The sequence below is a fragment of the Chaetodon auriga genome, chromosome 3 (genome assembly GCF_051107435.1).
Source record: "Chaetodon auriga isolate fChaAug3 chromosome 3, fChaAug3.hap1, whole genome shotgun sequence".
Taxonomy (NCBI): Eukaryota; Metazoa; Chordata; class Actinopteri; order Chaetodontiformes; family Chaetodontidae; genus Chaetodon; species Chaetodon auriga.
The window spans coordinates 27,627,479-27,771,657 of record NC_135076.1 but is presented as its reverse complement, the minus strand read 5'-3'; the positions used below and the strand labels follow the sequence as shown (position 1 = coordinate 27,771,657).

General features: G+C 42.5%; 2 protein-coding genes across 2 annotated transcripts; one reads left to right on the top strand and one right to left on the bottom strand.

The window, feature by feature from the left end:
* Positions 1 to 42,043: 42,043 nt before the first annotated feature.
* LOC143318355 (uncharacterized) lies at positions 42,044 to 105,967 on the top strand. The gene is made up of 5 exons (XM_076726587.1): positions 42,044 to 42,282; positions 47,044 to 47,165; positions 51,957 to 52,004; positions 97,599 to 97,804; positions 102,543 to 105,967. The coding sequence occupies exons 1-5, from the start codon at positions 42,225 to 42,227 to the stop codon at positions 102,763 to 102,765; spliced, it is 657 nt and encodes a 218-aa protein (XP_076582702.1). The 5' UTR covers positions 42,044 to 42,224; the 3' UTR covers positions 102,766 to 105,967.
* A 22,692-nt stretch (positions 105,968 to 128,659) lies between these two features.
* lmo4b (LIM domain only 4b) lies at positions 128,660 to 139,186 on the bottom strand. The gene is made up of 5 exons (XM_076726675.1): positions 138,712 to 139,186; positions 136,930 to 137,170; positions 132,320 to 132,416; positions 131,819 to 131,974; positions 128,660 to 129,625 (listed from the first exon to the last, which is right to left on the bottom strand). Exons 2-5 carry the CDS (start codon positions 137,163 to 137,165, stop codon positions 129,617 to 129,619), a joined length of 498 nt encoding a protein of 165 aa, XP_076582790.1. The 5' UTR covers positions 137,166 to 137,170; positions 138,712 to 139,186; the 3' UTR covers positions 128,660 to 129,616.
* Between the last annotated feature and the right edge of the window lie 4,993 nt (positions 139,187 to 144,179).

The following is a 144,179-nucleotide window of genomic DNA, read 5'->3' as shown; positions in this document are numbered from 1 at the left end:
CAGTGTAAAAATTAAAAACTTGTCGTTCCTCTTTGGTTAGCAAACTATGCCTTGGCGTCATTGTTTCTAAACAAAATGATTATCGAGTAATGAGCTAATTGTTTTAGCTCTAGTCTGAATGTACATCCCAGTAATATTTTTGAATCATGAGCTTTGAGACTACATTTGAAAAACGTGTTTCTGTTCTCGACAATAACAGTATGATCTTTAAAAAAAGGCAGATTACAAAACAATATGATTGCCAATTTCACTGTGTGTTTTTGTTGCAGCCTACACCAAAACATTGTGTGATTAATGTTCTTTAAAGCACTTTGACTTGCAGTTTGATCCATTCTTCAATAAGCTGTTTATTTTTTGTGGTGTATTTATGATGCTGCAATCTGAAAAACAGGAAATCGGGTCAAAATGAGGTCTCTTTTGTTCTCCAAGTCCCATAATGTAGGTTACCCAGCAAACTCACAGGCCCTCAAAATGTTAAGTCCCATCTCCTGCAGGGGACAATAAATATTTCAGAGAGGTTGTATCAGTTAAGTGACATGGTCACAACGAGAAAAGCTCGCAGTCTGAATTAAAGATGTACTCTGTACAAATGCTGTGGCCGCATTAGATTAGCCACAACCTGTAATCTGTCACTTAGCTGCAGCATGCCTTGCTGTTTGAACTGATGTAAACTGCTGCTGTCTGGGCACAGAGCTGGGGAGTGTAATGGGGATTCATTGATCCACTGGTCTTTAGCTGATTGAGTTAGATAATTAAAAAGCCTCTTGTATCAGTTCCATTAAGGATTGTTTGTGTTGCTTTTTTCTTCCTGCTCTTGTTCTTGAACAGCGACACTTAGAGCTCCAGAGAGCCTGCTGGAAAACAAACACTGTCTTTTTGGCCCATTATTGAACGTATTATTTATCCAATATGATTGTAAGATCACTGATGATTTCGGGAGCTTGATGAGATTAAGTGGCAGCTCTAACCCACATTACATGAAGATGTCTTTACAATGGGGTATGACCACACAGCATCTGAAGGAATGAAAATGTGGCTGTGTAAATCAGAATATTAAGCAGCCAGTTTGATGTGTTGGGATCACATATATTCCTCCAAACAGGCTCTGGAGTGACTGTGCTGTCCTGAAGCGTGCAGGCTGAGGTCTGCTTTGTACCTCCTCCAACAGGCCAACTGTCCTCTGCTGTCACTGGAAGCCGCGCCAGGCCTCCTCAGCAGTGGCTATGATGTCTGCGGCAGTGCTGAAAATAGCCATGCTGAGCTCATTAGCAGATTAGGTGTTGCGATGAATCTGTGTGGTTAGAGCTCCGCAGCCTGATATTGTTCCTCCAGGATGGCAATTACAGCTGATTGACATATTGGCACATGGGGATGGAGGGGTGGAGCCCACAGCTTGTGCCCGTGGAGGGGCTCCACGTGAAGGGCAAAATAATCTTCTCTGCATCACATACAGTATCTTAACAACACTATCCATGTCACTGGCATCAAGAGAGAGATCGTGGCTGTGGTGTCAGTCGTGCTTTGAGTTGTGGATGCTGTCTAAATTACATGCAGTGCAGAATATAAGTGCATAACCACAGTCTGGTTGTTGATATTGGCCATTTTTGTCAAACTAAGACCCCGTGGCTCAAAGTTGTCTGTAGAATTTAAGATATACCATCTGGTCAGGGGTTTATTTCATACCTGCAAACTTGTTGCCTTTCAGCAACTGGTTTTAATGGTCAACCAGGTCATGCACATGAATCGTGAAGATCTGGAGAGTTTTTAAAAATGTAATGCTGCATGAGAATGATTGTCCATGGCATGCAAGAGTTTGCTAGAGTCAAGTTTGATTCCCTGCAGCCTGGTACTGGTAGTACCAGCAACAGCACAGTAGCTACTGCCTGACAGAACAAGGCAACGTAGTGGATTGTTTTTGAAGCCGCCATCCTGATATGTAATGGCAGCTAAACTAGTTAGCATTAGCTAACTTTATGCCCCTGTCTCGACTTTGTTACCAGTAGTGGAAAGTAACAAGTACAGTTACTCAAGTACTATACTGAAGTACTTGTACTTTACTTGAGTTTTCTATTTTCTGCTACATTCTCCTTCTACTCTTCTACATCTCAAAGGAAAATATCGTACTTTTTCACTCCACAGTCAACTAGCTTTTTTGCAGATCCAGATTAACAATACAAAATAAAATCAGTAAATAAATTATGATATATCAATAAGACTTTATTGGTCCCCAGGGGGAACTTCACAAGCTACCCAGCAGTATGCAAAGTGAGATATAAAATACATATAAATAAATTAGAATGAGTTCCACATTTACCAGCTGCAGCATTAAAGTGATGAACACATTAATGCATCAATAATTATAATCCAGTATTATAGAATACATTATTCTGAAATGGGCCATTCTGCATAATGAGTACTTAACTTTTTGTACTTTGAGTTCATTTTGATGCTAATACTTCTGTACTGTTACTTAACTAACAGTACAGGAAAGGAGTATTTCTACAGTGTTATTGCTCTTTGCAGACTTACATGTGAAATGCTTGGAAAGTTGAAGAGACTTAAAAAAAAAATACAAAACATGATGTTTGTTCTCTCTCTGTCTCTACTTTCTCCTTCAGCCCTACCCCAATCTCATCCTGTGTGTGTGTGTGTGTGTGTGTGTGTGTGTGTGTGTGTGTGTGTGTGTGTGTGTGTGTGTGTGTCTCTCTCCACCGCTGTGCCAGCTTATCTTGTGGTCCATCTTGCCTGTTGTTAGACGCTGTGATTAAAAGAATTGAAATGCAGTACAACTTATTTGTTTATTAAAACAAAATATTGTTTCCTTGTTGTGTTCTAATCTCAAAATGCAACAAAAGGCTTCATTTGCATATTAATATCACAAAAAATTATTTTGTTGTCCTCCAAACCCCCCACCTGATGTTTGTTTCGTATCTTACCACCTTTTTCACTGCTCTAGAGTCTCCAGTTACTTGTAACTGTGATTTTATTTCCTTGCTTACCTGGACACAGCGGCACCAGCAAGACGGATTTCCTCGTCTTTATTTCAGCCAGTTCTCTCCTTTTGATCAAAGATGCCATGTCCTCTCTGGGCCTTCCCATCATGGCTGCTAATCAAATAAGTGTGCTCTTTTAAATGGATGTTGTCTGTGATTCCAAATGAAACCCCCACCTCCCCCATTTGAAAGAGAATCTTTGTGAGTTGCCAGTGATGGACTGACCCCGTGTCTTTTAAATTAATCAGTTTGATCTGTCGTTGTTTAAACTGCAAATTTCAAAGGAAATATTAAACTTAATTTCACAACATCAGTAGGATGTCAGTAGTGGCAAGAGAATTTTTGATTCTTTACAGAATGTGCCAAAGTGCCAACTGGCAAAGAGGCCTCATATCAATGTTTTTTTTAAACGGGTCCAATCAGAAAATGTGACATTCAGGAACTTTTTATGATTTGCATGTTTTAAGATTGGAGGCTTGGGACATAGGGTGGTGGGGTTACTGTCTGTATTTATGATAGAGTCCAAGTAAAGGAAGGAAAGAGTAATGATACTCACTGGGTGTGGCGAGATACATCCATGCCAGACCTCCAGAAAAATCTCAGCAGTGGATGGATAAAGACTTAGATTATCTCCTGAATACCACTGAAATGATGAGTGCAGTATCCTCTCAGATGGGCGCGAAGATTTGAACCATTAGTCACAAAAATACCAGCGTCTTCCCACCTTGACATTCAACAAATATTCAAACATAAAGCTCTTTGGACATGACCTTCACAAATATGACAGACCTGTACGACTACAACCATCCTAGACCCTCTTGGCTCCACTTACCATGAAGTCTGTTTTGAGTTCAAATAGTACTCTTGAGTCTCAACAATAGAAGTTTGGAAAGCAGCTGATGAAAGGTCGCTTCACTGCTGTTCAGGAATTCAGAGACATGAATTCCAAGGTTGAGATACAGACCGTTCTAAATACGTGTTTCCCTGAGGAAGAAAACCCAAACATACCAAAAAACGACGACGCTAGACAAGCCATGGATGACTAAAGAAATACAGTCTGAGTCTCAAGAGAAGACTTATCATAAACAGAGAAAAACAATAAGAAAAATCAAGAAATGAGGGAATTGAGAACAAAATTTTGAACTTTTTTTGCCAAGACATGGACCAATACTGCACCTCACACTTACCATTTTGTGTTTCCTTGGCCCCTTTAAACAGAGTCTCTGCAGCATACATCACATGAAGTGGCCTCAACCTGAGTTTCCAGTCAGGTCGCTGAAAGAGTATGCAGAGGACGATACTTACGTCACTGTTAAAGGACTTCTTGAGATTTAGAAACAGGACAATAGTCGTCCCTTAGAGTTTCATCCTGGCTCGTTTAGCAACTGACGACACGTCTCTGTAACTTCTCGTTTCAGAAAGATTTAGAGTGAAAAAGCTAATTTTCACTTTTCCTGCTGACTGTTCTCATCAGTGTTTTTTTGGGATGTCAGCACAGTGCAACAGCAGCTCAGGGGCAATCCATACCTGGCGTTTGGAAATAAGCCAGCCATAGTGACGGTTTGTTTGTTGACATGTGTGAAGCTTTCAGTGAAGTGAATCATGACAAATTAATGCAGAATATACTGGACAATAAAGTGCATTTCCATCCACTTTTTTTAATGGGCATTTTCAGTTTCACATTTTATTTTGCTCATTTCCAGCACATTTGGTTAAAAATCCCCTGCAGAAATGTCTGCACAGTTAAAAAGATTCTGAGCATCTTTGAGTAGTTGCACTTTGAACCTTTTGGTCCTGCGTGTACTGAAAAGCCATAGTATTACTACTTACACTTCTGCAGCGTATGCACTAGTTGAACAGTTTTCACTGGAAGCCATGTTGGATTCTTCATCAGTTGTTTCATACACTGAAGGGCCAATGAGGAGGCAGTTAAGAAAGCGGCTGCACTTCCTGACAGTTCTGGCTAAACATGCTTTTCAACAGATATATATCTGCAAGCTTTTTGGTCTGTATTTTATTTTTTATATTGATTTCTTTTTTATTTTATGTTTCTAAAATCTTTTGTATGTCTTGTCAAATTTGTTTTGTTTTTCTTTTCTGTCGCGTCAAATGATTCTCTATTTGAAGGTCCTTGATTTAAAATTCTGCTTAAATTCAGCGCAGACAGCAGGCATGAATAAATAACTCTAAATCAGTTTCCTGATCTAGAAATTGCCATATGTGAACAAACTCTACAGGCCAGTCTTACAGTACAAAGTATTTGCAGAGTAATTTCTGCATTTTCCTTCTTTCTTATGCTGTGAATAAACAGTAGTTTAGAAAGAAATCCATAGCAGCTGAAAAGGCAGTAAAGCACCATGTGTACAATTAGAAAAATCTAAATCATTTCTCCTGTTACTGTTTGATGGCTGATGTACTCAGTATGCATTTCCTCTATATCAGGGAAACATTAGCTGTAAGTTTACTGCAAAACGGTGTCAACTATGCTACAGGCTGCTCTACACAGTAAATATACAACATGAAAGATTTTTCTCTTGTCACTTCCTTGTGTTTCAGACTTAAAGACGCAGCATGTATGTGTCTGTTTACTAAACTCAATCTGTTAGTATTACTAATATATCTGTTGTGTTCCTCACTTTTTAAAGAAGAAGAAAAACTATGAAACTGGGTCATTTTTAACATTTTATTTAAATCACTGTGTAACTTGAATGTGATTTGGCAAACTTATAGTTCATATAAACTGTAGTTCTGCTGCTTCATAGAACCCTCCCTTCTCTAACCGATCATAGCAGGCTATCATAAGAGAGCTGCAGATTAAGGCTGACAATGTCACAACACATTTTTCTTTCAAAGGGCATTATTTGACCCCCTGTTGTCAAGGAGTGCAAAGGTCTCCACAGTAGCCTTTAATGAAACATCAAGTCTTCCTCTTATATCGTCTTTTTCGCCTTTAATTATGACAGCCCTGGAAGAAATACAGCAAGATGAACAAGGTGAACTCCCTTCAGTGACTGACAGTAGCTTCGAGTATGTGGGAACATGAATGTGGCCTTTTTTTTTATAGCCTGTGTAAAATAATACACGCCATTACTTTTGCGTCACAGCATCATAAGTAGCTCTACAAACAGAGTAAGTGCTCCAACCCATCGACCCTTCAGGACAGCCAGAAGTACAAAACACACACCCACCACGTCAGAGGCAGTTTTTATTTAATGTGCCTCAGCACACACCAGATGCATCACATAGGCAGAAGCAGCAGCCAGGCTAAGGTAGCTACAAGCCAGAGAGTCAATCTGATGAAGTTTCTGCTTTTCTACAGAGTTGATTTGTGTTGAAACCACACGTGTCAACCGTGATGACGCAGTGTGCAGGCTTACATATGCGTTTTGATGTGTCATTCAATTATTATTATGAAACGGCCTCCCATTATATTAACATTTTCAGTCAGCTCACTCCCATATTTTCTACTTGGGCCTGTTCTCACTGCCAGCACGTCAAACATGGCCGCTCGGTCAGTGGATCTGTGCATCAAACTGTGACACAGCGTAATGTTTTAATGTGCTGTTGAAGTCACGTGACGTGGCATGGAGAGCACATATGGAGGAGGTTGGGGCGAATGGACGGTTCAAGAACTTCCACCCCATCTTGGGGTTAGTGTTGAATGTGATCCCAAAGTTGAACGTTTACTTATTTTGCATGCAAGCTATATAATGTATGTAACTGAAGATACATAACCCAATGTATGTAAATAACCAATGTGATTAATGCACTTATTTTAACCCAAACTGATATTTTCATAGACCTACACAAGTAGTTTTGCAGCAGTAAACCTAACCAAACTGCAACTATTTCACAACGTTAACCACATTTATTCTTGTTCTCAGTGAGCTCTACTTTAAGAGCCTCACTGGACTTAATCTATTTATAATTGCAAACTTGACCGCAGAGCCCTGCACATGCAAAAGTCACGCTAGAGGGGTGCGGAGAGCGTCACAGTTTGAATCGTAATGTCGCTGATGAAGCTGCAGGATGTGAGAAGTGTGGACTGAGAGCATGTTGTCTGTTCACTGTATATTTTCATCACTTCTGTTTTTATTTACTCACTGTAACGGACAGATGCTGTATTTGTAGAGACTAGTTTCAAACCTCATTGTAATGAAAGCTTGACAGAATATTTTCAAATTGGATAAAAAATGGAGTTAAAGTGTTACATAATGTGTTTGGTACATTATGATAAATATGCTCTCACTTTGTTAGATTAAAAGCCAAACCCTGACATGCAGAATAGCCCCAATCCACTCTGTGCTAGTCCACATTTCTTTATTTGACTTTTATTGATGTAGATTTCACATGACATCTACTCTGTAACTACTTAAGTTTGGATATGCCTCGGCCTTGGCCTTTATCATTTGATAAATGTTTTTCCTCTGAGTTTATGTCGAGTCCCCTTACAAGAATTCCATGGCTTTTACCAAAAGCCATTGCACCAGGAAGTAATCTAATAATGAACACAACAACAGTTTACACACTGCCTGCCTTTGTACCCATAATATAAACAATGGAACTGCAAGCATCCAGACCTCCTCTAATGGAGTACCAGAGCAAACACATTCATTTAATCACAAGCCTTTCTTTCAAAGCAAACTGGCCAAGCAGCCGAGGATGAGAGGCTAATGACCCATGAGCAATAAGCAAGTGTTAGACTGAATGTACTCTTGCAAAAAGAAAAAAGCTTTTTACGGAATAGCGTATCAATATTTTAAAGCAAAGCCTCTACGGCACCCCCCTCTAACTGGATTAGCTGTGTGATGTGTTCTGACAGTATGTTGTTAGTGATACTCCATTTGCTTTGTCTATCATCTGATTTTCCCTCGGTAATCCACAGAGCACCGTTATATTTCATAATTTGTTTTGCTATCAGGGCTGATTTGTAAATGTGCAAATTCTAATTAGCCATAGCTACTGTTTCTAATTTATTAAATATTAAATGATTCCTGCGGTGGAGTCTTTCTTCACATCCCCCCAGATGAAAGTTTGCGGTATGCAAATTCAATTGCCTTTTAGACGTCAGCAGCTTTTTTAAATGTCCCATTTTGCCTGTGATGCCATTTTCCCCTTGTTTGTTTATCTGTCCCTCCTTAAGTTGATATTTATTCATCTCCAGTTATGTTTAGGTTTTCAGCAGAACTTACGCACTCTGTCAGACACTGCTACCTCTGCTTTGTTTAACTTCCTTAGTGTGCCCAATAATCTGTTTTGCTGACTTAAAAGAGAGGATGCTTTGCACACTCTCTGAGGTGAACTCGTAGGTTTAGCTCTGTTTTTCCAGTCCTGGTTTTTCGCGGTCTACAAGTCCTGTTTTTAGAAATCAGAATACCCTCAAAAGTAACAGGATGTATTTAACTATGTCCTGTGAGTATACATTTAAAAAACATTTGTATAAGAAAGAATAACTGTTGTTCAAGACTCTGAAGTGTTCAGTTCACAGCTTTCAGGTTGCTGCTTGTCGAGATTCATGTTACAGAATGGAGGGAAGTTTAAGGAAGTTGGCTGTGATTGATTGAGCTGCAGCTGTGATGATAACTGTGAGTTTCATGTGCAGCATTTCCTAACATCCCTCTGTCCTATTTGCTACATATATATACTGTGTATAACCGTACCGACCCATACTGAGTTTTTGAGGCCGGTACTGATATTTGGAAGTGTAATCTGATAACATATGGTATATTTTTAAATTTTGTGACCAGGAAGCATACTGAGCGGGACATTTTACATTTGATTTATTGTTTTAGCTCTACTGAAAAACAGCATATGCGTTATACATAAAAAGATAACAGAATAGTGTGTAATGTCTTGTTCTGTGTTGTACATGCAGATACATCAGGCGCAAGTCAATTTCTCTGTCTTTTGCACATGCATGCGTCTATTTTTCCACCCGCTGATGGGATTGGTAGGCAAGTGAGAGTATTTTGGAGATTGGATGGAGGAAAAATGATCTGCACTTGTGTTTACAGAATGATGTGATATAGTCCTTCAGCATGTGTGTGTCTACATTCAAGTTATGCATCTACCTGTGAGTATACATACTGACAATACAAAGAAATAACAAAGCGATAAGAGAAGATATGGAGCTGAAAGCAGAACATCAGGAAAGTGACATTTCAGAGTAGAGATAAGAGGGAGGAGATGGCAATGATGACAGAGCTGCCAGATTAATTATGCAAATCAAATGTTTCATTGATTTTTTTTTTTTTTTTATATGTGTGTGTCAGTTTGGGTTTAATTTCTTTTTTTTAATTTAAAATGCAGCCCTTATTTTACATCATGTAACAGCAAAGTATGGGTTTGAAAACAATACAAGCCTCAGTAAAACATCAGTTTTGGTTCCTGCTGCAGGTCCTGGAGCTGCTTAAGATGCTTTTAGGAATCTGTGTGTAGGTGTGAGGTGCTTGCTAATCCATAGTCTTTTGTATGTGCATCTAAAATTACAGTGCTTTTGGAAACCGGGCCCTGGACTATTCAGGTACCCCAAGACGTATTGCAAACCATGACGATCTAGTCGCCTTTGTGTTCTTCTCCTTCATGACTCTTTTCCTGCCACCCTCTCTGTTTTATGCCATTTGAAATGTTTTTGAATGCCAGTTGTATTCAACTGCCAGACATTTATTGAACGGCCACTTATCCTGACAGTAATTAACTTATAAGAAACACATCCATCAAGCTATTGAGGCAGTTAATCTGCTATTGCAGCGTGAATCTGAATTTCTCCTCAGAGTGATGCACCTACTTCTCACCACGTTGTGCTTGGTTCTTACACAGACGGCATTAAAGGTTTTAACTAGAAGAGGGTCAGATCTCCACCAGGTGTGTCCGGGGTATGTGGGTGGAGATCAGGGAGTGCAGGGCATGCTGTGTGTCCAGCATGAATGCATGAGAGTCGTGAAATGAAGGGGAGACTTGGATCTTATGTCTTTCTTTACTCTCTGAAGTGAGGCCTCTACCTTAGTGTATTTCTTAGTTAAAATCAAGGTTGAATGAATGAATGTTCATATACATAAAATGAACACACAGTAAAATCTAGCATGTATCAGTATACCTGTATCATGGATGTTCTTCATTCGCATGCAGTTAAGATTCAGATTCAAAGACTAACTCTTTCTCTCATGTTTTTACAAAAAAAAAAAAAAAAAAAGCATGGCATGGACTGTAAATATACCCACAGTAATTAGCAACCAAGCCAAAATTTCACAAGTCATTACCACAATTTCTGCCATTTCTAACTACACCTCCCTTTATTTTAGCCACTCTCTGGCTCTGTTCTGCCTCCCCTTTGCATAATAAACCTCCACCCAATTTGTCATGAAATCCCTCATTTGCTGGATACTCAGAAAGGCAGATTATGCTTATTTTTCATTTGGACAGTGGGAGATGGAGCCAGGTGTTTGGCAGCAGCAGAGTGTTCAGGTGTAACTGTGCCGGTGACGGGACATGACGAGCAGCCGCAGATGAAGGATGAGGCGTGGAGGATTTTGGGAAGAGGGGCACCCACCGACCTGCTCCCTCAAGAATACCCCCACTGATCGAGAGCAGGGAGAACTTTCTTTTGAATCACTTCTTGCTGGAATCAGCTCCTATTTCTTAATTAGGCATTGAAAGCCATACTGAAAATACAGCTGTTAATCTGAGAGTGGAGGAGTGATTCTGCTTTACTCACCAAGATTAATTCAGGCCTCTTCAGACAATAGTGGTCTGATCTATAACAAGTCCATTAAATCAGTCGGCTTTGGCTGTAGTCAAATTATTAGTGAACAATATGGGCATAAAAGCTGTTGGGTTCAGGCTTTCATGAGTATCATTTCTGTTATTAGGAGTTGATTAGAGAGCTTGATTACAAACTGTTTATAATGGACCTCTTTGCATAGTGACCTTTGCTGTGTGTGAATGAAGAGTCCGCGTCCACTCTGCTCCATAAATGTGGGCGGAAATGCTGCAGTTACATATTTGTTTGCTAAACCACAGTTTTGGGATTGGGTACGATAATGCAGTACCATGAACGTCTTTATAATCGAGTCCAGAACAAGTAGTAGTTTCATTGCACAGCAATAATAGAACAATAAAAAAGTCCTTGTTTAAGACACTGCTGGTGGTGAGCAAACCATGAGAGATAAACCGTCTGAGTTAGACCCTAAATCATGTTTGCTGTGATCTATGCACACATAACTGATATTTGGATCACTGAATCGTCCAAAGATCATGTGGTTGTGTGCAGCTGGTGGTAGTAATGAGCCACGATAGGAGATATGTAGCAGTGCACCAATTAGAAAGCGGAGGAAGACCTGAAGCCGACATATTTAAAATGATGTCATTAGGAAAGCTCCTCCACTTACCTCTAAGTTATTACGCTCACTGTTACGTTTGCAGAAAACAATCGTTCTTTCTTTAAAGTGAAGCGCTGCATTTGTGGCTCTATTTTCAAGTTGCAATCTTTAAGCGTTGAGTAACGCTCGATGCAGTGACAGCTGTGATCACCGGTGGAGATGGATAGCTCATTGTTGTGTTTACAGTAAAGTTAAGACATGTAGCAGCGTGTCGTAGCCTTTTGTTGTTTAGAAACTGGTGTTTGTGTGAGTGGTAGTTATGCATAAAACTTACTTACCTCTCAAAATGACTTTCCATAATTCTATGTTTTTATTCCTCATAAATATCAGAGAATCTGATATTTGCGCCGTCATCTCTGCACAGCTTGCCAAACATGGTGGAACTGTCACATTGTCGGCTTTAGAAAGTTACAGAAACGGTTCGCTGAGGTTTGGACAATCCGGCAAATTTACGTTGGTGTGAGGCAGACTTCATAAGGCATAAATATGGTCCATTATCATTTACAGTACATATCCAGAGTTCACCCCTCTCCATGTGTTGCAGTGCAGTCCAGCAGTGTTTAGATTATGTACGGCTGAGTGAACTTCTTTTAATAACGGAAAACATTTTCCACTAAAGATCCAGACATTACAGAAGCACTCAATGGCCTCTTCTCCCACAGGGGTTGTTGCATCAGCACCGTGGTGTGTTAACATACGCGTTTGTTTTCACTTTGCTCTTTGTCCCTGTTAATTTGGGGTGATTTTGGACATTTTTATGTTTCCTGCCATGCTTGACATCAAAATCCCTCCGTTTGACTTTTCTTGCAAGTCAATTTTGTGGCAAAACTGCAGCCATGCCTGCAAGCCAGCTCATCTTAGCACGCAGCCCCTATCATGTAAGCCCCCGAATTGAAATATCCTCTGCTTGAAATATTGACTTTAATATCTCATTTGAAAAATTCATGTAACCTTTTGATGTTAAATCCATACTCAATTTGGCAGAATGTTATAGGAATATGCAGAAAGAGGATAGGAGGCATTATTATGTTTTTTCCTGCAGAGAAATTACATTTTATGGTTGTAACACCAACCTCCCCTGTGTTCTCTTTAGTCCACGAGGGAAAAAAGACGTGGCCATTAAGGCAAAATGAAAAGAGCTATTGATTGGGCTCTTATGCCTTTTCTATTTGCCTCATTTCCTAAATGCATGATAATAAGGGCTCAGCCACTGAAACTAACAATACTCCTTAATGAATCGAACTCTAAAGAATTAACCTAAGTTTGCATAATGATTCACAGATGTTTCCATCAATGGATGATATGCGTTTGGTTTGTTGTTTTGTGGACTCATGTTCCATTTACCAAATACACGCTCATCTCCTTATAGCATTATGATGCAATCAAGACATTATTTGATGATTTCTGTTTTGAGAAATGGGTCGCTTGTTATCAAAGATGTCTGGGGTGACATTTTTAAAAGCTATGATATTCGAATAATGTTGCAGTTGATGTATCGGAGCTAATAATAGTCAAATGGGGAGCAGTTGGTTATAACAAGCACAGAAAAACATGCTTTTAGCTAATGGAGTTTGTCCGTTAATAGACACATTGGCATGAGAGCAGCACAAAGACAGAGTGAGTGCCTTAGTAATGTAGAAATGTGCTAATTGTTTACTGCAGGTGGTGGAAAAAAACGCTAGGACCCATGTTGTCATGTCATCAGCCCATGTGATGCAGACAGTTTAAGTGCTACTGCATTGCTTAATTGAAATTAGTGTAATGATAGATGTTTTCCCCTCACTTTAATCATTACTTGATTTCACAGTTGCACACAAACGCACCAAATTTCAGACAACAGGATAAAGATATTCCTTTTGACCACAGTAGATGAAATGTTTTCATGAGTGAGCCTCCCTCAGTGTTTGTATTTCAACCCCTAAACTTTATTTATTTATTTATTTATTTTGCATTCACACTGTTTTTTCTTCGATTTGACTTGCAGTACGTAAGAAGTGTTGGATGAGCAAAACTCCTGAAATGTTGTGCAGGAGGTCAAAACAGAAGCAGGATGTCAGCCTGCAAGATGTGACAGATTGAATAATGATTTAAAATGTCTTTTTGTTTCTCTTCTGAATGCACAGTCAAGCTTGTTTTTGTGTTTTGCTGCATAGCCACAGAACCAGTCGGGTTTAGCTTTGTGTTTGCAGCTTATTTTTCTGATTCCAGCATCGTCATCACTGCTTACGTCACACGGACCCCCGCTAATATTATTTGCACTTTACGGCACATACCCCGCATGTTCTGTGAGGTATGAAATGCATCATGTTTGTAGGGCCTTCAGGATACACACACAAACCATTTGGTGAGCAACACTGAATGCAAACAAAAACAAAACAAAAACATTTGTTTACAATGGAAACTCCACAGGGTGACTTTAATTATCTTTCACAAGCTAATCCTGGCCTAATTAATTCTGTTGTTTTCTTTAATGTATTTACGCAGCTACTTGGACAGACACCGGTTCCTTATATTCTGTCGAATTAAAGTGGCCCATGTTTGTCCTAGTTTATGCTGCCGATAAACTCTGACAAACAGAAGCATGTCAAATTGCCATGAATCTCCTTATCAGAGACGTTTGCTCGCACTCTGATGCTAGGTAAGTTAGTTCCTTCTGGGCAAATTATATATTATGTGTTCAACCAGCATATCTAAACATGAAAGCAAAACAAGGTTATCTCACAGCCCTCACTCCTTTTGATCTGAAATATAGTAACATCGTTAAGTAAGATGTTAATTGTAGTGCCTTTGCTACACAGAATTGTGTCGTCTAATTTGCTTTGGCTGTTTTGGCTTGCATTACCTCGGGCTACGTATTTGCATAACGAGCGATTGTCGAGCCAAGTGCACAGGGGTGAGGCTGAGATGGTTTCTTCAAAATGTTTTTTTTTTCAGGCACTCCCTCTTTCAGTAAGAAAACTGCAGTGTTTGCATGACACTGATAACAAAATGGAGCTCTTTAAACAGCACTAAGGTATTTGAACTCAGGCTATTGGTCAGTACAACTAATGAACTGCTACCAGTTTCATTTTCAGTGTTAAATCAATACCTCACTGAAATAAGGTGCTTGTAGACCAACCTCATTTGAGCCTTTGTGACTCCTATTTCGCCTTTTTGCTGTTATCTTCTTGAATTTGGGTTCATGACCTCATCATTGAAAATGAAGCTTCTTTGTGAGGTAGCATTCCCAGCACGTGGCACTCTTAACCTTTCTAAGCCAGTGACAGATCCGTGGCTCATGGTGCAACACCCAGGAGAATGTCCCTCAGCAGTGGACGAAGTGTGCCTGTGGCCTGTGTGGCACACGGTCGCTTAGAAATGAAAGTTACCTCTGTAGCACTCGAGAAACAACAGTAGTGGGCCCATTACAGGGCTTTGCCTGCTACAGCAGCTTCATAGCAGGACAGTTTACCCTGCTGCTCTCTTTTGCTGTCTCAGCTTAACTCCATCCTCTATCCGGGGACAGTCACCTGCAGAGGGGCAGATGGTCTCGTTTCTCCCACAGGGACTCTGCTCGCTCACGTGCAGCACCGTCACTGTGCTTTCTCCTGCAACATCTCTGCTCCGAATATTCACATCACTGCCAGAGCTGGTTGTAGAGTTCATTTTATTTTGTATTGTATGGACACAGTCGTTATCATCTACGCATTTCAAATGAAAATGGACCATTATGTGTGATTGCTGACCTACTTTAGGAAGCCTGTAAAAAGTGGGTTGTTGGTCAAGTCAGCTAATGTAGATGTGTCCCATCTGTTACTGTACACCAACAATATAGGTTACGAGCGCTTCTTTTACACTTCCCTGCTCAGGCTGAACCTGCACGGTGATCTCAAGTACATCCACCTAATTTTCCTGAGCAACAAGGAAGCAAAAGAAAGCAAATTATGTAAATAGCCTGCATCACTGACCTCCTCATAAATGTGGATATGGGCTCCTAACTTGAATAATGTATAGTGGGCTGTGTAAACCAAGACTTTTGACTTGGGTTTACTGTTGCTGGGAAGTGCCATCAGAAGTTAAGGGACAGAAGTGGAGGGAAATTAAAAAATGTTTGATAGGGAATCACTGCTCCCAGCAATTCAGACATATAGATATAACAGTTACAATTCTTATGAATCATCCAGATAGAGACAGTAAATACTGAATAAATTCTCTTTACACTCGACAAGACACATTTCTTTGTTCTAGCAAAATCAAATACAAATTAGTAATGAGAGCATTTCTTGGATGTTTTTTGGAAAGTCAAAGGTTGCTTCCCCAGTTACATGTACACACTCAAAAGACTGTGTTTGATTGGACAGCGAAGGCCTAATTACTGCTCAGTCAGGCCAGCTAGCAGCCTTTCCTCGTCAGTGATTCCAGATGTTTGTACAAAATTAAGTCTGATATTATCCAGCTATGGAATCCAAAATAATAATAATAAAAACTTATTTTCAGTTCTTATACATTCACACCTGTTGTGGCTGTTTTCTCTTTGTAATCACTTATCACCCCTTTTCACAAATGCAGGCCCACATGCCCGTGTAAGATATTATATTCCTGCATATACAGTGGCCGATTTGCCTTGCATGTCCCACATCTCAACACCTCATTAATATTGCATGATCTTGTTAGTGTCTTTTTACCCCCCCCCAACCCCCACCCCCCTCACCTCAACGGCTGCAGAAGCTGGAGGATACATCTGAAAGTCAGCTTGCGTCTCCTGCTTTTACCAGACTTGCAGACATGGGATAGGCTCATATCCATCCCAGGATTATCCTCCACTGTCTCCCTTCCAAAAGATCATTATGGGGAAGTGTCAAAAGAAATGAGATTAGTTCTCTCTTCTGTCCTCTCCCTGGTGGAAAATACATTTTATGTGTGATTTTCACCTAAATAAGCTCGTGGTAGAGATGAGGAGGTTCTTGACAGTTATGAATGAGGACCGCACTGCATTAAGGCAATGACAGGAGGAGGAGCCAGTGCAGGTTTCAGAAAGCATTTCAATGAATCATTATCAACTCCAACACCCAGTCGCTTGACCTCTCATTACCGCGAGAGCATTCCTTTAGAAAGATTAAAACATTTCAGTGTTTGAAAGTCTGCACTGAGCTGGTGTCCATATGCAGAGCCTCTCCCTCATTACAGCAGGCAGTCCAGGCAGCAGCATCTATATGCTGTGGTAATGAAGACGGCACAGAGGCCAAGAGGAAAGGCTACCATGATGTGGGAGGAGAGGAAAAACAGGTCGAGTGCTTAGGAAAGAAGGTCAATGCTGGAAGTGGGAAAAAAAGAGAAAAATTCATCTGCAGAACTGTTTCAAAGGCACAACCTCCTCCCCAATTCAGAAAATAACGTTTGAAAAGTTGCTATAAGAAGCTGTAATTGTGTCTGCCTGAGCCATTGTATGTACACAAAAGTCTGTTTTGAATAAGAGAGATGGCATTGACCAAGCAATAACCAATGCATAGACAGGTCATTGACATCATGAGTGTAGCTCAGCATCAGAAGAATCTGAAGCTGTAGTTTGAATGTGGTTTTCAGCTTTAGGTGCAGACTAACAGTGTTTTTAACCTCTTGTACTTGGACCACTCTTTGAAAATGGAAAGTCTTCTTTTTTGACCAGTGAAACTGTAACTATTTAGCATCAAACGATATGTTCTGTTCAAAGTTCTTATCAACTTTGCTAAAGAAATGATGGAAATGAAGATTTCACATGAGAATGAGAGCTCTGAGAAGCGATGAGTAAAGCAGTGATCCGGTCTGTGTGGAAACCAAAAGTATCACTTAAGTGCCGTAATCCTGTAAATCCCTTACGTTCTGTGCATATCATGAGGAAATCTCAGTCAACACACAGAACTACGCTCTGTTTGTTGAAACTTTAAAACGTGGCAGCTCGCAGTCGCCATCCTCCATCAGCTGTCAGAGGCAAAACACCTGCTGTGACATCACTGACTGGGCTGTGGTCTTACGTGTCACATGCTGCAAAGTTTCAACTGTTAAAGAAGGTTCATTTTATGTTTGGTGTTAACCAATCAACAGTCAGTGGCACGTTAATCCCCTGACATCATTTCCAGTCGGAATGGAAGCTGCAGAAGTGGCTGCTTGGAGGAATTAACTTAATTATCTTGATCATTATCATGCTTTATTATTATCAAAGATAACTTAATTATCATTGCCATGTTCTACTTACTTATTGTTTGCGTATGGATAATACCTTCCGTGTCTTCTTAGTGTTGCTTCTTACTAGTACCATATTCCTTTTTCTCCTGCAGCACTGCAAATGTCTCTGCTGTGGGATTATTTTATTTTATCTTTTAAGTCTAAAAATATATGCCAGTTGTTGAGTTGTTACCTTTAAGTTCACGTACATCAACATGTACAGCTGCTTTGATATCTTGTCATTTTTTTGTCCATTTTTGTCCTGATTTTTCACATATGTACCTCGCTATGTGTGACGTTGCCATTCTTAATCCTGCCTACAAAACTGGGATTAGTATAACCATCAGAGAAGTAGTTAGTAATGGACCGAGCTAACAGCGTACCTCCTTAAACATCTACAGTGATCTTAATCTGTCCTGCAGAACCAGACTGTTTGTTTCAGACCCATGACTGAACCATTAGCAGCAGAAATAACTCACTGTTGTAAGATGAGTGTGGATCGAGGCTGCATCTCCGGTGTCTCCGGACAGTGAGGGACCCAGACTGCACGCGCAGGCCATCTGCATGCTGAGGTTTCATTTTGGCAGGCAGAGGAAAAAGGACCTTTTGTTTCAGATTGAAAAAATGTTCATCAGAAATGCTGTTTTCATTGGAACGAGGTGCAAAACGTGCGGCTGCTCCATTAACTGCAGGTAATTGCAAATGCAGGTCTGTACAAACATCTTTAAAAACCCGCAGAGTGACTGATATCTTAGTTTAGCAATCAAATCTATTTCAGATAATGTTTAAAAAAAAAGACTCTGAAAGCACAATAATTCACTTTTAACTATGACTGCAGCCGTCAGATGATTAAACCGACTGAAGGACGGCACGCCAAACAAGGTCTTACCTTTTCTATGGGAACGTGTTTGAATGTGGGTGGAGATTTCTGGGAACCCTTTGGAGATTACAGTTTGTTAATTGCCATCATCCATCAAGCATAGCATTCATAAATGGAATAGCCATTGGACATTTAAGATAATGCTCAACTATTATGATGGATCATGGTTTCAGTGCTCGTGTTCAATCTGGTTAATGTCTGAGATAATAATTTAGCTTTAATCAGTCTGGTTTTTCTATTTGAAATCATCGCTTCCTCCTGAGGCACTCGACGGTTCTGGCGGTCCACAACTGACAACACGACAAGTCAAAGCACACATAATGCACTACTAAAATATATAATCTGGATTCAGTTCAGTGTTTTAACAATGAGAAATATACATTTCAGGACAAAGGAAAGGTTTACATTTAACGTGAGGCTGTCACAAATCCAGAAGGTCTTGGTCATTTATTTGCTGTACAGTAAATCAAACCAGCTTTATAAATTGATCACAATTAGAAAAGAAAGAATTGCTCCACCACAGCCCTCTGACATGAGATATTGAGTACATGTTAATGCATTTTTAATAACAATCCAAGGTGGTATACATGACCATTTACTACAACTGCAGACCATTAATTGAGATTTTTCCCTCAATAACCTCCTAATTACTGCTTAGTGATAGAGAGTGAGGAAGTTTTATACATGAATTATAATCCTAACCCCCCTAAACCACAGAATGAGGCGTTAATAAGTGCTTTATAATGACTAATAAGTCAGTGTGCAAGCTAATAAGCAAGTAGTTAATGTTTAACTTAATATAAAGTGTAACCTAATCCAGTGGTAAATATATAATCTAGCATTTTCAGAGGCATTTTTGCCTGCATACTGAGAACCTTTATACTCGCATGTGTATTTAGCTTAAAGGTGTCTTTCCAACATGGTTTTCCCATTAAAAATCATTAAAGCTCATTTACTTCTTATCCAGACTCTATGAATATGCAAATATTGTCCTATTCTCCGTGTATGGCCGCTGGAAGCTTCACATCACTCTTATTGCATGTTGGACCCTGATTGGCTTCAACCTAATTGTGATCATGAGCATGTTGAAGGCATAACTTTTAAGTACTTTTTTACCTGTTTCTGTCATCTTGTGTATACTGTGGTATTGCGGCTTTTATTCAGGAAAAAATGTGAGCGCTTCCTCCAGTATCTGATTAGAATAATAGGTCTTTCATGGTGTTTTAGCTGATGGAGCTGCGACCACCGCAGTCTGTGTTTGATTTAATGTTGAATATCAAAGTTCAGCAGTGGAACACACACACACTCCACCGAAGCATCAAAGCGAACACCCTGATGCTAAAACTGCTTTATTCTGATCTGCTAATTCAGGTTGTTGTGACGTGGAAGTGAGCAGCCTACACAAGGCGTGTGCATTGTGGATCAAAGGTTACATCATCATACATCAAGCCCCACTTTTGACTTTGAAAAGACACAAGTGTCAGTGTCAATACATGACAAGCAGGTGGAGCTGTGAGCAAAGTTAATGTCAAAAAAACTCCCAGTAACATAACATTTCTGCTCTCACTGTGCAGCCTGCCTCCACACAGTGAAGTCTATGGAACATCAAGACCTTGCCTCTCTGCACTTACTCCATATCTGGCATAACTAGAGGCTAACACTCTCATTTTAATTGATGTTACTTCCACATCTCTGCTTCTTCCTGTGTATTCTGACACTACTCCTGGTTGGTGATGTAAGTGACAGTGTGGAGAGGCGCTTCTAATCCGGAGGTGGCAAATAATCATAATAATTTGGCCGCTGCGTGTGTGCGTGAGTGTGTGTATGTGTGTGTTTGTGTGGGGCGATGGCCTGTATGTACTGCTTGTCATTTTTTCAATTACTGGAGCTGTGGTTAAATGTTCATTTTCAGCAGTCAGCCCCGAGCAAAAGCTACTGAGCCCCATTAGGTTTTACCCACAGCCTCACACTCATTAGTTTTCTCCGGTCAGACGAGAGTGAGGGAAAAGCTGGGCCGGCCTCTCTAAAGAGGTCAGGGTGGAGTCTAGTGCTCTGCACAGCCACTGTGGAGATTGTTAAGGAGTTTCCAGCAAGTATCCTACAATAGTAAGAAGACTTGAGTGACCTTTTTAAGGCAAATCAGCGCACAGGCCTAATTGATCTTTCTCTCTATATATATCTTCCTTTCCCTCACTTGTGTAGGAAACTAGTGACCTGTGAGAGCAGCCGACAAACATGACAGCACAAAACGGGGGATTATGGTTGTGTTTAAATCCAGATTCCAGAAGATCAGAAATGTACATTCTCTGTGCTGCTAATAGGCGCGGGGGGTTTTATCTTTCCTCTTGCGTCTAGTGTGATGCTTTCAGAGGAGTACAGGCATCATTAACCAACGTCCTCTGTTTCCACTGACCTGAGGGATCCTGTCTTGATTTTGTGCCGCTGTGGCTCTGCCAGCTAAATGGAGGTTACAGGGAGATTGCATCCATTATTGAGGTATTCAATTCAAATGTCACCCGTTTCCACTTGGCACTGTTTTCTCTTCCCTAATGTTTGCTCAGGGCATGGGGAGGTGGTGAGGGGGGAGGGACACCAGTTTTTGTGCCTTGTTGTCTCAGCACTGAGAGGGAGTTTTTTTTTTTTTTTTTTAGCAGACATTAGCAGGGACGGATTCAAGGTGACACCGTTGTAAGTCTCGGCACTTCACCTTGCACTCCGACACCTGGACGTTCTCGTGCACTCGCTCTGCATCGTTGGTATCCTCCTGAGCACAGACCTCTAAAACAAGGCTGATTGTAACTATTCATCATCCAGCCTCCACTTAATTGGACCAAAAGTAGATTGTAGCGTTGGAACAAGCCCCTCAGGTGAGTGTGGACAGAATACAGTTCAGATAAGACACTGAAAATACTTCAGGTGCTCTCTTGGAATAAACCCACTTTGTCTCTAAGTGCAGGTTACCCATTTGGCCACTACAGACTCAGCTTTCATTACCCGGTTACCCTCCTGTCAGTGTAATTCAGTCCTATCATCCCTCAACCCAGTTGAAATTAACAGGTAATTTGTAAATGTCACTTTGGGTTAGACACCTCATTTTCTTCCTCTTCCAACAATCCAGCACCCACAAGCTAATTTTTCTTGTCTTCTGAATAAGGTTTTCATTCACAAATAGAGTTATGGTCCACTAAATAAATGAGAGTAATTGATGAGGGGGAAAAAATGGGATTTACCGTAACCTATTAGAGTCAATCAATGACATACTACCCAGGATTCCTTTAGTTACCGTAATGCAGCATGTCTGCTGTGATTCTGAGGATGTCCATTTGAGAAGTGAAATGAGATGTGAGGAGATGGTAAACGTACTGTATTTCATTTCACACGCACGCACGCACACACACAGATTTTAAAGGCCAGATCATTTATTAACTCGGGGACAAACACATAGAAAACACAAGTTTAACCTATAAGTAACAGCACTGTAGAAGTCTGACTGCATTTACAAAGACTCCTTAAAGGGCAAGGCAAGTTTATTTGTCGAGCACATTGCATGCAAAAGGTAGTTCAAAGAGCTCTGTAAAATAAGTTTAAATGTCCGAAAAGGAAACGTCACGAAGACCGAAAAGAAAGGAGAAATAACAAGGAGATGTAAGTGCAAAGGTTTGGTCAAAGGCACTGGACAAAATATAAGATTTAAGCATCGTAAACATGGCTGATTTAGGAACGATAACATGCTCCAAGATGCTTCTCTGCAGTTCCCCTGATTTCTCCAGAGTTTCGGTGTCTGTCAGCTGATTGTTTTGGTTTTACAGCACACAGCTTCCCTGTTTTAGCTCAGTCTCATTGCTCTCATCGTTGTCATGTCTGGAGATGTCAGCAGGCAGCTGATTTCTGTGGAAAAGCTCTAAAAACCAACTCCACTTGGCAACAAATGGCTGACAGTTAGCATCTAGCTTCTGTAAGAGCAAAATGTGTTATTAAGCAACTCCAGAAGACGTGTCAGTGTTGTGTTCATAGTGTTTCTGCTCCCTCAAAGTGCCTTAAAACAATCAGTTCATGCAGGTTTTATTACTTTGACCACGGGTCTGTTCACTTCATGTTTTTTTTACCGATGGTTGCACAAATATTAGCAGAGCGTGTCTGTGTCTTTGTCACAGTTCAGATTCAAACCTATCCTGAAAGTATTTTTCATATTTTCCCTTATCCTCTTACCTTTGTTAATTCATGAAGTCATGTCCAGATTTTTGACCAAATTGAAATCTTTTCAGCTCACTCAGATTTGTTTTACTTTGAACCATAAACCCCCGAAACCGTTGCTATTGTCCACAAGTAAAACCCACCAAGATCGCCCAGTATCACATTGGTCTTCATTTGATCGCATGTCTGTCTGAAGTTAGTTAGTTTATGTGTCAAATATCTCAACAAACTGTTGTCTTTTTCTTCTTTTAACCTCAAAAAGAATCGGTCTTTGTCTTTTTGTCTTCAGCTCTTAAATTCTAGAATTTCATCTGCAGCCTCTCAAAGGTCACACTAGCAGTTACTGTCGGAAGATGCAGGAAAATACAAAGTCCCAGAATGGGGAAACACACAGTTCACAAAAGCCTCCACAGAAAACTCATGGGCAGTTCCTGCTCAGACAGACTGATATTCCACATTTACGCCTGTAGAATCGTTTTCATCACGCTTAAATATCCCAACAGAAGCGATCTGATCACACATCATACATTTCACCTGTGGTATTAAGGCTGCACAATACTGGAAAAACCCAAATATTACCACTTGATATGTGTAATGTGTTGATATTTTGGAGATGGCTATTGGTGCTTTCAGAGGATATGAGAGGTTTTAGAAATGATCATTAGGAATGTGAATATGATGACCAAGCAGGCGGAGAGACGCACGTTTCATTCACTCAGCTAGAAGAGGCTAATAATGAACATCTTCCATTAAGGGTAATGTAGCCGTTAGCACCAGGAAAAGAAAACATTTAGGCTACATTACAATATTACAACAGCCAGAATCCCAGATATCTACTCTCACTTATGGATATTATATTCCATGCATCGGCCAGTTCCAGGTGGCTCGGGCATAAACTTTCTTAGTTGCAGTAAGTCAATTCAAACAAAGCGTCACTGGATTTTCATTTGCATGAATAAGCTTGCAAGTCCAGATTCAATGAGTCGTTTGGCCTCTACAGCTGAACAAGATATTTATTCAGCATGAACTTCAGGTTTTAGGACACTTCATGCTTTTGTTCTATTGTTGCCTCAGAGCTGTTGCATGACTGTCATTCAAAATAACATTCAAGCTAATTTCCCAATCAGTCAGTGCATCGGTTAAGTGGGATTCAAGACTGATTTCACCATGTGATACCCGTGCGTCTGCAGCCGAAAAGCCTCTGTGTGATGAATAAATACAAGGATTGAGGAGACGTTTAGAGCGGGAGAAGGCCTCTCTCATTAAAAATATGGTGTTCGTAATGAAGAGGAAAGAGAATTAGCGCTGAGAAGGATGAAGGGGAGCAAATTGCTGTAAATATTGTAAAGACTGATCGGCAGCCGCCTCCTCCAGCCACAGCAGAAAGTCATTATGTGGGTTTTGGATATAGGTTCCCCATGACCGCATATTTATTATCTATCTAAATAGAATCACTTACCTCTGATGCTGCCTCTGATAGCCAGTCACCACAAATATCAGTTCCCCCCGGTGCCTCTGCCGGCAATTTTACATAAGGCCAAATGATTATGCGCACAACCAGACAGGATTGCATTTTGTTGTTAACTTGATTCGTGTTTTCCTATGAGAAATAACCATTTGTGGGGAGATTTTCTTTCCCTTTAAGAGTGTGAATTCAACACTGTTTGACATCCTCCATGGTGGAAAATGAGGTCAGTGGTAGACAGTCAGCTTACTTTTTAAAAACATTGAAAGAAAAATGCCTCCTCTTATTTACCTGACTGTGATGTGGCCATGACCGTCTTCCATGATTCCATAGCTTTATTCACTGTACCTTATTTGGCAGTATGGTGCTGTTTAGCTGTATGTTTTCTGTGCCTTGCTCAGGCATTAAGAGTTATGGCAATAAATATATGTATTACAGCTGGGGATGCAGCACAATGCCTATTCATGAAGACAACATATGCAGTGCTCAAAAGCATGTATGCACATAGGTATTGGCCCATTTGTCAAGCTAGGAGAGCTAATTATCTCATACCGTGCGGTATTGTTTTCAAGCCATGCATTTCATTTTGCAACATTAAAACATACGTGGTGGAGGCAGCAGAAATGGTTTCCATGAGTATGAATGCATTAGAAAATTTTGGGAGGGGATGTTGTATTAGAACTCCACAGGGATATCAGCATGCTACACCTCTTTTGGTTTGTCATTCATCTTCCTCCACGAGGGCGGAGAAAGAACCAGTGGGTAGTGATGCCTTCAGCCAACTTGGCAGGTTAATGAAGGTAATTTGATTTCATACATAATGGCTGCCCATGCCACGCAGGGCTTAATTGCGCTCTGTGTCTGGGCGTCATTTCGTGGTACCAGCCGAGGCCCTGTGCATTTCCTGAAGGTTGTGCAGAGGCAAACAAGTTCCTGATTCAAGTGAGATGGAACCGATAGCTCTGTTTCATCTGCTAATAGTTTATCTTATTTCCCAGGCAGCTGTGAGCTCTGCTGTCACAGTGTGACGGCGGCAGCTTGGTTTTAGTGAATCAACCAAGTTCATTACTGCATGGCAAACAAACACCGGAGTAGGCCTTACAGTCCTGGGATGACTCTAAAGGAACATGCTGGTCTTAACTCTATCCTATTTGTTACACCTTGATTTGATATGATCCATGTGGAGTTAGTTTTTGTGGGGTTTTGCTGTTGGTTCTTGGAAATTCAAGTCACCTTAGGCTGTGTTTCAGAGATATTTCACATGTGTCAACTGTTAATGTCATTTTTTAGTTAAAACAATCGTGTTTATTACAGCATTTAGATTTTGCATCTATATACAGTGAGGTCATCCTAAAACAAGCATTTCCATGCTTTGTGCTCGTCTAGACAGACAATGCAAAGGAACTATTATTCTAGTTATTGGATGGTTGGATGCTGACTAAAAGGAATGAATAAACGACACGCTATGGAATAAATAATCAAGTCTAAATGCAGACTAAATATAAACAACCCTGATATTCCAAAAGAGTTGTATAAAACTAAAATAAATAAAACAGAATGTGGTCATTTGCTAAAAGATAATATATTTAATGTTTGACCTCATCATTGATTGTAAGCTTATTCTGAATGTGATGCCAGGAAGGCATTGGGACGGGACTTCCTTTAAAACTTCATAAAAACAGTTTTTGTAGCTCAGTAATCGCCCACTTTATATTAAATACTGTGTGTTTATTTAGAGATTTTCGTGTCGAGTATTTGTTCTGTAATTTGAAAATGACATTTATTTACTCTCTTCTGTTTTCAAATACGAAGGATAAGAAGCAGCAAGAGCACAGATGAGTACTCATCATTAGGCTGTTAGACCTACTTTTACCTGCGTCACACAGATCAGCAGTTTTAACTGCCGGATCATCATCATCATCATCATCATCATTCCTTGATTGGTCTGAGATCCTCATATGAAAGAGGGAACCAGCCTCTCACTGTAAGTCTCACCTGAGATAACCTACCTGTTGACCCATCAGCCTCCTGACTGAGGACAGAATGATTTTGCTGCACATTGACCTGGAGATATCTAGTTAAATTCAGTGTTTGGCCAACTATGACCTGTGGTAGTGCCATAACATTCACCCTGCTCTCTTTTACCAATAGTCAATAGGATGCTGTCCTATCACAAGTCAGCACTGGCCAGCGAGCCAGAAGGCTCAGCAGCCGGACTGAGGGATGGCTGCTAACTTTAGCTTGTACTAGCCAACTGTCTTGCAAAGCAATGCCTATAATTCTCAAATGCAATTAAGTGTGTATCACTAATTGCGTTTCATTTTCGCACATTTGAAAAGGGGATTGATGATCAGCTAACCATTTCAGCAACACACCATTAAGCTGTGGCGTGCATCTCCTGCAGCGCTGTGTGCACGCATACCTGCAGCTGTGAGCTGATTTCATCCTGCAACTTCTAGAGGGAGAAGGAAAGGAAATGTGTGACTTTTTGAGGTCTGATCTATGACGTAATGAGAGTACGTTTGAGTCATAATATAAAATGATCTTAACTACAAAAATAATCACAAGAACGTATAAAATGAAATAAAAATATAAATCCAGATGAGATGAAAAATCTGAACCTTGAATGGGCATGACGCATCTGGACATGGCATCTCTTTAGCTAACTGTTTTTGGACCATCATTGCCTCCTGAATGATTTTTATTTAATTCCATCCAGTGTGTCCCATACATTTTTTTACTATTTAAAGTGAGTAAAATCCACTTTCACTGCAGAGCATTGAATCTCTCTCTCTATCTCTATATATATATGTATATATTTAAATATGTTCTGTTTTATGTTCTGAACGCAATGCTGTTAATCTCAGAGACCTGACTCTTCACCTAAGTCATTAGCAAGCATGTAAGGTGCCTCGCTAGTCAAGATAACTGCAGTCAAGCCCCCCCCCGCCGCCGCCGCCTGGGTTTTGCTGCACGTTTGTTGCCACTGTTACAGTACCGGAGCTTGAATTGGCCAAAAAGGACAAAAGACTCACATGTGTTTGACACAAAGAAACGCAATGGAGCTGTATATATTCAGTTATTTGTCAATGTTCTCGGTCGTTAAAATCTTTGTAGTAGAGCACCTTATAAATGGTATTATTCAACAATTAATCTAAGAAAAGTGTGCACACGCACAGAATGTGTTCCAGCTTTACATATTTTACCGGCTGACTGCCTGAGAAACAATACATTCCCACCACTCTGAGGAAAGACACTTGATGTTGAGAATTGATGTTTTCTTGGCTCCTGGCCTTTATTACATTCTCTTTTAAAGTCTGCACATAAAAGTGTGTTTAAATACAGAAATACTGCAATAAACAGTAAGAAAACAAACAGTGGAAGTGACAGTGCACAATGCAATAGGTCACGCGGTTATGTTTGTTCTGAATGATCATCAGCTGATCGTCTGAGGAATTTCTCGTTAGAATCAAATGAAATCACAAAATGATGGTAAGTTAGTTGCAGTCTGAAATACACCATCCTAAAGTTAATTATGGGGTTTTTTCTCACCCTATAATTGGATCCTAATCAGCATTTGGGGTTCAAGCTATTTTCCTAAGACCTCTTCATTTGATCGTTATCTACAAAGCTGTTGTAGATATTATAGGCCATATTCCTTTACTCTGCCATACAATCTAAATGGATCTTGTTTCAAAGCCTCAAGGACAGTCTGTGATGAGCTTGACTAGATTGCACTTCCCTGCTTATCTTCATCTACAGAGATGTCTGTAAACATCATAATGCACCAATCAAAATAATGTTGTGTTGCACGGGTTGCAAATAAAACTGAAACCAAAATAAAACCAAAGAGTTTCTAAATGTTATGCAGATATACTGAAGTCACCGTGACTGCAGCAAAACGGGTCAAACAGTCATCAAAAGCAGCCAATGAGACGTCCAGTTGCTGATATTACAGTTTGTCTATGGAGGAAGTCGCTTCTTAATTCTCTGATTTCATTATTTGAAGCCTCTTCACTGGTGCTTTGCTGCACCAAAGCAGTGATCAGTGTTTGGGCCAGGGTTGTCTGGGAGGGTTCTCCTCCGAGGGTCACTGCCAAAAGGGGGCAATAGCAAATCTCTGAAAACTGTCCCGTCATTGAATGCTTCATGTTAGACACAGAGATCACTTTGTTTTCAACTACAATAACAGGTTTTAGGAAAGTGATTTTATGAATCATATGGATAGAAAATTTAGAAATCAAATAAGTGCATTCTTTTTTTCACCAATGCTGCACCACTGAAGAATATTCAAATCAAATCAACTTCAAAGAACTTGAAAATTCAAGTAGAAAACCACACCGGTGTGCTGCAGCTCACGGTTAGTGCTAGCAGCCACATCACTGGGATGCCGAAAATGACTCTGTGATGCTTGGTTTCATTAAATTCAGACTGCTGTGTAGTTCTATGGTTATAATGGCAAACTGCTGGTGAAGATATCTAATTCACTGGTTCCAAACCCTTTTCTTGTCTGAGGTACCCTGACAGCCTGACCCACAAGATGAGCTCAGATACCCCGTCATTGTTTTCCAGATTTGTTCATTGAGTGGACTTTAAACTGAATGATATTTGACTCTGTTTGGTCATTTATATGGATACCACTTGGGCTGGAATGAGCTGAGTGTTTCAACCATCTTAATTATCCGTATTGACTTCTTTTCTTGCATACTAATGAGGTTTCATGCACTCTATTGCACCACATTCTTTTGTTACAGCTGACTCTGGGTGTTGGGCAGCGAGTCCTGTGCCCTCGGTCTATCATAGCTGGAAGGTGGCTGGTTATTGTGTTAAATTCACCAGAATGTGATTTTTCTCTCAGCCGCTCCACCATATTTCCCTGTTCCCTGTGACAGCGTCGCCCCTGGTATGAGATTACTGATCTGAATGATCCTGTTGACAGATCTCAATCTCATTTTGGCTGCTAAGCTAATGTAAGCTAACATTATAATTTCACAGACTAACAGAGCAAAGCTACAGCTCAGCTCTGAATGTGCTAGTGATCCTGATTAATGGAATTAAAATTGTGATGTTGTGAAACCTGAGGGACTCTGACGGTTGTTTCCTGTCCTCTAGGTTAGCTGTCGGTCAGATTTTGACTGCTGACTAGCTGGAATTTATAGGGCTGGAAAGCTTTGAAATATAACAGAAGACGGTGGCGTTTCTCTCTAAGAAATCATCTTGAGCCAAACACAGACGCCAGGGGGCCAAAAGGGGCCAAAGTCATAAGAACACGAATCAAATCAGATCACTTAAGATCTGTAATGCTTTGGTAATACATTGTTTTTAACTGAATGAAAACGTGGACTCAGGCTAAGAATAAGGCTGCGGCTAGCAGCTCTGTGATACAGCTAACAGACCTGGTCCATTTAGAAATCAAATTACTGAAGTTCAGATGTTCTGCAGCAGTGCTGTTACTGTTGAGCTGTATACAGACGGACCAAAATGTGCAGTAGCTTTGTTTATTAATGTCTAGAAGTGTTTGAAGAGTCCACACTGGAGACATTTGAAAGTGTTGTTGTGGTGTGACAGGTTGGATCGTGCAGTATGCTAGCAGAGCGAAGGCTGCACTGATGAAGACTTATGCTAACATACGGTAGTTTAGAGCTGAAGCAGACCACATTTACGGCTGCATGTCACCTCTGACCCTCATCTGCCACGCTCACAATCACCAAAAGGTTGTTTGCATTGGCCAGTCTCATTGTCCTCTGACTGTACAACAGCTCAATGTCAGGCATGAAATAAAAAGCCACTTCAGATTCTCCTAACATGCAGCTTAAAGCCTACTTCTTCCTCACCTCACTGCCGACCTGCGCTGGCAATAACAATCCCTCACGTAATGTGTCTTTTCCAACTCCAACACTAAGCTTTGCTGCATCACATCTTATACGAAGGTATTTAACTGCACATTAATTTAGACTAAAATACATTTTTCTCTCAAACACAAGAAATGAGAAACCAGTATGAAGAAGGAGTTCTCTGAACCACAGTGCCTTGACATTTCATGGTATTCATGGTAGGATGACCATGTTAGAGCAAACAGAAAAGACTTAAAATAAACAGATGACAAACATTCGAAGGTAGACTACAGCCTTTTATAATCAATAAAGCTCTATTTCACAGCACACATTAATGCTGAGGTGCAAGCATTTAGAAATTAACCTTTTCATTAACCTTTTAAACATCAGCAATCTTAAGATGTGTGACAGGCAGAAAATAATAACTGAATATGATCAAAAATGAATGTGACAGAGGCTTTGTAAGAGGCTGCAGCACGTGTGATGACAGCATTAGCTAACACTGCCATCCTGGTATTATTCCTTGTTTTCTGGAGCCCAGCCAAGTCGAAGGCAGTGTAATGGCACTGAGAGTGTTGAGTGGTTTGTTGGAGTGAACAGCATTCTTTGCTTTTAGTTGAATATCAACAACATGAATGCATGGCCAGATGGACAGAGCCGCGGCCTTGACCCGTGCTCAGCATAACAATACTGCTTGAACATTTCTTTTCCGTGTTTGCACAAGAGTCTTTTATGTTCCTCGTGATTTTTTTCTGGGTCTGTCTGAGGTTGGGATGATGCACCTCAGCTTGGCATTACCTACAGCCATGACAGTCTGACAGCGGGCTGCTGGCGTCATGCCGGGGAACATGTGGGACGTTTGTGTGCTCCGTTCAGATCGATGTAATGGAGCCTGATGTTAGAGATGACTCAGATGAAGGAAAAGACAGTTGGATTGAGATGTGTGAGATTTGTTGTTCTGTGTGTTTGCTCCTGTGGGCCTGTTGTGCTCTTTCTTCATGAACCTGATTTTTTTTAATCCTCTTCCTTTGCACTCGTGCTCAGTGGCTGATTATTCACGTCAGGCCGACTTCTCTTCAAATATAGAAACTTTCCTTTTATAAGGTCAACATTCATGGTTGTTTGGCTCCATGATCTACCATAAAGCCCAAGCCAAAGTCCACTTCTGAAAATGGCTCATTAAGATTTTGATCAATCTTGTGCTCTCGGTGAGGCAGACGTAGGAAATGCCATCAGAAAATTGCATTTCCCAATGACATTAGGCGCCCAGTTGACCATCCAATTCCATGTGTTTCTATTGAGATGTTAAGATCTGATATCATTTCGGTCAGAAAACCTGCTTTTTTCTCTAAGTGAGGCAATTAAATTTCCTTGATGGTCTCTGAGAGCACTTAGCTTAAGAGAATACACTTTTAAATCAAAAAGCTTTCAATCATCTCAAATCATATTTGGGAGAAATCTGCCCCCGAGTGTAGTGTCACATGCAATGCAGCCGAGCATGTGACAGACTCGTGCTGAGATGGGCGATGTTGGGAAAGGTTATTGTGCATGTCTCCGTGGGCCGTTCATTGGCTGAGACATGTTGTTTGTCGACGTTACGGTGTAGCTTCACGTCAAAGACGGGGCCGGATAAGAGAGGCTAACCTTAACTGAGGAGAGGCCTGTCAGAGTGAGACAGACTTTATCGCACAACATAAATGAGAAGAGAAATATTTATGGACCGCTGAATTTATTACACTTTCTCTCACACTGGAATAAAATGTGGCCGTTGTTATTCTAGACTGTAAAAGACTGATGGGAAGATATAAACAATCATCTAATTTACAAATGAGATGAAATTAGCTTTAAGATGTTAGCATCTGCCATGTATGGGAGCAAATACTGCCCATAAAGATTTACATTTTTATAAGCTGCTGAATAACCTCTGAAATGTAATTCCCACGTGAAAACCGTCTGAATTCACGTGGTCTGAATTTCGTTCTGGTCCATTTCAAGTTAAAACTAAATTTTTAGTATATGTGTGCATATATATTTTTGTGGTTCACAAATTCAAGAGCTACAGTCACATTACTCAAATTCAGTCAATTCAACTAAAAAAATATCTGGTTGCTCAGATTGGTTTGCTGAAATTTAGACTCTAAAATGAAGAAACCCTGTTGAAAATGCTAACTGTGTCGTTACTAGCATAGTGCAATATAATCAGGATACATGTAAGGACACAGACTGTGTGATAGCAGAGTATTAACATGAGACTAAACAAAGTCATTTAGATCGAGCAAAACCGTGTTTGGATGTTTACAACAGAAATAAACATACTGATAACACAGAGGTTGGATCTATACTTTATTATTTATCTGATCTCTTGGACTGACCGTAAGCTGAAGCTAGTCAGACTCAGTGAAGTTTAGCTTGACTTGTACATAAATAGTTCTGTGATGACGTCATAAAAATGCAACCTAACACGACATGTTAACGAGCAGCATAACACGACTTTTCGAGACGGTTTTACCTACTTTCTGTTAAAGATAGTTGGCAGCAGTGATGCACCTGAACCTTCCTCACCTGCATGGTTCAATCAGGAGGAAGAAGAGGGAGGTTTGAAATATTTAGACCTTAATTACATTCTTTGGAAACGTAAACAAAGTTTTCTAAACAGTTAACGTTGGGACACAGGACTCAATTGACTGTCTTTAAAATAAACAAATTCACTTAAATCCATTCTTTGCTCTTTTGGCCTGTGTTTGGTTTGTAAGGCAGGTGATGCATGCTTGAATCACATGACTGACAGAATGGAATCTGATAGGCCAGAGGTCAGCTCCATTCAGGCTCCATCTCTTTGTCTTGGATGTTGTTGTATTTGAATAATTTAAATATAGTTCTTCAATATTGGGTACTTAAAAGTTTTATCTGAATTTGTGAACCCTTTTCACGCAGAGGAATTCAGACACACACATTCAGGTCGATGGTTTTTTAGACTAAAATATTTCAGTGCTGTAATTTCAGCTCCATTTAAATTCCAACATTGTATTCAGAAGCTATTAACTTCCGCAATTAGGTAATGTATTTCTTAAAAGATTCAAATCTTCATGGCCATCAGTTGCTTTCATATCTCTGTGCGCTAAAGAAACATCTTTTAGTGACAGTGTTCAACGTTATATTAAACATATAAAGAGTTTTACATAGTAAAGGTGAAAAATTAGCAACATGAGCATCTGGCCAGTCCCTTTAACTACCTGTTCGCTGGTTTACTGTCCTGCTCTGTTTTACGACAGCTAATTAGGCAAGTTTTATAACCAGGTTTACTTAACTCTGTCATGCAAGGACAAATTACCATTTTGCACTTCTCACTTAATCATTTTAATTACCACAGGCAATTTATCAGGCTGTCTTCAGGGTATGAATAATTGGAAAGATTATCAGATGAGAGTGTAAACTGTGTATATCAGGATATACAGGATATGTGGAGGGAACAGAGGCATATTTTGAGGAGACTCTGAAGGAAATATGGGATTTGAGTTTTTACTACGAAATACATTACAGCCCGTCATATTATGGAGCATAACCTCATTGTCACGTTAGGTCACAGTGTGTCATCAGCAGCAGACAGAAGGCTCGCCGTTATGCAGCTTTACACATTTTAATGCTCGTGAGCATGGGGAGCATGTTTTTTTTTGGGGGGGGGGCCTGGCCCTTCGCTGACTTTGTTCTGACATTCATTCCCACACTATATCAGCAGCGAGGAAGGGATGCATCACACGCCCCCTCCACATAGATCAAAGAGGGGTGTGCCACGCTGCTGTGGGCTTACTTGAGAGACTACCGACATGAAAATACCACATCCCAGTCCTCAGTGGGGGGCCGGTCTGTAATTGTGTCTTGTCAGGCCTCCAAAGTCCCTCTCACAGCTTCGTACCTGACATTTCCCTCCAATGAATATGTTTTTCATTCTTTGGTATTTTGGCAGTGGTGCTACTTGTGACCAAATTTAGCTCTTTTCTCTTACTGTGTGTACTGCGAGCCAGTGATAAAAGTGTGTGAAAATTGCTCTTTGTGTGGAAAGTGGAAAAGAAAAAGGAGTTACCCCCATCAAGAAAAGGTCACATCGAGCAGCTGATGAACGGGCAAATGTGCCCGTGTTGTATCAGTTAATGATTCATTGTTTAAGATGGGCCGCGCTGTAAAACGCTCTGCAAGAACAGGAGCTAGCAGAGAATTCAACACACTGGAGGTCATTCCTGCAGATGCTCCCTTCATGAGCTCAAACATGGCAGTTATATATTGAAGACCCCTCCCCACAACCAGGATCCTGAGCTCTAACCACCGTAAACAGTTTTTCAGTGTGTTTGATAGCAGAACACGTTTAGAGCTCACTGTGTTTGTTTGTGTTTGTTTGGTTTCTTAGCCCTGACACGTCCAGAAGCTCGTGCTGTAAAAGTCGCCGTCATTTCTTTCCATCAAGGTGTTTTCATCAGAATTTTTAGATATCGCATTCGAAAAGCTTGATGGAAACGGAAGAATTCCCAAAAGTTCCCAGAAAAGTTTTTCTTAATAGGAGATGGAAACGCCTTTGCCGTGTGTTGTTCCTGTTTTCATCATTCTTCTTCTTCTTCTCTGTTTATTATAGGCATGTGTAACAAATAGATGGAAACATGGCTATTGAATTCTGATTTTATTTTTGGTTAATTAAGGAAACCTGTATGTTAATGTTGATAAACATCCAAACGCGCATATCTATTTATCCATATAGATAGGTACGCATACACATATGCAGTACGTGTTTCTTCTTTTATATTTATTTTAATATGTTGTTGTTTACTGCTGGTGGTATTGTTATTCTGTTCTGTGTGTGTGTGCATATTTCTTTGACTTTAATAAGTAATAAGTAAGGAGCAGTGGTACTGGTGTGTATAAAGTCGATGGAAAGACTTGTGTGGACGTGAATTTAGACGCATTCAGAAAATGTCTCAATTAGACAAAGTATGTGTTTCACAAAGCTTTACTACACAAATTTGAATGAACTTATGTAGACAGTGAGAAGTGAGAGGGACCTGGAGGAGTGTGCAGGCTGAGCTGTTGGTGCGTAGGCTGGTAGCTGACTTACAGCTAGCGTCTGAACAGTTGCACAATGTCCTTTAGGGGCAAATAAACTGAGATTTTAGACTGCAAGAACAATGCAGCCGCAGAGCTTGTGCAAACATTTACTATGTGTTATGTTTGAACCCACCTTTATTGATGAAGCAGCTGGGGTAGGTGGAGTTGAAAAACAGCCTTTAGCCAGTGTAGGGAGGCTGGCTTCATGGGTACTCTGACATACTGTATGTGTATTGTCAGTTTGGGTCAGTAATGCAGAAATTAGTTTATTTTACTGTGCTTGTTTAATATTTTCACCTGTTTTCTCCCATGTTAGAAGGCCCAGTTCCCTCTACACTGCAGCCCCTGTAGCTACTCCTTGTAACCGCCCTGGAGAGCCTCTGCAGGCTTCCCATCAGCCAACGCTGCTGATCGTGTTCACTGGTGTCCACGATCAAGCTGGAAGTGCTGCTACAAAATGTGAGTTTTGAATTAAGACCGCTCTCATTATATACGTTGGCATCATTGATTGTGGGTGAAACAGCAGGTGCTGCATGTTTTCAGCTGACATATTCATCACATCTGCTGTACTTGTTACTAACTCACCTGTTCAGGAAGTTTTAAATGATGATGGTGCTTAAATTAAGGAAGCACTGCACCAGACCCCATTCAATGGAAAACGCAGAGTTTAGGGGGAAAAAAATAAAACAGAAGTTGTCAGTGGCTGCAGGTGAGCTTGGGATAAAAATACTGTAAGGCCCAACACATTCAGGTTGTGCTAACCGCTAAACTTAGTCTCATCTCTGTCCATTTTTACAGCAACCACAAGTACAGCAACTAATAAATATAAACAGGAAATGTGCATCCCTGACGATATCAGCTCAAAGCCACACTGCAGGTAATCTTTACTGTGTGCTACACCTCTGACTTACTGTAGTGCTCCTTGAAATCTCCCCGCGTTAACATGCTGTATGTTACTGAGAGGACTGAAGATTAGCATATGACATGACAGATTACATTAAATCATGTCTGCGCCGTGCTTTATGACATTAGCCTCTTAGCCCAGGCATACAGATGCATGCAAATGCTCCCCCAAACCCTCTTATTTAAATCTGCTGCATGACATGGCACCTTTGATATGATTATTAGTCATCTAAGCAACTTGACTTCACCCTCATCAGATAGGAGATGTCAGCGAAGGTGAGAAATGATGGCCACTTTGAACGTGAACCTTGACAAGCTGCGGCGAAACGCTGAAAGCAGACGGCCGACTGAAAATGTTATTTAACAAAGGATGTATGCGTGGGGGGATTTTTCTCCCTCCGCCATCCTCACATGACTTCCTCATAGAGCCTTTAGAACGCCGGACAAAAAGTCTCACCGTCTCCTCAAATGTAAAAGAAGAAAGTTGTCGAGAGTGCGGTTGTTCTTTTCATGCTGTCCAACTCATTAGTAACAGAAGTCAGTCTGTCTCAGTCATAACTGCTGCCCAGATGGCTCTCCAATCTGCCCTGTGTAAAGAGTGAATCATCGTAATCACACATAATCTGCTGTTTAACACATGCCTTTTGCTTCAATTTTTAAAATTATACACTACAGTAATACATAAAGCAGGCTCTTCCTTTTTTAGATCTGCAAGTGGCACGGAGATTGTGAGTCGTCACGCAGTCTGAAAGAGTGCAGCCATCTTGATATTTCAACCTCGTTCCTGTTGTCAGTCACATCCAGTGTTTGCATATAGTGATACCCACAGTCTCCTACTCTTTGGGGAGGTAGGGATTGTAGATACTTCTCTCCAATTATTCCCAGTGTCATCGGAGAAGCCCCCAACACCACTCAAGTGTCTTGTCTGCGCTCTCTGGTCTTTAATCTTAATTATAAAGCTATCATTACAGCATGAACCCTGGGCTGCCAACAGTGGAGCCCTGGGCTCATCTGCTCTGAATCAATCAAACCAAGTTCTGCACTGGAGGACTTTTTCTCTTTTTTTCAATCAGGTCATTTTGACTCTCCCTTATCTCATTTTCATAATTATGCTCGTCCCCTCTCTAATGGAGTGAAAATTCTCTACCTCCCGAAGCTTTACATGGTCAAGTCTGAATATTTAAACCGTGTTGCAACCTTGAACGTCTGACCTTGCTTTAGAACTTTGTGACAATAACTGTTTTTATTTTTTGGTAGCAAGCAGAGCCTCAGTGAACGATCCAAAAGATCAGATGCGTTCCCTGCAGCGCTTGTTAATAGAGCCTTGTTAATAGTGGAGGATGAGACGAGAACAAAATAACTTCAGCGGTTTATTGTTTATGAGAAGGTGTTAGATATGGAGTTATGTGTCTGTGAAACGCCCTCATTCACACTCAGATTGTCAGCTTCTGCTGTAAATCAAGGCAGTAAAAGTGGATGACAGAGAGGAAGTTGGCAGCAGCCAATGACAAATTCTCCCTATCTCAACCGCAGCTGACATCTTAAAGCTGTGATCAAGTGGAAAGATCAAAGGCATTCAGTACTCCATTGAGAGGGACTCTGTGTGTGTGTGTGTGTGTGTGTGTGTGTGTGTGTGTGTGTGTGTGTGTGTGTGTGTGTCCATCTGTGGTGTTTGTTTTGACTTTTATTTTGATTTTTTTGGTCAAAACTGTAATAACCCGAAATAAAATCATAATTTTTATGAATTCTTCTGCAGTGATAGCGACCTCTGTGTTAGTGTTCTCAGGGGTGTGACGTTTGGTTCTAACAATGGCAGTAATTTAATTTGATTGGTTCAGGATCTCCGTAGGCCGGCCCACACAGGAAGTTAGCCGGCTTACGCTGATGTGGTCAGCTGTTACTTCCATTCTGCGTTGTGACTTGAATGACAGTGTGACACGCGGAGTGCTGTGTTTAAACGACCATTTCTGTCGGTTTTGATGGTCCGGTCACCACATCTGAACCTGTGAAGGACAGAACACTAACATTAGCTTCTTTTTTTTTTATAACACTGCACTAAATGTGCAGGAGCTGCATCAACAAACAACATGAACAAAAACTTAAATTAAGTCAGATTCGATGCTAATGTTGACAAACTAGGCTAACTGGCTTCCACTCTCTGAGGTATAGCTGGTTAGCTTGCTCTCTAGCTTCCACTTTCAGCCTCTAGTTTCTGAGTGCTTTTTGAGTTGAATATGATAGATAGCCTTTCTTGCTAGCTCCCATTTTTTGAGTAGGCTCTAGTTAGCCTGTCTTGCTAGCTTCCGCTTTCTTTATGTAATTCAATGCTTATAGCAAGGTGGGTGCTTTCAAATGTCAAATGTTGTCAAAGTCAGATAACTTAAATCAGTGATTGATAACCAGCATTATGTTGCTGTTTCCACAGAAGTGTCTCAAAAACATTTTGGAAAGACACCCACAGTCGCTTAAGTGTTCTTCATTTTATACTTTATACAAAAAGATTTCTGTTTAACTTAAAGTTTATTCTCCTCTGAAAATCGCTTTTGGGGTAATGGTTATTTACCAATTAACTGAGTTATTTGTAGCATATTTTGAGTTCATGAAGACTTCGTCATTATCTCTTTGTTTTCAAAATGTCGTCTGCACAGTCATCCTTTGGTTTCTGGTCATAATTCATGAAACAGACAACATCCAGACGCAGAGTTTAACAGATAGTCAGCGATTGCAGGAACTTTGAGGCTACAGTGGAGAAACTCAAATGAAATCCGACACAAAGACAACCTGCAAGTCACATCATTCATCATTAAAGACGCGGAAACAGATCAAAGAGTCGATGAATTGAGCTCTTCAGCTTTCAACAGGCGCTGCAGGTAGGGCTTTGCTTCCCACTGTCCATGCAAAGGGAAGAGAGCCTGACACGTGAGCATATGACAGAGGAGATTATGTTGAGTTCATAGGTCACATTTCTTTAATGCGCAAACCCTCCAAAATACCTTTTATTGCTGTCTGGGAGAAAGCGAAAGCCTCAGTCTAATGCGATAGAACGGAGGTCCTCATTGGCTTTAAAATATGCAAAGAAGTACATGCTAACATTAACCACTGCCTACATTATTTATCCACCTGAAAAGTGTTTTATCAGCACCAGGCCTGCTTTACTTTACTTTTAAATATTCAAATTAGAGCAGAACTAAAATCTCTACCATGAAGAACAGAGCTCTTGCACTTTTGATTTTAAGATGAAGCTCACATGTCTCGTATGTTTGGTTAAAAATGGTTCATCGCAAATTCTGTAGAACTGCATGTTTTTAAAGGAGCTGCCAAAGGTCCAGCTACCCACAGTAATCAATACTTTTCTTCTATGTGACTGAAATACAGTCAAGAAACGATCACTCTTCAATTTGTGCTCACAGTCTGGTGAGACAGTAATGATGAACTGATTCAAGCGACAAAATATCTTCGCTGTTAATTTGTAGCATCGCTGTAATATCAGAGCGAGCCACACGATTATCCTGAAATACTTGAATTCCAAGATTACTTTGTGGTGCAAGGACTGTTTTTCATGAATTTTCTTCCACTTTGAGCATCAAATCCTCCTCATTTAAGAGAGAACTGGAAAATGTGCAGAAAGCCCGTCATGGTGGGAAGGTTACAGATGAATCTCTCACATTTTACTGTGTCTCCATTTCTTGGTCTTTAGTGTTCGAGGCTGTCCCTGATGTGGACTCTATTTACATGGCAGGAGGTTTTAGAGGGAGAGGGAAAAGCTTTTACTGTGGTTTACATTGGCCATGTATCATTGGGCTTACTAAAAACTAAAGAGCTGTTCATAGCTTTTTAGCACTCAATCTTTTCCCCCGCTCTTTATTCCCTAACACCCATCACAAATTTGGTCTGGTATGTGACTGCTAATTTATCCTTTCAATGTATGATATCCTGTCATCTCCTCATTTGTCCCTGAGTGTTTCTAATCTGAGATAATCCCAGTCAAATCCTTTGATTGTGTGTTTGGACCTGATCCATCTCTAAAGAAGCAATTTAATGGGCTTCATGGCACTTGGTGTAAAGTCATTTATCTAGTGGATTGGATGTGAATGCTTGTTTTAATAAGCGCTCTTCGTGAATAGTAGGAGACATGCCATTTAATTAGGCAGTGTAGACCTATCGTGTCCTCACAACTTCTCCAGGCTTTTTTATTTTTTGGCTTTGTTAGAGAAGGTGTGGAATTTTGCATCGCAAGGAAAAACGGCAATCTTGTGGGTTTTGAAAGGTTTTGACAGTAGTTTTAAGAAAGGCTGTGCAGTTAAACAATATACTGATAGTGATAGGAGCTTTTCCTTTATATGAAGCAAATCAGGAGCTTTTCCTATGTTACATTGCTTAATAACGTATTTCCAGCAAGTCACAGAGGCAAAGCGATCTTTAATCAAATATACGGCAGTCCTTTAGGAACACACAGCCCACTTCCCAATATAGGCACAGCAGGGTTGGTTTAGTCAGCTAAACACACCACATGCTATTGTTTTAGTATCAAAAGCCAGATAGATGGGTATGCACTGCAGTTTACAATGATAACAATGATAGATTTACCACTCCAGGTTTCTAGACCTTTTTTTAAACACTGGGTCTTTGATTTCACTCAGAAGTAAATAAAAGCAGGCTTCTCGTTTCTAGCTGAAATATAAACCGCCGTGAGCTGACTTTGTCAGCTGGAGGTACCTCGCGTTTGCTAATTACCCAACACTAACTCCGTAAGTTGGTTGAAAACTCGTCTCCAGCAGATTTTTCTGTGTTTACAGCTGAATCTTTCCAAAGCAACGGCCCTGTTAAAGTGGGCCTTAAATCTGCACACGAGTGCTAAACGACTGAAGCTAAAGCTACGTGTTCCATGAAGAAGACATGGACACCAAAAAACAGCATTGTTCTTGTCTTAGGACGTAGAACCAGTTAGCCCGACAGTATTAGAAATAAAAATATGGTCACACTTTATATTCAGGTACACACACTCACCATTAACTAGGTTCTTACTAACATGTATTTCAGTAGCATTTTGGCTCTTTATTAGTCATTATAAGGCACTTATTAATGTCTTATTCTGAGGGTTTTTAAGGGTTAGGGTATTAAGATTATCATTCATGTACAGCAGCTTTCTTACCATCAGTAAGCAGTAGTTGTAGAATTGATAAGTGCTTTCTATTGACTGATGAAGATCCAATGTGCCACTAATGTGCATGATAATAAACAGCTACTCAAAGGTGAATATATGTCCCTTAAATGAAACGTTACCAAAAACGTTATTGAAATGCTGTTTTTACTGTAACTGTGTCTGTTTGGATGCTAAAAAAAAAAAAAAAACATGCTCTGGTAGACAACACGCAGGTTAGAGCACAGCAGCAAACTCCAAATGCTTTTTTTTAGTGATAACACAGAAAATGATCCAGGATGCAAGCATTTCACACCGTGGAACATCAGAATTATACTGACGAGGTTGAAGATTTTATTTTCTTTTTGCAGCTCATAGAATTACTGGTCAGCTCAGACCCACTACAAGATCATTTTCAGCTTAAGGGACTCTTCATGCTTAACAGAAATAGTGACTTTATTTAGATGGTGAACATGATAAAAAATATTCCCACGTCACCCAGTTGTGAGACTGGAAACAGTTGTCAGAGAGCTGAAGGTGTCACATAAAGGCCACAACTGTTTCTGAGAAACTTTCCTTTGAGACTCGTACTCAGTCAATTCGCAGTCACATGGGAGATTCCAAAATCTGTTAGTCATTTCCTTGCATGAGCATACATGACGGCTTGTTGCAACAGCGTGTTGTTTTTAGGGCAGAAATCTCCTTTATTACATGCGTCTTCCTCATTGAGAAACTTTGCCAACCTTACAAAGCAGCGCATGTGGCTGAAGTTACAAAGCATCTACATCACTTTCTCCCTCACAACATCTGCTTTTACAGCGAATGCACCAAGTTGACGGGAAAGTTTTTTTTTCTTTTTCTTTTTTTTTTCTTTTTGCTCTCTTTCTCTTCCTGCCCTGACGCACCCCAGAGTGCAGCTGTGATTGGCTGCTGGCTTCACAACTTCCTCAAAAACAAAAACACAGAGAGCGATCAGCTGAGCGAGCTGAGTAGTAGAAAGTACAGATATACAGCAGCAAACTCCTGTTCTGACACGCTGCTTTGAACTAAATGTTCGTTTTGGAGCGAGAGAAAACAGGGCAGCTTCAACAGGAAGTGGAGGAAATCTGGAACCACTCACAAGTGAGTGGAAGAAGTCGTCTCTCAGCCGCAACACAGAGTGAAATATGGGCAGTGCGTACAAACCACTGTCTCCAGCAGAGTCATGCACAAGTTTATCCATCGGTATGTATGTCGTCCTCAAGTCTTTCTTTCTGTTTCATGACAAACATGGTTTCACTTTCACATGGAACATAATGTACAGTGTTTCCCATGGAAACAGTGTACATTACACTGAAGAACAGATGTTTTCATGCAGCACTGGCAGAAATCTAATTACAGTTGTTGTTTCTTATCTGATGTTGTCTGTCACACTGAGACCAGGACCTGTATCTGTCAAACATCTCACAGTCCCTCATGGGAATCATGATGAGAGTTAAAGTAGCTCAGGGCACAACTTGAGGGTCATGTATGAGGCTTCCTGCGCTTCCCTTACGCAGTGAGAAGGACTACGCCTTGGTGGTACAACAACAACTGCTAAGCAGAAATTATGATGATGTAAATTTCTAAATCTATAAATCACTTCTTTCCCTGTAGGCTGTATGTGTGGAATCAAATTATGTTGGCTGCTAAATTTCTTAGGTTATATGAATAAGTAGCTATCTTGAATAGCTTAGTTAATATTACTTAACAGTAATCCACTGATATAACAGACTGTACATCAGTAAGCAGTAGCAGCAGTTGTGTGTCTTAAACCATAAATATACAGTTAAAAATAGCTAAGTTGCCTTGTCCCTCGCGTTCTTTTACAGCACTCCTCTTCTGCTGTCCAGCAACACTCCTTGTTTAGAAGAAGAAAGTTTTTTTGATTTTCACGTTCATCAGCTCGTGGTCATAGGTAGCGTTTATGATATCTGCTGTGGTTCTGGAGGAAAGGCGGATTCAGAGACCACAGGTCCATAACTGAAAGCCTGCTTGTGTCAAGCAGCGAGGGTCTATTTAAAGATGGTGTAGAGTTGTGGGAAATAAAGAGATCCCGGCCTTTCCTTCTTTCATTCCCTTTTAAATCTGATATCACAAGTGTCCCAACTGGATGGAAGCACAGTGCTAAATGGCTGGAGTGCCTGTTTAACTTGTATGTCCTTACAGTTGAGGAAAATATTAGTTATGGCTGTGCTGTCACCAAGTCTTGGGAAATACACTGCAACAATATGAGCCATGTGTCAAACGTTATAGGCCCATCTTCTGTAATTTAACATAAATAGATGATTAACCAATGATTTGCATGAACGCAGCTTGTGGAAAGGAATGAATCTCCACATTATCTGATGCTGTGATGCAACCAAAGTGCATTTCACTGCTGCTGAAACTGGTCGCTGCAGCCGAAAAGCATTACGTTTGCCATGTTGTCTTCAGCTTGTCAGGACATCAGTTTTTACATGTGTTCTTTGTTGCATCCTGCACAAATTTAGTCACATAAGTTGTGTTTTTTTTCCTAACAATATCTTTTAATTAGCTCTGACAGTTGTTGGCCTGTTAGGACTGATTTCTTACCTGGAGATGCTTCATGAATCCAGTATGAATCTGTCTTCACACACAGACTGAGGCTCGTGTCCCTGCTATGTTCTACTTTCAGTTCATCGCTTTGTGCCCTGATTCACATAACAGAAAAATAAAAGTTATTGGTCACAGAAACACTAATCCCTGCTTCCATCTAGAGGTGCTCTCGGCCTGCGCTTGGAAGTCATGACGGCCGTGGTGTTAACTTACCAGTCCCCCAACCCCCATGCAACCCCACCCCCCATTGTAGCCAGATGGCTGTCACACAGGCGGTGCCTCGCCCAGACCATGCTGATTTCCCATCATTCTTTTGTTAATGAGGTCGTTAGCAATGCAATGGACAATTAAATTATCTCAATCTGGCATTTTGCTCGTTTGTTTACTGTATAGTGTACAGTACATTCTGTCAGACTCAGCAAGCACCACAGCTCGGTTGGACTGCCCCTCTTCAGATTATGGCTTCTATCCTTCTGCCGTTTTCTTCCTTGTGATTCGAGTGATACTGTGCAGCAGCGAATTAAAACGTCACTGACAGACACCCACTACTATTACCACCACTATACAGCCATTTTCAGAGAGCCGGGTAGGATAAACAGAGCCCTTGACAGAGTTTCTGTCGGTACATTCTCCTCTGTGATAGAGGGAGATCAGCGTCTCTACCTGACGAACTGTATTTCAGCACATCATCACCCTGAGTGGAAGCAGCACAGCCCGGAGCTGCTGCTGCTGCTGCTGCTGCTGCTGCTGCACAGAGAAAGTTTTGCTAGCTGTTAAAACGTGTAGAGAGGGTGACTTCAGCCAGTTAGTCAAGCAGTCACCTTCATGTGAAGCGCCGCCGAACACTGACATCGCTGACAGTTAATTATGGGAGTCACAGATCATGCAGACGTGTCAGCTCGGCTACGATTGACGCTCCGCATGTTTACATCTCTGTTGTAACGATGTTTTCTAGTTATTTTCTCACTGTGAGCAGTGCATCCGTTATTTAGCTGCAGAAGTGCCTCTGGGCTTGCCATAATGATCGTAAAAGCAGTACAGATTTGGGGGAATGAAATCTTAAAAAGGACTTGTGGGTATAATTGGTGAACCTGCCATCACAGTAACTTTGGAAATATTTTCGGTCAGGCTGTTGAAACACGCAGACTGCCTGTTAGCTCGACTGTCATGCTCTATATGTTCCTGCATGGCTCCTTATTTTCTGCAAACTCTCCCACACATACAGAATTATTCTGACAATGAGCGAAAGCCAACTAAACCTGATATATTGTTAGACAGGCAGACGGAGAGGAAGCAAACATATGACTTTTGACACATAGTAGTATTTGGAAAGTGCCTCACTGGAAAGATGATTCATTTTTAGACCAGGTTGTTGGTGTCTGCAGCAGGGAGGCAAAGGAAGTGGCAGCCACTCGTTTAACTCAGATTTTTTCCACTTAACCAAACTGGATGTTGAGGAAAAAAAAAGTTTATCTGTATTTTCTGTTTCGCAGCTTGTCTCAGAGATATTAATGCAAGGTGAGATATATGCCTGGTCAGTAATAAAATCTGCTTACACAGAATCTGATGGGTTACATTAAAAACCCACCCTTTGATTAAAAGATTTTTCATCTGAAGATAGATTTGCACCTGAAGCAATCTGCTTCAACGAGAGGCCCAAAAGAGACAGGAGCTTCTGAGGCAGCAGTTTATTCCCCACTAAGGAGAGCATGCAGATGACAGCCAGCTCTCACTGCTGTCTCCAAGTGTTTTATGGGATGAAACCAACAAATCTGGCTTCTAGCTACTGTCCAACATTTAGCTTCAGACATCATCACTGACGGAGATATTGTTTGCTGGTTAAATCAGAGCTGCTGGTTGCTGCACAAAGGAGCAGAGACTCTGAATGGATCTTGTGGCTAACTCCAGCCCCGGGCTAGGACCACATGCCTGGCAGCTAGCGCATGATATATTCCACCGCTCACCTTTTATGTCCACTCCTAATTGAACCGGGAGGGATCATTTTACTGCAAGATATCAGGCATCGTTTCAGCTGCCAGTTCAAAGCAGCTGTTATAAGTTGTGAAGGCAGCAAACAATGTGTTGTCTAGCAATTAACAACTCCAGATCTCTTCTTTTCACCCTGCTTACAAACGCAGTCTCACGTCAGGCCGGGCTTTGGCACATTTCACAAATCCTGTTCAGATTTCATGAGCTAATTTAGAGAAATCGTGTCAGTCATCAGACTGGTGACCTGTCAAAGTACCCTGCCTCTTGCCCAATGCATTGTGGGATGTGCTTCAGCCCCACGCGACCTTGAAGAGGGTGAATCTGTTATTTGTTCATGGTTACATTGTTCTGTATCACTGATGCAAGTTTTGCTCTGTGTAATTCTCACTGTGGGAATAAGTACTTTCACTAATCGTTGCATTTTAAAACAAAGGATGGCCTAACATGAAGATGAAGGGAAGCATGTGGCGCTTATAAGTATTTTAATATGAACAGTGGGTCAGATGTCTGCCTGTATTGTGAAAGGGGCTGCTCATTGTGACAGACCCACAGAAACCCGTTTGATTCTGCAGTCATCCTCGGCTCCACCGAGCTTTTAGCATCCTTCATCTCTGATAAACCCACCTTACGTTTCCCGCTCAGCGCCAGACAGCAAAGTCAATGACTAGCTGGTGATTTTAGTGGAGCTCATAGCTGCTAAAAAGCCACATTTGGTGGAGACCAAACCAGAAATAATATTGTACTTATATTCACCAGGTGGCCAAAAACGCAACTCAAATCAGTGCTAATGTCACTGGTTGTGTAAACTGTTTGCTAACACAGTCACAAAAAAAGCCCCCAAAAAAAGTAAGGAAGAAAGAAAAGAAAACGTAGCTTTAAGGTTTGTTGGTTGATGTTATTTTGAGTCCCTCAATGGTTTTGCTACTTATTGTTTGCTGTTATTGTAAACTAAAACATAGCATGTACAACCAAATGAAAAGAAAAAAACAAAACTGTACCCGCTTCCTATTCTGTTCGAAAATGAAATAATGGCAAAGGAGAAAACAAACCAAATGATTATTGTCACTCACCTCTGCATTGTTGTGTTTATTGTCTTGTCAGGAATGCCAACCTGCTACAATTATTTTTAAAGCCCACGTTCACGTTCCCCGCTGGGAACAAAATACAGGTCTAATACTCGAGGGAGCTGTACGCTGCGGTGGATGCTGCAGTTTCAGTGGGAATATTTGCAAAGGTCTTTCTCCAAAGAAATTACAATGATTTTCATCTCTGATCAGCTCTGAGTTAATTAGCGATTTCCTGACCAGCATGGATCTTAATGAATCAGGGGTTAGCCTTTGATGCATTGTGAAATCATTGCTAAATCGCTGGTAACCTCTGTTTTCTCCTCTTCCTCTACAGAGGCGTCAGAGTGCTTTATATGCAGGGATGTTGAACTTACAGCCAGTGACCCACTGAGGAATTTCTGCGACTGCAAGAATTTACTTGCCCATCACGTGTGCCTGTCCACATGGATCCAGACGGTAAGACGGTCTTTCCACACAGCGAACCTTGATATTTTGAATTTCAGCCTGGCTCTTCCTCCTCATCAGCCATTTGTTGGAACGTGAAAGGGGAAAGTGTCTGTGTTGGATTTCTAACAGTGAATAAATGTGTTTGCCATGTTAGCATTCCTTATTGAGACAAAACGATGCTGTTTGCCTCAAGGTAATGAGCTACCTTTCAAATAGCAATACCAATTAGTTTTAATGAGGGTTGCTAACAATGGTAACACGTCATTGTTATACAGTTGAAACACAGAGGCTGAAACAGTGAGAAGTGCCTCATAATGGACTGGCAGGAATCCAGGAAGCTATCATGCACCTGACACCTGTCACTTACTGCAAAGTATCTCATTAACATCTGTAGCACTCCTTGAACCAGTAGTTGTATAGATACAGCGGTCACTGATGTGCTGTTTTTGCACTGCACCTCCACTGAGATCACCGTACGCTCATCTCAGTTAATGAAATGTAAGTTTCTGTAGGTGGCATACGCTGTTCTTCCTGTGCTGTCATGGTGCTCATTGCTGCTCATGCTAATTACTCTTCCTCCATTAATTCCCAGCCAACTGCTGCTGCTGCTGCTGCTGCCAGAATTGTAAAAATGTATAATTGCCTCTGTATAAGTGTTTTCCCAGAAGTAAAAAGTAAAAGCTAAAAAGTAAGCGAAGAGGTGTGCTGATGTGGAAATGTAAAATGAACTGCAGATTTTTACACCTCGCCTTAAATTTTTCATAAAAGTAATAAACCTCCTCAGTGTGCAAATGAGTTTTTCTGTCACATGACATGAAAATGTACTTTAGGAGCTTCTTAGTTTGCCTGAACTCATTATACACTGATCTATGTGGAATGTAATCACTGTTGAACCACATTAAATGGCATCAGAATAATCACATGACTGGCACTTGCTGAAAGCATCGTAGCCCATTTATTCTTTAAGTTAAAGCTGCACAATCTATTTTTCATCAAGTGACAGTGTGTAATATGAAAAGGCTGGTAGTCACAAACCCACAGAGACTCACCAACTCTACAGTTCCCCTCAGCTCTACTGAGCCTTTTAGCCTCTTCTGGCTCATTGTTTTGCTTTACACCCCACTGTTTGGTTCTCTAATAGTAGTCAGCAAAAAAGCTTTGATAAACGGCAAACGGCAGACTGTCAGTTAGCGGCTAGCTGCTGAACACAGGGAAGCATTTAGCAAAGAAAAGCCAGATTTGTTTGTCAGGAGTTGGTGGAGACTAACCTGAAGCGTCAGATAGATTATTACACAATGTGGGAAATCATTCATAGAAACTGTTTGGAAAAGGGCTCTTTCCAAAAAAATGACTGGCCAGTGATTGGACGAACCATCTGTCCATCATCGTCTATCACAGGCTAACTTCAACCAGTCAGATCAATGTGCTGAAGTAGAGAGTGAAACTCTTGGCGAAGATGATCGAGAGAAGAGAGAAAAGCCTTCAGTTCTTTCCTCTTCTTTCCATAAAGGTCTCACTCTCACTCAGTTTGGATGCAACTGATGCTACAGCAGCATCGGTGCTAACCTCTTTAGGAACCGCCACTGTAACGCCCACTCATAGATACCACCAGTTTCTCACAGGACTCTGATTGGTCCACACCACCGTTGTTTGGCCATAAACACATAATGTGAAGCCTGGCAAGATGGATTCTCAGCTCACATGATCTTGTGTGATCTCATGAGCTTGTGAATCCAGCTGCCTCTGCAAGGTGGAGACCAAAGCAGAGACAAACGGACGGTGAATATTGACTTCACAAAGGCATTTGTAACTTTTGCTTTTTAGCTTGTGGAGTTTAGCTGTCCCCTAAGTGCAAACAGAACCGAGTGACGCATCTTGAAATATGCCGTTTAGCTGCCAATATGAAGTATTGAGTCAGTTAAAGGCAAAGTCCACCAGTTTCACCAGTCAAGATTAGTTCACTTGTCGTGGCCTGTTGCATGTAGTCTTACGCTGCTCTGAGGGACCTCTGTCACACCTGAGAAAATAACCTAGATGAGGTTGTCAGAGTTATCTAGGCTTGGCTTTGAGTTTTGAGGGCATTTCACAGGCAGAGAGGCTCTGATGAAGAGACACTATCGGGTTACCTTATAGGAAGTATCCAGTATTTATGGAGCTTGATTAACGTCGGGGTATCTTGGAATCTGCTCCTCTAATTCTGACCATTTCGTTTTAAATCTGTATCTCACCAGTCGCCCAGCTTTATAGATGTGCAACACTAGACAGCTCAAGTGCCGTTTGACTGGAGAGCCAAAGAGCAGATAAACAGAAAATTAATTCAATCTGTGTCACTTAGGCTTTTTTGGACTGTACAGTATCTGTATTTATCTGTATGGTTTTTCAGAACGCCTGCTCCCATATGACGTACACGCAGAGTGAAACTCTAAACGATAACATCTAGATCCAATTCTGTACCAGAATACTCTGTTTCTGTAAGTCACCGCGCCGTACATAATAGATGAATTAGTTATTATCACATACAATCGTTCTACATTAATTAAGGATCAAATGTGTGTCTGCTGTTGAATCTCCTCTGAGCTTCTGGGTCTCTTTGGATACTCCACAAGTGGTAGACAACATGCTACAGCAGACCTTTCATCAGCACCACCCAGCTGTCAGAGCGGAGAGCCACTTCCATTAAGTGTGTGTCTTCCCACTATACAATTATATACAGACACACAAGCTCAGGCTCATGAAGGAGACACGCACACACCCACACACGCTCTGCTGAGAGTGTGTGCCGATGCTACGAGACTACTTTAGTTTTTTGTGTGTGAGAGGAGCAGAGAGGGAGAGGGAGTGCGACCTTTTAGAGTGCTCGGGGAAGGGAGGCCCTTTCCCTTTTACGGAACAGAAATCAGCAATTGACCTGTCACTTTTGCTCTGATAGCCATCTCTGGAAAGCAGGTCATGCACATATGTCTAAAGTGCCTCTTAACCGCATTTTATGAAGCCAGAAAATGTAATCCAATAATGATTTGACTTGCGAGAGAGAGGGAGAGAGCTAGCCAGCTGGGAGTGATAGCATGCACCGTTACCACCGCTAAAAGCAGCTCGAACAAAAAAAAGGGCGAATTCCACGTCCTTATTTCATTTCACCCACGACGGTATCACACAGATGTTGTCACTAAACAGCGGGCAGGCTGAATTCAACACATTCGAGCGCTGGCATTCATTTCCACAACTGTTGATACATACTTGAGCGTGTTTGCAGCAGAGGACCATCTGAATGATTATCATCTGCACTGAGGCAAACCATACGCTATCTTTTTTTAGACTGCCTCATTTGTGGCCCCCTCTCCTTCCCAGGTTCCCAAAGACAAATAGCATGGCACAAAACTAATTAGTAACCAGGAACTAGTTAGGAGATGCCCTTTGAAAAACATGTCCTGAGGCAGGATTTAAATATAGGGACAGAGTCAGTGACTGAGTGTGCCTAGGAGATCCCGGCCTCCAGGCGCAGCAGCACTTTGACCCCTGACCCTCATTATAGGGAGTGCATTCCTAGAGGGGTGAAAACCCTCGCAGCACAAAGTACAAGGGCATGGGAGGACTGTATGGCTCGCACCAGCCGAGTGTGGCCTGGTGTGTCTCACTGCCCGGCCCAGCGAGGGCTGGGGAATGTACAAGGACGAAGGCTTTGCAAAGTAATGCTATAAAGTTGCTTCTCTGACAGATAAATATGTTTTTCCTTTTTTTTTACATCTGGTTTCACTCCATTGAAGTTAATAGGAATAGCATTCTACAAAAAAAAAAAAAAAAAAAAATTGCTCTGCAAAATTTGTAACCTCATCCATCTGAAATAAAATACATAGCATAGAGAAAAGGAGCGGGACTGAAAATGCTAACAGCTCGCTAAATATAGCATTGATTCAGTGGAGAGTGAAGCATCGAGTGCGAGGAGATGAAAAACATAATGAGAAGATGAGTTTCCACGCTGACACGTATTAGATGTGTTTTTGTGTGTGTGTTTACGTCAGCGAGCGTGCCCTTGACAGTGAGTGTGCATGCTTATATTTCCCTTTAAGTGTGAGCTGTGTGAATAGTGAACCAACCCCCCCGCCCGCTGCCGCCCCTCACCCTCTCTCACTCAGTCTCTCTCTCATGGGTTGATAATTCTCACTGCAAACAGACTTGGTTTACATTCATTAGCCCAACACTCACAGCAATCAGGCCACAGTGCCAGGGGCAATGGTCCTCTTTATAAAATCACATTGCCTAATAGCAGTGTTCTATAATTATATGCCATTAACATCTATCAAAATGTGCTCCTGCATGCCATGCGTATTAGCAGTGGATTTGGCAGTTTGTGTTTGCGCAAATGCTTTTCTTGTTATTAGCATCTTCGGATAGTTAGCACCAGCTTGGAGATTATTGCCAACATGTTATTTTTGTTTCACGAGCAGCTCTGTCATGTCTACAGGAAGTCTGTGCATTCAAACTACATGTAGTTATGGATGTGTGGTTACTATCTCTATGGCTCAGAGAGAGCTTTTTCTAAAAATGTCTTGTTTTTCACCTCAGGGCTCCTGTGCTGCACAGGTTTTAGTACTGTAATTAAATTAGCCTTGTTATACACAATGCAGCTTTGGTTTAAAGATGAGATCACATTTCCCAAACAAACCTAATTACTTTATTAATCAAAACACAAACGAACAATTTGTCACTCATGCGTGTCGTTCTGCACTAAGTCCAGCTGTAGAACTGCTGTTGTGATGGTTCACTGTCGCTAAATTGCTCTTAAATATTGTTTCCTGACAGGGATGTGGGTGTGAAGACAGGCTGCGATGCATTGCCTGCAAAGCCAAGGTAAGTGTATTGATGTGTGTGTGATAAATTCAGCGAGATATCTGAGGGTGTCTCATTCTTTTAATCTTAATGTGTGAAATGTAGGTAGCGCACATTTAAACAAACACCGTTCAAGTCGTTAAACAGTGGCTGCATCTCACAAAACACATTTAAACAGAGCAGATCCATAATACTAATGAGCAATCAGGTCTTTGTTTTGCTCCGTGATTTAGCTGGTTTGCCAGCAGTTGTGTTGCTTATGAGCTGTAAGCTGTCTTTTATTCCTCATTATTGCAGCAGAACACTCGCAGTGGAAAAGGAGGGAGAAACATTACAATATTTGGCAAAGGATACAAGCCATGTAATGACAAAATCTGTATTCATTTCATGAGCAGAAATTAATCACGCTTTCCTGTGGTACATTCCTAATGCAAATTCTCTGTCAACACATTGTGTCTTGTGTTTGTGAGTTCATTCGTATGAAATGGTGGAGCTGATGTGTCACCACAGATGGGCTTGCATGCTGGATAAGGTGGCCGCATTACTAACCATCTCAGATTAGGAAGTATGCTGTTGATGTGTTGTATGTATTCATGCTTGTGCCGTGGGTCAAAGCGTCAAAAGCTGACTACTGAGTGTTTTATTCATTGTTTGCTCCACAGCGGTGGGTTCAAAATGTGATCTTCGCTGTCTGTTCTTGTGTGTATGTATGGGAGAGATCCAGTCTGCGGAAGAAAATGTCACAGTAACGCTGACGACGACCTTTCAGGATATTTTAAACATGAAATCGTGCGCGCACACATTCACACACTGATGGAAGTTAAATGAAACGTTTAGTCTGTGGGGAAGTCTCCGCTGATTGTTGTTATTCATCAAGGAGTTTGTGTTTGTCTCCCTTTGGGGCCAAAGAGCAGTTGAGTCCTGATGTTGTTTCCTTTGACAGAAGATAACATGTCTGTTACACACAGCTGGAGTTTTTTACCGACGGGGCAAAAAGGTACGCTTCATCGTCCGTATGAGACGCGCACAGCTTTCAGCTAACAGCCACATAAACCCATCTGTGGCGTTATTAGATGCTCATAGCAGCAGCTCCACCTGACACCAAACTCTGCAGAGGGGTGGAGGTCGGGGTGGAGGTCGGGTCACGCACAGGACTTTTCACGATCTTTCCTAAACCTAACCAAGCCGAATCAAACAGCGAGAGTTTGAGAACGTGTTTGACAGCCATGTGTTAGAAAGGCTTTCTGGCAGGAAGGTTTTGCACGTCGCACACAGGCGCTAAAGGATACGTTGTGAGACGGCGAGGAGCTTGACGAAGAACATAATAATCAGCATGATTGATTGAAGATGCTTACCTCTTAACAAATTCAGTATTTTGGGGACCACAAATATGATTTCCACCCACAAAGTTGAAGCTAGTTAGCTCGGCTTATTAGCTTGCTAGCTCTTACTTCCCAATAAGTTAACCTGCTTCCACAGTTAGCCTCAGCATGACTCAGCAGCACAACAAGGTGGACAAAGCAACAGCTAACAACATCTGACCCGGGTGGTTAACTACCTGTGTGGCCACTGGAATTGAAGCAATATTACGAAGTATTTTTAGTGGACGCCCACACAGGTAATGCACCAATCAGATGAGAGTATCATCAGTGTGGGCCAAAAATTCACGACACCTGGACGCGCTGTCACTGCAGAGAAATAAATAAAAACTTAAACTCCTTCTCCTTTCTTTTTAATAATTCGATTTTTGACAAATAAAAGCAGCTCAAACAAAAATCAATCGCACATATTTTTATGTCTTAGTAATATTTATTAAGCACCAAACATCCTGCACTCGTATTCTGTATCAGATATTATGCACTGGGCCAAACCTGATATAAACATAAAGGATTCTGTGCTGCAGTTTACTGATGTGCTGTACAAAATGAGGTTCCCATCATGTATCAGGAGAGGTTGTGCAGAAACCACCATGAGCTGTCATGCTAACCCGCAGACTCTCACCTAACTGTAATAATGTAACTCGATGTTTTTTAAATGGAAGCCATTTTCGTTTTTTTCTGTGTCCCTGACAGTATTTGGCTGCAGGCAAACACATTTTTTAGGTGTCGCAACCATCTCTGCTCCTCTTTTAGCGAAGAGGGGACATTTCTTGCACTTCTGCAGCATCTCCAACTGACCGTTGCACTTGTATTCGTCCATTGTACCGATGGCATCGTCATCAATTATTAATGCCGGCCAGTAAATGTCTGAGCGACATCCCACTGAGAGCCCAAACAGCCATGAACAGGGGTTAGTGGCAGGACTGGTGAATGCTGCGAGTGGCAGCTGTGCCATTTAGAGAATGATTGTTGGGATGCTTCTACTGTATATTGATATGAACTTTGCTGCAGTAAGTTAATGCATCAGTATAATAACATTTTAATGTCTGCAGTGGCACAGCCATTTAATATTTGTCCAGAGAGGGATGTATATGTAGATCAGCAACGACTATAATGATGATAGTGATAATCATTTTGTCCTGCGCTGCTATCACTCTGTAATGCATTACTACAATCACCCTTGGTTAACATTAAGAGCCTTTAGCTATTAAGACTTTGAGCAAGCAGTGCTCATCATACAGCCTCCACTTCGATGTGCCAAGCATTTCATTTTCCAGCTTTTTTCTTTTTGATGCTGCTTTTTCTTGTATGCTTTCCAACGGGGTCTCAAATGTGGGCCATTTGTATGAGTTATGCTAATTTGTTGGGGCAATGAATGCATTAATTTCATTAGCACATGGCCTCAAAGCAATAATTACCAGAGTAGGTGTGTCACAAGCAATCATGTTAAAATTTGCCAGTTAATTATTAAGATTTTGTTCTGAGGGACCTGGATTTGACATGAGTCGCCGAGGGAAAAAAAGAGAGGCGAAAGTTAATGCATTCCAGTGGCCGAGGCTAGGTGCTTGTTGTTGAACACGGTGGGGGTGGCCGTGGCATTGTGGGCCTACTGGCACGATTTTTGCATGTTGACAGCTCACATTCTGGACTAATTACCGCAAATAGCAGAGGGCTAGCTGGTGCTCGGTCAATCCAGGAGGGTGTAATTATAAAGAAAAGGAGGTCCAGAGCCGCCTAATGGCCTCTGCTCCCTTTGATTGAACTCCGGTGGAGAAGACATTGGTGGGGAGTTGTGAAGGAGGAAGAGATTCACAGCTCCTTTCCTTGGTCCTGATTAGCCCTTGTCTGACACAGAGCAGGGGTGAGGAGCATAGACTGTGTCTAATGATGCACTCTTATTAAAAAAACAGTCATTCTTGGTACCAGATGGGGTTCTTCACCTGATTCAGTAACTGTGGGAGCCATGTTAGTACAATGGAGATCTAAAGTTTATACCTGTCAGGGAACGTAACGTCATCAGTGTGGCGCTGCTTCGCTTTTACTGTCGTTGTCTGGTAATAAATTCAGTTTTAATTTTTGTGACGGACACAAGGCTTTGTAAGACGTGTGTCTGAAATGTCTCTGCTTGATTTCAAATTCTACACAAATATGTATATTAAAACCCTTTGACACAACCGGTCGACCGCTGATACAAGCAGAAAGAATTCAGTCAAACTGAAAACTGAAACAAAGATGCAGGTCCTGTCAACCTTTTTGGATTTCATGAGAACATGTCAGATACTGTATTTTTTATATACATAAGTATATATGTAGTTTTATTTGTTTTTATGTTTTGTTTTTTCGTCCTCTCTTTCTCAGTAGCAGATGGTAGAAAACGTCTGCAGACATGCTAAATCTGCTAGTTTGCTCTTTACTGCCTCAAAAAGCATCTGCCTCCTATCTTCCATCTAAAATTAAATCTTGGTGATTGATGATAAAAATGGAGCGTTTCTGAAGCATTTTATTGCAGACAATAAAACAGATTATACATTTTCTTTTATAAAATATAAACATTTTATAGTGTTAGCGCTTTCCAGCTCGCGCCCACTCTGATTTAGATCTGGGTTTAAGAATGACATCGCACCTCAAATGAACTGGTTTTAAGTGGCAGGGGGCAATTAAAGTTATAATTTAGGATCTGGTGCAGACAGAGCAACACTCTAACCCGACAGCTTAGTTTATACGTTACGTTAATGTAACTTCAAATCTTCTTCTGCACCATTTTGGAACTTTTCCCGCCCCTTGTCTCTCAAGTGTCTCCTTAAAGGTGTTAGGGTTTACGCTCCCATCCCCCTCCCAAAAAAAAAATGTTAATCATCACTTGATTTTATATGGAAAGCAGATTATCCTTTGATTTTGATGAATGCAGCAGCTGCCAGACTCTTCATTTGACTAAAAGCAGGACATTCTGCTGAGGCCTCTCGTATGTCACTAAGCCTCTGTCAGGACAGCACTGTGACAGGAGATGACACATGAAAGGAATTCCTCCTCGTGGCTTTCCCAGGACAATGGAACATGGCCTTGAGGTAGTGTGTGTGTGTGTGTGTGTGTGTGTGTGTGTGTGTGTGCGTGTGTGTGTGCGTGTGTGTGTGTGTGTGCACATTGCTTCATATGAACTGCTGAAGTACAACAACAGACACACACCAGCAGGAAAGAGAAAGGTGTTTGCTCTGTGTATCTCTTCAAATGGAGCTTTTTCTTTTTCTCTCTTTAAGTTACAACATTGAATTAATTTTTTTTCAATATAAGCCTTTTTCTTAACGTTAACCTGAAATTTGCGTTCTTCTCACTTTTTGTGTGAGGTCATATGAAATCTTTCAAAAGAGGGTAAAATGGTCCCTGGCAGTGTTTGACTGACATTTGCAGACATAGCTAACAGCTAACGCGCTGTCAGCGTCTGTAGTGCAAGCTGCTACTGACAGAACTGACAATCAGAGTTTGAAAATATTGTTTTCTCCCTGTTCAACAAACCCAGTGTGAGTTATCAACCACTGACGCCACTCATCAGAGGATCCATCACGCTAGCGTCCATTTGGAAAGTGGATGCTAGCTAGCCCAGCTTGGTAGCGTTGGTACTGATTCCCACTTTTTGTTCCCATTTTCTTAACCCCTGCTGAGCTGCTCATATGTCGTACACTCAGTGTTTTATTCGTCTTACATTGTGGAAAAGAGCCACTCAATGCAGCAGTTACGTGGAAATATGTAGGCGGTTCTGAAATCACAGATGGGACTGAGCCACAGCTAACAACGTTAACGCCACAGCTAGTGAGCTGCCTGTGTGGCCGGTTGATTGAAGTGATGTTACAAACTCTTTTTAGTGCCTGCCGACATGAATCTACCAATCAAATTACCATAATATACCATTTAATATATTAAACCTGACAAAATGTCTGAACTTTGTTGCAAATCTCGTCTTTGTAATGACGCCGTATGAATCGTGGGACGGTGTGCTGAAACCCTTAAAAAAAAAAACTTCGAAAATGCAAATAAACAAATTTCTTTGATTAGTAATCACAGTTTTGACCAATTTAGTACACAAGCTGTAAGCAAACACCAATCATGTGTATATTCTAATTTCTCATCATGAATGTTTTTTTGAAAACTGAACCTTGTTTTTATTTGAGTACTTATAATATAAGTGTAGCATCTGTGTTTGGTGCAAATTCCACTCTGAATTTTGGTTGAAACTTGTCAGGTTTAGACTGAAGAGTCATGATGTCACCAGACAGAAAAAACAAAAACCACAGCATCTGGTTTGGTTGGATAAGGTTGCAAACAAGATTGAATTTACATCATAGCAGGGTCAGTTTGCAGCCGTTATTCCAAGCAAAGACTTGGACTCTTGGTAATTTCACCCTTTTTATTTAACCTCTTTGCCCTCCTTCTCTTTCCTGCCATCCGTCCTCGAGCACAATTCATTTGAGTTCCTGTTCGGGAGGGTCCTGAGGCTGATTCAATTAAGTTTCCTTTAATTGGCTTTCAGGCATCCAAACTGAAACTGATGGAGAATTAATAACAGCTCCAGTTGCTACGCACTGTTTGCAACCTTGGAAACATCCTAAAAAATGGAGGCTAAGTCAGCCCCATTTTCCATGTGTGTGTTTTGGTGGTTCGATCATACAGCTGCGAGGAAACACGGTCGCAGTTTCTGTGTGGTCTCACATCTTGGTATGCAGTTCATCTCTTTGTCAACACTCTGGATGTTTGGTGCAAACTTTGTACCCACAAAAACACAGCAGAGGCCAAAGAAAGCTCTGCGTAAGTACAGTATATCTTATTATTCCTACGTTTGCACAAGATGCATATGGTTTCAAAATGTAAATCGTTCTCTAAACCCATCAGATCCATCAATTCGTGATGAAAGATTAAAACCGTCTATCCTCTCCTTTAAGCCCTCACGGCGTGTTCTCTCTCATTTGTTCTCTCTCTAGTTGTACAAAGCAAACATAAGAAACGAGTAATTTTCTGTCTGACAAGCAGTTGTCTGGAGGTATGGCTCACTCCGTGTCCAGAGAAAGAGAAATCATTTGCAGATGCGTTATTATTTAGGTAGCTAACAAAGGAAGAGTTGTGCAATGGCAGGAAATGATGGCTGCTAAAATTAAGGTTTGAAGTTCACATATCATTAACAGCCATGAAATCAACTTTTCCTCTGACTGTGCTTTCCCCCCAGAGTCTGCCTTTGTCTTCAAACAGCGCCAAAGCAATCATTATGCTCCGACATAATGCACCATAATGACAGTAATTTCAGTATCAAATTTTCAAATGTTAGGCCTTAATTCATTGTGGTTAAGTAGCTTAGTTCTAATTCACATTTTCTACCCTTCTTAGCAGAGTGCTCAAGGAATGAGACGTCTAAAGCAGGAACCAGAGAGCACCGCATGCAGGAACATTTGAAAGCCTGTAATCATTTACACGAGGCCTGTGAGTTCAGAGCAGCTACTCAGAGTTGTCCTGAATTTATTTTTTTATGTTTATATCCAACGTCTTAATATATAGGTCAACACGTGGCAAAAGCAGCAACGTAAATCCATATGAACACGATCATTTCAGCCCCCACTGTTAGCATCAAAATAGAGTTGTTGGCCAGTTAAAACCACACTGATGATGAAATGAAAATAAACTCTGGTTTTAGTTGGAAAGCTGTGGCCTCTGCCAATGTGTGCTTAAAACTGAATCATCAAGGTAAAAACACGTTAAGACACGTTGAAATGGAAACGTGGTGCCCGGGTTCAGTCGAGTTCTGGCACGTGGTAGAGATTTAGCCTGCAAAAATAGGAAAAATTCACATCTTCCAGCTTCTTAATTTCAGCCACTTTCTGTTTGTTTTGCCGTCTGTGATCGTGAACTGAATGTGTTGAACTGTTGGTCCGACAAAAGCATTTTTAAATGTCATCTTACGTTTGTAGCAATGGGCATCGTTCAATATCTGCTGACATTTTGTAGACCAGACAAGTAACCACTTAATGAAGATAATGACACAATTGTGATAATACAGTGTGTTAGCTGCAGCGCTAACACTGAGCGAAACGTTCACTCGGAGGATTCCATCTTTGCTAGGACTGCTTCATCCCATCAGGTGGAAATTTTCCAAGTGTCTGGTGCGTCATTTCGTACACATACCTCCCAGATTCATGTTTGGTATCTTTGGAAATTTTCCAGATTTAGGATTTAGATAAGACTTTCCAGAGTTTGTACTTGTGTTATTGCCAATGTTTCCCATGAAATGACCTGAACCGACACAGTGTTTGTCCCTCTGTCGATGCTCTCTGAAGTCTGTCCTGTCTGTGGAATCAGCCCACTGTTTCCTGCTGAAGGCTTGAACTCAGAATCTTACTTTGTCTTTTAAGAAAGCCTGAACTGTTTCTTCAAGAACAGCTGGGCGCTGTAGGTTTGAGCAAACATCACTCAAACACAAGTAAACAGTGTGTTCATCTGGGACTATTTTCAGCTGTGGATTAACACAGATTTGGTGTGCTAGCAAGTGTTTACATCGAATCCTTTTGTTTTTCTTCTTCTTATTTGGTGACAGTAAAGAAATAAAAATAATCAGGCTCATCTTTTAGCATGAAGTTCTGTGGGTTTGTTCAGTGTTTGGTGCATGGCAGTAGTTTGTAATGACCACCTGGCAGGTTGGTGGGGGTTAAGAGGATAACCTTTTTAATGATCATCAAATGAATGTTACACAAGTTAATGCTTTTAACTCATTATGATTATAATATGCTTGATGACAATTCTTATGGTATTGACTTTTCATAATGTTGTTTTTGCTTTGTGTTCTGCTCATAGTAAGGCGTAACATATGCCTCGTTATAATGATTTGTTGGCATTAAAAAGCTGCACGTAAACCCTCCTGATAACTACCTGAGCCTGCTGCTTCGGCGGTCGGCCTGAAGCATTATGATGTTGGACTCATCTGCGTACAGCAGTTGTCTTAGTGGCCAAAGTGATTAAAATAACATAGGAAAGTAAAACTTACATAAACTGCATTTAATAACAACTATTCCAGCTTCATGTTTCTGCTGCTTTTGGCCAGTTCTAACCTTTCACATATGTAGTTGATCATCAATCAGCGTCTTCTTCATAGCAGACCTTGCTAGTGTGGATCAGTATTTTCATTATAAGGCCCCTCACAGCCATTATGCACAGAGTCTTTCGTTTCCAAACTGAGCTGTAAATTTTGAGAGAATCTGACACCCCTGCCCGAGGGTTACAGCGGAATGCTAACGAGGCCACAGCGACATTTCCATCACCATACAGTCAGTCGCACCATACATCAGCTCTGCGCTGAACATCTCCCAGCAACGCATGAAGTCAGTGACAATTTCAGACGTAACACTTTATTAGCATCCCTCCCATATCCGCCGTGTAATGAATGAGGCTATTTAAACAGGATTTACGATATCTTTAAAACGTGATTGCTTAGAATTTGAGAATTATTCATAAGACTAAAGCATGATTTGTCATACAGCGAGTGCTGTTTTGGTAGGAACAAATGGCTTTGTTGTAGTTTTTCAAATGAACTCCTTTTCATCCACTCTTCAAATAAGCCATTTGTATGCATATATGTCCACGCAACGGATGTAATTAAAGGGAATGAGGCTCAGGTGACAACTTGCCATCAAGTTTTCCTCATAATGCATTGTGCCTCCGCGGAGCTGAAGTAACAGATATGGATGCAGATGATTAAGAATGCATGCACGTATTGTATTACACTGCAACTTTTACTGAAACAAAGAGTACAGTGTTCATACGCAGCACGGACTGCGATTCTGAGGTGTTGGGAGGTGTGTCGTGCTGTCCGTGTCAGATTTTACTTTCGCTTAAAGGTAACCTCTGTAGATCTTCGTCTCGCATTGAACAATACACTTAAGGAATTATATTATCTCCCCTTGAGTTACATTTCCTTATTTCCACAATGAGAGAGGAAGAGGCTTCTTCGCCTTGTTACAAAGATTATTGTGCTCACTTCCTGAGGCAGTGTGACCATGCTTTGTGTGCGATGCCCAGATCATCTCTCAATTACACAAGGATCCTGAGGCAGAGGGTGGGGACCCAAGTGAAGGACCAGTTATGTACACACACACACACACACACACACACACACACGCTGCTATAGCTCGGAGGCATGGCTTACTAAAGCCACAGCCAAGAATGAGGCCTCTCAGGATAGATTTACACACAAATAAAACCAGCCTTATCTTGGCCCACATGTGAACGAGAACTGATTACACGGTCTACATTTCAATGCTCAGATTAAATGGAGTCAATTTCCTATGGCCTATTTAAACCAATTCCAACCTGCAAACACCATGAAACCAAATCTGATATTGCTGCATTAAGACCTCAAATAAGTTCAACTGTCCACTGAGAAACTGTTTAGAAACAGTTTGGGAGGTTTAAGATGTGCAGCTCTTTCAGTGTTTAAGCACTGGTGCAGTAATAAGTAATATTACACATTGGGTAATACTCACTCATTAATAGTCGCAGTAGAATTCTAATATATCTACACAAGACGCTGCCTGAGCAGCATTCACAACTGTTTTTGTTTTATCACAGTAATTACCTTGGCTGCAGACACTGCAACACATCATATTATTTTGTCTCTTTCCAGAAGTCTTTCCAGAAATCTCTCCACATCATTATCCCGCACACACAGGCTTTAAGTGTGAGCAGGCCGTATAGAGTAGTATACAACCTGTATGTAGTACAGTATAGTATCGTATACATTTACAGTGTTTGCATTGAACTGGCGCTTTCTTTCTTATGATGAGAGCAAAAATTAAAGCTAGTTATTAAGCACTGGATTGGATTAAAGCTATAACTAAAGGTTATTTTCATGTTGATTCATCTGTTGATTATTTTCACAGTTAATCACAATTACCCAGAACCCCGGGGTGCCTCGAGGTTAAAGTGCCGGCTGTGAAAGGCAACGTCCTCAGTGCACATCTGGTTGGTCTACTGGTAACACAAACAAACATTTCCCTAAAAATGTAAATAAATAAATTGGCAATAATAAAATAAAAAAGAAGCAACTGCAACTAAGAGTCAAAAAAAGATATTCACATTACGAGAAGATAAAGGAAACAAGCAAATATTCACATTTGAAAGACTCATTTTTGGAGTGAATGAATGGAGCAGAGACAGATCATTTAAACGACCTGTGAAGTAAGACTGAGAGTCTTTTTCTGACTGTCATGCACTGGGGGCCACAAACATCAGCTGTGAGATCATGGTAAATGCTGAAACAGTAGCACATTAGAGAAAGGTCATAAAGGCAAATCTCATTCATGTCAGTGTCACAGCGCTGTTTACCTAAAGTTTGCCAACGTTAGCTAGCCGCGTAAGCTACCGCTCATACCAGACCGAGTAAAGTTGTAGCAGCAAAACCCTGAGTGTAGTAAACTGGATAAGGATGTGTTTTATCAGGCACCTCGTGTTTGTGCCAGTATGTTATTATAAAATCCAAAAATGCAGTTTTGGAAAGGCCACAGCCCTCAAACCATAAATCCAGCTCAGTGTGCTTTACAAAAAACGCCTCTTGGACCATAAACGTCCACCATGATGGATTTTCTGCTGTTTAGATTTTTTGAAAAGTACATTGGAGATGTAGAATTAAGGCACGATGTTTCAAACACGTGACTGGATGCAGACTTACACTTTGTACTTTCATCTCCAGAGGATGAACATTATGCTGACATGAACAAAATCACCTTTGTCTGTAGTTTGTCTGGTGTGGTGCACAGTCTAGTGGGCAGCACTGTAGTACCACTGTCATGAGACTACAGCTACAAATCCCCTGTGGTCTTGTTTGTTGAAATTAGTGTATCTCTTCAGTGGATTTTGAAGGCCAAAGTCGTTGGTTCCACGATGAACAGCTCACCGACTGATCACCTGAGGTCATTCTGATAGTTGCTAAATGAATGAAACGACCTTCAGAGAGGGAGAGTATGCACATTGTTTATTAGCCATCTTTATAATTGGATTTAATTAATTTAGTTAGGAATCACAAAGGTTGACTTTACTCAAGTTTTATTCAATTTCATTTTATCCCATTAAAAAAAAATGATTTCATGTTTAAAATAAAAGCCATGTGAGATTTGATTAACTGAATTTTGAGGGTTTGTTGCACAACAAAAACTATTTATTATCAATGAAGTCTTTCAAACTCTGTGTGTGTGTGTGTGTGTGTGTGTGTGTGTGTGTGTGTGTGTGTGTGTGTTAGAACTTTAAGGGAATCGTTCATGAACAATCACTTAATAGAAGTTTTTCATGCGCTTTAAAACTGTCAGACGATGATTTAAGGAAGCGTGTGATTGGTCGTTGACGGTTCACGGCGAGCTGAATGTACATCTGTGCACTGTGTTCTGATGGAAACATTTCCTGATGTCTTAGATTGACAGTTTTATTTATGTCGTATAAACATGTTGACCTGACGTGTTTCTTAATGTAAACTGTCTGTGGCTCAGGAAGCTTCTACACCTGTAACGTTTTTATGAACATAAATACAGACACGGCAGAGGGATGGAGGACTCGTACTAACACTGAAAACTATAATAAAGACAGTTAATGATACTGCATGTAAATACATTGTATGACAACTACAAAAAATAATAATAATAATAATAATGATGTGCAGACTGTAAATATTAACAGGTTGGTTTCATGTAATGTTAAAGAATATAACTTTCCTGTAGTGTAAACCTATTTTTTGCCTGAAAAGGGCCAAACGTAAAATGAAACTGTCTGATTTATTTACATTAACAGTGCAAGCAGAATGTCAGCATCCTTTACCAAGCAAATGAGTCTTAATTTTAATTGATTTTATTAAAATAAGCCGTGCTCATGTGTCACCAGCAACTAACAGTTGCAGCACAGCACAGAACAAAGAGAAAAGAAGAAATCAGAAAACGTCCTCTGAGTTTACAGACATCAATGATTAATATACATTATTGTAACGAGTTTGTCTTCTTATGCCAAATGGGGGCTTTCCAATAAACCACCATGTGGAACTGTAGAAATCTTCCCCACCCCCCCGTGCTGATGGAGCCATTCTTACAGTAGCACAGCAGAAGTTTAATGTAGGTGGAAAGTCAAGTTAAACTTTCCAAATCTTGAATCTACAAAGGTTAAGAACACCGGCTGATCACCACACTTGGGGTCTTTTGAGTATATTACAATTACTCTAAAACACATGAAACAATTCCAAACATGGAGGTGATTTATTACATTAGCGGCGAGCGGCAGGGACCAGCACAAAGGGAGATTGTATGAAGATTACAGTGATGAAATAGTCAAATTTATTATCTTGACAGCTGGATATTCCAATTTCTTTGCCGCTGAGCCATGTAGATTTTCCAGAGTGCAAACACGTTTAAGTACTTCTTCAGAGTCAATTAAATCAGATACTAGTTAAATTACCATTTTTATTAACCTACAGGTTCACATTTTTGTAATTTTAATCACTATTGGAAAGACTATTAGAACAGCTTTCCTATGAAGACAGAACGAAGGGTCATTTAGAGAGCGGCAGAATTAATCACACAATGTCACTTCAAATCTACCTTTCAATTCACTCTAAAGCTCGCTCTGTGATTTACATGTGCATGGAGAATTATCTGTGGTTAGTTAAAGGAGAGATTAGGAGTGGCGATGGGCTGCACCCACCTAAAGCTCCAGGAAACTTGAGCATCACACCTGAGCCACAGAAAGATTATTAAAATGAAGACCGTGCAGTATTTCAGAAGGCTTAGAGAGGGGCTGAGTTCAACTACTGTCAATATTACTCTACAAATCATTCTCCATTTCCCCCCCATACCTGTGGAGTCTCCCCTCCCTCCTCCGCTGTTTGTGGTGCAGGCCAGGCTCTGGAGCGTGGACAGTAAATAATATACCAAGAGAACATTAACCTTTAGTTGTGGTGTTAAGATGGAACCTCAATTAACAGGAGTAAATAATCCTTGTGATTACTTTTGGCTGGCCTTTATCTCGTACATAACCTAATTAAATGGACCATCCAAACATAAAACCACAACTAATCAAGAGCTTTGCTGAGGCATTGCAATATGACTGTGTGGGATTTTAGAAACACTCCCACGCATGTGCAAGCGTCCGTGTGTCCCTTAGACACACACACACACACGTTTGAACTTCTATCCTTGTGAGGACGCTCGTGGACTTAATGTGTCCCCCGGCCCCTTACCCTCGCCTAAAATCCTGATTCTAACCTAACCCTCAAAACCACATCTGAACCCTCAAACCGTCCTTTGAAGGTCTCCCTGAAAGTGAGGACCAGACAAAATGTCCTCACTTTCCAAAAACGTCCTCCCAAAGTCTAAAACTCAAACGGGTTCTCACAAAGATAGCTGTACAAGTACACACACACAAACACACACAAGTAGCACTAATATCCAGATACGCGCTTGCAGTGTTTAAAAGTTTGCAGTTACTGTGTTAAGATATTTATATGTTGGCTTATCATAATTTTGCAGTGAGTTAAATGGAATTTATTAGCTTGATGTGCACAAACAGCAGGTTTAAGATGATATGTGACTGTTTGATTACAGCTGTTATCGTCATTCATTCACTGTAAGCAGTCCTGAACGCTGAAGAGGAGTTACGTCAAAGATATCCTCACATCTGCTCACAACTAAGTGCGTTTGCATTTATTAATAGTTCATACATTGCTTATTTAAGTGTTACCAACATGGTTTGGTATCTAAAAGTGGATCACAGGCCTGTGATTGTGGATCCCTACAAGGCTTGCAAACCAGATGCCTCTTTCAGGGGTATAATTTCTTTTTCTTTTTTTTTTTTTCATTTCTTATTTATATGATGCCAAAAATATGCTCCCAGGGCTATCATTTTTCTGTGGCTGTTTGCAAAACCCGAGAGCTAAGAGGATTTATCTTCTTGACCCATCACACAAAGACAATGAGCTGCAGAATAGCGGTGTCCAACTGGGAGGACTGAGGGTGGGCACACCCACCCATCCTCAGGCCTCCTTCTAAAGACAGAATCATGTTACAGGTGAGAGACCCATTACTCTTGTCTGTATCAACTCTCGCTGCCTTGCTAAAAAGCCGGTGCATGTGTGCTGGTTGCAGGGATTACTGTATGTCAGTGTTATATCTGTGGCTTGTTTTGACGAGCTCGGGCTTCAGGTTTCTGACAGTACACAGCATTAGATATCTGCAGTGGCAGTAACAGGACAAAGCAGCTTGTCCCTGTCTCCAGTAAATACCAGCCAGTATCTGCCTTTGCATGGAGACTGAAACGGTGCTGCACAACTCTCTACTTTTTAGGAGCCATTCGCCCCGGGGCTAGGGCTAATGGTTTACTCACTCCCCGACAGACCCTCAGGCTCCAGGTAGTCTCACATTGTCAAGCTGCTCTCATTAACTCCTATAAGTCCTGGAGAGATAAGCGTTGGACAGTCACATACTGGAGGCCTTACAAATGGAAGTGCAATAGACTGACAAACACATTTTCAGGCAGTACTCAGTCAAATTATTTGTGTTTTTTTATGTTGGAAACAACTTTTTAGCCATTTCTATTCCAACAGACATTTTGTGTTTGTTTTTTTCTTTTTTCTTTTTTTGTCCTGTTTTAGGTGTTGATCATTAAGTTTGTGTTGTAAATCTGTGCTTCACATTAACAGAGGATGAAGTATTCCTTTACTTTAGAAGCAGCAACAAATAGTGTAATTATACTATCTGCTAAATATGCTTACTTTATATATATATAAAAGAAAGAAAAGGACTTACACAGAATGGCCTCCTTTAAAGTGATTTCTGTATGTAAACCTCTAACAGCTCTGCTCTTTGTATTCTTCTGTTTGGGGTTTTGGTGGATTGGAGGCCTGGAAGGAGAAGCAGGTACTGTGACCTGAGAAAGTACTCTGGAAAATCACTTTCCATCAGCCTTTGTCGCATTCCTTATTAATATTCCAACGTTCCCCTTCAGCCAAGCACAGAGGCCTTTTATTTGGAATATTTTAGTCTTTTTTATTTTTCAAACTTGACTTTCTGAATCAATGCACTGAAAACGTTCATCAAAAACAATCATGGAATGATGACAAATACTCTTAATTTTGACATTTCTAGCATTTTTTTTTTTTTTTTTTTTTTTTTTTACATTTTTATGTAAACTCATATCCAAATCACAGGGCAGACGGTGCAAGAACTCAAAGCCAACTCAGCGCTCATTAATGTGCACATCGACGTTTGCTGAGAAGCTAAATGTTAGAAAGTGGCACCAACGTTTCGGCCGTACACGTCTTTCCCTTCGACACTGGCGCTCTAAAACACGTTGCAGTGGTGTCATGAGTTACACACTGGATCTGCAAACATCCTGGGTACTCTCACAGTCACCTGTTCTGCTCTTATCTCCTTTAATCTTGATTAAATATGGCAGTCTCTCTGTTTGACAATGTTTGAGCGGCTCAGTAAAATATGCACCAGGCCCGCTGGACTGCAGAGTAAATTATGGGCTGCTAAGCCAACATGTTTTCATAGGACACGCTCTCAGATAGAAGCAGTCACTTCTGTTAATCTGCTCGTCCGTTTCTTCTCTTACAGCTGACTCACACCTCGCATGAATTCATTTCACAGTACAAAGACTTTTTGCTGCTTTCTTTTGTGTGTTTCTCTGTGGGCGGGCCTTAGCTGGAAAGGATGATGTCACATACTTCTGTGCACCAATCAGGATTTTATTTTGAGCGGTTGCCAGCCAGCAGTCAGTCAAATCTGATCAAACCACACCCCCGCAGTCCTGAAGAGGCCGATATCACGTTCTTGATAAATAAGATCTGAAGTTGTGTTTTCTCTCTCTTCCTTGTTCAGTCGTGAATATTTCATGTTTAACAGAGTTACTGTACTTATAACCAGTTTTTGAGGAGCTGTAAAAAACTTAAGTGAGGCTGTTTTAGATTTTATTTATCTCTTAATCTCTTCTGTCGTAAAGTCCAACTATAAGTCCGGTTTAATGTGGCAGCAGTGAGATAAACTGCACAGGAGCTGTCTGGTCACTGTCACTGTTTCTGCACTGCTTCAGCACGAAAACAAACTTCACAGTTTAAAAAAATAGAAAGTAATTAAAAGATCTTTAAAATTGAGGCCCTAAAAAATGTGTTTTATGTTTTTAGATGTTAATTAAGTGGTCCAGGAGCCCCTGACACCCCCCAGTTTCACACACATGGACATATCTAATGTTTTGTAGAGGTGGGAGTCAAATAATTAGATGAACTTCACAGTAGAAAGCACAGTATTTATTTGTCATCACTCTATTAAAGGTCTCTTAAAGTGTAATTCCCATTTATTATAATTCAGGATCATTGTTTTGCAGCAAACATTCAGGGCTAAAAAGAATTTGTGCCGTGGAAAGATCAGAACGACCAACTGTGTCATTTCTTATGATTGTCTTTAACCAAAGAGATGTCCGGAACATGAATCCCCAAGTTATTTTTTATTATGTAGGTGCTGAGGAAGAATGAATTCTTTGGTTGCTGTAATGCAACTGCTTGAACAAAGCATCCGTCCCTCCATAAGGCGTCGGGGTGAAAGACACTACAGCTGGAATGTCATAACAGCGAGCCCCCCCCCCCCACCGCCACCGCCACCGCTGTCAGCCAGTCTGAGGCTTTTCTGGAAACAGCAGTTTAAAAAAAGAACTTCAAAATTTAGTACCTACAACACATTTTTCTCCCTTCTCTTCTTCCTTTTAGCCTGCACTTGTGCTTGTTGAGGTTGAAAAAGATTAGGGGAAAATAGTGCATCATAAACTGGCTGCAGGCCTCGGGGCAACAGTGTCTGCTCTAAAGCTGGATAATCTCATATCAGTGTGGCGTGTTCATTTAGCTTAAAAGATAGGACCGTTTTAGAAGCACCTCCTTAGGTTATTATGAAGCTTTTCATACTCAAGATGATAACTCAGTCTGGCACCTGTGTAATTTACTAATGACACATGATTTTAGCCTGCACCGACTGTGAGCCGGGGAGGAATTACAGCGCACTGCAGAGCCTCTGCAGATATGCCAACCACTGACATTGAGGCAGAACCTGGTTGGGTTGTGTTTTAACTTCTTTAATTAGGTGTGTTTACTCTGTATTTTATTTGCAGAGATCATGGGAGAGCCTGGGGAAAGGTAGATTTAATTAAGGGACATTGATGAAAGCATACAGCTCACACAATCTCCAAAGTGTTTCCTCTGATATTGCTGCAAAATATCCTGATGACAGGTGGTGCTGGGGAGGAGTTGACACGGCTGCGAAATGGAACAATTTGGATTCATTCTCACCATGTGTAGGTGGGAAAGTGTTATAGGTCTTCTGTTATATATCGCTGAACTCAGTTTAACAGCTAAATAAAACTCCAGTTAAGTACACAGTCTGTCTTGTGCAGGAGAGCGGGATTTTAGGAGTGGAAACATAACAAAAGATGTGATTGCACATAAAGGAATTCTGATGGTCGGTGAGATAGTGGGAATGTATGAGCAGCTTTGCAATTAGCAAGTGCAGGCCTGCCACATTGTCAAATGCCCTCACGCTCTGTCTCTGCGATAATTGTCACAGCCCCTCTCTTTTATTGCAATCTGTCATAGAGTCAACCATATTCATTATGAATTCTTATCTGCTTGTGCTTTAACATTTGCCAGATGGCACGTTGGTATCAAACGCTAATAATGATGTAGTAAGGAAATTAAGACTTTATCAAAAGCTACTTAATGCCGGAAAAAAAGGCAAATCTAAATACATTGATGCATCAGTTGATCCTTGATGATCCCATCTGTGAAAGTGTAAAAGGTGAATCATCCTATCTTATAGCTACAGAATATGCAAATTGGAGAGCAAAGCTTAAATTAGATTGGGTTTAGCTTAGCTAATCTCCTTGGCTCACAATTTAAGTTTGATGTAGAAAGAAATCCCATTTTATACACACAGATCTAATCTGGTTTTCTAACCTTCAGTGCAGAATTCAGTCGTAGGAAATGTGAAGTCTGTAAAATGTGCAAGTAAGATGTTAGGACACGGACAGCTACACAAAATACAAGGAGCTCTCAGACATTTCATACACCTGCCAATTCCCAACAAAGGGATTTACCTTTGCCACAAGCTGCAGATGCACCAGACTAATTAATACATGCACAGAATATCTAAATCTCCTTATAAAAGAGGGAAATCAGAAAAGGCTCTAACACACGGAACAATGTGGAGAGAAGAAGAGAGAAGGTGGATTTAATCATAATCAAAAATGTCTAAAAATCATATTCTACAGCTTCAAATGTGTGTGATCGAGCGTCCATCAGCGTCACATCAGTCAGAGTCACTCCGCTGCTCCGGTTTTATCTGACAGAAACACGGTTTGAGATCGCGGTTTAATTCTGAGCGCTGCTGTCGTAATGGACGATTCCCTTTGAGCCGCTGGACAGACTTTAATGTGAAGCTTCAGTGAAGGAAGTGTTGAGTTTCTCTGACAGAAGCTAAAACATGTTCAGAGACTTCAGCTGAGCACAGCAGTGCTTTGAGCTAAATGTTCACATCAGCATGCTAACACGCTCGCAGTGCTAACATGTTAATGCTAGGCCGCTTGATGTTCACCATCTTAGCTTGTTTTCAAAGATCAGGGGATCATTATTACAGTTCATCCTCTGGGAACCATGAATGTCTGTACCAAATGTCGTAACAATAATCCATAAAATCATGGCAGGGATATTCCAGAAAAACCTAAAGTCAGCGTCACGGTGGAGCGAAGTTCAAAGGTTGACCTACAGGTGGCGCTAGAGGGAATTCAGAGGGTTATTAGAGTGGAGGACCCATTAACTGACATGACAACACTGACATAAGTATGAAATGGAAATCTACTTTATACTGAATATTAACAAGAAAACATCCAGAAATAAAACAGGAGCAGATCAGCAACCAGAGGTTTCTTCTACTGTACGATATAATTAAACAAGGAAAATTAGAAATAATGGCCTCGCTTATATAAGCCTGTTTCAAGGCTTTCACACCTCTTTGAGTCAACCATTACTCTTATCTAAAATGCAAGTGGATCCTGTTGTTAATGTGTCTTTCCTCTTGAGAGGCAGACCTAGAACAGAGGGAGAATTTCAGCAATACACAATAAATAGCTGAGAAAATGAGGCTCATGGGAACGAGAGCGACGGTCCTAGATTTTCCTCCCTCAGTGACATCTTGAATAGTTCAGGAGTTATGTGCAAAACTTGTGGAAGATAATGTCTGGTGACATAGACTTGTTGTCACATTTTTCATCCAGCGCTATCCCGTCCCATTGCATTCTGATCACACCTCCTCAGGCAGATAACTATTTCCTCGGGATTAATGTCCCAATTTCTGCATCCTCCAACACATCACAGTTAATGACCTTGATTTAAATCACAAGAAGGTATGTTGGAACTCATATTACTTCCAAACAAGAAAATAGATCAGCCTTAAGATTTTGTTTTTGCCTGGCCCTGTGCTGTGCAACTTTTGCCCTGCAGCTATCTGTGAGATAGGCAATCGCCTCTACTCGCTTTGATTGATTCAGAGCAAGTTTACTGAGCGGGGACGCCTCGGTCGTGCATGTGCTCGTCCTCAGTTTTACGTTTTAAAGTCGGATGCTTTTGCATTTTCTGTTTGATTTCTGAAGCTTAAAGAGTTTGACGCGCTGAATAATCGTGTAGGTTATGTGGCTTTACAAAAGTGAAAGGCATGATAAGCTCACAGGATGAATTAGTGCTACTTGAAAGCTTTCCACATGTTTTCAAAATTTCCAATAATTCCCAGCATCTGGGCTAAGCTGATGACAACATCACAAAAATGACAAAAGTCAAGTCGAAGCAAAGCAAACTGCTCGTAGGCCTATAAATGATTTTCAGCTCAGAGGGGCGAATGTGTGACTTTCACATTGCACACACACCTCCCCCTCAAAATGCACCAACACACTCTCTGTCTGTCTGTCTGTCTGTCTGTCGGTCGGTGTCTTTGTCTGGATTTCACACACAGGAAACACATCCATGAATGTTTCACCGGATGACTCTTTGCAGTTATTTTGAGCCTGACACCAGATACTGCTTAAAAATAGTATAATTTACACGTTACTCAAAAAGTCTGTGACAAACACAAGCAGAATTCAACAGTGACAATGTTCTGATTGTACTTTCATTTATACTGCAGGAAGCTAATTATCGTAAGGCAATAAAATCTTTCTTTCATTGCAGCGTCCTCGCAGTGATCTGAGTCACTTATTGAGGCTGAAGCAGCTTTTGTAAACTCTGTAGACTGCATGTAAAGATGGACGATCAGTCTCCGCCTCCTCCTGCTGCACAAAAGCCAAAATAAATCCCGTCATTTGGAGGCGTGGTCGGCGCAGTAACGATCGTCATGTGGAGCCGCGATATCGCCCATACACCGGTCCGACTCCTTCTCAAGCACACGAGCTGTCAATCATGAGGTCACGCCCCTTTTTTATGGCATCAAATAACTGATTAAAATTAAACTGAGCAGAAAATGAACATACATCAGAGCTGTTCGGCCCACGTCCAATCCGCTAGCATGCAGGATGCAGGGGGGCGGGGTTTAGGACCTCTACTGCAGCCAGCCTCCAGGGGGCGACCGAGATATTCGGCTTCGCTTTTGGCCAGCTGTCATGTCGTCCATCTGGGCTGTTATGTAACTGTCATTTCCATTTCGAGTTTTCAGCTGTTATTGAGGAGAGTGAGTAACGTGCAGCGCAGTTATCAGGTCGTCCGCAGTGGAAAGTGTCTCCCTGCTCTCCATTTATCACATTTTCAGAAGCACAACAAAGTGAAGCGGTATCGGTAAAGGTAACACCTTTTATTTTGAGTCACATCTGCTGCAGACCCACTGAAAATGACATTTCTCTCAGTTCATCTGCAGCCATATGCTGCCTGAGTGCTCAAAGGTGTACACTAGTCATATACTTTATATGTGAAATTAGTTTCCATGGAGTTCGATGGCGCTCTCTGAATCACTGAAAATAAAACCATCTGCCCTCAATCGCTGATCGGAGGAGGAGGAGGAGAGGAGATGCTTGCTGGTGCTGTGAGAGCGTTTTAGTCGAGGACAAATATGTTTCGTCAAAATGCAAGAAAAGTGCAAAAATGGAAGGATTCCTTAAGATCACAAACTGTTAAACCTGAACAGACAGATCAGCCCAAACTCGTGTTACAATGGTAGAAGCGATGCAGTGCGTACGAGCCGAAGTGTTCCAAGACGCAGCAGGTTGCAGCGACGAAGCCGAACGCACGCCTGCACAGAGCCAAGAGACAACAGCTTTAATTGAAATGAGAGCATTTATGACATTTATGTCCATGAGACAAATGACTAACAATCATGAGTCACTTCTGGTGTCGACCGGCTCCAGCCTCCAAATGGGATGTTACTGTGATACAGTAGAAAAATCATAGCCAATGGGATTTCAGATACCTGTATATTTGATCAGTCAGCACTATGTAAGTCCCCCTCAGTATACACTTTGTTTAGTGAAGGTATTGTTGGTACTGGGGGTCTTTCCGTCTCAGAGCTGGTGACGTCCGTAGATCCGTAGATGTTTTCTTGTATGAAGCCCTCAGAGCTGTGAACAGCAGCATCTGGTTTTGATCTCATAAGGCCTGAGGAGTCTGACTAATCACCAGAGTAACTCAAGTAAACTATTGCAGATGTGAGATAATTGCAGAGACTGGTTCTCCAAATAGCTTCATTTACATTTGCAGAAGTTCCTCTGTCAATAAGAGGCGTGATGGGCGATTGACCTCTCCGTCTCGTTTCCCTGCTTCTCCTCGGCGCAACACGACCCACCACGGGCTGGAAGGGGATCCGCTGTTAGAAACTTACCAGATAGCATGAGTGTATGTTCAAAGTTCCATGTTCTAATTTAATTTAACACACTTTAAAACTGGGTCTGCGCTCTTAGGCAGAGAGTGTGTGCTGACACACATGCGGGAGATTTTGAGAGACAAACTCGCGCAGACAACAATAGAGCTTGGACTTTGAAATGCAAGCTGCAAAGTATCCTCATTAATTGTGTAAAATAGGTTTCTTGCCAAAGAAGTGACAGAAATGGTGTAATGCTGGGCTTCATGGGTAGATATGCTGGCTAATTGGCTCTTTAAAAGAAGGTTAAGGCATTTTAAAGGCCTCAAATTGGTCTTTTCTCCTTCAGAGCAAGTTTTCAGTGCCAAAAATAATTAGGGCGGTGCTGATTGTTATGGACTCCATATCATACTAAGGCAAAACAGACAGCAGGGAGGATGCCAAGGGAAGCTTTATGAGTCTCATTTGAGGTAAGCTGAACTGACGCTCATTAGAAACTGTATGAGCCGTTTGAGAGATAGTCAGCAGCACAGAGTACATAACTGTCTGGAGCCTTTAAAACAACCATTTGCAGTTTGTGTAGTCATTATTAGAGGAATTGAATTTCTGTGTGGAAACACTTTTCTAATCAACACAGTGGCCTCACCTGAGAAATGACGCCGTTGTTCAAATGCTTCAAGCAGCAGTACTTGATTTTCCCTTTTTTTTTTTTTTTTTTTGATTGTTTGTTTCTTGGCCACCTTGGAGCAGTGAAACAAGCTATAAATACAACCCTGACATATCACCCTATAAAGTTGTTGTGGTGACGTGCTAGCAAACAGTTGCCTATTTACACATCCAGCAAACATGCCGCAACATTTGGATTCATTCGGAGTTTTGTTGGAGACCACCGAGCAAATCCAAGTCCAGCGTTCAGAGCTCCTAGCTCTGGTCCTGAGGGAAACATCTGCCTCTTTAGCAGCTAAATGCTCATCTGGTTTCACCAACTAGCTGCAGACTTAACTAAATCTAAATCTGCCTTTATTTATGCTACCCAGACATTGACTGGCACAAAGTCTCTTTTGGAGGCGTTGGGGTCGATGGTTCAGGACGCAGCCACGTTCCAACAATCTGTCCTTAAGCTCAAGCGCTTTAATCCGTCTCAGCTTAAACTAAACTCAGCTGTAGAGCTGATGGAACAAAAACTGCTCTGATGATTTAGTTTATATTTTTTTGGAAGTCATAAAAATTATGACTTCCTGCCAATAGGAGTGCAAGTTCATAAACTGAGGGCCCATCAGTGTTTTGGAAGGTGTTATCTGATCAATTGTTAATATAAAACTATAGATTGGTGCAGCTTTCAAGCCTGGATTTAGTTTAGCACTGTTCTAATGAGTTACATCTGAATAAAATCACCAAAAAGACATAAATAAAAAGTGAACTTAGCCATTGTTAGGGAATCCTATCGATTGATTTTATTATCTAATTTTAACAACTATGAAATTTAAATCTGGTTTTCTTCCAAGAAAGAAACTCACCCTACGTGACAGACTAAAAGACCTTTTAATCTTGTACAGTTGTGAGTGTCATCTCTTTTTTTTTCTTGGCAGTGACAAAGATCAAGCATTAATCGTCAAACGCCCCTGCGAGCGCTCATTTCTCTATTGCAGCTGTTTGGAGGCTTCCACATTGTGAGGTTCCATAACGCTGACGCGGAGACACGGCGAGCAGTCGGATGTCCTGGTAGCCCCATTCTCCCTGCCAGCAGAGCATGTCCCAACTGTTGTCAATTTATCAATGTACCGTGCACTAGTGGGCACAGTTTGAGCCACCATTAGGACAGGTGCCTCCATCCATCATGGCCAAGTCACTTATTCCACCTTGTCAGGGGAAACTAAATGGAGCTTTTGAAGAAATGTAAACAACTCTCAGCGGACAATCAGCGGCCCCATCTCAACACTCCAACTGAAGAGCTGAGCACAGAGAGAGCTCAGCCTCCGTTAGCACCCAGGGCCTCCTGTGCTCCGCTCATGCTTTCCCATATGTCCTTTAATTGCACAGACGCGCTGATATGCAGCATATCAGCTGTCTGGTGTTAGTGGTGCATTTTAAATGCTGCGTGTTTTCTTCCAGATGTAATTATCCTATTGTCTTGATTACCCAGAAATCACTCTGCGAGGACGCAGCCTCTCTGAATTGTTGTGTTTTTAAAAAGCAATAAATCTCAGCAGCATCTTCGCCTTGTCAGTGCGAAACCAACGCAGAAAAAATATTTTTCTGCGTTGGTTAAAATGTTTTCATTTTGTTTCATTTGAATGCTTGTAAATTATGAAAGAAAGAGGGAAAAAATTCTGCGAAAATGTGTCATTCTCTAAGATAGAGTGGCATTTATTATTCAGTGCTGTGGATTAATAATATAACAATAACAAAATATGGGATGCATGTATTCACTGTGCAAGGAAATGCACTGATCGTAATTCATGTTTGAAAATGTGTTTAGCTGCAGCTTGTTTAGGAGAGTTTCATCTTGACAATTATAATCTTATGAGGAGTGCTCTTAGCCCGAGGCTGCACTTCATTCATTTTCCTTATACTGCTGCACAATACAGCCAGAGGTGAAGTGAACTGGGTTTTAATTAAAAGACAAAAAGGAATTAGAAGTTGGGGGATGCGCAAAGCTGTTAATCAATCCCCACCAATCAGGCAGGATGACGACGGCACAGCAGCCGTCAACAGAGCGGAGTGAAGAGCGAGCCGACAGATTGATAACTGTTTTCATCACTTATCTAAATCACCATCAAAGCGTTTACGTCTGCTGAATGATCAGTGTTTCGTAGGATACGTGCGCCACCTTAGCCCACGCTCCACATGCTACATATTTGTTTCCTTCAGTACCTTATTTCTTTTTTAACTTTGACAAAACAGACAGGATAAATGACAACAATGGAGACATGAAAGAGTCAGACTGTCTGCTATGGAGGCTGGAATCTGAAGGAATCCCATTGGATTCTTTGGAGTTGCTCACAGAGCTGCTTTTCATTAAAGCATTTTGACGTGTCGTAACAGGAAACACACGAGTAAATAATAAAATTAATTTAAAACAAAAAGGCTGACAGAATGGAAGTGGAAAAAAATGCAGCTATAGGACGAGCTTGTTTGCAAAGCTGCAGTGAATCAGTAACCTGCCCGTCGCTGGATCAGTAGGATTGAAGACGGGAAGGTGGAAAAAGAACACAAAGGTAGACAAACTTTTGACTAGTTGGTTGAGTGAAGCTCAAATCAGGAATTAAATGCTAATTCATTAGTTACTAATAACTCTGAATCAAGGGCTCCATGATGTGATCCTGTATATGAAAGCTCATTATCTTATTGTTGAAAATAAGAGGAAGAAATTAAGTTGTTTAAGAGGAAATTAACAAACATTTTGTGAGGGTGCACTCCATAGTAGTCTGCCACTATAAGTGTCAGCTGTCAGTCAGCTTGCTAGCATTTGATGTCTTTGGATGTGAATAATTATGTGTATCTGCTGTAGGCATCACTTTCTCTTTTTTCCTTTTTTCGGGGGGATTAAACAGACGAGGTGTAACATGTGAGCTGTGAGCTTTTTGTTACCTTTGGACAGAGCCACGGCAGCTGGTTTCCTCTGTTTCCAGTCTCTATGCCAAGCTAAGCTAACTGGCTCCAGCTTCATGTTGAACGAACACATGTGAGAGTGCATCGCATTTAATTCTCAGCAAGAGAGTGAATCAGTGTCATACTGTGACTTTAACCGTGTGCAGCAGCTTGTTCCCAGGTAACTTTGGATCCACTGTAGTTCTAGATTCAGACATACTCATTAATTAGCAGGTAGCTATAATTGGCAGATTTGTTCCATACATTCTTGATCAGATTAAGTGTTACCTAGAATATCTTGCAGCCATTCTGACAAATTTTATAGGTCTGATATGTACGTTTTATGAATATACTTTGCTAAAGTTTGGTGTGAGGATGTTAATAGTCTTTAAAATAATAATTACTCTCATGAGCGTCTCATGTGTTTGAGCGTACAGTTTCATGCAGCGTGGCGTGCCGACCCCAGGATTGACTGAGGTGAAATTCCTGACAGCCATATCTGCTATAATCAGATTTTGGGAAGTGTCACCTTCTTCAACTCAAACTTTGCACGTAGCTTCATTAGCAGCAGTTCCACATGAATTCTTGACCATCCCGAAGCAGCGCTCGAGGAGGGGAAATATTCTGAAAAGTAGCTGAGCACACGTTATTTAGCTCATTTCCAAACACAGAATGTATCTGAAGTGTTGCCATTCAATTAAATGGTGCCACATGTATGAAGGGAATTCAGTCTAATGAGAAGTACGAGGGAGCAGGAAACTTGACAAACCTCATGAAGAGCACTCCTGTTGATTAGCTCAGACGCTCTCGTGAGCTCAGTGAAAGCTGCTCGGCACGTCATGCACGCTGAACAATTCTGCAGAACCCAAGTCATTTTCCTCAAACAGCTTGTATATCTGTGTTGATGCAAGAACAAAAAAATCTAATTATTGTGCTTTTAAAAGACTTTTCTGTGGTTGTAAAAATAATAACAACAGACTGCAACATGATCCAAATTCACTGTGAGCAAAGAAGTAGAAGAGAAACAGAATCACACTTTTAATCCAGACATATTTCACCTCATTCTGATCCATTGTTGTGAAGTGAATTCAATTCAACATGAAAGTAATTATATCTATTATATTCAAACAAAATGTTGTAAACCTTTGGCCATGCTAATCACATCTTCTTTTATTCCGAGTGAAGACTCTAGTCGGCTGTTTCGTTCCTTTCATATTTTATATGCTTATTATCTAATTTTCTTTTGAAGGCCTTGATTATTCCCAGTCTGAAAATGAACAATAATTGCTGCCCTACTGCTTACAGAGTCTGTGGAACAGAAGAATAAAAGAGTATTCTTTTCAATGGTCAATCAACAAAGAAGTGCATTAATCATTATCTTACATTACAGTTTCTTGTTTTGTGCATTGAACATGGTTCTGGAAGAATTAAAATGTCTTTTACCCTCCCAATTACGCTTGAGATTTGTATGGTTACTCTGAAACATAATGTGAACAACAAGGATAAAATAGAATTTACAAAGAGGGGAGAGCTTTGATCACATACTGTATGCCTTAAGGAGTCTTGCCTGAGACTCTTTGATGTGAATCAGTGCATGAAAGACAGGTCCAATTGGCCCGGGGTGACCCTCAAATTTGCACTCTTTAATCATCCATTCCATGTCAGGTGTATTAAAAAATGGTCCCTCGTGGTTTATAATTTTTGACCATTATTGCATGCATGAGGCACATTTCCTGACAGCGTGAAACAATTTGCTTTAGGTTTGATTTTAGTTATCGCACAAAACACTGGCGCTCGCTGTTGAAGACATGACAGAGGACAGAGACAGGACGGGAGGAGAAGCCCAAACAGTTGTTGTGTTAATACCTTCATAAACAATGGGATTGCAGCGCCTAATTACCATCAGATGGATGGAACTGAAAGGTCAGTCGTAGCCGTTTTTAGCCACGATACCAACTCGGCTCGAGGGATTTCTCAGTTGGTCTGTTCGTCCCTCGGTCTGATGCTTTGGCCCAGGCTAAAATATCTCAACAAGGTGAATTTTATCTTCCATTTAACCCTACCAGCAGGTTAAAATCTACACTTGTTCAACAGCGCATTTTCATTTAATTTGATCTTAATTTGAATTGGTTCTTTCTTAATCCTGCTTGAGGAAATGTGGTTTCTACACTTTTTTTTTTTTTTTTTTTCACGGGTTGAAATAAAAGAGACTTATTTCTCCAAAATTTTGTTTTGAATCCACCTTAGTGAGCTCTTCTCCCTTGCCAAGATAATCCATCCACCTGACAGGTGTGGCATATCAAGATGCTGATTAAACAGCATGATTATTGCACAGATGTGCCTCGGCTGGTCACAATAAAAGGCCACTCACACACAGTTTTTGCAGTTTTGTTGTGAAACAATTCCACAGACATCACAAGTTTTGAGGATTGGCGTGCTGACTGCAGGAAGGTCTCAGTCCGGGTGTAGCCACGCCAGTCCAGGACCTCCACATCCCGCTGCTCCACCCGGACAGCTAATGCAACAGTCAGTCTGCACAACCAAAGAATTTCTGTACACTTTTCCCGAAAACATCCCAGTTCTTGCATGGCCCGCATACTCACCGCATGTCAACCATTGAGCATGTTTGGGATGCTCTGGGTCGGCGTGTATGACTCACGGCGTGGACCAACATCCCACAGGCCACAATCAACAGCCACATCAGCTCTACGCCGAGGAGATGTTTTGCACTGCATGAGGCAAATGGTGGTCGCAGCAGATGCTGGCTGACCCTCGTCATGTGAAATCCATCGTCCGCTGCCTAATAAATGTCTCTTTTCAAGATAAAACTGCACATTTTAGAGTAGCCTTTTAATGTGACCAGCCCAAGGCACACCTGGCAATAATCATGCTGTTTGAGCAGCATCTTGATATGGCGCACCTGTCAGGTGGACGGATAATCTTGGCACAGGAGAAGTGCTCACAAACAAACATTGAATTTGGAACCAAAATTTGAGAGAAATTGGTCTTTTGCATAGGAAAAGTCTGAGATTTTTTTTTTTGTCATTACACACACAGGCCTGAAAATTTCATGACAGCATACAGCAAAAACTAATGAGCAGTTTCCCATCATCCTTGTATGTATTTTTAGTTGAATGCTAACGTAACCGTGACCATGGATGTATCAGAAAAGCTTGATATGGTGCTGCCCCTCAGCCTTCCTGCAAATTGCACCCTGTGTTCGCTGCAGGTTTTGCAGCAAAAATCCCCTGCTGCCCAAAAAGCATATTTCCCATAGACCGCTAATATAAAAGAGCCTTCTGAACGAGAAACGCTAGGCAGCAATCTTATAGACAATGAAGATTTAAAGGAGTTATCATACTTGTCAGTGTGGCTTTCTTTCTTATAACTGTGCCCTAACTGTCCCTAAAGCTTCCCAAATAAACTTAAATTCTTAATAAACAGGCTTATCATGCCAGCCATCTTCTGCTCCTACTATGTATAAATGCCAAATTGAAAGCAACATACAACCTCACACGTGCAAACACTAGTCTGTTTCCAAAATGACACTCCACCAACAGCACGGCACCAAAGATGACTGAGATATGCAGACTTCTCTAACATTATGGATAAAAACCGTCTACAGCAAAAGCAGCTTCCAACTGCTACAGCATAGCAGCAAACTAGCCTCGTTAGCTACGGTGACCAGACGTCCCTGTTTGTCTGGGATTGTCCCGGTTTCAAGGTGGATGTCCCAAATATCTGTAAAACACTAAACTGTTCTGGTTTTCATCACAGTTAAAATAAATATAATATTATACTTGTTTTCACCACTTCCATAGAAGTTTATCACGTTTTGTCCGACTCATTGTTACCAAACCCAACATGAATACATAAACAATGCACCACGCTTCCCAATTCAACACTGATTTGACTGTTTGTGTGTCAGTCAGTCCATGTGTGCCTGTGAGTCATAGGCGAGCGCCATAAGCTATGACGCCTGCAGCTCTTTCTGACAGAGAAAGTGTCTTTTGTTAAGAGCTCCAGGAGGCCTACTCCTTCCTTTGTAAAGTACCCAGCAACTGAAATGCTGCGTTCATGGCCGCCGTGGCGTTGAAAGGTGTGCTCGGTGGGTGTGCCAAGCGCTGAAATAATTGTCACCCATCCTGAGGAAAAAGCAGATGGTGCATGCAGAAGTGCATACGTGTGTGCGTGCATGAGCTTGTGGTACACTCCTGTTCTGGGGGTTTGAAAACATGGTCGCTCTAATCTTCGCTCTTTGTGTTCTTAAAAAGCATTTGGACTTGTTTCTCTATCGCTAGTTCTGAGTAACAGAGACGTGAGGCATGAAAGTAGATCTGTAACATCAGATTTCATTCCTGTGGCCTGTGTGAGTTTCCTCCATCTTCATTTGACCTTGTTTCATAAGTGGAAATTTGTGAGGCATGACACATTTTTTCTGACCATTCTTCTGACATATTTTGCAATACATTACTTTTGTTACCGAGAGCTGGTGAAGCTTGAACTTATATAAGGAGCAGGAGTCGCTCCAGCTACAGGGGAGGACTTCTCTGTGAGTCACTGAGGGACAGCAGCCGTCCAAACAGAGAATAAAAGTATCACGAGTTTATTCTTGCCCTTATCTTTAGATGATTTTAGACTACTTTTGGCCAGTTTATAATGAAAAACTTACATATGGCACCTTAATCTTGACATGGCAATGCAAATAGTGATCTGTCCATAAACTAAATTCCGCTGCTCCCTCTGTATAGACACTCCTGTGTGATTTAATAGGGTCGTCTTATTTCTATATGGAGATAGAATTGGAAGACAAATAGGATTTAAGGAAACATATTACCTCTTGTCCCTCTCTGAATACAAAGGGCAGACCTTCGTGCTATCACAAAGAAAACAGCTTAGCAGCAGTGCATTTGTTTTCCATTCAGAGAGAGAAGCACTTTGTCTTTCCAATCGTTACCTGTCTGTGAATCAGTTGCTCCATTAAGGACAGCCTAAAGAGGGAGGTGCTGTCTAGGGCTAAATTGCAATTAGTCGGCCTGCAAGTGAGGCTGGCACCAGTTAACTTGGGATATTGGAGTGCAAGGGCCCCGTAATCAGGCTTTGGTCATGTAGAACAATGCATAAAATTAAATTGACATTAATGAATAATTGTGTAATGAAAATGGAGGAGTAGAGTTAATTGCATGTTACAGTGAGTGTAATGCCCAGATAACCTTGTGTCTAATGCTATTCTTAGTCTGACTGCCAAGGCTCTCACCGTGGCTCCTCTCGGCGGGAAGTCATTAAAGCCTGGGAGTAGATAATGCCAGTGTGCCGAAACCCAAAGTAGCTACAATCTTGCAAAGACTTTCTTTCACAGGCTTTTTTTCCCTAAGTGGACTATGCTGAAGTCATTTGTACACAGTCTGAATGAAATTAAAGGTCAGCAGTGCTATGCATCTGTGTCTGGATGGGCTTTTAGAGTGGGGCCCACTCACCTACGGGGGCTGTCACACGGTAGAATGAACACCTTAAGATGACTGAGGACTGGGATACTTTGCGGAGATGAAGAGGGCTTGAGTGACAGCTGCTCCAGCTAATTCATAAACGTAACCCATGTTGAACTACACCTTCCATTTCAGAATTATTCCAATTAGACGCTTTGCTCAGAGTTTCAGCCTCACGGACAATTTCAAAATGCCTCTGACTGCTCAGTGACGGACATGTGACAGACGTACAATATGGGATTTCCTGTACCAGTGGTTCCCAGCGTGGAGCTTTGGATGGGGCTTCAAGATTAAACTGAAGGTCGGCAAAGTGATTAATGGGATACGAAAGCAGAACAAAGCTGAATTACATTTGCTTTTTCAGACGTTTGTATAATTTTCACTTTCTATCTTGTGAATTTCTTGGTAATTTTACTACTTCACAGGAAAAAATAGCTTTATTTTACAAGCCCATAATTCCTAGTATTTAACTAATAATCTGAAATGAAGTTTTATGGAAAAAAACAACGTAATTTGGTTCTGATTTTAGGTATCTGTTGTTATACCTTCACGTACCTAATTAGACGAAAAACTGCCATGTAACTTACAGTCCAGTAGTGCATCTGGTGATATTTGAATGATGAATGCATATTTACCTTGGTTCAGATGGAGGAAATTATTCTAGAAATCAACATCTTTTAAACACAAAATGAGTAAACTAACTAAAATGACTTAGGACTTAGGACTACCTTTACCATTTGTATCAGGTAATTAGTGGGAAGCAGCTGACGCATAAGACACCACAGTGAGTCTTTGGTCGAGCTGGTCGTAATCCATTCACATGGCACCGCTGATGACGGGTGACATTTTAAGATTGCACATGTTAAAAACGTTGGAAACCGCTGCCAAACTGAACCTAATAACCTTATATTACAGTATCCTATACATAAGGACGAATTTTGAAAACTGCCTCCGTTTGTTTTGCATGAGAGAGACTCAAAGGGCCGACGGGGCAGAAAAAACACTATAAACCCTCAATACTGCCCATCAGCAGCAGCCTCCCGTTGGGAAAATCAGCGAAAAGAACAGCAATGTATCAATTTACTCGCTGCTAATTTATTATTGTCTCAGCTCATTAAGCTGAAATACATCACCAGCATCACATTATCACAGTAACATGCAATAAATAAAACTAAGGAAGCAATATTATAGTAATTTACCTGATCATTTCTGGTAATCATCGTTGTGTTTGCTTAGTGCTGTTTGCTGTTAATGTGCTGAATGACTGAATGCGTGTTATCCAATCATTTAATAAGTGGATCCTAAGAGGAACGAAAACGATAGAACATTTTTAAAAGGCACACTGATATTTTTGATTTTTGATATCAGAATAACTCTGATGTTTCCACAGCTTTTCATTTAGAGCCACATCAGTTCACAATTTCAATTCGTTGTTTTTATCTAATTAGCAAACGTTAGCATGCTAACACGCTAACATGAACACGGGAAACATTATACCCTGCCAAACATCAGTATGTTAGCATTGTCATCATGAGCATGTTAGCATGCTGACGTTAGCATTACAGCAGCCGTTAGTGCACAATGCAAAGAGCAAAAAACAATGTTAAATTTGTGTTATATAAAATGTATATTTTACAAGTTTAATTCCAAAACAAATTTCCTGATTCTTCTTTCCTTATTATAAAATAGCTTTCATCTTTCACGCTCTTCATTCATGATGATGAACACCATCAATCAGAGCAGAACATTTCTTCTGAGAAGATTACAAATCAGCTGTCACTCATATTCTCCAGGTGTTTAGTCCACGATAAAACCAAGAGACAAAATCCTAGATGCTTTGTAATCCACCTCAGTGTCATTTGTGATACTTCCTCTAGTAGAAACCAGACTCTTACTCAAAGACAGTTTAAGAAGACGAGCTCCAAAGCCTGAAACTCTGGACAAGAATCTGGAGTCTGCCAGATCAGAACTGCTGAAGAAATATCAATAAGCATGATGTCATTGTATTTAGTTTCACATCTCCATGCTCATCTGGACCTCTACCTCCTGTAAACTGTGCCCTAGATAGACTTACCTAGACATGTCAGTCCATCCTTTTTTATAGCTTTACATTTCATTGGAATGGCTTTTAACTCACGTTGGGAGAGATCAGAATTACAGAGATTAACCTGCATGTTGGTGGTGCACACAGATGCACCGTGGAATGATGTAATGCTTTCTATCTTATCACAGGCACTCAGGGTCCGGCGTTAAGCCCCTCGCGGCCCTTACTCTGTATTTGGCTCCATTGTAGATGCCGGTGATGAGGCCTTGTTTCTTTTAACAAGTCCTATCCTGTACACTTGTACAGATGCCTTGTTTCTATGGTGAAAGAAGCAGGATGTCACACTGGAGGAAGTAGGCCAATTAATCTACAGCCCCTCCCCCTCCCCCCACCACCACCACCTCCCCATACACACACACATTCTTGACTATTATCCACTAACCAGGTGTTTCCCAAAGTGGAGTCCCTGGAGAGTCTCCAGCGAGGCTCTAGACCGTTTCCTTTGAGGAGGATCTTGTTGTGGTGATTTTGGAGCATGCTGGAGTTTGAATGTTGTCACCTGCGATCCAACTGAACCAAACACAGTTTAGAGTTTAAACAAATCGCTCCACACATGCTCCATGTGGTACATTTGGTCTTGTTTTACAGCGTAATCAGCGATGTAATGTCAGCCCCAAACAAGAAACTCATTTTAGTGCTGCATTCACCCAAGGCAGTTCATTTGATTTATTAGAAACCAAATCCAGTTTAGCTAAACATCTGAATATTAGACATCTGTCATATGTTTTTTCCTTGAATATTGGACACATACAGCACAACATATTGGAGGCATTTCACGTAATAGAAGGCACTCAGGCTGATTAGAAATACTCAGTTTTTGTCTCGCCTGGAATTTCTTTACACTGAAGACTTCACATTAGCAACACTTAAATGTGTTAATGTCAGTAATGCAATGCATTTTACAGTCTACACAGGGGGCAAGCTTTAGTGGGCTCATAAACTGAATATCCACACATGTACGGTACATTAACATGTTCTGACGTCCTGACTATCAGCAGTGGAAGCACTGACATCTGGTTAGAACTGACAGACAGGTACGTGTATGAAAGACGATACTGTAGGTATTAAACAATGAAATAGCTCTGTTGTTTTTCCTTTTGGGGAAGTTTGACCATCCTACACAAAGAAAAAAGGGCCACAATGGTCAAATGACTATTGAAGTCAGTCGCCACCTACTGCTGAACAACATAAACTAAACATTTTTTAAATGTTGTTATTAAAGAATTTCTAGTCAGACAGCTGTTGGTATATCCTCTGTGTTACGGCAGCAAGCGTGTTAAATATATATACCTAAAGTCTGCACGTGTATTCTGACGTGAGCTGGAGGTTTCTCTCAATAATCAATGCACTGTGTCCATGCATGGAGGAGGGGGTCTCCATCAAACTGTCTCCAGCTACTGTACATCAAAGGGGCACACTGGTGGTCTTTAGATTGACCGCCTGCTGGTGTCCACATTGTTTTTAGTGGGTCCTCACAGCAGGCGGCGAGACAACCATTTGTGCTGGTCGGCCCTTTTTCTAGACTCCCTGATGCTCCCTGGTTTTCCCCTCTGTGCTAAAACCAAAAGGATGCAGGGGTTTTCCTTCAGGCTTGAGGACTATATTGGTCAGGAGTGCTGTACATGTCTATGTCACAGCTAAGCAAAACAAACTGTATAATGATGAAGATTTACTTATTCAGTCATCATCATTGCTTTTCTGACTGCTGCATGTGCTTCAAAACCCTTGACAGTAGTGAGATTCGATGACAATGGCGAGCAACGTTGTAAGTTCAGGAGGAGAATTCATTAGAGCGACAGGAACAGAGTGTGTGTGAACAGTAGGAGAGATTATGGCTGAGAAAATAAAGCAGTCTCTCCTCAGTCACTGTACCTTTGTGTGATGTAGCTCCAGGCTTCACTCTCAATATGAGCAGCAGCAGTTCTGAACATGCATTTTGATCCAGTCCACTGCATACTTCCCATCGCCTGGAGCCCATTTTCTAGATGTCTTAACTTATGCTGATCTACATAAATAGATAAATCCAAACTGATCAGGTGGCTAAATTGTTGATGTCAACTTAAAATTTTTATATACACCAAGTGAATTAAAAAGTCAGGCCTTGGAGTCTTCATAAGCCTTTAAAAAAACTTTTGCGGCACATTGACGCTCGGGGCTGGGCTGACTTACCTGTCTGAAAGGGAGCAATGAATAATTTGATCACATTTTTCATTTCACTCGAGTGCTGAACAAACAGGAATCTATGATTAACAGTTTTAATTAGGATTCTAACTTGACAAATTCTTACAGCCTCGCAACGTGTCTAAGATGAATAAATCACTGGCCTGGGATCATCAAGCTGCCTCCTAAGTGAATGTGCCTCGAGATTACTTTGTGATTCCACAAAGTGTGAGTCAGCCAAGGCTGAGTGTGTTCAACTAATCCTCTTCCCACCACATGTCAGGTGGAGGAAGTTTATGTCCACTCAGTGAGCTCACCGCCTCGCTCAGGTATTGGACTTCCCTGCTTTTCGGTGTTTCTTATATGATTCTTTCAAGCTGGATGTCAGAACTGAGTGGAGCCAGAGTCAGTTAGCCTCACAGCATGCAAGACGTCTGCACACCTGTGTTATGAGAGCACTGTGAAAATAATGGCAACGTTTTATTCTGAAGTCAAGCTTCGGTGCATGTACGGTTCATTTACAGGTGAAGCTGCCAGCCAGTGAATAAAAAAAGATGTTAAATGGGCTTAAACTGGTATTGCTTGTTTTTTATTGTTTATTTTGATCCCCATTAGCGGTTACATTGGCAACAGCTACTCTAGATCCATAATCTTTTAACGAAATGTCAGTTTGTCCTCTGTTTGTTGCAATCCCCAAAAGCGAAAACATAACTGGTTTCCTCTCCTTGGTGCTTGCCTCGAGCCAAACTATGCGTTTAGTCTTGGAAACACTGAAGAGTTTTTGGTGGAGTTTCAAATCCAGTTAAATTCATCTCTAAATAGTATGTTTGATTGTCATTACATTTCATCGGATGATGATGTGTAAACAATGCTGTCGTCAGCAAACATTGACATTGGCTTTGTTGAAAGTGGTGTATTATTGATAAATATGGAGAAAAGCAGTGGCACCGAGCAGCTTCCCTGTGGGATGCCGTAATGTACCATACCGGATTAAGAAAAAATACAATTAAAAAGACTTCCAGTTATCAGAAGAAATGTTAAATAATACACAGCAGAGAGTACCTCATGGTCTATTAAATCAAATGCAACATTAAAATCAAGCGAGACAGCAGCAGCCATTTTATTACTGTCTGTATCACTCAACCAGGAATTGATCTTCTCCATTAAAGCTGTGCAAGTAGAGTGAACCTCTTTACGTGTATGCTGAAAAACTACATTTTTCCACTGAAAAGTAATGCGGAAATAATGAAAGTGTTTATCTAACGCCACTCTTTTCATTCACTTTCCAGGACGACATCTGGCACCTGAAAATGTGTCCGTCAGTTTTAAAAGTTTCTAGTCAGAGTTATGGTATTCAGCTAGTTTAATCCCCAAGCATAATGTGCTTATACTTACAGAACGTGTCGGACAAGATGCTCCATAAAGCTCTTTATTTCAGCTTTTTTTTCCCTCAGTCAAGCCTGTTCTCGCTGTGCATAAAATGTAAATTTATAGCTACAGAAAGTACTGCTCTGTAATTCTTGAAATAGCAGTTTGGGTAGAGTTGTAGATGGAGATACACACCATCTCTCACCTCCCTGACACGCCCTAATGCCAAATTTAAACATCAGTAATGTGCACTGGTGTCTGAAATTCCATTGTGAAATGTTAAATTTAAATCTTGATGATATGCATCATAACTATTGTAATCAGACATCCCAAGCTTCGCCTCCATTATTAATTGTCCAAAGCGTAATGATTTATTGTAGTCCTGCAGAATGATTATTAATTTTCTGGTTGATTATACCTGTGGGCGGCAACAACACTGTTCTGCATATAAGCATCTGCTAAATGAAAAAGTATTCTCATGAAAAGATGTCCTTGGAGAAACAACAGCCCATTTTTCCTTTAATCAAACATATGTAGAAGTGCTGTTGATTAAGAGTACTGTGGCATGCGTTCAGAGGGGAAATATGTAATGAACATTATCTGATGATTTCCTTTGTTCAGACTTGTAAAGGAAAGAAAAACTTTACTGTGCATGCAGCTACGTCCAAGTAACTGCTCTTTTCAATCATTTGCACGCTGGAACTTGGCAAGGTGGTTCAGTGCTGAGCCCCAAACTGCACCTGCACTGCAGCAAAAATGTGCAGCCCCAGTATATCACACTGGTGTGACACTGCTGGTTTACATTCCAGAGGAACAGTGGAGAGTGACAGGAGTGTGTGTACAATACAAGCTGCTCTCAGCCAGGCAAGTCTGGGTACGCCTGAGCCGCAAACAGCAGGCCGAGTGCAAACTTCACTTACAGAGTCGCCGGGATCTCAACACTTAGAGGAATGCACAGGTGCAGACACTCGGCAGCAGACAATCGCAGCCAACACTTGATCAGTTTGACACTTTGCAGGGCCGAGGCCAATGGCAAGTTCCTGTGGGGTCGTGATGGGTCTCATGCAACAGAAGAAACGAGTCCACTGGGCTGTTTTTTTGTTTTGTTTTGTTTTGTTTGTGTGTCTTCCTTATGGGGACAAAATGGAAGTCCCTATAATGAAAGTCATTACATTTTAGGGTGAAGACTTGGGTTAAGGTTACGGTTAGGATAGGATTAGGTTTAGGTCGAGTTAGGGTTAGAGCAAGTCTCCAGGAAATTATTGCAAGTCTATGTAAAATCCCCGTAAATGATGGAAACATGATTGTTTTTCCTGGTTTGTACCATTATTGACTGCTGGCTCCTCACGCCTCTTAACCACCCATTCGAGGCCACAAGTGATCATCAGCTGCTTCACTTTGGAGTCTTGTTTCCTTGAGGGACAGCGTACATGGCAGCATTTTCACTTTGAAACTGACATTTTGACATGGCTGCTGTTTTTGAACCTGCATATTATCTCCCCTTTATTCACACTACTGTCACACATCCGTGCCGGACGCACGGCCTGCCCTGCACTCCCTCTTCCTCGCCCACAGACCCCCCAGACACACCTCACACCTGTTGGAGATCTGCTCTCCACTGAGTGCTCTCTTCTGTTTTTTCCTGTCTCCGGTCTTGCAGCATCCTGGCCAAATAAATCCCTCTCCACTCTCCTGCTCATTTATAGCATCCCAGCTGATGGTTGTGTAATAACACTTTTACACTGATGAGCTTGGCATGGGTATCCAGTGGCATATTAATCTATCCATGTCCAATTAATCAATGCTGGATCACATGCTGGTGCTCTTAACTGCATGCTTCCACTTACATTTACTGATATCAGCTGACATGTTTTTACCAGGGATCAGTGAGCACATTGCATATATTTCTATATTAGCAAATAGTCATTTTTGCAGCTTTATTTATTAATATTCTGTACTAAACACTTTCACTGTTAGAGATGGATGTGATCAGGATCTCTGGAGAGCTCTATTTGAAGCATCATTGATTACCAGAGATATCCCTATCTCTCAAGCCAAATTTCCGTGGACCTTCATTAACTAAATCAAATTAAATATCCAATTAAATAGCTTCACTCAAAAAATTTGAAAGGAAGGGGATGATGTAGTGTTTTAATGATACTGATTAGGAATGTTGCTGAACACCACAGTGGCCTTTTCATAAAGCAGATGTGTTTTTGTTTGGACTGACACTGAAGCGGAGGAGGGAAGACGGCGCTCTGTTCCCTCCGTCCTCTCCGGCCACTAAGAAGGAGAGGCAGATTAATTAACAGACCTTTGCAGCCAATGAAGACAGGTGGCAATAATCCTGACAAGAGACAGATCTGAAGCCTCTCATACAAAACCAATTTCAACTGCACTCCATTTTTCAAAAGCTCATCAGGGTGAAGAACGAGAGAGTTGAACCCGTGTGGCTGCAGAATTTGTTTCTCTCTGATTGCCTTGTCAGGATATCTTATCCGATGGCAGATGACCAAAACCCCACCCTTCACAGACAAACCTTCTCTCTCTCTCTCTCTGACACACAAACTGTTTCACACAATGCATCCTCTGTCTTCCTCGCTCACATACTCTCATGCACATCCTCTCACACTGTCTTACACTTCCCACAAGGACGCACACAGCCACAATTGAGCAGCTGCCAAGTTTCAGTTGGTGCACCAGTCAAGCTTTGCATTCTGAGGCGGCACAAATGCAGTTTGCAATGATAACAGGCAGGTTCACCACTTGACATTATCATTAATATTTGAAACAGAGGTAGACAAAAGAAGGCTTCTCGATACTACACAGCAGCCTTTGAGGGCTGAAATACCCGCAGCCGTCGGAAGCTAGCTGTAGCTGGCTAGCTAATTAAGCTAACGTTAGCTGTCTCCTCTGGGATAATTTTAAGACAAGAACCCTGTAAAAAGGTGTTAAATATGCATTTGATGGCTACATACATGATACCGGGAGAAAAAGGCTTCGTGCTCACCACTTGATAATACATGAAGAAGACATCGACATAAAAGAACAGCATTGTTCTTATATTGAAACGTCGGCAGTATTATAATAATGATGAAGAACAAAGGTAAGATCAGCCGCACTAAGGTTAGATTTATGCATTGTTGTTCTTGTTTACACTCTATAACCATTACAAGAAAGGCTTTGAGGACGGGGCAAACGTAGCGCTCAGTTAATATCTCAGGTAAGACTAAAATTCCCCAGATTCAATCAGGAGCAGCAGAAAGCTACGTCACCCACGCTTTGATGTATGTACTCTGATCCATGACGAGCTCACACAGTGGGAGTAGCTACTAGTCGTGAATAATTACTGTATTTAGAGTAAACCTCAAAATAATCAAGTTAGCTAATGATATGCTAACTCCTGGCCTTCAGGCAGAGGCACAAGTCTGGATGTCAGACTGCCAGCGAGCAGCCCGTCACTGTTATTCAACCACGGTACGGTGCTGACGAGCGAAGCTACGTTAGAGCAAAGAGGACATGATGCTAAAAGCATGTTAGTTAGCTGAACACGCTAAGGTTTAGCTTTTATTAGAGCAGATGTTAATACACTTCTTATACACTTCTTACACTTCTTGTGTTTTTGGTTTTGAAAAAGCTAAAAAGACACAACACACTCCAGACTCTTTACATACACGTCCTTTACTACAGCCTCATGCACTCCACTTCAACATTTGGAGAAATCAAAGAACTTGCTGTGATTGGACAGCTGCTGTTTGGTGGAGTGGTGAAGCGAATGGTCAGCTACAGTGCCACAACCACTTAAAGGCAAAGATTTCTACTTTTTCCTATTTTTATCTGTGATTATTCCTCATGTGCACTACACTGTTGGTCTAATTTATTAAAAATGCTGCTGTGAAAACTCTGCACTTGACTCAAAAAGTATGTAAAATAAAAGTGAACACAATAAGCTGCAGCAAACTAAATCGTTTCCACAGAGGGCATTGACTCTTTATCTTGGTTATTGTCTTGCATACAATGAGGTTATTTATCTGAGCAGAATGGACCCGTCCTATACAGTCAGCAGCACATTATAGTAATGCTGCTATCCATTGGCAATTAGTTACATAATAACGTGCTGCACTTGCATTAATACGATTGAGCGTGTCTGATTTAGGGACGTGTAGCATTCTTTCCTTTGTTTTCAGCCACTCCAGCTAACCCTCCTCAAGAGAGCCTCAGTGGTCGATGATGGGATCCACCCTGACTGTCCAAACACTGCTCCCTCAGGGACATTAATTTCCAAGCAGTCCCATGAGCCAATCAAAAGAGAGGAAGCTCACTGAGCATGAAGAATAGGGAGTGGAAAAAAAGCTCTTTTTCCTCAGAGAGAAAGTATAATGGCAAATTAATTTCCCAGAGATTAATGTACATGGTAAATATTTTAGTGTGAGTACTTATCTTCTAAAAAGTCAGAGGATGGACACCTCCTCACTCCCTTCCCCCTGAGCTGCTCTCCCAGTGTTGAAACAGCTTAGATGCATAAGGAGTCTAATGAGAGAAGAGATTCCAAGCCGCCTGATGGCTCTCATCAATCACCTTTCTCCTTTGGAGGTGTGATGCCGTCTGGGGGAAGGGGCCACGGAGGGTCGAGTGGGAGGGAAGGCATCAGGCTTTTAATCTCAATAAGTTAATAGACTTTCTAGTCTGGCCCTGCTAAGTAGAACTTCATCCCTTTTGTTAGCAAACAAGCAGCATGTGCACGGGAGGCTGTCTCTGGAGCTGCTTGGTGTTTTCACATTACACAGTTAGTTTGTGCCGCAACTGAAATGAGATCTAACTAAAGTTTGTTGATGCACTGATGATGGCCAGTTAAAGGTCGCTACGTACTGAGTTTAGGAAAACAAATCCATATCTGTACTCCAACAGGAACTCATGGTAAAAGTCCTATAGATACATGGTTGGGAGATGCTTTAGCAGCACTTCTTGCTTATAGCCAATGTGTATGCGTACTCGTTCAGCAGAAGACACGTACAGCACTCATCCACGTAGGACATGAAACTACGATTGATAACATCCTGAAACGTGCAGATGTCACGTTGTGTTGAAGCTAAACCGCTTCCCTGAACACTCAGTGTCCGATCGTAGTCATCATAACTGGGTACGGCTGGCTTTAAGCTTTAAGCCTTGATGGTGTCATTTTTCATATTTCCAAAACAAAAAATATGAAAGTAAAGATATGAAGAATGAATTGAACCATTTGTTTTTCTGCTCTGAAGAAAGTTGCTAACGTTAGCATGCCTTGCTATCTAAGGACTTTTTGGTGAGCACATTATGAACTAATATATACTGTTGCAGAGTTGAGGCTAATGTTAGCATCTATATGTAAGTACAAAAGCTAAAACATAAATCTGACTGTGTTGAATGTTTTTCTGTAGCATCCAGAGTGACTCTTTGCCTGGGCCCTGTTAGCTTTAGCTAGCAGTCTTTTTTACCTCATTACAGCACTTTGTTAGCATATCATAAACTGTATGTAACCATCAAAAAAAACATATTGCAGATCCTTTTTCCAGGGTTCTCACCTTCAAAGGAGTCAGCTGAAAGGAGATTAAACTTCTAGAGAGTTAACATTGATTAGCTAGCTAGTTATGGCTGATGTAACCTGCTAGCAACAGCTGTAATTCTAAATGGCGACAGTGGCGTCCACTCTTGTCGACTTCTGTCTGAAATCAAGGACGTTGTTTCAAAAATTGCTTTGAATTTCGAGTAGTAAATCTTACGCCGCTATCGCTGTAAACTGCAAGCGTGTCGTCCTAGAATTCAAAGCATGGCGGCGAAGCAGAACTAACAAAAGAGGATGAAACTGAAAGTTCTACAGCCATCAATCTGATGATGGTGTATCGTATCAGTCCTTCATTTCTGTTGCACTTTGTTAAATCTAAGAACATTACACTAAAACCTTTATGCTATTATGGTTGGGGTTTGATCATGAATCAGAGAGAGCGTTGCAGTCACTGAAATGTCAGGTCAAACATGTCTGACCGTGACTTTTCAGTGATAATACTGTTTTTGTGCCTTTGTCCCTCTGCTGTGCCGGTGTGACTGCTCTGGTTAATTAATTATCTCCATGCTGGACAATGTGTTGTGGTTGTACCTCTGGGGGGAGAGGGCGTAATGTGGAAAATATGCAGAAAATGTATTTGGGTTGACTGTCCGGTTATTAATAATGATTGTGTTTGGATAAATAGTGCCCTACTTTCAGAATCTGTGGATCTAAATATTCCCAATAGGCTGCTTCCCTCTTGTATTGATTGATTGGTATAGTGTTTAAAGGTCATAGTCATAAAACATCAGGATGTAATTAACACACTGTGATTTTTAACCAGTGCTTAATGTATTGTGTGTTGACTTCTTAAGTTATAGCTCGCTTCTCAGACCGGTGTTTGGATTAGCACGTGTTATTTGAATTTAAGATTAGGTGCAGAGGAAATGTAATTTCTGATGAGACAGTGCTCCTCACCAAAAAGGGGCAGGAAGGTCTGCCAGGCCTGTGATACATGTCCTCATATAGTGTGTCTTTAATCATGGTTTCTTCCTCTGAACCACTGGCCTCCAAAATACTAAAAACCTGCTTACATTCCACGCAGTCACGTGGAGACAAGACGGATGTGATGATCCGTCTCCTCGTGGTTAGTTTATTCAGCTTCTTCACAGATAGTTAATTTGGCTGAGGGAATACAATAAACACACTGAGCTGCTTTTAGCCTGGTTCAGACTGGGTTGGCCTTGACTAAAAGCTGAGGCTCTGCTGATGGATGAGATGCTAACAGTGTCATTTAAATGTGCCTTTTCAGGATTGTCACCAGAATGTGCTTTCAGTCGCCCAAAGCTCGAGGACTGACCACCACATTTAGAAGCATTTTTAATAGCTGTTTTCAGCTTCCGTTCCCAAATAACAAAAAAATAAATAAATAAATAAAAAAGCCTGCACTGTGTGGCAGCACATTTGCTCTGTTGTTACCTTGGGAGTTGAGTCTATTCATATTTCCTCTAAGATTGAAAACACGTGTTTTGGTTTGTGAAGACATTTATCTGAATGTCTGGGCTTTCTTTGGCAGAAAGGATGGAACAAGCTCACGGTTTCTTCTTCTGTCTCTCACAGCTTTTGTACCAGCTGAGGAAAACCGGTTTACACCAAATGCACAAAGCTGGATGAATTCAACATTAGCTGTTGATTTATGTATGATTAATTCAATAATTAATTTGATAGAAATCTAATTTCAAATTTAATCAATTCTGAATTATTACATGCGTTTGCCGTGTTCCAGATGAATCGAAATGGGTTTTTTAAATGTAATGACCTGACTGTGAACCTGATCTACAGCTTTGGCTTGTCAAGACTGATGTTAGACATCAGGCAGAATGTTTAAAGTGAATGTGAGACCAGATTCACTTATAAAAGGACCTCTTTTACTGACTCTACAGTGGCTGAAACCCATTGATCCAGCAGGACAGGATGGAATGTGACATTAACTCAGGATTTACAAATTACTCTGCCGTAATGTTTTTCTGACAATCCTCGCCGCGCGTTCGGAAAGAGAGTTTGTAATCTAAAAACACAAAAAAGCTGTTTGGGTTTCATTTGGCCGCACCACTGCTCCACCTTGAGAGGGAAAAATCACCACAAAAGAACCTGATATGAGTGGAAACCACAAGCCAGTAATTTAATCAGAGTGACTAAAATCAAAGGAGGCAAAAGTTCAGGATCTGAATGCAATGAAATGCATCAGCTCCTTAGAACCTACTGACATAGCTCACTTGTGGAGGAGCAAGCCTAGACAGAAAGGGCTGAGTAATGAAGATGGATGCATTCTGTTATCAGGCAGCCACTTACTGGGGCCTGATGTAACCTTAAACATTGAGGATAGCTCAGTTGCACAAAGAATCTAATTAATGAATAGCAGCCATGAAAGAGGACAAGGCAAGTGTGCATTTGCAGATGAATTCCAGACACTAATCAAACGCGGTTCAAGTGGTTTGGTTTGTCTCCAGAGCACAGCTGAGCGACGTACCCAAAAAAAAAAAAATTCCTATTATGATATGAGTCACGATTTTAGTGGGATTGGTCATTGTTAATTTTCAGTGAAATAAATCTAAAAATGAGGATGTGGTCTGTAACAAACAAGCATGTTTCCTCATATGTGGAGATGATTTAGAGGCCGGGGCGTCGCTGCAGCAGCACACTGCTTCATTTAGGACACGTTTACCTCAATGCTACCGTGCCAGCAGCATTGAGATGAGCTAAATCATAGTATCAGTATGCTAACATGCTAACAGTGGCGCTGTTAAAATATATGTTTGATAGGTAAAGTTTGCTGTGTTTATTTAGCATGTTAGCATGCTAAATTAGCACTGAACAGATTTAAGTTAGGGAATGGGAATATCATTAGTTTTGCAGGTTTTGGTCCTAATCCAGAGTTCATCATCCTAAAAGGGGGCATGTCTGTACAAGATTTCATAACAGTCCATCCCATAGGTGTTGACAGTGAGCCAGCACTGCTAACAGGCTCTTTCTTATGTGCTTAAAGCTGGAACCGTTGTGGTGAATGTCATCAGACAGTGTGCTTTCACAGTGATATCATGAGTCCTGCTTTCTTCTTCCTCTCGTCCAGTATCAGCTCCAGAGGAGCTCTCCGTGGCGGTCGGTGAGCGTCCAGTGGCAGACGTGGCTCGTGGTGATCGCTGTGGTCTTCTTTCTCGGTCTGGTGCCTTATGTTGTTCACTGCATGATGACCGCCTTCACCAGCCCTCCTCCTCACAGCACCTTTAAACTGGCTGCAGTCTCTTTTGGGCTGCTGACAGAGATCCTGCTGATCAAGTGAGTGTTTTCTTTTTTAAACTCTCATATCTCTACTTTTTAGATTTAGAGTGCCCTCGGCCTGAAGATGCCGAACAGTCAGAATATTAATGATTCAAGTGATGGTGATGGTCTCTCCTCTCTGGTTGTTTTCTGGTCTTAGATCTGTTTTTATCTGCCAGTATTTTCAAGTAATATCTCATTTTAATGTGAGTTTCAAGACCCGCTGAGTGTCTGAGTCAACCAAATAATCATCTCTGAAAACACGCTGCTGTCCGACCCCCAGAACCCCAACCACCACCACCCACCCCCCCCACCTCTCTTGTTTTCACTTAGTCTTCATTCCCATTTTGATATTGCTAATTGGAATGATGCCTGCGGTACTGTAAACCATTAGTAAATGAACAGTCTGTTTTTATCAACATCTAGCTTGTAAATAATGCATTAGACTCTGGCATAAACAATATCTACTCTGTGATTAGAAAGCAACATATGGCCGATACTGTAATCAGATTACAAATACAGCTTATGTAATCTGTAATTGCCTAAAGCAGTAATTCAATCAGGCTGTAAATTAAAAAAAAAATACTTATTTGATTACTTGGAAAAAAACAGAATCATAGTGTGAATGTTTGAAAATGAAATCGTGTTTTTAATGTGACTTCACTGACTGACCTTAATCAACTGAATGCTGGGATTTAGACTAACTGCTAAATACACTTCACTGTAAAAGTGATGTAACCCTCCAGTCGCCCTGAACTGCTTTTCGTGCCAGTTGCAAAATTAAAACTTTGTGTTCTACATCTGTCCTTCCTCCGTTATTTGTCTTAACTAAAATAAGAGAAGCTGTTTGTAATTAACTCAACAAGGCTCGTAACTTTTTTCCCCATTAACCGCGTTCGCGAGGAATGTGGCGAGTGAAGTGGTAATTAATAAATGTGGTTGCACTGGTAATGTGCTTCTGCATCATTATGTTGTTGAAGCCCTTATCCACGCTAGTAATGAGCTGTAATTTTATGACAGGAAATTGGTTTGTTTACAACACATTCAGCAGCTTCAGACGAGCTGCATTCTTGGCAGATCTGGGCTCCAGGTATTTTTCATTGTTTGAGTTGAAAGACGTTCAAATATGTTGTCATGCGAACAGTTATGCTGTTAAAATGCTAACACTTTGTTAATGCCCATGAATCATTCGAAATAGCTTATCGTCACATATTTCTGCTGTTTTGAGGCTTCAAAGCTCAAATCTTAACTGAATTCAGTGAAGTTACTCTTCAGACTGCAGGTACTTTGTTACTGCGAACAGAAAGCGTCATCATGTCCTGAACGTCCAGTGTCTGTCTGCTGAGCGTGCACTCTGTGACACCGGAGGTGTCCCTCTGCAGACAGGGTCTCTGTCAGCTGCTGCTTACATTATTACTGGTACAACAGGAAGGTTGGTGGGTGCCCTTATTAGGATTGGTGGGCCTCAGAGACCCGTGCCCCATGGTGCTTGTGCTGCCTGGGATGTGCCAGCCTCCTGCTGCCCCCTGTCAGGGTGCATCGCAGTCACTCTTCACCCTGAGGGTGGAGGTCCTTGTGAGGAGCACCCCCCTCGTCTCTCGCCCACCACATGCTCTGCTAGTCTTTGCAACAAGAACGAGGAAAGATAAACAAGGAAGCAGTTCACAATGACCTTTTACTGTGTTGTCTGCTCATGTGTTCATTTACACCGGCTCTTGGTGAAATGGTGACATGCAGTAATGCTGGTTAATGGCGGGGGGCTGAAGCATTTTGCTGCCCTCCCTGTTACCTGCTGTCAGCGGCCGTAGCTTCAGCACTTCACTTATTTGAGATATGCACACATACATCTGTGTAGACACGTATCGTTTCATTTCTAAGTACTAATGTGCTAAACTTTGTCTTTCTTTCCCCAAATATATCCCACCCCCATTTTCCCCCTCTGATTTCGTTGCTTTTCAGTTCTGTTTTTTCATGTGTTTGAGAAAAACTCAATAAATAAATAAATAGTTAAAAAAAAAATGTTAAAGGCCAGTTCTGCATAAATTTAAATAAATGTGTTGGTTTAAGAAGCTTCTCATTCTCTGTTCCTTTAAAGAATGAAATTACCAATATTCTACCTTTTCTTATTGTCAGCGAATCCCATAAAAAGGCCAAAACCAACAATAAATTGGTCCTACGAATCCGTTTTGTCTGTGTAGCCAAAACCTGATACAGCCTCTTCCTCTGAGCCACAGAGCTCCATTGTTGTCCGAAAACTATTAAAAACACATCAGTGAGCCTCACTGTTGCGCCGGCTGACATGTTCCTTCATTACCAGGAACACACACACTGCGGCTTATTCTGACTCAGCCCCACACACACTCACCACAGCACCAAATGTGGATGAATCCGCCGCTGCAAATAGTCCCCGATAAATGCACTATTTCATCCCGTTTGAGTAACGTTGGATAAAAACTACAGCGAGCATTTGTTTTGGGAAGTAACTTTTAAAAGTGTTAGCTCGTGACCTGTAGGAACATTAAGAGTAAGACGTTTTATGATCAGAGGAAGCAGGAAAAGAGCAGAGAGCACAGCAGCGCTGGGTTCAAGTGCTAAAAGCTACTAATGAATGTAAAAGGAGACGCGCTGACTTGTGTCATTTGTTCCTCATCAGTCTTGCAACAGTTTGAAGCTCCAAAATCAGCTCTTTTGCCCTCCTCCCCGTGCTGCAGGTCTGTTATTGGACACATTCACAAAGTCACATGACATTTGTCAGGCTTGAACTGCCTTTCGGAGGGCTGTCACACAATATGCAGCCTCTCTTTCCTTTGCTGTCGTGCTGAGAGTCGGGGCGCTGAGACGGCGCCCTGACCATGCAGCTCTGCACTGTGAATTTTTATATGCCATTGCCTGGAGGTTAGAAACTCTCATTATGCCGTGTTAGATTTATTAAAATAGATTATGGAAATGTTAATTAAGTCATTAATTACATTATTTAAGCAGCATTGACAGATAAGGGAGTGTGTGTGTGTGTGTGTGTGTGTGTGAGGGGGGTGTCGAGCTCCCTGGGTGGTTTAAAAGGATGTGATTGGTGACAAGGGACACTGTGGAGATGGCGTCTAACCGCTAGTGCTGACATGATACAAAGTGGCCTACGCTGCTCTCTCACCTCACGCTACTGTCTACAGCAGTTTGCAGATCTGCCCGAGGACGGCTAGCTCATCGCCCTTTTGCAGATACAAGCGTACACAAGGGTACAAATGTGCTTTTTTCCAAGCAGCAACCACACATAAGTTAAGAGAATTCGGGTCCAGAGAGAGCATTTGCATTCTGCTTTACATTTTCCTTTGTGAGCGTCTGGCCGAAGCATTCGCTGTGACATTTGAGCAAAGGCCTCAAACCATATTTCCAAGCTGTTCCAAAGGAAAACACAGCAGCACAATTGTGAGATGAATTACCCAGGAGTTGATGCTATGGACTCTCTTATCTGTTGACAGTTTAGTTACCACGAAGCACAAGAAATGTGTTTTCCAATTCTCTGAGAATTGAGCTTTTCTTTGTCCCATCAAACCTATATTAAGGGAGGGAAAATTGCTCTGACCACACTTGATAAGAACAAATGATAGATGTTGTAAACAAGCAGAATGCTTCAATTCTGATCTGAGGCATCGATTTGCCTCAGCAGCCAATTGCTATGTGGACCGAGGTTATGCGCTCAGTCCAGCTGCAGGCACAGGGGCTTTTCGCTCGCTGTCCGGTGGATTACTTTGCACCGAGCAGTTTCTAAAAACATGAAGCGCTGAATTAAAATGTATTATTAGCTGCTGTGGTAACGCACAGGAGGAAATAATGAGCATCTGTCCTGATGCCTCAGGTCCTCCATCAGGTTGCCAGGCAGACCTGGAAGGTGTATGTCTTGCTATTAAGTGGCTGCTGATTGCAGGAAATGATACGGTACGAGGCCGTCCAGCCACCTCAGAGTCAGGCTATCTTGATTAGCTCCTACATCAGTCACCTCATGATGTCTAATTCATTGCTGTGGTAGTTAGTATGCACCAACATGGAGAATCATGTGATAGCGTTTGGCCTCTGCACAAGACTGAAACATGCATATTCTTCCTGTTTGGTAGCAGCTCAAAGTCCAACACTGTCGCTTCTGACTTGATCAGTTTTATCTTTTGCTTCCTGTTTGCTTGCAGCCGAACTGTTTACATATTTAGACCAGGTGGAGGTGCCTGTAACCACTTAGCCAGTCACCATACAGTAACACCCCTGACCGAGGTGTACGTTCATGTACAGCTAATTCACATTGGCAGAAACACTCCGAGCTGCGGGAGTCTGGAGATATTTCCCTGTGGGCTCATCACTGTAAGCGACACCGTCACATTTCACTTAATCATTTCTTCCATTGTTATTATGAAATATAGAGCAGCTCTAATCAAAGTGCCAGGAGCCTCAAAGGGCCTGATGCTACTTCTGTTTACAGGTATAGCTGTTGAACCCGGTCTCTCTTGTAGGAGACTGATTCTTGTAGGTTCTTATCCATGCGTGAGATGTGTGGTCACGACGCAGCAGCCTGGATCCAGCAGGAGTTTCCCACATGTTCTAAAGAGGAGAGGGACTTAATAATGAGATTAGGATTATGTTATTATACTAACAACGTTATTTGGGATTAGTCAAAGTGTGAATGTACCTAATTGGACTTTCTTGAAAGGAATATGTGGGATGAAGCAGTGAGACGTGGAGTCCCTGAACCTGTCCTTTGGTGTTTCCTCAGGCTTCTGTCCAGCTACGTCAGCAGTCGCTACCGGCAGGCCGAGCAGAGCTCCTTCACAGTCCGGCCCAGAGGCTTTGAGGTGGACGGGACGAGTCCGGGCCGCCGGGATCGCTCCGAGGCCGTTTCAGCGGCGGCGGATTGCACCTCATCAGCATCCTCGCCCGGTCGAGCGGACCAAAGGACAGTGGATGCGTTGAAGAGCGGATGTCTCAGCCTTTTCTGAACCACCAACAGAAGGAGTTTACAGAATTGGTGGTGAGAGTAAATCCTTTGGGTATTAGATGTTTCTCACAGCCATTCGGGATATCACATCAGTTAATCAGCGTGGCGTTTATGAGATCTTGCACTTTAAAACCTATTTTCGAGGTGTCACATATTCTTGTTTTGCTCCATGTCAAACCCGCACACTGACTGTATTCAGCGGATATATTCTCACATACTGCAAATTGATCCTAAGGAAGAGAATGCACGGAGCTCGCATGAGCGTGTTCAGGCTCCGAGAGAAAAGAAGCCTGAAATCACTCTCCTTCCATAATGATGTCCACACAGAGACAATGGGGCGCCGCTCTGATTAGTGTCACCTGTCCTTGTGCATCTCATCAGCTCCATTATGGCTCCATCTCCCATGCTTCTTCTGCTAATTGAATAGCCTGTGAAGTGGTGACGATGACGGGGGCGAGAGCAGCGTCTGTCCCGCTGCTGCTTCAGCAATGAGAGGAAAGCTTCCCAGTGAGACGCTGCTGCTGTTGCTCTTAAAACACAAACCATTATCATACAGATAGAAGAAGAGCTAACAAGTAGCCCTCGTATTATATTACCGTCATATCGTCTGCGGATTATCTTCTTATATATAACAGCCTTGAATTAGCGTCTGCTGTGTGTTTTGAAGGGGATGAAGCACCGCACTGCACATTTCTACGGTGCAGGAGACACAGCGTCCATATTGGACCCATAAGACATTCACTCATGGTTTCAGGTGCACACGGCAGAGGTACGGTGAAGGTATGGCTCAAGCCAAATTTCAGGAAATATGCTCATTTGCAAGTTGGATGAGAAAATGAATAGTACTTGCATATCGGTCCTGTCCATGTACAGCCAGAAGCTAGTTAGCTTAGCTTAGCACAAAGACTGGTTTGTGCTACACATTCCCAAACTGCCTCTTTAAGTTTGGAAACCTGCAGAGTTTGGTGTTTAGGCTGGCAGTATTCCAGATTCTTCCTCCTCTAAACGAACAATGTAAAGATGCTGTTTTGAGGGGCGGTTGTGCCGTTGACCCTGTGCTCACCCGCCGTTTGTTTGAGTTTGTGGTCCTTGTTGTAAGTGGATGAACGGCAGCGACCTAACGCAGAATCACAATGAACTCAGCACGACAGTGAATCGTGCTCTGCCTTATGGCGTTCCTGCTGCCTGGAAACTCTTCTTGGACCAGTTAGCACGACTTCCTGGTCTACACACGTGAACACCTGTTTTCTGTTCGCTCGCACGCCGCTGATGTTCCCTAAGTTTACCGGAGGGACTGCGCTGAATTAAGATCCGTAAGACAGCCAAAGAGAGGAAAGAAACGGTGCTGCAGAAGAGGTGTGAGACACACAGCTGCTGATTCCCTTCACCTGTCATCACGCCATCCAGTGTGCGCTCTGCATGCGTCTGGATGAAGTCATGGCCAGGGAATTCAGGCAGAGTCGTACCTGCCACGAGACGTGGCTCAAAGATCACACAAGTCCAAATCTAAGAGGAATGAACACAGACAAAAACTGGGGAAAACAGTTCTGCATATGCAAACCAGTGTGCACCTCAAAATCTGAACTCTGAGTCCCTCAGAGTTTGGACAAATCACTCTTATTCTCACTTTAGTGCCTGGTCCAAACAATAACGCTGCAGCAGAGAGTTTCACTCTGCAGATCAACCTGTTCTTATTCTTGGAGGCTTTAATACGTGTGATTTATCTGAGTATTTACAAACCCTGCAGCAATATACCGACTGTCCCACTCGCTTTAGCGGCTCTTGATCTTTGCTTTGGGAACATTGCAGATGCCTGTAAGGCTGTTTGCAGGCCGTCCTTTGGGAGGTGGGACCACAGTGTTATTCACCTTTTCCTCAAGCAGAAGGCACGAGTGAAACCCGTCACCAACGCAGCACAAGGTAACATGAAAGAGCCAGAGAGGAGGAGGGATGCTGCGTCAGTAACAGTCAGTCCTTTGCTAATGAGCAAAGTGTTTATTACAGCAGATTGAGCCGTGTGGATGACAGCGTGGACCCTGACAGACGATGCAGCAGCACATCTCTCCAAACCGAAGCCAAAAAAGGCCTCAGGTCCAGATGCACTGAAGGCGCATGTCCTTAAAGCCTGACCCCCACAGCTAAAAGGACTCTTTACAAGGTTATTCCAGATTAGAGCACATGCACACTCCCTAAATCATGCAAACTCTCCATCATTAAGCCTGCAAGTATGCTGAGTGACTGACTTCCTGTCTTCATGAAACCATGAGTTCTCGCTGGTCATCTGACTTCCTCTGAGGCTCAGAATTTGGCCCAAACACACACACACTCCTCAGGCTCGGTGCAAAAGCAGCGACTTGGAGATCAGTGTTGATAAGACTAAAGAAACGCTCACTCGTGCCAAGCAGCCGATTTCACAGCCGAGCCCGTCGGACGCGGCAGCCAAGCTGTTGGAGCTGTTGAAAGCTTCAGACATCGTGGTACAGTCCTGAACTCTGCTCAGCTTCATCCCTCCGAACAGTCCTCCAGTCAGAAAGTGTTTACGAAACCCTCACCGAGTGTTTTTACATTCCGCTTCACGTCCTGGCTTGGTCACCTGAGCTGCAGGTGTGGGAATCAGTTGGCTGGAACAGTTTAAATTGGCAGCAAGTTAACTGAGCCGAGTACCATCAGAAGCAGAGACCAAGCCTGAAGCGTCCTGACAGAGCGTCCTCATCCTCTATTCTCTCAGCTCAGAGAACTCTGGGAGGCGCCATATATGAATTTTTAAGAATTTATACCAAGTGCATTTTAAAGTGAGGCACAAATGTTGCTCCACAGTGTTCTCAGTTTTCACCTTTTACGTATTCAATCTGTATTTTTTCACTCAACGTGTTACCTGTTCTCATATATTTCGGTGTGTTCGGCCTTAGGTCTGAAAATCCTTACATACAGACTTCTCATAAACCTTTAAAAACAGCTCACAAATGTGCACTTTGAGTTTATAAATAAATGTTCAGTAATTTTACTCTCATGTGATGAAATCTTTTTTCTTGGGGACTATTTTCAGTGGTGGATTAATACACATTATGGGGCTTTAGTGAGTGTTTCCAGCAGCAGGATGGTTTACGTCAGGTGACGGTAATAAGGGAACATGTGTGGCTCACTGATGTGTTTTAACTGTTTTTGGACAAAGATAAATCAGACTTTGGATACAAATACAAAACTTCAGCACCATTAATGTCGAGTTTGTCCTTTTCATGTCATTTAATAATAAAAATAATAAAATAGAGAACATCACCAGCCTCGTCCTTCAAACACGACTAAAGGGAAATGATTTCATGCTTTTGGCCGTCACTCTTGGAAGTCGTGATCACGTGTTCACTCTAACGTTAAAGGGTGAGAGCTCTTAACTTAATATATTGGGTGTAGTTGTTCATTACTAATCAGGGTCCGTGTGTGTGTGTGTGTGTGTGTGTGTGTGTGAGTGTGAGTGTGAGTGTGTGAGCATGCACGACCAGCAAACATGATCCTAATCCTCATCCGGATCAGATTTTAAGGGTCACTCCAGCATTTCATACTGCGCTTCTCAAAAGGACCATCCTGATGTTTGGTTTGTAACGTGAGTCCAGAAACACGCACATTTCCCATCATGCATCCAGGAGCAGCATCTTTTGTTTGATCCCTGCTCGGTAAAAGCTCGTGTTTGTTCGGCAGGCTTTGTGCTGTTAACCTGTAGTCTGCAAACCAAAGTGCTGATGGCGTCACCTGAATAACTCTGATTACATCAAGCTTCAGAGCCACAGAACACATTAAGAACAGTTTACACGAGTTCCCCTTTAATACACAGCATCCTCTCCGAACACTGTAAATAAACGCTCCTCTGTGAGTGTCATCCACAGGAGACTGTCGCATGTATGAACCGATTGTGTGTTCCTGTAAACAGCTGTTGAATTAGTGCACCGTTGAAAGAACGTTTTACATGGAAACAAACAAAACTGATGTTCACAGTCAGTCATTTTCAGGACTGTCTGCATCCAGTCGAAGGAAGAGACATAAGATATTTCTCAGATCTGCAAAGAAAACCTGGAAATAAAGAAGTCGTCTTTTATTTTGATTGGATAAACATTGCCAGCTGTGATGCAGGGCTGTAATGTCGGCGCCTCCCCTGCCAGGCAGGAGCTTTGCTGTTATCTGCATGTGCCCGAGGCGCAGCTAATGTAAAAAGATCCTCCTCGCTCTGCTCTGCTCTGCTAACGGTGACTTCTGCGGGCTCATCCTGCTCGGTCCGTCTCCGTTTCACCTCCCGGTCACAGCCAAGTGACTCTCAGCTGTGCGCCGCCTCGGCTCGGGCCTTTCTGCGGACAGAATGGAAGAAGTATCTCACACTGCTGTATCTGGTAAATGCCACAACAACAGGACTGCAGAGGCTTCCCGGCGTCCCCGTGCCTGTGTGGTTCCGGGGGCTTAATGTGAGCGTGTGGGGCCAGATGGACACTTTCATGAGTGTATGAGTGTGGATTATTCTGCCGGCTACATCTGGGGCTCCACATGGTACAGCAGACTGCGGTAAGAGAGGCAGGTGGGCGCGTGGGGAGGGCACCCCTCCAGTGGGCTCTCTTACATCTACACCCACCGACAGGGCAGCGCCACAAATGGCAGACCGAAAGGTTACCAGACGATGCAGCGAGACAAATGCTCGTCTGAATGCCGGCAAACATGGCGTCCTCCTCTGTCTTTAACTGCCCGTCTGACGGCAGCAGCTAAATGTTTCCAGGTGCCAGATGTGACGACATTGTTCTTTATATGTTTTTCCCATAAACACTCTTTGGGAGTAATTTGGGGTGCGGCGTCTTGCTCAAGGACACGGAGGAGCCTCCACTCGTATGATTAATGGCCTACCACCTGAGCTACAGCTGCCCGCGAGATGAACACGCCACCACCAACTACACGTTATCACGTTCTGTTCTCATTCAGTGTCAGTGGCCATCAGAGCGACGGCACGAGGAAAGGCTGGCACTGAAACGATCAGTCAGCGAACGGAAGATTAATCCACAGCTATTCAATAATTGATTAGTCATGTGGAGCGCTGATTTTTTCAGCCACTGTAAACACAAGTGGTGCTAACGTTGGCATCACTCTATATAGTTGATATGGCGAACGTGTTAGCGAGCAGATGCCTGTTTACTCATCCTGCATACATTAGCGTTCATCTGGAGTCATGTTTGTGTCCAATATTCAGTCTCCTCTTAGCTCTTCTCACAACTCCAGAGAGAAATGTCTCTAAGTGCCTTAAAACTGAGCCGCTGAACCAAAACAATGAGCTGAAAGAGGCCAAAATGCTCCACAGAGCTGAGAGGGATGGTGATTCTCTGTGGGCTCGTCACCACAAACCACCATTTTCACATCACATGTTGTGATTTGAAACCAGTAAAATGGAAAAAAAAAAAAAAAAAAAAGCCAACAGATTTATTGACAATGAAAATAATTATGTTCGTTTTAGTGACAGATACGCTGCACTTTGTGTGACTGCGTACAGTAAAAGCCGCCTTATGTTTCTGTTAATGTGAACTCGATAAAGAAGTTCAGTTTGCCTTCACAGTCATTTGATACGTCTTTAAAACAGTTCAGAGAGGAGAGAGTGAAAATTACAAACAGTCACACTGGATTTTATACTTCGTTTAGGCGTCTGAGTACAACATTGAAAAATAAACACTAAATACTCAAAAACCAGAATAAATGTTGAAGCGCTTCAGTTTCCAGCGTTGTGCTTCGTTTTAGGATTAGAGAAGATCGCGTTTAGTGCTGCTTTCAGTCGCCTCACCGAGCTGTCACACCATCATCAAACCTGTTGTAGAAGCATTGATATGACACTGATTTAACGTGTCCGCGGTTTGCAGAAACGTACGATACCAAACATTTCCCTCTGTCGACCTGTTAGGACATGAAGCGATTATCAGCTGCACGTTTCCTCTCAGAGCACTGAAGGTCTGAAATTGGCCTTTCAAGCAGAAATGAACAGCTGTTTGTCATGTTTGCACATAACTGAAGTCTTATTAATGAGCAGATCGTCGTTAAACCTACACCGTGGTACAGTGTGTTACAGTCAAACCCAAATTCTTCCATTTCCAAGCTGAATTTTGCCTTGAGCTCGCTCACACAACCCAACTTACTGAAGCCCCACACTGGCGTTAGATTGAACTCAAGCCAAGGCCTTTGTGAAATCAGAGCTCATTAGACGAGTCCACCTCGTAATGAGTGGCCAGATCCATCAGGAGAGATAAATCTCCCGCTCCGCGCCGACTGAGATCCAGTCGAACACACCCGCGGCGCTTCAGACCACATGTGAACAAGATATTTGCTTTGAAGCATCAACACACAGATTTGAATCAGCGCGTCAGAGTGCCAAATGTCCTAGGTTGTGAGTGACAGGGGATCCGCTTTAGAGTTGGCTACCTGTTGAGGAGGATTAAACAAAATACAGATGGTGTTCACATATTAAACAAACAAAGGCAATCTCTGCTCTGATGACGGCAAGAAAAGCTTCAGTCGACACAGGCCGCCGTTGAAAGTGGAGAATAGATGATGTGGATTCGTCAGCTCTGAACCTTTTCACAGATCAGCCCAGAAGACCTTTCCCTCGTCCGAGCGTTCCCACATTCGTTCCTCGTGAAAGCAGAGTCCCCGGCTGCAGAGAGGAAGTCATGAATGATGCTCTTCTGGCCTGTGATAGCATCACACATGACCCTGGGATCACCTCTGAAGGACGGAGGCTGCCGAGCGTCCGGCCGGGTTCTCTGGCCCGATCCTGCTGGAGCTGAATAAATTAAAGGAATTACCAGCTGCCTCGTGCGAGCTCGCGGGATGCAGGGTGGCATGCGCACGCCATTACAACAATGATAAGGATATCTGCATGGCCTTGTGTTAAAGGAATTACACATAGCATCCGGAGCCTTTAAGGGAGTCTGACAGTTCTGCGCACACTGGCAAGTTAGTGTGACATGAAAATGTGTGTGGCTGCAGAGTCGAGTGGGGGGGGCGCAGGGCCGGTTGGCCTGCTGAGGAGTCAAAAAAAAAAAAGAAGGAAAAAAAAGAGGAGCGTGGAGTCTCATTGTGATGCAAATGGACACGCTATTGTGCCTAAACAATGCATTAATATGTCCCTTTTGAGCAGATAACATCACAAGATGCACAATAACCAAAATGATGTCCTCCGAGGTTATTTAAAGCGATATGACATCAAATCCTGACACTGCAAGAAGTGCTTCCTGCCTGTCCAGCTGGGTCTGTCTCCAGCTTTGATAAAAACAGATGAAGGATAGAAGGCTGCTCTCCAATCCCAGCCACTGCACGCCAGAGCCCATTTGCATAATCTTATGTATATTGTATTCCGCTCTAATGTGTGAACGTAAACTGAATTTAAGTCTTTATACGCAGGAAGAAGTGTTGTAGCTTAAACGCAAGACACGTGGCAAGGTGTCCGATAACTTTGTCTCCCACCTGTAATCTGATGCTGCGCACAGAGGAGGGATCGGCCTCACTTCCCCGGGGTGATTTATGATTGAGGACATGTTAATAAAAATATCTAAACAATCTGAGCTCTGGTGGGGGAGATACCGCTCCGCTACGTACATCATGCTCGACAGGCCTGCGCAGGAAGCGGCCGCTCGCCCGCTCTTGAATAGAATATGCAGCTGTTGTTTGTTTTTGGGAGGGTCGGGGGGGGTACTCAACACAAGGTGACATTTGCGTGAACATGTGCTCCTCTTAGCCTGATAGGTGAACCATCTTGAAAGCATGTCCCCAGAGAGCCAGCAGTGGTTTTCCCTCATTAAAATCCCTTGCAGAAGCTCATATGAGTTTTAAGTCTTTTTAATTTGGACATGTATTATGACGCCGTCCCCGGCGGGACAGGCTCGAGGAACATGCTGTTGTTGCTGAATAAACGCCGCTTTGACTGAAGGATGCATATCTGAAGTCCAGATAGTTCATTAAACGCCTGCAGTGACTGGATGAACACACCGAGTTCACCTCCTCTTGCCTTTGATGGATTTATATGGAGTGTGGGTGTGGACGCGAGTCATTCAGTGTGTGTTAAGAGCCGCTGCACGGCTGTAGCCTGTAACACTCTATTCCGCTTCCAATATCGCTGTTCCTGAAATCTCAGTGATTTTCTGTCTCCGCGTCTCGCCGGACACAAAATCATCACAGAGTACACTGTCAGAAATAAAATGCTGCGAACCGCGAGCTGCTCTCCAGGCGCGGCCCGGCGCTGTTGTCAGGGAGCACACGGCGTCCTGGAGTCGACGCAGCATTCAGCTCTGTGAAAACTCTTTTGTGACGTCCTCTATAGGTGAATCAGGCAGTTTGTGGATGTATGGTTATCAAACATACGTTGTCTTCTGCTCCTAAGTCTTATCTACAGAAGTGGAGACGCTCGTCTTCGTCAAAGGTCTGTGCAGTGTTCAGCGTTGCTCGTACTCGTGATGTTTTTCTGATGGGCTATCGCTCCGTCAGGCCTGTCACATGTCAGAAGTGCGTCGACATGCAGGAAAGCAGCTGAAGCCATTTTCTACAAAGGCAGTGTTTAGTTAAGTGAACAGTGAGATTTGGGGGGGGCGTTAACAGCCTTTCAGTGTGGCATCAGTCCCTCTTCACACAGCTACAGAACACGAAATGTGTTTGTGTGAAGCAAAGAGCCATTTCTGCTTGTAAAAGTGTGTTTTTTTAAACTGGCTGTGTCCTTTAAATTGAAGCCAGTGGGGAGAGGGGCTCACTTCTTCTTCTTCTTCACGTCGTTCCTGCTGGTTATGGTGCAGTCTGACGCTGAAGAAGACTGCTGTGAACAAGCCGGCCGTTTAGACGGATGAAGAGCTGACATGTAATTCATTGACTCAAAGCTCCAGTGTTTAAGATTTAAAATCTTTTGGCAGAAATGGAATAAAAGGATTCAGACGTATGTTTTCATTAGTGTAGAATCACCTCAAAATAAGCGTTGTGTGTTTTTTGCTCTTTATATCTGCAGACCGAGCGGCTCCTTTTCCTCAGAGTCCTCCATGTTTCTACAGAAGCCCAGAAAGGACAAACCCTGGCTCTGCAGAGCGCCTCTTGCCGTAGTTTCTCCAACACGTCCGAGTCGAGGTTTATTCAGTTGGATGCAATCTGCAACCTCACCACTAGATGCCACTAAACGTGGTCCTTTAAACGGCGGTGACAGCGCCCCCTGCAGGAGCGCAGCACACGGCTTGTTGCCTTTTATACTATTAATCATTTACATTTTGAATATTTATTTTTTCCCACATTTAAACTGAAGTTTTGAATAAAACGTGGCAGCTTTAAAGCAGCTGATCGACCTCTGCTCGGAGGTTATTACTGCTGATGATCTTTTACTGCACAGGAGATCTGTGCTGTACTTCATGTACACGAGATCAGAGCTGAACCAGGAAGTGAGCTTGTAAACTTTTTTCAGAGTTGATTTGTTTTTTTAAGCCCGTCGTCTGGCTGCTCGTCATGTTCCCAGACTTCACCACAGACGGCAGCTGATACTACAGCCACCAACACGCAGGCAGTTTTAAAACGATACCAACAGCCCAAAATATGTCTCACCTTCAGCCTCCATGTAAACACCAGCTCTCCGCTAGCTGTAGCCGCGCTGCCTTTATTGATTTCACACACAGTCTCGGTGTGGGATCGTTGTCTCTGAACAGTGCAGAAAAAACATTCCTTCAAGATAAATTTCACCCAACATGAGCTGTTGCACCCCGACGCTGGCAAACTTAGACTTGTATAAATGTCAAGAGAGATGTGTCCTCCTTTTGTTCGCTACAGAATTTGCCAGCAGCTCATTTCCTCCAGGAATGCATTAACAAAGCAGTTAATTCTATCATTAATTAAAAGGAATCACAATTCAGTGAACACTTCAAATTAATCTATTGAGATTTGCTCTCACACAGCGCTCACATTCTATTTTCTTTGTCTCATCAAAGAAATTGCAGCTCGAGAGGCTTTTTTGTGTGTGTGTGTGCGCGTGTGTGTGTGCGCTTGTGTGTGTGCGCTTGTGTGTGTCATATCCGTCAGTCTGGTCCTGTGTAGCTCCGTTAGCTAAGCATGTCACAGACGCTGCCAGGTTAGCACTCTGATTCCAAAGGGATCCATCCATGCATTAGATGAGTGCACTCGTAGCATTAGCACGCCGCTAACACAAAAATCAAATAGATGTATTACGAAGGTGTGAATACTCGCATATAACCGCTGGCCACAGTTCACACGGGTTCATGTGAATTTGATCTAAGAGGCGTCGTTTTCTCTATTATCCCACATTTTGTGTCGGATAATGCGGCGAAATAGTTTCATAACACCAGCAAAATGTTTGATCTGGCCGTTGGCCCACACTGAGCTGTTTATCTCCTCAGTCACTGGAGCCGGGTTATAAATACTCTGTGCTTGGCATCTCCGCAGTATAGAGCTACTTGGAGGGTGATAAGGTGCTAATTAGCAACTGTTAGCAGAAATAAAAAACGGCATCCGCAGAATGAAGCACGTCTCGCCGTCGCCACCGAATGTTCTGCCGGTGATCCTTTCTCCTCGGCTGGAGACGGCGAGACTTGAGAGATGTCCCTTATTAACAGTGTGTACAAGAAACTCTCTTTTTTCCTCCTTCCAGGCAAGCCAGGTCTGACAAATTAAGGCTGCGGAGTCATTAGATTAAGATAAGAACTTATCTTTTACTCTGAGACAGACTTTTATCTATTGTATTTTTCTTCTCTCTCACCTCTTTCATTCCCTCTTCCCTCCATTCACTGTGAGATTGTTAAAGTAATTGGGATGTTATGTGACCAGAGAGGCCAGATAAGTTTTTAACCCTGTCATGGATTAACCTCTCATGTCTGAGGTAGGTCACGGAAGGTGCAGCCGGAGACATGTTAAGACTCATTTAAGGGAATCTTGAAGTATTATTGTTGGAGGACGGCGTGTTTTTTCTGCAGGTACATGTGCCAGGAGGTCTGGAAATGACTTCTGTACGCTGTCAGGGGTTATTAAAGCATAAAGTGTATTTTTGGGGTCGCTGGGCGAGGCTGGTGTAGCGTCTTCATCTCCGAGTACATCACTTAGAAACGTTCAACCAGGTTTCGCCGCACGCTTCCTGAGAGCTATCTCAGATGACCTCTTAGAGTTAATCACAGTCGCGCTCTGTTCGACGAGTTTAAAGAGAATCTGCGTCAGAAGGGCGGAAAAAGCAAGAATCTCTGTCATAATATATCCACAGCAGGATAATTAGGAAAGAAGCTCTCTGAACATCACATTAACAGTCATCGTCTCTAAAAGCTGCGTATGTGTGCGACCCCATCGCTTGTATATTTTTCTGTGTTATTAATATCCAAGGGAAGAATCGCAGCCCCGAGCGGCATGATTAGAGCGCCGAGATTTATTATTCCTCAAAGCAGAACGTATGAAAAACACCTGAATAGATGAGTTTGACCGTCGTGGCGGCAGCCAGTGCACGTCTGTGATCCCACTGTTTCCAGCGCTTTGTTTTAAAGGTCATCGCACCACCTCGTTGATATCTAGACATTTCTTTGAAGCACTAATTGTGTCTACATTCTTGACCACTTTGTCAGACAACTCCACACTAGAGCTGAGATTTCAGAGGAGTATATGCTGCTTGTTTACTGCGATCAAGATAACAAGGACAAGTCTGTGAAATAACGAAGGCCGGGGCTGATGCAGAAAACACTATATTTTCCATTTTAATGGTGTTTAAGCGTGGAAGCTGGAGGAGAGATAGCTTGAAAAATGTAACTAAAGGATCGGATTCAGTGGGATCCAAATGGCAAGGGTAGCTGTTGGGCATGATGACGTTCCTTTGATGTGAGCTATAACTAGCTTTAAGCTCAGCTCGGGCGCATCATGGCTGCATCCTGACTGATGTGCGTATTCCTCTCAGATGAGGGCCACTTTGTCGTGTGAGCCAGCTGTACCTTTAATTTCAAATTCTCTAATGTCTCAGATGGGAGGACATTAAAGGCCCGGGTCGTTAGTGTATTGTAATGTTTGCCCACAACTGTGTGAGCTGGACTGTCATCTCTCGGAATTTTGTCATATTCATCAATGCTCTGCATAATGGGATGAGATGCTATTTACATATCGGATCAAAATTGCCAGAGGAGAGCATTAATTATTGAAAAACTGACAGAATCAAAAGAGCAGCTTTTTCCTCTTCATAGTTTGTTGTCTGCGCAGACTGAAGACCGCTCCGTGCCCAGTAAACACAATTATCTCAATTTTGAAGACATTGCGGTCTGTTTGGAGAGAACGCGCTCGACACAATCGCCGCAGCGAAGCCAAGGTTCGCCCTTCATGCCGCACTTCCCCGACGGCCCGTAACAAGCTTCAGAGGGAGGACGCGGCGCAGCTTCTGGAGAGCACGGCCGACATCTTTGTTTGCTCGTCAGGCCGCCGATGTGCTCAGCGGGCCCTGAATAATAGAAAGTGCATCATATTGATCAGTGACATTGAGACTTCATTATTGGAAACAAAGCAGCGCGCTAACAGGAAGTGGATCCTGCACGGCTGACTGTCGTGCACGTGCTTCTTTTACTGCTGCTTATGAACAGGAATGCGTTCAGGAGGCCTCTGAATGACGTTTGACCCGCGTGACAAACACGAGACATCGGGCTGAGTGTGCAGTGAGCACCGTGAGCAGAGTTTCTGAAGGGTTCATTTAAGTCGTGTCTGCGTTGTCTCTGTGAACTCTTACTTTGCTGCAGTGGCTGCGAAGCCTGATGAAGGCGTGGTGTTTATCATCATCACCAAAGTATCACACCTGACTCGCTGCAGCGCCGCTGCACGCTGGAACTTTTGGATTTTGCTGCAATTATTTAATTTTTATGCACTTTCCCTTTGGGGATCATTAAAATTTCATCTTGATCTTATCTCCGTAATCATAATCTCAAAATCTGTTTGAATATACTGTAACCTGCTTTTCCTCCGATGCAGCAAACTGTGTCTATTTCAGGCTCCATGCGAAGTCTGAAGCTCTCTTTAAATATATCAGAATAAAAGGTAAAGTGGCGCCTTTTAAGGTGCCTCACACGGCAGACATCTGTTCAAACAGAGCCATAATGGTCCATAATGAAGTTTGTTTTACAGCACTGCCCCAGTATAGACACTGAATTACATGCATCGGCAATGGGGACAGTAAGCAGTAGAAAATGCAGACGGATACATTTTACTGCATCTTCCCCGTCCACAGTGTCAACCCCTTAAGCTGCCAAGTGAGTGTAGGGGGGTGAATTCATGAGGGTCTTCTGTAATAGGCTGGCACACACACAGGCACAGCCTGTGGAACCTTACAGGCTGCTGAAGCTGGTCTTGGCATTGCTTTTGGCAGCGATGTGGTTATGGGCTCTCTCGCACTACACATTCTCTCTGAAAAAAGAAAGTTTTAACTAGCTGGTCTTACGGCTCCTTTATAAATGAGGAAGCCCTTGGCATAAATAGATCTACATGTTCATTTGGTATATTAAGAGAGACACACAGTTAAAGAGTGTTCATTACAATTGTAAATTTCTGCCCTCGGGCCCTTCGCCCGGCGCTAGATTACATGAGGTCTATGCTCACGGACAGCGGCTGGCATCTGATTGAGGGTCCAGTGCAGCTAATTAATTTCATTAGAAAGTGAAGTCATCTTCTAGCAGGAATTAATATTTGGAGCGTCATGTTGCTAATTTATTTCCAGATTTAATTAGCTCAGAGAAGAAATGTTGCTTGGGCAAGAGGACTTTTTAATTATCAGCTTGGATAAATTTGAAAATGTTGATGCCTAAGGGTTGAGTTAATTAAAACCTGCATTATTTTAACTTTAATTAGCTCCCATCTTTGTTTTTCTTCACCATATGGCCATGTCCTGTAGTCAAATTTAGTTAATTAAGCTAATTAAGCTAATCATTTTAATTACTCAAGACAATGTGATTGGATAGAGGATGACTACAAGTTTATAGCCAAGTACTTGTTTTTCATTAAGTTGAAGGGACAGAGTTATTTCTGATTGCAGTTGGCAAGCATAGCAGAGGAGTTTGAGGATGAGACAGCCTCTGAGATATTAAGGCTGAAGTCTAATTGCATTCCTTGATAATAAAAAAAAAATCTTGTCACCAGCGCAACTCTTTCAGTGGAGAAATGGTTCCCTGCGACGTCTTTCAGCTTTGTGCCCGCACGCCGACGTCCTCCGTCAGATGACACCACGTCTGCGCCTCCTCTCGATTAAAGAGGCTCCGCGTCGGACGACCGACGTCGCCCCGCGCAGACGAAGCCGTCGAGGGGCAGAAAACATGCGAAAAACGCGTCCGCCTGCTTTGTTTCGACCGCAACGAGCCGCCAAATGGATTGTAATTGGGTAAGAGGCCTGCGTCTGTGGCTGCTGGTGGGTGGGGACGCTGCCCTTCCCCTCCTGACCCTGCAGTGTGGGTCTATGTGAGCCGCCAGCAGCTGTGTGTCAGTCTGGACGCAAGCTGGGCCCATCCAGAAGCCCGGCCTAGCCGACAGATGCAGAGGCTAAACCCAATAATGAAATAATACTGGGAGACATCATGTCCGTGGTTTCCATCATTGTTAAAAGATTTTGGTGGCGTGTACCCCCACTTAGGTAATTTGTTTCCATGTATAATCCTATTGCTCACTATTAAATTAAACCAACTGGTCATTTCAGTTTGGAGCCTATAAATAAACTGGTTGCTGTGTGCATGTGCAGCCTGTGCGACGTCTCATCTGATTAGAAGGGAAGCACTTAATAATTTGTACTGAAAAAGGTGACCTTCAGTGTCAGGTGACCTCAGCGGTCTGCCACACATATGGCCCGGCAATATTACTAATGTCCGCTCCTAATGTATTTTTACAATCCTGATCCGGAGCCACTCTGCAAATTGTTTTGGACAAATGTTGATGTGTGGTGAGACGGCAAAGCGCGCTGCGCTCGAGCTGTTTACGTGGTCGAGAGCGGCGACGCCGCGGACAACAGATGCAGTGGTCAAGAGAGATGATAGGCCCCTCTCTGCTTTCATCAGAGCGAGGCTGCTTAGTCACCAGCGTGTGTGTGCTCAGGTGTTAGCCGGTGCCGAGCAGAGGAGCCCCCGGCCTTCTCATAGTCGCTCTGTAACTTAGAATGCAACACGAGAGTGGAATTAGTCACCACGTCCCCGACAGGCATTCGCCCACTTTAGCGACGTCTCTGTCACCACCTGCGTGCTGTAAACGCTGCCGTCTCTCGCTGCAGCCGCCCACCTGATCTGCTGGCAGGAAGACACTCGTCTCACTTCATCCCGGAGCTTTAGATGAAGACCGTCAGTCCCTCAATCAATAGCTGATATTGAAGAATCTCCCCTGCGTCATAGTTTGTATGAAGCAGCACGTTCGGTTGTGACACGTGATTCTTCCCAGTGTTTTGACTCGCAGGCATCTGCGTGCTTCAAATGTCAAAGCCTGAGCCGAGACGTCCTGATGTGTCGTCTCCTCCACGCGCTGCAGTCCATGTCTCTTTAAGGAGAAACAGTTGCTAGGTTTGTCCCTCAGGTAGGCTAACACAGACAGCTAACACGTTAGCTTCAGGCTGTAACAGTGCTCCTTCGTGCTTGTCTTCAGGAACCAACATGAACTGTTTCCTCCTTTGCGTTGCTGTCTTGCTGTTATTGTAAAACCTAATAACTTTGCTTGCACATGAATAACGTTTCAGCTTGACTACAGCCAAAATAAAAGGCTAATAGCATGTAGCTCTTAGCTTGAATCTACCTCAGGTGCTGCTGAAAGAGAGCAGCATAGAGCTTTAAAGAGTTTGTCCTTTGTAGCTGTCGCCTAACGAGTGAAACCAGATACGAAAAAAGAGATTGTACACTTTGTAATGAGCTGAATTAGAGTTAATGATGTATTTTATATTGACCTAATGGTTCGTTGTCCCTCTTCACGCTGTCGTCATCACTTCAGTGTCGCTTTACTGTGATTCCACTCAAACATTGACTGGACACACCGAGAAGTCCAATTCTCAGCTTTAATGGTGGAAAGTACGATGCGCTGGGGCACAAAGAGAGCGCCATTTTCTACAATTTTGACAATTTACACACCTGAATGTCGACTGGGATCATCCAAATTGTGCAACTGCAGACTGATTAGATAATAATTCTATATAAATGCATTTGAAATAGTGTAAGTTTCCTTTAAATTCTAGCTTAATTTCATCATTCTGATCTAAGCATCTTAAAAAAACAGATTAGTGTTGGGCCCCGGTCTGGCCCGCCGTCTGATATAAGCCCCTCCACCGGCCGAGGAGAGCTCGGTGAGAAGCAGCTTAATAGATTTAGATGAAAGGAGGGAATCATGGAAGCCTCAACCAGCAGAGAGTGAGAGCATCTGCTCAAAGGCCACCTCCCCACGCCCGGATCACCATCTCCAGAAGAAGCCGGGCAGGCATGGAGCCTCCATCTCCACAGCTCCACGCTAATTCCAGTGCCCCCGCCACACACAGGCTAATTAAGGCCATGCATTTATTTATGACTGAGCTCATTAAACAGCGAAAAAGATGGTCGCCGCTCTGAAAACACATTAGTCCCCGAGGAAACTGCCTGTGAAGTCGCTCCCCTCAGGCTGTTTCAGGTCACAGATTCTGAATCTTTGTGACATATGAAGAAACAGCAAACTGTAATGCCTTTAAAAAAAAAAAAAAAAAAAACATCAGTTCTGAGGCGATGAAGTGATGGTTCAGGACATTCTTCAGGGTAGATTTGAAGCTGCTTGAACTGGTCCCATAATTACATGTATAGGTCATTGACCGGGGGACGAATGGGACTTTCACTCTCAGGTCTCACGCTTTGCATTTTGGTCTTGGGGTGTTTGTGAAGTCTGTTGTTCTTTACGTTCACGACCAACTTAATAGAAAATGACAACTGCAGCGAGAAGAAACGACACTTTGGGCAAACAGAGCAACGATTAACGGACATAATTCAACTGAGATGAACACAGAACGCCCCCACCCTCGAATGCAACCCCCCACCCCCACCCTCTTTTTTATATTACTATGGTATTTAAGTTAATTTAGGACTCAGGCAGTGCAGAGCTATGAAATCAAAGACTGAGGACATCCTCCAGGTATATTTCCTGCGCCTGGAGAGCTCACGTCGTTCTCACTCTCTTTGTCTGTGCGTGCGTGTGTGTGTGTGTGTGTGTGTGTGTGTGCGCGCGCGTGTGTGTGTGTGCAGACAGAGATCTTACACAGATCCTTCTCCCTTCCTCATAATTGCAAGGATAATGCCAAATCACACAGTCCTTTGCTGAGACAACTGGCAACTTGATTCAGTGCTCTTTAATGGCTCCAACTTTAAAGACTCGGAAATTCCTCGTTTCTTCTTCTTCTGCCGCTGAGCTGCTCATCTGGACTTGAAACGACTGAAAAATAACGTGTTTTATGTTTTCTTTCAGAAAAGTCATCGCTTCTTATTTATTGTCAACAAAAAGCTGCAGGAGACACAAAACACAGGCAGCGGTCCGTTAGCTAGCTCTGCAGAGGCTAATGCTAACACCAAACTGCCATCTTCAACAGAGGCAGCTAACAGCCGCTCAGTCACTGCAGCTGCAGAGCGCATCAACACTGGTCGAACTGGGAAAAAGAGGAGTCCCCATGCTGGGAAAGATGCTTGTCAGTGTCTCGTCCACTGATTTTTGTCTTAATGCAAATGTTGCACATCACGGTCAGTTTACAGGAGTCGCTTCGTGCCTCTGCATGTGTGAAGAAGTTGCATAAAGCCTTTTGTGGCTCCGGTGGGAGCTGCAGGAAGTGAACTGCCTCCAGTGACGGCAGGTTAGGTCTGAACACTGAAAATGAAGGAAGTGTGGGGGTGTGTAGTCACGCAGAGGTGAGGGTCCAGTGCCCCCCCCCCCCCAGCTTTCAGCTGTTGTTCCAATGAAAAAAAGGATAATATTTTAACTTGAAACAGGTCAAATTTGACCGGAAACGTAAAGATGCTCCTCTTCATCTCTGCTAGAGGCTACATTAGCCGCTACTAGCATGAAACACCCCAAACTGTCAGCTGTCCAGTTGGTTTGTGGGTAATGTGGTTAGAAGGAAGAATAATGGATGGAATAAAACCAGATGATGTTTCTGGTTCTGCTGCGTCGAGTTCAAGTTTTTACTGTGAGTCTGAAAATGAAGTCCAACGAGGAGCGAGATGCTAAACCTGGTGTGTAGAGATCAATCTGAGGCAGTTTGTGTTTACCCTGTAACGTCAGTTTACAGCAGAAAGCTTCAGTCCCTCTCCATACCAGAAAAATGGGGCTAGATTATTTATTAAGTGCTGGATCTGCCCATCAGTCTCATCTCATGTCCGTCTGTGAAGCAGAGATCCAGTGAAGAACAACAAAAGGAGTCAGCGTGATGTTAAGTGAAGCTCTTATTTTATTTAAACGATGTCACTACACAGAGTTTGTGGAGGTTTCGATTAAAAACACCATGTGCTCTGTATTCTGCGTCATTCTCGAACAATTAACCAACCACTGATCGTTAACACCCTCAATAATCAATTCACTCCCTGAAAACACGTCCGTGCTTCTTTTTTACAGCGTGTTTCTATAAAAAGGAGACGAGAATCATCATCCTGGTGTGTTTGCGATGCTGCAGGCGCAGAGGGACTGAAATCAATCCACAGGAAACCCGCTCAGCGCTTCGTTTTAGGATGGCTGATAAACAAGAGCATTTGGTGACCTTTTGGTGTTCTTATGGGGGATTTAACCCCCCGCTCAGAGCCGCACCATGCTGGTGGCTCCAGCAGACACCAGCACGACGAGCGCTGGAACTCAGATGGGACTTTTTCTGCCTGTGCAAAAACCCTCAGTCACATGTCGAGGTCCTCTGATTCACCGGACAGAGCGAGACCCCGAGTCTGACGGGGGTTTGGGCTCATCGTCCACAGTCGGTGTGTAGGCGTGGTGATGCTTGTGTTTGTGTGTGAGACAGACAGGGGGGGGTGGGGGGGTGGGGGGGGCTGCAGGGGCAAACTCTTCACTCTCTGTAGGACTCTGAGTAAGATGCTTTCAACAGCAGGCAAACTGGTTCTGCACTTACTGTGAGAGGAAGCTCTGAGTGTTTGGAGTACTCCGTCCACTTAATGCATTATTATTGTTACTACATTCTTGAGGAGAATGGGGGAAAATGGAACAAGGAATGCTTTTCAAGAGTCAAACCAGTGAAAGGGGAAGAGTGTGTGTGTGTGTGTGTGTGTGTGTGTGTGTGTGTGTGTGTGTGTGTACAGCTATGTGTTGACTCTCTAATTCTTTTTGTATTTACGCTCATTCTTTCAATAACGTCTCATAAAAGCCGTCGGAGCCCAGATGTCATGTTTGTAATATTCCCTGGTGAAATAAACATTTATGTGAACGGAGGGAAAATGGCTGCTGCTGCTTTTGTGTGTTTATTTTTTCAGTCAGAGATGATGTTGTTACTTCATCCTAAACCGATTAAATGTCTTTATCTTATGACAGACGTCCTGAGGTCATTATGACATGAAGGTTCTGTTTAAAAAAAAAAAAGAAAGAAAGAAAGAAAAAAGGGACATTTCAGCCATGTTTTAGGAAATCTGGCCTAAAGTTTCATGTAAACACGTGAAAAGATTCATTTATTTGTGGCTTCTTTTTGCAGAAACTGCTCTGCATGTTAACGGTTTCCTCTGAGTAAATGTGGCTTTAAGAAGATAAGAGTCCTGAGGGCAGGCGGCGCTTTGTTTCTCTCGTTGCATTACGAGTGCATTTCCACTGTGAAGGACATCTGAGCGTAAAGTGAGCCACTTTTCGTCAGGAGGTGAGCCTTTTAACAGTAAAAAGCAAAGCTTTAGCGGCGCTCCTTGCACCACAGTTCACAGCATACATAATGGACAGGATAGAGTTACCTGCTACTTTAGGCCCAACATGACTGCCAATAATTGCCTTACCAATATTTGCATGCCCCTCTTTGTGTTATTGAACACCCTGCTAAGTAACTGAGCGCCCCGGTCCAGGCACTATTTTAAGTTGTTTGCTGATTCCACGGTGGGCTGAAACAAGACAATTAAAAACCGCATTTCACACCATTGTGGTGTTTTAAGGGACGTCAGGTTTCACTGAAAGCTTCTGCAGATGGTCCAGATCGGACCCAAAGTCTCCTGGAAGTCAGAATGTATGTTTTCTCCTATGTTTTAATACTTTTACACCAAAATGAATGAGAATATGCAGGTTTTTTAAACGCAGTTGATGCCACTTGTTAAGACTCTGGGTCGTCCTTTAGGCCCCGCCGTCAAGTTACGATAACAAACATCAGTAACAGACAGCTGCGTCCACCAGCATTATTTAACGTAGCACTGCATCGATGCCTGTTCGCACTGTTTCTTATTTAACAGATGCTCATATCGTTACATCTTGTGAAATATGACAGTTTTTACGCTGCAGTAGTCCAAACACTGTATGTGGCTGCAGTGTTCTTATAATCTTGTACATAATGTAGATTTTGGACTTGATTTTCCTTTTTTATTGTCCCTTTGATCTTTCTGTTCTGCTCTTATACTTTGCTGGCTGTGACAGTTGAATGTCTCCAGCGTGGGATTAATAAAGTTTTATCTGATCTGATCTAAATATCAGCAGCTGAACGCTAACAAACACGAGGTTAACGTTGTCACACTTTGGTCGGTTTAGGAGAAGATTGTGGTTTAGATTGAAATAAGTTACTTTCGTACATTAAGTGACTTCACTTAAAAAAGGTGGTTTAACATTTCCTCTTTGTGAACTGACGCCACCTCGTCCCAGTCGTCTCTGTCGTCCCAGTCGTCCCAGTTGTCCCAGTTGTCCCAGTTGTCCCTGTCGTCCCAGTCGTCCCTGTCGTCCCTGTCGTCCCTGTCGTCCCAGTTGTCCCTGTCGTCCCAGTCGTCCCTATGTCCCGCGTTGGAGCGGGGACAGGTTTTGTTGACCCCTCTCTCAGAGCCAGTTGGCCTTCCTGTTTTCTTCCTGGTGTCTCACGCTGGACGTCACAAACGTGTGTGGAAACAGGAGAAAGCAGCATGGAGGACGGTGATCATGTGACGGCGAGTACTTCCTTTATCTTTCACTTCAGTGTCTCTTTCAAACTCAACGCCGCTTCGAGTTTCCTGCCTATTTACACATTTTAGTGGGTGTTAGTGGGTTTTTGTCCGGTGTGACAGAGGCTTTCCACAGAGCAGTGATCAGCCGTGTAAATGACTGAACACGGAGACACACTGACTGCAGTCAGTCAGCAGTAAATACCTTTGTAATCATCATAATCTGTGAAAACTGGAGTGTGGTGATGAGACGCCTCACTTGCCCAAGTTTTGTCAAAACCTGATAAATGGTTTATGAGATACAAATGAACAAAGGAACAGACAAAACCCCTTGGACCTAATCAGTGTAATTACAGAAATGCTGGAACGCAGTGGTGAGATGCATAATTTTCACAGGTTTTGGCAAAATCTGATCGAGACCGGCCAAGAAAACAGATGGACGGATGAGCTAACGAAGGAACAAAATAAAGAAATGAAAGTTGAATGATGATATGGAGGAAGTTCTATTTAAGAAACACAGGAAATGGTGAAAACAGCATGCATTTATTTTAGATGCGCCCTCAGAAATAACATGAAGTTAACAGTTAATCACCCTGTAAGGCTGCAGCAGCGTCAGCACACAGTGACATCCTTCTGCTTTAGCCGTTAGCGTAGCAACCAGCTTCAAAGGCCTGAAACCTGTTTCTGCTCACATGAACGTTTGTGTCAAACATCCAACGCTCTGCTTATTTTACAGGAGATTTTCTGTGTTTTATTTTTGTATTTTTTTCTCAAATTTTGTCACTGCCTTGAAGTGGGCGGGGCTTGTTGGAACGAGGTGATGTCATATGTGTTTTTATTTTCATGTTCAAACTGTTGTTTTTGTTTTATTTCATTCAGTCATAAATGTTTTGTCACCGTGCCGACGTCGTGCGTGCGATGCGTTTTTGTTCGCCGCAGCTCGTTTCAGAAGCCGAGCGTTTCGCCGTCCTGGTTTTGTGAACTTGCTCAAATTTTGCTGATTTGATCGTTTTTTTCTTTTTCTATTTGTGTTAATTGTCGGTAGCGGGAGTCTGCACAGGGTGTTTTATTTTGAAAATGTACCTGATTCCCCGCACAGTGTCTGACTTCCTGTCTGGCTCCATCTGCTCTGCGCAGACTGACGCTGTTGAAAATAGACATTTTTTCCGTGGAGCAGACGGACAGATGCTTCTGGAGGCCGGTGGAGCTGCACAGGTCGTCGAGAATCGCAGCGATCGGCTCGCTCGGACGCGTCGTGGACGAGTCGCAGATGTTACGCTGACGGTGGAATTTAGAGGTTAGTGTTTGATTTTTTTTCTCCTGAAACGACAAATATTATTTATTTTCTGCTGTTTTTTTTTCTGGTTATAATGACAAACTTTGAACTTTGGCTTTTTGGTCAAGTTGGCTGAAGTTAGCCACGACTCGGAGCAGCCGCGATGACTGAAGGCCCGCTAGCTTTTAGAGCGAATTCACATTGATCACATTCAGTCGTTTTGCTTCGTTTGGCCTTGTTTTGGTTTGTTTACTTCACATTTCGTTGAGTCTTCTTCACTCTTCAAGCTCAACATTAGTTTGTCTTTTCTCATCTTTTGTGGATGGAAATATGTTAAAGATGTGAAGTAAAGAAAAGTCATTACAATTTGTGTTCAATTTAAAGTATGTTTGACATAAACTTTAAAACTTCTAAATACGTCATTAACGTAAATCTGTTAAAAATGAACATACTGATTCTGTAATACTTAAAGTGGTATTTCAAAGTACTTACAAAAGGTGTACTTCTAAATAGATTTCATTAAGTTTAAATGTATAAAAAACGGACTAACTTCACTAAATCTGCAATACTTTAAGTACTTTTAAAAAGTATACAAAATGACAGATACTTTTAATAGTACTCAAGTGTACATGTGAAAAGTATACTTGTTCTAAGTCCTTTGAAACACATGTTTAATTAGTGTACTTTAATTTCACTTCATTTGAAGTATGTTTAAGTATATTTCCAACACATTGGTGATATAATACAATTTTACTGCGAGTGTGTTTGAATACTCATGAATACTGACTGCTCGAGTACACATCGGAATACTTGAAGGTGACAAAAAAAGCACAAAGTGTACTCAGTACACTGCTCAAAAAGTGTATTTTAAGTGTAATATTTGTTCATTTGGGATGAATTTGGAGGCGTTGATGTCACACAGCCAAAGACTTTTAGCCTTTTAGAGAGATACACTGATAAACTCTTTACTGTGTCCAATAAATAAACCTGATCAGATGTTTCGTGCGTCGCAGTCGGTTTGCCTGCCGTGCAGAACACAACATCTGATCTCCCATAAAAACCTCCCGAACGCACCGAGATTAACGATGATGAGAAACTTGTGGCAGAATGAAGACATAAACTAATTACAAATAAATACAAGGTGACTAATCATAAGTAATCCAGTTGTGGTGCATCGGCAGACTCCCCAGTGAGAGCAGGAAGGAGCTGCAGCTGAAGCAGAGTGATTTCCCTCAGGCCGACGTGCCATTTAAGTGTGCTCCATTGTTGTGGGTGAGATCCATTAGCCCTCACTCTGCTTTGCCACATCAAAGCCAGTTCTCACATATGGATTATGTGTAAATAAAGTTTTTTTAATAATCTCAGTGAGTCTGGATCCGACCTATTGGACTTGCTCAATAGGTTGTTGACGTATGAAGAGTGTGTGTGTGTGTGTGTGTGTGTGTGTGTGTGTGTGTGTGTGTGTGTGTGTGTGTGTGTGTGCGCGTCACGTGTGTGCAGCTTACCTATATTTATGTGTGTGTGTGTCTGTTTATGTGTGCATGGCTGCGTGTGTGTGTGTGTGAGTAAGACAGCTTAATGGAAGCAAGCGGATTTCATAATGGAAAAGGCCAACGTTAGCGTAGCACGACATGGTGTTGTTGTGATGTGGATTACTGAGGTCACTTAAAAGCAAAATCAAACCCAAAATCAACTTAAAGGATAATTCATTTCTAAAAACCTGATACTCAAAGGCTTCTTTGGCCTGAGAGTCCTTTAATAAGCAGGTGAAAGTGGAATGCATGATCTGGACCTCCCAAACATCAGCGCGGACGCCGACGTTAACGCTAACGTGTTTCATAATTCATACACAAATCATCCTAAAAGACCTTAAATCAAATGCAGCGGTTAAGCTAAATGAGGATGATGTTTTTGAAGCATTTTGCAGTCATCTAAGTATTAATGCTGCGATGTTTACATAGCCGTTCCCCCAAATTCCAGTTTTAAGTGGTTCAGACGACCTCCAGCCAAAGCCCCATTTAAATGTCACGTGAAAAGCAGAATTATCTCTCGAGATTGTTTGATTTTTCGGTTCATCTGACCGTCCTGCGATGAGACTCGGTGCGGGTTCGGCTCTCCAAACAGAACCATGCTGCTTGTATTTATGCAGTTTCAAAACATCTGCGTTCATCATCCGAACTCCTGTCTTAAATTTGCTAAATTTAAACGCTGCTGCCACGTTTGGCCGAGGTGCTGAGCCTCTCGCACACCTTAACTCATCATGTGTAGCAGCTGTGACTCAGGCCAGAAGTCTGGGTGTTGTCTTGGACTCAGATCTAGATTTTAGCAGTCACATTAAATCAGCTGCAGCCTTTAATCTTCTGAAGTCTACAGCTGCTGCAGGAAGGAGACGCTTGTCCAAACATGATCTTAAAAAGTTCATCTGTCACGACGCACAATGCAGAGCAAATTATATTCTGACGTTCTTTGTGAGCGCGAACTTCCTGAGGTCTTGTGCTCCGAGCAACTAAATGGAATTCAGCCATGGTTCATTTTATTATCTACACCTGTGCTTATTATCCCACTGTGACCTGGCAGACTGGCCCTCCTGCTTTACATTAGTCAGACGTGAATACGGACCTCTGCTGACTCGTATGGAACCTCTCGAACAATGAAGATGCATTTGCTGATATTTTGGCGAAATCCTGCACATGTACAGTTGATTTCACGAGCCGTCGACGGACCCGCGGTAATTCAAACCAAACGTTCCTCCGGCGGCTGTGGAAATCCCTCTCGGACTCGGGTTTCAGGACTCTCCATGATAAGGCTCGTACTTTCCATTACTTTCCTCCAGTTTTGCAAGATTTTCGCAGCATTTAAATTCCATGTTAAAACACTACAGTCTGTTTACTCTTTGGGCCTGTTTCCGCTTCCATTCCAGCTGATTTTTGAGTCTTGTCCTGCACGCCGGCATTGTTTCAGCGGCAGCGGCGGCTCACGAGGGGCCCAGACTCCACAGATAAGTGCATCAGCCATTACCGGGTTCCTCCTTCAGACCTATTAGGTCTTGCAAGGACTTCAAACACCAATTTGTTCTGCAAATAGCCCGTTCAATTTGTGCCTGCCAAAGAGGGACACCTCTCTCCCTCTCTGCAGTAATTGAATCTTCAAAGGGACATTTTCCTCTATTTCTGTCAGGTATTAGAGTGATGAATAGCAAACGGTCATTTGAACAGAGCGAGAGGACGCATGTTTATCCATTTTCAGTTAGACGCTCATCATGCGCCTTGATGATTGGACTGGAAACTGAATGGCAGCACTGCAGGATCCTCAATGGAGGATTTTCAATGGCAAGACAGACGAGTCATGCGCTAAATATCAGCCTTTTGCATGAAAGATAAATTCTGGGGCACTTGGCGAATGAGGTCTGGTGGTAATTATGTAATTCAGACATAAAGACGCCTCTGAAATGCTTGATTGGTAAAAACAAGGGACTCGAGTGTGTGAAGCAGAATTCTCTGCACTAATAACAACAAAACCTACGACCCCCAGAGTCTGAAGCTTGGCAATGAATTTGAGGAGGCTTTTAAATCTTCCATATTTTTATTAATTAAATACACCATACTGGAGCAAGTGTCTCGGAAAATATCACAAATAAATTTCTCTTTCATTCAGCATTTATATGTTGGTGATGATCTCTACGTTACCGACTATGAGCAGGTTTCTTCAGTTTTCCATGGGTTGGGGTTTGGAAGGGGGGGGGTGGGGTGGGGGGGAACTGGAGCTGAGTGCGGGGGGGTCAGATGTACTGTAGCCACGCCTGGACAACGACATTTACATGCATACTGTACATACATGGTAGTTTTACAAATACACCAAGAGAGTGTTCATGATTTGTTTTCCACAAAAAGCCACAGTATTTTTTTAAAACCCCTTTTTCATATATATATACTGTAAAGACCACCAAAGAAAAAAAACACATTCCCCTTCGACAACACTTAAAATATAGAAAGTGGAAACACCATGTTATTGGGAAATGAGGATAGAAAAGGAAGAGAGGAAAAATGAAAAGGTCCCGGTTTTCCCCCCCAAATGTCTTTAAACAAATACGCAGAGTTGAAAAGTCTGCATCTCTTTAACCTCATTAGTTCTCTTCCCCTCACTTCAGTCACAACATCCTCTCCTGTGTTATTTCATTTTCTCCTCCTGAAGAGTCTCCTTGGGTTCTGATCGGTCTCCTTTTCTTTTCTTTTTTTTTTTTAATTCCAAGGTCGCGGAGTCCTCAGCGTCCCGATTCAGGTGCGTTAAGTGCAAGTATCCACCCATGTTTGGGGAAAAGCCAAGGTTGGAGGCTGAGCGTCGGGCACGGGTTGCAGAAATAAAAGTCAGGTTACTGGTAGGATGGGCGGAGGGGTCCTTTAGGGCGGAGGGCCTGGGAGCACAGCTAAAAGGCCGGGGCGCTGCTGATCCACGCTGTCTCGGGTGACAATGAGTAAGGGCTAAAATGAAGGCACACATCCTGCTTCCTGCTCGGCTCCTGCCTAACACACCTGAACAGTGAGAGATGACAAATAAAACATTTTTTAAAAACCATCCCATCACAGAATGCCATAAATGTTTCACCCTGATAAATCAACTTTGCACCAGCTCCCCTGTTTAATTTATTGATCAGCCAGGCTTTGAAAACCATCTGGTGTCCCATTTACTTTGCATTAACTCAAAAGTGCATCCATGAAGCGACTCTCTTTGGTATAATTAGAAGCACGCTCCGACATAACTGCAGGAGGTGTTCAGTCCTGTGAAACTGGATTCTCTCCCTTTTTTTGTACTTTCTTTATGATTCTAAGGGTGATTTACTTTTCCCTTCATCCCTCAAATCACTAGGAGGGCTTCAGTCTATTAGTAATTGCAAACTCCTACTTGGGGGCTAATTAAAGTGACTGACGCTGGGAGGGTCTCACTCCCCTGGGTCAAAGCAGCCCCGTATGAGAGAAGTAATTTGTCTGTTCTGAACAAAGAGATTAGGAAGAAGCTGGGAAGAAAGCTTAATAACTGAGCATCAAATGTCGAACGCCACGAACGCGGACAACACCAATTATGTCACGGCAAAATCGCACATAATCAAAACAGCGGTCAGACGATAACCCGGCGTTTCCGTGTGAGCGCTGACTGCTTCATTTTCCCTCTGCTAACCCAGCCCGTGTTTCTATATTCAATCTGTGTTGTGCTGCGGAGGATACATGAGGTGTATTGATTCTGAGAGCTGTTACCCGACTGTACGTCTGTGTTATTCGAGGCCGTCCAAATTCTGTTTGAGCAGAGAGCAATGAGAGTGTTTGTGTGATAAAGCGCTTCGGCAGGATAATTCTCCTTATTTCACTCTCGGAGATAACAAAAGCATCCTGAGACTCTTCCACTGAGTAATGTGTCTCTGTTTATTTAATAATTCTCTCTCTGCTATAATTAAAGCACCAGGGCCAATATTCAGATTGCATTTTAGCATCAATAATTCAGCAGTTTTCACTACAATTGATGTTAGCGCATAAATAAACAATGAGGCCTCATATTTACTACACCAGCCACGCTGCAAGAGACATGGAGGGTGGGAGTAAGGACTTAAACAGACATTTAAAATTAAGCTAGATAATGCAACGGCTTTCAATTTAAATGTGAGGAGCTCTAAGAGCTCTAAGAGCTGATTTGTAGAAGTGACAAGCCCTTAAAAGGCCTGTGACGTGGAGGGGGGGTGGGGAGGTGGGGGGGGGCTTAATGGAGTTCTACCTCTCCTCGACTCACAAAACCACTCAAGGTGAAATGCACGCTCCCAACAATATAATTCCTCTTTCAGTCAGAGTCTGACACACTCCAAACACCTCCCATATCTCTGTGTGTGTGCAGACAAGGTATCAATAAAGCTCCTTGTTGTGAGGCAAAAATGATTATATCTGCTGCGGGCAGAATGAAGCTATCCTGAAGAATGAAGTTATCCTTCGTATATGATTAGGCCTTCTGTTTTGCTTTCACCAGAGGCATCGAGATCAAATCAGGGAAAGCCAATGATGACAGCTTTCATGATATACTGGCTGCTGCAGCTCGCTGCCTGTGTTCAACCTCGGGCCCTGGATACATATTTTTGGCCTTGGAGTAATAACTTAGCCCAGGTGATGCGCTCTTGTTGATACAGTAGTCAAATGCTGTTTTAAACACTCGCCTTTAATGGCAGCAAGTGTCATTTTTCAGCACAATTGGAAGTTTGGCTCGGGACGGCGAATAAATTCGAGATGAGTCAAATGTGTGTCTGCTCGCAGCAAACCCAGAGTGAGGACAACGGCACAAAAAAATCATTTTCACATGTTTTGTGCTGACGGTTAATACAGATTTTCTGAGTGCGTGTCCTCCAACAAGAATGATGGAAAAATCCATCGGCTGTCTAAAAATAAAATTCATCTCTGCTCTGTAAGATTTAATATCCAGCGCGTGCCTCGCAGTGAATCGACGACATCAATATAAACAGAGTGAAAAATGTTGGCGTGAAAATTACAGATGTTTTTCTTTTCCTGCTAATGACTCCAACTGACTGATGACAAGCTTCTACTGACTTGTGCTTCACTTTGAAGTTATCAGCCTCCTGAACCTTCTCTGACTTTGAAATGAGACCACAAAGAGCCCTCCACCATCACAAGCCCCCATCACGAGCTGCAGAGAGGAGGCCGGGCGGCCGGGCGGGCGGGCGGGGGTCTTACCTTCTGATCGGGCAGTAGCGGGTTCGTCTGCAGTGAACTCAAATGGCCGTTGATGAGCGCTGTGGGTCTGTCGTGTTCGCAGAACAGGCTGCCGTTGATGTAGTGGAACCGGTCCCCGGGGACGAGCCGGTTCCGGCAGGTGGAACATGTGAAACACTGCGTGGTGGACAGAGAGAACCGATCACAACCGGGCCCACGAGGCCGCGCCCAACGCCGTTATGTAATCACTCCTCGGAGCAAACACACCTGCCGGCGATGGCGGACAGGTGTGCGGGTGGACAACACGAGGACGTGGTTTGGTCGGGTCACCGTAATCTGATCAAAGGCCTCGTTTTGTCCGACCCGAAGAAAAGAAATGTTTAACGTCTTCTTACAACGTGACAACGGCTCGACTGTGCTGCCGCGACAAAGCTGCTCGACAGTCACGCGGTAACGTTATCGTAGGATCACTTCAACACGACTTCACCCAGTTAAAGCTGCGTGGAGGAAACGTGGCTTTACCTTCAGATGGTACACGTTGCCCTGCGCCCTCATCACCAGTTCACTGGCTGGAATGGACTGACCACAAGCGCTGCAAGCTCCACTGTTTCCAAATAATCTGAGAGGAAGGAAGAAGAAGAAGAAGAGGAAGAGGAAGAAGAGCGAGACGTGTTACTATGGAACCACTGGCTGCATCTGCATAGATTTAGCCTTGAGTAATGGACTGTGGCATCCACACTTTTGTCTGCTGAGCGTCTGACTGAATGAGAATTACACCCAGCGATAAGTTCACGATTCCCCAGCTCCGTTCCCAACATGAAGGGAAACATGCAGCAGGAAAAAAGAGGGAGAGCAGAACGAAGGAATAAGAAAATCATCACAATATCGACGGAAAAATGAATCGTGCAGCTCTCTGCTCTCCGCCAGCATCCAGCACTGAAACTGCATATTACTTTTGGTGCACATTTTTTGCAACCTAATAATAACCTGGAACATAAGCAATCAGGACCTAAGAGGATTTGATTGTACATCCAGGCGGAGACATAGTGCTTTTGCCATTAGGACTCCTGTGAATGCTCTGTCAGTGCCGTGTTTCCATTAGAAACCCGTAGCTACTCGGGTTGATATATAATGTGCATGGGTTAACCTTTTCAATCATGGTGTCAACACTTTAGATTTGCTTCTGCTCATCTCTTTCGTCCCTAACCTTCTCTCTCTCTCCCCCCTCTCTCCCTCTGCCTCTTGATAATGAAATGCTTGCTCCAGCTTCCCTTCTATCTTCCTTCTGAGTCCACAATTTAGATTACTTCATCTCGGTGAGCAGCAAACTGAATGAAATTTCGATTTGAGCAGAAAGTAATTTACTGGGATCTGGACCCATTTGTCATCATATCTCACCGGGTGTTTGCTCTATCACTGCACTTTTCCTAAGCAATCAAATAAGAGCACGGCATCTGACATGCTCCGGAGAGGAGGGGAGAGAGGGATGGAAAAGAAAGGGATAGGGGGGAGTGGTTAACATCGCTGTGTGTGCATCAGATAAAGTTGTTTGGCTTAAAAAACAATTAGCTTAAAAAAAAGAAAAGTGATGTAAGAATGACATTTTTTCCTGCTGGGACGTTCTTGAGGACGATTTTACGAAAAGTATTTAACGGATTGAGGCTGAGACGGAGCGAGGGAATAAACGCTGCTACCATCCCGAGCATAACCCGAGCAGTTGTTAGATATATTGACGAACAAACACGCCAGAGCTCTTTGCAAAGGGACACAGAAATGGCTTTCAATAAGACAGCCGAGGCAGAAGCAAATTTTGTCTTGGCATCATTTGGAAAGGCTCCATCAAAACTCAATTTCAGAAACTAATTAACTGGAGACTGTCGTCACGACACTGCCAATTCTCTGCTTTCACTGGGACAAACACGATAGAGGAAATGAACATATAGGCCTCGCTTTAAGACTCTTATGCTCGCGCAGTGTGTGGAGAGGCGCAGCGACACTCCTCCCGCAAAACACGCTTCTGCATATCAAAGCTCCAAAATTCAAACTTTGGTGCAGCTCAAAATACGCTCCTCGCGTTGGCGGCGGATTCGTTCCTGGAGGGGTTTCCTTTGCACGAGCGCGTCGGAGAGGTGTCGAAACAAAGGCTGCAGGACGTTGTCACCGTAGCCTTTTACATTTCACCACAGCGTGGAACGCGGATCAGGTTAATTATTTTACCAGGGGAGAGCTCTTGATAGTGTTTGATTTAAGGAGCCAAAGCCTTTAGGTGCTCAATTAAGTTGCTATATCGGTTTGAACTTGAGCTCTAATGGCCTCCTCCGCCAGTGACCTACAGCGCTGAAGTGAAGTAGACACCCCAGGTCAGTCTAATTAAGGCCAAGGGACCCTTTAATTGCAGTGACACATCTGGTTTCAGCTTTTTCTGCTCCTAAAGAACCCAGCGGTTCGTACCATGTTTCTGGAGGATGGTTTCATCTTGATTTATGTCTCCTCCCCCCGTGGATCGACCAGCGGCTCTGATTAAATTAAATAACAAAGGAAAAAACACATTTGGAGCTGTCTGTTGTCTATATAGGCAATGACTATTGGATTTCATTTCAGCACTGACTGCCAGGTGAAATATAGCATGGCTGGCTGCTGGGCTGTCTGGTAAATGCAGACCTCATTCACCAAGGCCTCTGAGTAGGGTAAAATTACCCCACAACAATGATTTCTGCAACACAGTCCATTAAAAATGCCTCTCTACATCAGCAGCCAAAGCACCTTAAAAGCACTAGGCCATATTGATACTGAAGCGGGGCTTTGCATAATGGCAAGAGCTGCATTAGAGAAAAGGGTGGAGGGGCCGGGGACGGGCTGGGGTGGGGTGGGGAGATTGCGAGGATGAGGGAGGGCGTGCGTGGATCTGTGTTGTGTATGTGTTTTGGGAAGAGGGGGATGGGGAGGTGTGTGTGTGTGTGTGGAGGGTGGAGGGTGGAGGGTGGTGGTGGTGGTGGGGGATCAGCCAAATTACACTTGGTTAATTCAGAGTAACAGATCTGGCCCCAAGTGAATTGAAGGCCTTGAATTAATTCTGTTATGACAAATCAAGATAAACGTTTCCCCTAAATTGCATGCGATTTAATTAATTTCTGAGATCCCGGTTTTTTCCCGGCCTAATAGTTCACATTCTCTTGTGCTGTCATAGTGCTTGAGTGGGCAGACTTCAAAGTGATATTAAATAACCAACTATTAGATTTACCTCACACGTTCTATTGGAAAAGTGCCATTTAATTACCTTAGCTTATTCAATTAAGGGGACAGCATTCTCCCTGAATCCAGCAGCCACAAGTAAATTAATTCTGCGTCTACGAGCAGCCCACAGAAATAATATCACCTCCAGCTTAAAACAACACCATCCCCACAGCAAATTCAACTGTGGCTTAAAGTTTGACATTAAAGCGTTCGGGGGATGAAAAACAGGGCCGGCGCTCGTCCCGTGGCGTTTGTGAACGCTCCTGCTTGATTGATGGGAGATGGGGATGGTCCCAGGCCGGGCGTACATCCCATTATGGCTGCGATGTGATGCGTTTCGACTCTTGATCGATCAGACGGCATTTTCATATCAGCTGTGTTAATATGAGTTTGGAGCCACAGCTTGAAACGTATGTGCGGTTTAGCAGTCAGTTAGAAAAACGAGTCTGCCCCTTTAAGATGAGAGGAAAAAAAAAAAAAAAAAAAAAAAACAGCGGCAAATGGCCTTCGCAATAATCCCTCTTCTCTATCTGTCTTTCTCTCTTGCTCTCTCTCAAAAGCCAATTTGGTTAATTAAATGTTTTGTTTGCAGTGTGGCTCTCATTCATTTCGGACACGTCATTGGGAGCGGATACAAGCCAGGGACCAGATCTCATTAGATAAAACCCATCAGGACTAAAGGAAATGGAGGGGGACTATAATTAAAGCATTTAATTGTGTAGACTCACTGTCACATGTTTTTTTCCCCGCTCCCATCTTTATCTCTACAGAGATCTCATGGTTCCATAATATGCGTTTTAGCTCTTGCACCAAGCATGCTCTCATTACAAGTGGAAAGGTGTATCCACATTTTCTCCCCTTCCAATTTTAATTACGTTATAGTCCCATTATGAATGAAGTACCCCATTGACTTCCTCATCCTTTTTATGAGGTGGGTGTGAGAGCGCGCAGGCACGCTTTAGATTCTGAATTATCCGAGCACATTTAACAGCAGCGCTGGTGCTGACTGTGGTGCAACTTCCAGCTTTTTAGACGATTAATGCAAAATAACTGCACCCGAAACTCACATGCACTAATTCACACGTGCTCACAGAAACAGCTTGAAACATGTGCTGCATCGATATGAAAGCGATCTGAAGTGTTGGAGGATAACAGTCGAAAAAACAGTCAAAAGGGTTAAAATCGATGGCGTTATCGCGCCTGAGGGCGATTCAGCAAAGTATCTGAACTCTCTGTAAACTGTCTTGCGCCGTCACATCAGGCTGCTCTACATTACCAGAACGAGAGCGTCGTCAATAAGCTGTGGTTGGGTGTCTGGCACACCTACTAGAATATTTAAAAAGGCTCTCCCTGCTAATTAAATGGCGCTTTTCTGCGATATAAAAAGACGCTGGTCTGCGGCCAACATGGACGCTCTACATGTGTTTTGCAGAGCAGACATAAATCTTAGTTTTGTGTCCTTCGGTTGACCATGAGCAGCGAACAGGACAGACATGCAGATGGCCTGCAGAGCAGCGCTTTCGCTTTGTGCTCTGTCAACACGCCAGCGTGTTTGACCTCCTTCAGGGGGGAGCAGGGAGACTCGACCAGGACGCTTTGATGATGTTAGTACAATCTGAGACACATGTTCTGCAGAAACACACCCAGTCCTGCTGATCGCTGCATGACCAGCGAAGAGCTCTGATGATTCGGTTTGAAGGCCTGTTTCTGTCAGTTTCCAACTTGATCTAATGTCCTTTCTTAATTCACTCCAGGACTTTTAAAAGTCATCTGGTTTCTGAGAAAAACAATTAAAGGTTCGTGTCAGTGTTTAACTTGAACATCGGTGCCTCACATGTTGGCTAACGACAGTGATAATCTCCTGAAAACTGGTGTGTGTGCACGAGTCTTTTCCTCACCTGATGTAGTCGTTTCTACAGAGGATCATGCCGCTTTTTGTGTAGCACGACGTGCCGATTTCGCCCAGCTGGGCCTGGCAGCAGGAGCACTTGAGGCATCGGCTGTGCCAGTAGCTGTCCATGGTGTAAAGGAGGAACCGGTCCGCGATTTTGCCCCCGCAGCCTGCGCACCGCTTCCAGGACAGAGAGCCTGTGCCCACCGGCGGTGGCTGGCTGCTGCCTCCGGGATTCACCATTGTCCCTAAAACCACAGAAGAAGTGATGTTAACTGGCTGCACGTCTCACCCAGAGGGCTGCTGGTCGAGCGTCCACCGGGCGAGTCCTCCTCTGTTTACCAGCAGCTCAGGACCCGGCAAAGGTCAGAGGACTGAGTCTGATCCCTGCACAACAAGGTCATCTGAGCCACGCACAACAAGTGAATCTATCAATTATCCCGGTCAAAATTCGGAACCCTTGAACGTCTCGTTGCGTCGGTGTGGTCTTTGAGGGCTGCAGGCTGCAAATCGCACCAAAGCACAATAGCTGATCTCACAAAGGGAACAGTTGTGAGTCCTGTTCTGCTACAAGAGAGCTGCGAGTCATTTAGGGAACTAATCTGCCCTTGATCTCTGTCTCATCCCCGCGCCGAGGCTTCATCGGACCTCTCATGATGAATGTCCGTTGACTGATAACACCGGGAGCCACAGGAACAATTATGCAGCACTGGCTTTTGTCGAGCTGTCCTAAGAAATTCTAAAAAGCACAATACTTCACGGCACAGCTCCTCACTCTGCTGCAGGTTGAATAGCTGGAAGGTGGTGATTATTGCACAACACAAAGGGCCGCTGTATGAAAGGGCTCCAGCAGAATTGGCTTCTAACTGGCGCGTGAGACAGTTTGGCTCGCCGCCTCTGTGTTTACCAACACTTGATGCTCGCGTGGCCTTTGACCCGAGCGCCGAATGTGAGCCGTCCAGAGGCGAAAAACTGATATTTAACAGCACTTTCACCGCAGACCTGCTGTAACGACGCTAAGCGTACAAATCTAATGCAATGCAGACATTTTCAGCCACAAAATTAGCGTGGGTTCTCTCACATGTAATCCTCTCCAATTTGGTCGGGCAGCAGACTACATGGATAAAGCCAAATCTTTGTTGAAAGGCAGGTAGGCTAATTAGAGTTGGGGGGGAAGGAGGAGGGGGGGCGCACACAGAAAAGCATTCAGTAAGCCCATTAGTGATGGCTCTTAGGGACAAACCACAGCGTGCCTTAGTGCTGATTAAATCTAAAAGGAGATGAATCAAAAGGCCTGAAAGTGACTCCCTGGATAAACAAGACGGACCATCGTCAAGTTTCATTCAGAGAGGAGTTTCTTTTTTTTTCGCTCAGGGATGGAGGGACAGGAGGGGGAGGAGGGGGGCTTTTAACTTAAATGGGCTAACTCAAGTAATTACACGGGCAGGCAATTTGGGAGCAGAGACCAAGTCATGGAAAGAGAGGAGAGAGAGGAAAAGAAAAAACATGTGAGGCAGCCATGTGCGAAGAGGTCCTGCGCGCGGCTGCTGCTTTTAATGGAAAATGAAAGAAATGTAGCATCACGATGGTGTTACTGCGGGTTAAATGCGTGATGAGGAGGAGGAGGAGGAGGAGGAGGATGTCTGAAGAATAACAGGCTATCAAATATCACCGCTAGCATTCTCCAAAGAAAGACAAAACCAGAGAGACACAAGTAGGACGAGGACGTTTCTGCAGACAGAAACCACAAATCAAGAAACGAACAGCTGCAACATCAGCGGACACCCACCTCGATGGTCTCTTTTCAGTGTAATGGCTGTAAAGTTAGCGGCTTGAAGCGCAGGTAGGTGAACAGGTAGGCGACAACAAGCCCCCCCCCCGCCCCCTGGAGAAAAAAAAAAAAAAAAAAAAAAAAGTACAGGTACGACGCGGACGCACTATCGCGCGCGGCCGGCCTCCAGCGCCGAGGGCTCGAGCTCGGGTCTTCACCGGCGAGCGGCGGAGAAAATGGAGTTATCAGATAGTATTTCCACTGGACGGCTCCCGGTTTTACTGCTGCTGCTTCACCGCTCGCTCTTCTCGCTGGAACAAAAGGAGTCCATCGCAGGGCGGACTGTCAGCTGCGCGCATGCCGTAGTTCCTCACACCGAGAAGTGCGTGTTTTGGCGAGAGAAAGGCAGAAAAGACGCGAAGAGGCTGAAACTGCGCGTCCTCCGCTCCGCTCTCCGGGTCCCGTTAGCTGCTCGTCTACATGTGTCGCTGACAGGAAGAAACCTCCAGTAAAAACCCCTTTTAGCCGCGTGACGAAGGTGTCGCCGCAGCCAATCGGCGCGCAGCCCATTTAAGAGGAATAACAAATCCAGCCAATCGGAGGGAGGGGAGATGGACTCGGACACGCAGAGGAGGATGGAAACGGAGGTGACCGGCGGAGATGGACCCGAGAGGTGCGAGGGACACGGCGAGGAGACGAGCGGCGAGGGGACGCACTTCAAAAGGCTTTTCAGGGTTTTCAGAGCTGGGGGGGCCCGAGGACACACGTGTGACAGACATATTCTTAATGAGTGTCCTCTCTAATTAGCTGCAATAATAAATCGTGTAATTTATTCTCCTCTCTATAATAAAGTGGCTGATTTGCTGTGATAACTTAATATAATCCTCTTTAAACGAGGGGCCTCCGTTCTGCTTGGTTTCACGTCGGAGCGGAATGAACATTTTCCTAAATACAAGCTGCATGGCAACATCCGGTAAACTACATTCATCTCACGTCTGAGTTTAATTAGTTGACATTCAATAACTACTTAGTTTACCGAGGGTGACTCCAACCTCTGGGAAATATCAGGCCTAATAGCTGCGTAGTGGCGCCATCGTCTGTCACTGGAAATAATCGCAGCGAGGCCTGCTGTCGTTTACAACCTCATTAAGCCTCAGGTCATTGGTTTCAACACCTATTAAGGCTAATCTGCAAGACCTCGATTTGGCTGAGATCCTTTAATTCATTCAGCCTTACAGTTTTAGTTTTTCCACCATCATTAAAACTTCAAAGACAAGATAAACTGGAAGCGATTGCAACACCTTCTCATAAAAATAAGGTGGTGCTGACATGTTCTCCAGCGCGATGTTGAAAGAGAAGGGAGTTCCTCCTCTCCTGCGTTCGGCTTTGAAAGTGCTGCAGTGTCGCAGCCTGAACTTGTGAAAGGCGAGTGACGTCTTCAGCTCGGCTGGAAAAACTGTTGCTATTGGAGAAAAGTTGCCTCGGAGAAAAGTTGCTTGAGATTCACTGGGTCGAGCGGTTTTACATGACAAAACAGCTTCATTATAAGATGCCCCTGGCTTCATTAGAAAGACATCAGATGTATAAAGATGATCTTTTTCTTGACTTTAATTGTTTAATTATTCTTGCAGCTCCGAAGAGATCGTGCCGCATCAAGCTGATTTCCCTTTGGCAAAGCCGATGCTACTCCACCTTGGTTTGAGCCACGCTCTCCTGACACCCTCATCAAGCCTCTCACTCAGCAGAACAAAAAACCACAGAAGATGGCAAAGAATATCTTTTCCACCAAGGAATGATTAATTGATATAAATGATTAAAACAGTGGGAAATTATGAAATGGATTTGAAAAGGGGCCTCACAGGAAAAGCTTTGTTTGTTCCAGGCCTGTTTTAATGAGCTTTTCATAACTGGGCAAGAGAAATTACTCTGCGTGTTCTTTTTCTGGAGCTCTTTTGCAAAATAATTACGGCTAGTTGAAGTGAGGAGGAGGAGGAGGTGGTGGAGGGGTCAGGGAGCTCTGAGGGGGAGACGGATTGGGGATGAGGAGGAGTGGTTGGGGGGGGGGGGGGGGGGTTCCCTCAGAAATTGATCATCTCCTTTCTCCGCTGAGATCTTTCAGTCCTGTGGCAGTTTCCAAGCAGCTGCATTATGAAGCAGACCAGATAAAAAAAAAACAGCGACACACAACAATATGGCGGAACACTATTTCAATGTTTAAACAGGGACAAGAGAGCGTCAGATGTGGCTCGCAGTGTTGATACTCCCCACAGGGGTGATCTCACCGAGATGAAAAGGAGACCTCGGTGCTTCATAATGAAGCTGCTCCTCCTGTGGGAAAAAGCAGGAGAGCCACATTCAACATGGTTAACTTCAGATTGGGATTCACTCTGCGTTATATTCTATTAACATGACACTGAGCCACAAAGAGGCCGCTTTCAATCTGCAAGTTTACACACTGCAGACAATCCTCAAGCCAAACAACACGCAGGTCACCGCAACTTCCTCCCGCACACATCTCGTAAGATCCCATTGGATTGTTTACCGCAGCGAAGTGCGGCCTTGTCTGCTGTTTGTGAGCGTGTGTGTGTGTGTGTGTGTGTGTGTGTGTGTGTGTGTGTGTGTGCTGTCTTTTAGAGAGAATGATATTCAGTTAGCCGAGCCAACTGATGAGAGAAGATTAGAGTTCAGATTATCTGCAGATAGAGACTGACTGAACGGAGGATATCGGACTCGGCGGAAAGATCTCCAAATGAAATCTTCTAAGTGACTGGCTACTTACCTAAAAACACATTAGGAATATTTCCACATTTTGGAAAACACGCTTATTGGCTTTCCAGCCAAGAGTCAGATGAGAGGATCAATACCACTCATGCTAAATATGAAGCTGAACCCACGGCGGCCGCTTAGCTTAGCATAAAAAGGGGAAACATGGGGGAAGAGAGGCGGTGGAAACAGCTGCAGCAGCTTCAATATCAATTTAATGTCAGTGTGTTGAGTCAGGAGCTGCAGTCAGGAGACGGTTAGCCTAGCTTAGCATTAGGACAGGAAACAGTTAGCCTAGTTCTGTCTAAAGGTAATAAAACCAACACTTTAATTAACACTTATCATGTTTAATCTGCACAAAACTGTGAAAAAATGACAAATTATGTGGTTTTATGTGGATTATGAGCTGTGTTATTTTTTGGCCTGGTGCAGCTTTAAGGGTGCTGGTGGACTGATTTCAGTAGCAGTCAGAGCCAGGTCAACTGTTTCCTCCTGGCTCTCCAGCCTTAATGCTAAACTAAGCTAGCCATGTGCTGGTTGTAGCTTCATATTTCCTGTACAGGCATGAGAGGGGTGTCAGTCTTCTCAGATAACTTTGGGTAATTTGACAAGAAAGCACATAAACAAATTTCCTAAAATGTCAAACGATTTGTTCAAATCCTCCCGAAACCTTTTCACATTTATCAGCTGCGACAGTTGTTATATGAAAGTGTGGCGGAAAGTTCGATAACAGAAAACAAAGAAAGAAAGAAAACTTGTGGTGCTTTTGTGGGACGCTGTAAGACCACATCCCATCCACTGCAGATCAATACACTGCAGGTCAGAGCTATGGAGACTGCAGTCATGCCATGTGTACTTCAAATGGCATGAAAATAAGCACATTCAGAATGACTAAATTAGTGTAATCAAATCCTTCAATCTGAGTTCCTGGCTGTGCTGCTTTGTCTTGTGGTATGTTCTCTGTACTCCTTCCACTTTCCCATGTGGTTCCAGCTCGACTTGGGTCACGAAACAATGAAACAGCCAGAAGTGTTTTGTTCAATATCCCCCTCTCAAAATATGCCTCACTTCATTTATTTGGTGGTATTGATCATGTTCATTTATCGTTTGTAATTAAACAGAGAACAAGCGAGCTTAAGTAAATAGAAATCAACAACTCAATAAATACCCCCTGAGTGTCGGTGGGTTTCTGTGAAGCCTGTGCTCATAGCTCTTGATTTCATCAGCTCCGGGCAGTGCAACAGAATGTGTCAGGACCAATACAGCGGTCTGAAGATCAAGAGATAAAACAAAGAAACTCAAACAAATACTGCACTTAGGGTGACACTGTATGTGGATCTAGAACAGATTATGGTTCCCTGTACTCGCGACATGCAGCACAAGTCACGTGCAATACAAATGAGTCAGTACAGAGCAAGTATACGCAGTATTTACTGGCTCTTAAAGGGATTGTTCAACATGCTGGAAACTAAACGCTTTTTTGCTTCTTATTTGAGAATGAGATGATAATGTTGATGTTTTTTCATATCTGTGAGTTAAATACGGCCCCAAAGTGAGGACATCTTTAGCTTAGCTTAGCATTAAGACTGGAAACAGGGTGAAGCTGTTGTTGTGTGGTTGCAGTTGTAATTATAGTTGCAGTTATAGTAATAATGATAGTTGTAGTCGTAGTGATAGTTACAGTAGTAGTTATCGTTATAAATTGTAGTTATAGTAGTTTCAGCTCAAATTATAGTGAGGGGTTGCCAGTTATAGTAACAGTTGTAGTTATAGTAGTTGTAGTTATAGTAGTTATAGTAGTAATAGTAGTAATAGTAGTAACAGTTGTAGTTATAGTAGTAATAGTTGTAGTTATAGTAGTTATAGTAGTAAAGTAGTAATAGTTGTAGTTATAGTAGTAATAGTTGTAGTTATAATGAGGGGTTGCCAGCTACAGTTGGTGAGCACATGGTTTGGTTCTGATCTCTGGACTTGCCTGCTGGGACCAAACCTGGAAAACTCACTGACGATAAAACTTAAAGCTGCTGTAATCAATATTTCTTATGTTAAAATGGATTAAAAAGTAAGTGGAATGTGAAAGCAGTCATTCACAGTGATGAGGCGAGAGATAATTATCACCTGACACTGAAGTTCCCCTCAGCTATTCGGAGCGTTTTGGCGTCTTTCAGCTCATTGTTTTGGTTTCAGGGCCTGTAACGTTACTGGTTCAGTTCAGTTTCACCACTCTGCTGTTTTCAACAACAAAAACACAAAATCTGTTAAATCCACTGCAAACTGCCTGCTCAGTGCCAATCATCAGCCACACAACGTGAACACAGTGAACACAGCGCTCTCAGCGTTTCCCTCAGGACTCGGTGGAAACTAAAATAAAGCTAAATGAGAGCGAATACCGGACTTACAAACACAACCACAAATGAATGCTAATGTTGCTCCGCGCTGTGCTGGATGTGTAAATAGGCAGCTGTTTGCTAGCAGATCTCCATGTCAACTTAAAAGGATATAACATAACAGTGTTGTGTTTACAGCTCATTTCTGCTGCCAACAAATGGCCACAAGTGGCCAAAAATAAGTGAATGCAGGTTTTAGAGTTCTGTTTGAGTACAAATGAAAGAACTGACACTTTGATGAAAGCGAGGCTAGCCAGTTCCCCCTGCCTCCAGTCTAAAGCTACGCTCCATGAACCAGGTCCCAACTCCAGCTCAATACACAGACATGAGACTGAT

Excerpts from the sequence above, each read along its gene's own strand:
- lmo4b (XM_076726675.1), bottom strand. The coding sequence starts at position 137,165 with ATGGTGAATCCCGGAGGCAGCAGCCAGCCACCGCCGGTGGGCACAGGC. Across the intron at positions 132,417-136,929 it reads TGTAGAAACGACTACATCAG|ATTATTTGGAAACAGTGGAG; the intron begins GTGAGGAAAAGA and ends CCTTCCTCTCAG. Across the intron at positions 131,975-132,319 it reads GCAACGTGTACCATCTGAAG|TGTTTCACATGTTCCACCTG; the intron begins GTAAAGCCACGT and ends TCCACCACGCAG.
- LOC143318355 (XM_076726587.1), top strand. The coding sequence starts at position 42,225 with ATGGGCAGTGCGTACAAACCACTGTCTCCAGCAGAGTCATGCACAAGT. Across the intron at positions 47,166-51,956 it reads TGTCCACATGGATCCAGACG|GGATGTGGGTGTGAAGACAG; the intron begins GTAAGACGGTCT and ends GTTTCCTGACAG. Across the intron at positions 97,805-102,542 it reads ACAGAGATCCTGCTGATCAA|GCTTCTGTCCAGCTACGTCA; the intron begins GTGAGTGTTTTC and ends GTGTTTCCTCAG.